At 31.7% G+C, this 144,179-nt stretch overlaps 1 protein-coding gene across 4 annotated transcripts; it reads left to right on the top strand.

Annotated features, from left to right (window-relative positions):
- The first annotated feature begins 28,337 nt into the window (after nucleotides 1–28,337).
- Nucleotides 28,338–137,735, top strand: LOC143065151 (calcitonin gene-related peptide type 1 receptor-like). Of its 4 annotated transcripts, none has more exons than XM_076238540.1 (12): nucleotides 28,338–28,543; nucleotides 75,034–75,730; nucleotides 112,132–112,229; nucleotides 115,974–116,065; nucleotides 119,728–119,875; nucleotides 121,336–121,486; nucleotides 122,519–122,585; nucleotides 128,822–128,888; nucleotides 131,396–131,478; nucleotides 132,351–132,474; nucleotides 133,856–133,910; nucleotides 135,266–135,473. In XM_076238540.1, exons 2-12 carry the CDS (start codon nucleotides 75,301–75,303, stop codon nucleotides 135,322–135,324), a joined length of 1,374 nt encoding a protein of 457 aa, XP_076094655.1. In that variant the 5' UTR covers nucleotides 28,338–28,543; nucleotides 75,034–75,300; the 3' UTR covers nucleotides 135,325–135,473. The 4 variants fall into 4 exon arrangements, with proteins under 4 accessions (XP_076094655.1, XP_076094651.1, XP_076094653.1 ...); XM_076238536.1 differs by having other exon boundaries at nucleotides 28,344–28,543; nucleotides 133,856–133,897; nucleotides 135,266–137,735; XM_076238538.1 differs by lacking the exon at nucleotides 28,338–28,543 and adding an exon at nucleotides 70,281–70,410 and having other exon boundaries at nucleotides 133,856–133,897; nucleotides 135,266–137,735.
- The last annotated feature ends 6,444 nt before the right edge of the window (nucleotides 137,736–144,179 follow it).

The following is a 144,179-nucleotide window of genomic DNA, read 5'->3' as shown; positions in this document are numbered from 1 at the left end:
CTGGAATAGTAGTTTGAATTGTAGGAAAATCATAAGATTGGATATATCTGCAAAATTGAAATATCTCATTTTCTGCATGAGAGGTAATAACTGTTAAAAGTTAAACAAATATTTACGCATATAGGATGCAAAGCCTTCTTTGACATGCAATCTTGTAATAGTCGCACAAACCTATACTGATGTTTATATCTAGATTATTAATATTCAGTTATTTTTTTTTAACTCATTCTGTCGTTTTTGTTTTCCAGCTTCTGAAAGTCCTCTCCAAGTTTAATACATATTTCATGAAATGCAGTTTCGTAATAGAAAATGACACAGCCCTATATCATGTTTTGTTTTATTTCATTATTTTTGCAATCAGTGGAACAATATCTAAAATTAATGTAGTTTTTAGTTATCGTTGTATTTAAAGATGAGACCCTTTCTGTCGGACTGAGTTATCCAATCATATCTATGCCTCACGATAAGTCAATGATTTTAAGTTTGTAATGGAGATTGTATTAAATTTTAAAAAAAAGTCTGAAACTAGGTAGGAAGTGGTAAATTTAATTAGATCGAGTTATCATATCGATTTAATCGCGTTTAATCATATAATGTAATGACTTCAGTTAAGTCTTTCCTATTTGGCTGACATCTGTTATGTTAAAATTTTGATTGCTATGTTATTATATTTTATCATCATTCCACTGTTCTTGTAATATGTAAGAGATGTCTGTCATCCATGTCTAAACATTCAACTTCTTTTAATCAACAATTTTATTTTAGAGGTTAATCTTTACTCCAAAACAAGATACTACAGAGGCATTCAAACTCATTAGTAAAAAAACTGACAATTCGTTTGCAAAAGCAAAAACGATCAATTTAAAAAAACAATAGTATATCCAACACAAAAAAGAAAATTAAACATTTAGCAACATGAATCTCACAAAAAAACCCAGAAGTGATCATATGTGCTCCAGACGGGTATGTAGATTTGTCCCCACTGTTACAACCGTCGTGTTACTTATGTATTACTAAGTACAAACTAATTGATTAGAAAGGTTCCATTCGAGAAAATCAGAACACGATCTTCTTATTAAATCTATTACGTTGAATGGGAACGAGTGGTTGTTTTAAGTGTTAATACCTGTCTTTTTATGTTCTGTCAAGACAGTGAACAGTTGCGTTGTCGTCTAAAGTTCTAATCAAACCTTCTGAGAATCTTCATTATATTGTATATGCCTTCTTTTTTTTGGTAATTTACATTATGATAGTATCTGAAAAATGCATATGTATTGCATATAATCACTATATAAAATAGGAAAATAAGATCGGAAGAAGATACTTGTTAATTGCGACTGCTTTATTATTGGAATGATTGAAATGATTACCTGTTTAAATTGAGAGTTCGTGCATATACAATCAGGCAAATGTTTATACTGTAACTAACCCGGGCAAAGCTGATCTGTTAAGATGGACGATTTCGTTGTATATTAAGGTCTTTTTAATTCTATGATCTCAAATACTTTATGCATTATTATGTACTTAAGGAGTAAAAGCCATAAGTTAAATATGAAAGATATCTTTACTCGACGTTAAGCAACCAACAATCAGTCAATCAAATATAACTCCATCCCCTCATTTAAACTTTAGTGGATAGTTGTATCATTGAAAATTAGATCTCATCTCCCATTTTTGTTATTATACAATAAACAAGATGAATGTAGTAATTATTATTTTAGGGAAGATTACAAATTTCATCATGCTTTTCTCAAATGTTGTACATGTAGATACAAACTATCTTAGCTCATTTAAAACAAATAAACTACTAACTAGCTGTTATATTCAGTTCCAGCAACTGCTAGTGAAACAAAATGACAGAAGGTGTATCAGCATTCACTCTCACTATTCCTACCAGTTAAATATACTATGCTTTTAATCTCGTGTAAATGCTCGTTTCTATAATTTTTCAAACGAGATATATTATTCATTCGGTATTTTTTTCTTCACTTGACCATTGGAATTCTTCTTCAAGTATTATCATAAGTAATGATTGTATACAAAACCAGGTTCAACCCACCATTATCTTCGGAATGTCGATTCCATATCTGGAATATGACAGTTGTTTTTCACTTGTTCCGTTGAGTTTTAGCTACTTATGTTTTCAGCATGTGTGTAATTTCCTCTTTTTAATAAGCCTAGGAGTTCGGTTTTTCTATTATACTTTTTCATTATGTTATGTTTGATGTTTTTTGTTAATGAAAAGGAGAATACTTTAAATCAAATTCCTACGACCGCATATCTTTTATTTTATCAATGTTAGGCATTTTGTATTTAATATAATTAGAAATTAAAATCAGAAAATTAACAATTTAAGTTTGTTATAATGAATATAAAGCGTTATGAACTTCCTCGATTATGAATTTACACTTATGTAAGCTGCTTGTTGTTTCAAACAAGATATACTTCTTTCAGGAAAAATATTCCTATCGTTCATTTATAAGCAGGGAAATGACAAATGTACATTTATAATAAGACGTGCCTATACTCAAAGATCGATTATGAATAATAATAATTCATGAACCTAAAGAAATCTGACATACCAATAATTGGCATTTCTGACGCAAAATTTTCAATTGGCATTTATCCGTTTCAGATCCGTTTATCATCCGTTTTATTAGTTATACGTCCGGTAGAAGTCCGTTTCTCATCCGTTCAACATCCGTTTTATCCGTTAAACGTCCGGTAGAAGTCTGTTGGTGAATTTTTCTTTCAGACCTCACACGGATGTATAACTGACACGTAACGGATACAAAACGGAAACGAAACGGACGAGTACCGTACAAAACTGATGCCTACCGGACGTTCAACGGACATTTCATCCGTTGGATGTCCGTTCAAAGTTTTGAACATGCTCAAAATTTTCCACCGGACAAAACGGACGTCGACGGATAAAACGTACGCTAAACGGACATGCAACGGATATGGACGGACGTCTAACGGACATGAACGGATTGAAAAAAAGTTATCCGTCAGGCATCCGTTCGAGCTATCCGTTAATGTGTGACCGAGGCTTTAGGCGTCAGTTCGTGCTATCTGGTAAGGTGTGACCCAGGCTTAAATGTTCAAATGGTTTTGGTAAATATTTGTCAGTTAATACATTTTTTTTTCTCTCAGATAATAGACTACTACAATGTTACTCAGTGAATTTCAGTTTTACAAACGCGAATGATATTGAGTTTCTTTTCTTTTTTTATATTTTTTACTATTTCAGTTGCGCAATACTGTGTAATTCGGTTTTCGGACTTAATATACTATTGTACGCGCCTTTTTTTATTTTATCGATTTTTCACACACCAAACTTATTTGACAACTTTATTACATTTAGATTGTAACATTATATTTTGTATAATTCATTATTCTTTGTATTGTCTTTTTGTTGATATTAGTATGAAAATTGAAAACAACAAGTAATATAATTTCATGCGTCCGAAGCGCTTTGGTAATTTTATTTTAGAGGTTAATCTTTACTCCAAAACAAGATACTACAGAGGCATTCAAACTCATTAGTAAAAAAACTGACAATTCGTTTGCAAAAGCAAAAACGATCAATTTAAAAAAACAATAGTATATCCAACACAAAAAAGAAAATTAAACATTTAGCAACATGAATCTCACAAAAAAACCCAGAAGTGATCATATGTGCTCCAGACGGGTATGTAGATTTGTCCCCACTGTTACAACCGTCGTGTTACTTATGTATTACTAAGTACAAACTAATTGATTAGAAAGGTTCCATTCGAGAAAATCAGAACACGATCTTCTTATTAAATCTATTACGTTGAATGGGAACGAGTGGTTGTTTTAAGTGTTAATACCTGTCTTTTTATGTTCTGTCAAGACAGTGAACAGTTGCGTTGTCGTCTAAAGTTCTAATCAAACCTTCTGAGAATCTTCATTATATTGTATATGCCTTCTTTTTTTTGGTAATTTACATTATGATAGTATCTGAAAAATGCATATGTATTGCATATAATCACTATATAAAATAGGAAAATAAGATCGGAAGAAGATACTTGTTAATTGCGACTGCTTTATTATTGGAATGATTGAAATGATTACCTGTTTAAATTGAGAGTTCGTGCATATACAATCAGGCAAATGTTTATACTGTAACTAACCCGGGCAAAGCTGATCTGTTAAGATGGACGATTTCGTTGTATATTAAGGTCTTTTTAATTCTATGATCTCAAATACTTTATGCATTATTATGTACTTAAGGAGTAAAAGCCATAAGTTAAATATGAAAGATATCTTTACTCGACGTTAAGCAACCAACAATCAGTCAATCAAATATAACTCCATCCCCTCATTTAAACTTTAGTGGATAGTTGTATCATTGAAAATTAGATCTCATCTCCCATTTTTGTTATTATACAATAAACAAGATGAATGTAGTAATTATTATTTTAGGGAAGATTACAAATTTCATCATGCTTTTCTCAAATGTTGTACATGTAGATACAAACTATCTTAGCTCATTTAAAACAAATAAACTACTAACTAGCTGTTATATTCAGTTCCAGCAACTGCTAGTGAAACAAAATGACAGAAGGTGTATCAGCATTCACTCTCACTATTCCTACCAGTTAAAGATACTATGCTTTTAATCTCGTGTAAATGCTCGTTTCTATAATTTTTCAAACGAGATATATTATTCATTCGGTATTTTTTTCTTCACTTGACCATTGGAATTCTTCTTCAAGTATTATCATAAGTAATGATTGTATACAAAACCAGGTTCAACCCACCATTATCTTCGGAATGTCGATTCCATATCTGGAATATGACAGTTGTTTTTCACTTGTTCCGTTGAGTTTTAGCTACTTATGTTTTCAGCATGTGTGTAATTTCCTCTTTTTAATAAGCCTAGGAGTTCGGTTTTTCTATTATACTTTTTCATTATGTTATGTTTGATGTTTTTTGTTAATGAAAAGGAGAATACTTTAAATCAAATTCCTACGACCGCATATCTTTTATTTTATCAATGTTAGGCATTTTGTATTTAATATAATTAGAAATTAAAATCAGAAAATTAACAATTTAAGTTTGTTATAATGAATATAAAGCGTTATGAACTTCCTCGATTATGAATTTACACTTATGTAAGCTGCTTGTTGTTTCAAACAAGATATACTTCTTTCAGGAAAAATATTCCTATCGTTCATTTATAAGCAGGGAAATGACAAATGTACATTTATAATAAGACGTGCCTATACTCAAAGATCGATTATGAATAATAATAATTCATGAACCTAAAGAAATCTGACATACCAATAATTGGCATTTCTGACGCAAAATTTTCAATTGGCATTTATCCGTTTCAGATCCGTTTATCATCCGTTTTATTAGTTATACGTCCGGTAGAAGTCCGTTTCTCATCCGTTCAACATCCGTTTTATCCGTTAAACGTCCGGTAGAAGTCTGTTGGTGAATTTTTCTTTCAGACCTCACACGGATGTATAACTGACACGTAACGGATACAAAACGGAAACGAAACGGACGAGTACCGTACAAAACTGATGCCTACCGGACGTTCAACGGACATTTCATCCGTTGGATGTCCGTTCAAAGTTTTGAACATGCTCAAAATTTTCCACCGGACAAAACGGACGTCGACAGATAAAACGTACGCTAAACGGACATGCAACGGATATGGACGGACGTCTAACGGACATGAACGGATTGAAAAAAAGTTATCCGTCAGGCATCCGTTCGAGCTATCCGTTAATGTGTGACCGAGGCTTTAGGCGTCAGTTCGTGCTATCTGGTAAGGTGTGACCCAGGCTTAAATGTTCAAATGGTTTTGGTAAATATTTGTCAGTTAATACATTTTTTTTTCTCTCAGATAATAGACTACTACAATGTTACTCAGTGAATTTCAGTTTTACAAACGCGAATGATATTGAGTTTCTTTTCTTTTTTTATATTTTTTACTATTTCAGTTGCGCAATACTGTGTAATTCGGTTTTCGGACTTAATATACTATTGTACGCGCCTTTTTTTATTTTATCGATTTTTCACACACCAAACTTATTTGACAACTTTATTACATTTAGATTGTAACATTATATTTTGTATAATTCATTATTCTTTGTATTGTCTTTTTGTTGATATTAGTATGAAAATTGAAAACAACAAGTAATATAATTTCATGCGTCCGAAGCGCTTTTCTTGATTTACCTTCATCGGGAACGCTCAAAGCAAACATTTGAAATCCGAGGATGTATAAGTACAGAAACCGTTGAAGAGCTATATGTCCAAAATACCTAAAATGAATGGACTCATTGAATATTCAATTTGTTTATTTTGAAAAAAAAAATGTTTAATTAAAACTGTTAGGTGTGAATCTCCTTCCAAATTAGTCTTTGTTGATTCTATATTTAGAGCCATATATAATTTATTTTCGGACGAATAAAGCGAGGTAGAATATAAAGCCACATATTTACTCCATCAAAAGATAGTAATTGTATAATAGTTCAACAGTGTGTTTTGATGATACGGTCGTTATTTTCATTGAAAATATCAATTATTATTTCTTCTCTTTAATACTCCTTTCGAGTTTTGAGGATTTTCAAATAATGGAAAAATTAAAAAAAAAAATAATTGAAGTAATATACTATTTATCTGAAATATAATCATTTCTACATTAAAATGGGTAAAATGAAGCAATTATATGTATTCTAATCACTTAAAACTTAAATTCTTGGTTATATAACGAAAATCAAATAAAAAAGCTAAACTATGAGAAAATGCAATTTCCTTCTCATTTAGTTATAATAAGAAACTCTTGGATTTGTAATTTATTTCTCAGGGGACATATTTTGCATCATTTTAGTAAATCACTTTTGTCAGATAAAAAGTCCTTTTCTTAGTAATGTTTACAATTTTACACGTCCTTAGATTGAATTATTCAATTACAATTCCTGACAAAGTTAGCTCGAACATGAATCTTGTTAAGAATTTTATTTTCTGTCATTCACCTACATATTTCTTATCTGAAAAAGCCTTCAAGCATCATGATCAGGTAGTTATAGAACTGCAAGTATATTTGTGCAATAATTTGGTGGTGATTGCAGGTCGTAGATAATTATATTTATACTCAGGTATGGCAACATATACAAATGCATATTAGATTTTGAAACATTGCTTAATAATAAACTCATCATAGATATCAGGTTAAAGACCATGAATACATAATAATGATTGTGATTGTATTTAATGCTTAATTTCATTTATGACTTATGTTAACAAAAAACCTTATTTCCAATTGGGTCTTTATATTGCTGGTAATGAAAAAGATACGCAGTTATTATTGAAGTTATTTCACTTGACTGGGCGGAGTCTAGCCGGTTAGTTCATAATAAACCAGTCCATCTTAATAGGTGTTTTAGGCTAAACTCATCAATAAAGTGTGCAATCGTTGTTTTGTATATTCATTTGATGAAACTGATAGTTGATTAGAAATCAGTAATAATTATAACGGCAATCATCCTTATCACACACATCTTCAAATAGACTGTCCTTATGCAAATTAAAACATAAACTCCGCCCGATCAGTTGAAATAACATTGGTAATAAGTCATTCTATTACAATCGCTTAGTACCCCATTTTTTCAGTTCATTTACAATGTTTACAGTTACACATTTCCTCTGACGAATCTACAGTATAAATCCTATAACTTTACTATAAATAACCTGAAGCTTTTGGGTAAACCTTTCTATCAACAAGAGCATGTATAATGAAGATGGCATTGCATTTATGAAATAGACAGATTTTCTAAATATTGAGTCAAACATCCGCGTTTTTATAAAACAAGATATTAAACCAGAAGCTCTGATCCCAATTTGTTATAATATTATCAACAACAAGTTAATAGGATTAAAATTTGTCTCAAATTTCCACCTTCATATTTTCTATTTGATACATTTAACAAATATAAATTCAATTATTCTAGATGTCTTACTCCTACTACCACATTACACTATTCACAAAAAACTGCTTGGTTCACTGTATCAAATAACTTCTGTAGAACCAGGAACACATGTTTGTAAGAAGGAAATTAACAGGGTTTAAACTACTTATCAAGTGTTCCAGGGTTATAATTTAGTACGCCAGACGCGCGTTTTGTCTACATAAGACACATCAGTGACGCTCATATCAAAATATTTATAATGCCAAACAACTTCAAAGTTGAAGAGCATTGAGGGTCCAAACTTTCCAAAAAGTTGTGCCAAATACGGCACAGGCAATCTATGCCTGGGATAAAAAAAAAATCCTTAGTTTTTCGAAAAATTCAAAGTTTTGTAAACAGGAAATTTGTAAAAATGACCACATTATTGTTATTCATGTCAACACCAAAATGTTGACTACTAGACTGGTGATATCCTCGGGGTTAGGAGGTTAAAGGAGTTTTTTAAGCAAAATTTTAACCCTTAGACACAATTGATTCGGATATCCTCATAGTTATTATTAACAGATAATTGGAATATGCATTATTGGAGATGTGTCCCTTACAAAACTTGCCTGTTAACCATCTATAAACATGTGCTTTTTGTAATGTTATAAATACATAAACATTAAATTCTATAATCACAAAATATCAAGAAATTTTGTTTCGCACTATTAAATTTTCCTTTCTTTTGCGTTTAAAATCATATTATCAACACAATTCTATCCATTAATGTTGAGAATGACATAACAATCAGATCGAGTGTTTTGTTGATAACCTATATTTTTAAAGTTTAACCATATTTTCTTTTTTTCTTTTTTTTCTTTTTTTTTATTATTTTTTTATTTTTATACAACCATATTTTCTTAGCATTCATGTTATTTTTCGTCAATGATGTTTTTGAAATAATCAGCTTTTGCTTTTTCATATTGTTTTTCACCGTAATATACAATATAATTTCTTTTTTTTTAAGTTGCTAAGAAAAGATTGAACTACAATCTAAAATACTCTGGTTTATCCATGGTTCTGTTTTCTGTTTGTCACAAATTTCTTTAATCGGGGCTTCTTTGTCATAGGCACTTGTCTCAGAAAAAAAATTCCTATATACATTATTATAACACAAGGTACTTAACTTGCATTTGAGAAAAATGTCAGGTGGTGACGAAGTTCCGTTATATGCCGCTTTATAGGCTGTCAACCCCGCTAAAACTTGATATATCGTAAATCTAAATTGATTTATCTTTACAATGGTGTATAACATGGCTACATTTGTTGTCGGAATCATCCGTAGCAATCCTACCAAAGTATGCAATCGTAATAATTTTGCAAACCACTGAAGAATTGGTAATACACGTCCGCAGTAAATGACTTATTATAAAAATTGTTTTAAAAAAAACCTGTTAGTTTTCGTATGATTAGAACTTACCATACAGTTAGTAAAATTGTATAATATACCGTGAAAAAAATCTAACAAGTGTTGTTTGTGGTATGTCTAATAAGTTACAAATTTTCCCATGACGTCAATGTCTTGCAGACTCTCTCTTGCCTTTTCGTATGAAATGAAACAAGATCAGATAAGTCCGAGAATCATATAGACTTTCCCATAGAATTGACCAATCAGAAACCGAGATATACAAGGAGATGTGACGCGTTTATTGCCAATTCTATTCCAAATTAGATTTCCGGGAAACGGCGAATTTTTTGAGATGATAGGAAAGTTTCAACACCCCCTTGTATGTTGTATATATCATAACCAATATCGAATAAGTGAATTACGTCATATCTATATAAGTTCATCTCTCGAGCTCGGATATTAGGATGCTGAATAACACAGTGCCCATCATTCAAGGCATAATTGTTAATAGCCGAGTTTACTCGTTTTCGAGATCTTTCGATAGCTTTTCCATCTGTAGCACCGTGCCAATACCTTCGCATTAGCATTTCGCTCCATACGATGCGAGTGTTAGGTAAAAGTAAATGCAGACGCAGAATATCCCTTTCAATATTTTGGATAAGTTCCAAGGTTTTAACTTTTATTAGATCATTGGAACCAAGCTGAATGACTATCATGGCGGGAGGAGAAAATTTGTCAACTGCATGTGATACCTTGGCATTAAAATCATTCCACAACATACCCCTTTTTCCAAACCAGCGTATGTACACCCCTCCGCTTTGAAGACCAATGTTTGAGCCCCCGTTTCTCGTTTTTGCATTTGTCTGTGCCCAATATATAATTGAAGATCCGACGAACCAAATAGCTTTTGAACCTAAAAGAAGGTAATATGTATTATAATATTAAAAACACTTCGTTTGAGATGTAATAAAAGTCAAAGACTCAGATACGAATATAGCGTAAAATATGCAACGGAAGACCAACGGCCGCACTGCTTGATTATATCGTCTTTAACACCATTTTATGCCATATCAGTAGCTCGTCCTATCCGAAAAGAATGAGAACGAATGTGAAACAGTAGTTCACAGAAACCCAAACATTTTGAAGCAGGGAACAAAATTGATATTTTGTTAAGGCCAAACCATTAAAATGTGTATATAGTTTATTTGATCCATTTACGCCGGAGAAGCGAACCTGCAAGTAAGATTGTAATAGCGTAATTGGACAGATATTCGAATCTGCATGGCTTTGAATGATCAGGGTTATGGAAGTATGCTTGTGATCAGTTTTTGAGATGCATATTTTTACATGTAATTCGGTTTGACCCTTACTCTTATCAAAAGTGATATCTTCACATTTCAATGCATGTCCGCTTTCGTCAGTACGACTGTTTATAGCCAACTCGCTTACCCGTAGCATGGCGAAATACGCAAGAGAAAAGGCAGAAGAAAACAATATAGTTTCATATTGAGAATTACAGACGCTGCGTAGACTGTGAATTAAACGTTTTAACAAGTCGAACGTAATCGGCGTTCGAACATCTAGTTTTTGCGGATTTTTTCTACGCAATCTTTCAATCATTTTGCAGATGATGAATGATTTCGTGTTATCTGTTACATTGTTAATCTTGTGTGTGTGGGCCAATCCGGAGATGTAGGTAGAAACAGTAGACGCAGAGAAGCCTTTGTACGACAGATATGCTATGAATTGAGCTATTTCGTCGATAGGTACCGGCCAAATATCGCGATAGTTATAAATAATGCGAAACATTTTTAAACATTCTACTGTTGTTTTATATGTTTTCCAGGAGTTCGGAGCCATTGAACATTTAAGTAATAGGTCTGCCTCGTCTTTTAAACATTCCAGAGATGGGCCGGAATCGTGTATGGTTTTGCATCTGTTGTGGGGCATAGTTTCCGGGACTTCTGAAAATCACAACGAGAGAGGAAGTCAGCAAGAGAATTCAAATGACCTGGGATATGTTCGGCTTTAATCAATATGTTGCATTCCAAGCAGGTCAATACAAGTTTTCTGATTAGGGACATGACACTTGTCGACTTTGAAGACTTTTGCGATTGCGATGTGGTATGATTGCCAATGAGACAACAATCCACAAAAGACCAAAATGACACAGACATTAACAACTATAGGTCAATGTACGGCCTTCAACAATGAGCAAAGCCAATACCGCAAAGTCAGCTATAAAAGGCCTCGATAAGACAATGTAAAACAATTCAAACGAGAAAACTAACGGCCTTATTTATGTAAAAAAAAAATGAACGAAAAACAAATATGTAGCACAAAAACAAACGACAACCACTGAATTACAGGCTTCTGACTTGGGACAGGCACATAAATAAATAATGTGGCGGGGTTAAACATGTTAGCGGGATCCCAACCCTCCCCCTAACCTGGGACAGTGGTATAACAGTACAACATAAGAACGAACTATAAAAATCAGTTGAAAAAGCTTAACTCATCAGATGGACAAAAATACAAGTGGATGTGGCCCGGTACTTATACATCCCGACACAAAAAGACACAATGAACAGATCTGAGAGTACTCGCATTTATCTGACAGCTAGTTCAAAGCCACTAACAACTAATAAAAAACTCATGCAACAAGGACTAAACTATCAATCCGTACACATCCAACATCAAATAGATTTAGTGTAAAGACGTCATAAACAGCCAGAGAAAAACATGACCTGGTGCAATGCCAAGTTACAGGTATCGACAGATTGTAGATCCATGAATATGTATATGCATATAACATACTAGTAATATTTAGTTACCTTTTAATTTACTGATAACAAAATCAATATTTATACCAATAAAAACAATATTTAATGATCTTATTACAGTGTTGAATAGGTAACCTTTTAGAATAAGTTTATTTAAAGGAGCGACAAGTTTACGTGGATCATTTCTAAATTTCCGGGCACGGTTAGCAACATTTCCGTATAAATGAGGATGTGCTATCCCGTTTGAAATAAGTTTTCTACATGTACAACCAAACTTTAAAACCAAATCTTTATACCTATGGAAAAATGTAGTAAAGGTTTTAAGTATTTTATGGTAACGATATCCCTGGTTTAATAGTTTACCAGTAATACATAGGTTGCGTTCGTTAAAATCAAAAACGTCACAACAGACACGGGCATAGCGAGCAAGTTGTGAAATATAAACACCGTAAGATGGTGCCAAAGGAAAATCGCCATCTAAAAATGGAAAATTAACAATAGGGAACGTAAAATCGTCTCTTTTGTCGTAAATTTTAGTGTGGAGTTTCCCGTTTAAAACCGAAATATCTAAATCCAGGAAACGACAGTTATTACCGAATAAATTTGATTTATTTAAAGAAAATTCCTTGGGGTAAATTTTCGCAGTATATTGAGAAAAATCTTGATTATTTAACGAAAAAATATCATCAAGATAACGGTAAGTGTTGTTGAATTTATCAATTAAATGCAATTTCGACGGGTCTTTACTAAGTTTAGTCATGAACTGTGATTCGTAACAGTACAAAAACAAGTCTGCTATTAAAGGGCACAATTAGTGCCCATGGGGATACCTACAACCTGTCGATAAACTTTGTTGCCGAAACGTACATAAATATTATCAAGGAGAAAATTAACAGCTTCAATCATCTCATCACACCTACAGTAAGTATATCTAGCATACCTTTCGTATGTTCAAATGAATGAAAGGTAAACTTTTTCCTTAAATTTTCAAAATTGCGGAGCTAGTTAGAAATGACAGCTCAACTTCGGATTGCTCCTCCGATACTCAAGAGTTATATCTAATCACATCTAAATTTTCAATAATGGTCTTGATGGTACTTTAATGTATATGTATGGCGAGTTTCCGGTAGTTCAGACTATGTAGCTAGCGCAGATCTTCTTTTCTTATGTATAATAATCTAAAGCTTTGCTGGTTATTACAACAACCCTTTCACAAACTGAACATGATTATTTAGGTTTTTCTTACCAAATCTGGGTTTACATGTATATTTCCACTAAGCAACATAGATAAACCTCTGATACAGCTGTACTGTATTTGTGTTATTACAATGGTGAGCTTTTGACAGTTATTGTTTATAAGTTGACATTCTTATGTTATATTCCATGACGTCGAACAATGATTTTACAGTACAGTTAAATTTTTTTGTGCACTTTATTTTAACGGATTTACTTATTTTAATATATTGTCTATTATTGTCACGTAATACAGCTGGTTAAATAATTATTGCATAACGTCTACAGATATTTTAAAGAAGATGAACTATCACACCCTTTGATTAAAATAAATCTGCTATAAAAAGATGTGCGTTGATGAGATAGTAATCGATGCATGTCGCAATTGAAGTCTGGATCAACGTGTCTTCTGATTGGCTGACATTGTTTTGTCTATCAGCTCATAGACATAATTTGGCTAAGTGACCATGACGTCATCAACATTTTTCCATGATTTACTCCTGCTTTAAATGCAATTTAGAATTAAATATAAGGAATGGCAGTAATATTTGTTGTGTCTATTCGTAATAACATAAAAAATATTGTGCACACTCTAAAATAACTCGCTACGTGTGTTATTCAGTGTGCACCACATTTTTATGATATTTCTTCATAGACAGAAGAAATATTACAGTCATTCTTTAAGTATCTAATTGCAGTAAAATAAATAATTCAAAAATATATAGTTTCATCGTTAAAATATACAATTGTGTCCTCATTTTAATATACTTCTGTTGAAATTATTCAAACATAATAGATTTTTCATTTTTCAAACATTACACAAACAGATTTGTTCTTCAAATTTATGAAATATTACAGTCAATATTGCAATAGCGAGAACGTACTCATTTTGCTGCATAGTTGTGATGTACATATTTATTAATCATTTCCATTTTTATTCGGATACTCATTCATTTAGTTGAACAAATTAGTTGATATAACATACTCTGTATATATTTTGATTGAACCTGCAATTTAGGTGAAACGAAATTTAATTTTAGTTGCATGTCAGTAAGAAAAACAGTCTACTGTCTTTCTATAGTAAAAATGCAAGACTAGTACTTTTACCGCAAGCTTGAGTCTAATAATTCTGCTTTCTGGTTCCATACACAAAACTACCCTACATGTTTTGGATTAGTAACCTTCCGTGTATACATTGAAGGATGATGTATAAAGAGCAGGGTGTTTTTTCAAACGGATTGGACACGTTAAATCCGATGTTCATGGATTAATAGTCAAACACATTTGTTTTCTAATGATTTGAGAAGTTTCGTTTTTGATCACACTAGTGCAAATATTACAAATGAAGACAAACGAATATTGCAAGAAAAGTACAAAACTGACAATGTGAATTAAATTAGTAAAACACAATTCAAATATCTGTGATCACAACCGACAAACCGTGTTCAATAGTATCGATGTTTTATAAATCTACCATCTTCATGTGTGATAAGGAAGTACCAGATATAGGACTTCCTTTATGATAATTATAAAGTGTTTAAGAAAATAATTACACTGAGACAATCATGTAAGCTTACATGTAGGGAACAGACTGTTATAACATAAAACGATTTCAGCAAGAATACAAAACTCATTTGTATCTATGTTGGCTTGGTATTCAAATTGAGATATAGTTCAACATTTTGTTCCTGTTGAAATTGTCTGTACCGTCGTTATTTATATCCATTCACATTTCGACGATCATTAACAAGTTCGCGATACCATTTATCATTTTCAAGAAGGTTGATATTCGAGTTACCCGTTTCTATAACGAGCTTTGCATTCAAAATACCATTGCTTACTTCTTCAATTTATGATCAATTATTTTTATCACCAGGAAGTTATATAGCCACTTTCAGCAGACAATATCTGAAAATTTGGTTGTGAATTTACACCAGTTTTTAGCACATAATTAAGCAACGGAATATCATCCGTAATTAAAAATGGTTAATTAACATTAAGCAATTATAAAATAAAACAACTTAAGGAAAGAACGGGATTTTGGTGATTAGGAAAGAAGAGAGATTTAGGAGAGAATTAACTGTTATATTTGTAATGTGTATTATGTTTAAATTGCGATTATCATAATAAAAAGTGTTTAATGTAAAGCCAACAGTACTTCGGTATTAATATTATTTTAAAACCTTTCTAAAATTGTCCCTTGATGAATATTGATTTATTAGAAAATTAGGTTTAAATTCATTAGGGCAAAGTTCACCTTAGTTGGATTTGATTGTCCTATTTAGTGCTCTTCAACTTGGTACTTGTTTTGGCTTTCGAACCTTTTTCATCTGAAGGTCACTGGTTAGTCTTATGTGGACGAAACGCACATCTGGCGTATTAAATTTTAAACCTTGTATCTTTTGCTAGCTATTATTCGTGTGTTTTTCTGTCCTATATGTTTTCCCATGTATGTGTATGGTGACGTTCCCTTGTCACCATCTTACGGTGTTTATATATCTCAACTTGTACGATTCGCTCGTGTATGTAACAATGTTTTAGATTTTAACGAGAGAAATTTATGTATTACTGAAAAATTATTACACCAGGGTTTTCGATATCACAAACTAGTCAAAACATTTACTAAATTTTATCATCGGTATAAAGACATCATTCGTAAATATAGCTCAACATGCAGACTTCTAATACGTTCAGGTATTTCACATCCACTTTTTTATGGTAATATTCTTTATAAAGCACAAAGGTGTCAGTATTCACCTCAGAAACTTACAAAACCATTGAATAGACTTATTAAGAAGGGATATAATTACGATACTGTTGTCAAGTCATTAAAGATTGCATATTTTGGCGTTAATATTGAGTCACTGATAAGGTCTTTGCATCGGAACTAAACACATTATTTTTTTTTTTTAAAACAGTTGTTGGCATGACACGGGTTATGTTCTTCTCATATATGTTATGATGGTATGATACTAAACCCCTAACGGGAAGGATTGTGCCTGATGTTCATATGATGAAATCATAATCTTTCAGTCAGTTTAATTGAAGTCTGGAGCTGGCATGTCAGTTAACTGCTAGTAGTCTGTTGTTATTTATGTATTTTTGTCATTTTGTTTATTTTCTTTGGTTACATCTTCTGACATCAGACTCGGATTTCTCTTGAACTGAATTTTAATGTGCGTATTGTTATGCGTTTACTTTACTACATCGGTTAGAGGTATAGGAGGAGGGTTGAGATCTCACAAACATGTTTAACCCCGCCGCATTTTTGCGCCTGTCCCAAGTCAGGAGCCTCTGGCCTTTGTTAGTCTTGTATTATTTTAATTTTAGTTTCTTGTGTAAAATTTGGAAATTAGTATGGCGTTCATTATCACTGGACTAGTATATATATATATATAGGGGCCAGCTGAAGGACGCCTCCGGGTGCGGGAATTTCTCGCTACATTGAAGACCTGTTGGTGATCCTCTGCTGTTGTTTTTTATTTGGTCGGGTTGTTGTCTCTTTGACACATTCCCCATTTCCATTCTCAATTTTAGTCATGTAATATTGTCATTTTAATGTTATATTTAACCTTGCCATAAAAGCGGGAGGTTTGACATTCCCTAACCAGATTTAACCCACAATTGTAAGATTTTTTTTTCTTAAAATGTCTAGTACCAAGTCAGGAAAATGGCCATTGTTAAATTATAGTTCTTTTCTGTGTGTGTAACATTTAAATGTTGTGTTTCTGTTGTGTCTTTGTTCTCCTCTTATATATGAGGCGTTTCCCTCAGTTTTAGTCTGTAACCCGGAATTGTTTTTTTTTTCTCAGTCGATTTATGCGTTTCGAACAGAGGTATACTACTGTTGCATTTATTCAGTATATAGCTTTTAAGCTGTTTCGGTTCTTATACATCCATGGCTTTCAAATATTTGGCGTTAGGTGTTCCTCATGAGGAAAATCTTGGAAAACGCTTCGTACGCATGAGGTAAATAACGGGTTGTTTTCCTTTTTCACGATTTTGAAAAATGTTTCCTGAAACATGTTGGATGTTTTTTCTGCTGTTTACGCAATGTATAATTTCATTGCCTGAATCATTTAAATTTTATTTTATTTTTGTGATTAGATAACTGACTAGATAATAATTTCTAGTGCGGGAAACTGCTTGAATTTTCATCTAATACGCCCAATTGCTTTTGTTGTATCATTTAATTTGTTTTTTTTTTATTATTTGTACGGGTTATCTTTCAAATGTTATATGTTTAAAAAGTTCTGTGGCAGGAAGTCCTAATTTTGTCAATAATGTTTTTTTATATATAGCAATAAATTGAAGTAAGGCATACTAAGTGTTTTGTCCGTCTACTGTTAGTTAGAGGCATTGTTGGCAGGATAAAAGTATGGTATTTTATTATTTTATGACACATTTCCTGTAAAAAAAATAGAAAATAGAAATGGAATATAATCAAAGACAATAATATATACTCGTTCAATGAAAAAGATGTTATACTAAACTCCGAAACATATAAGTCACGGTGGGTATGGTTGTCCTGCGAGAGAACGTTCTGTGCTGGTGATTCGGTCCTGACGGGTGCTGGTGATCAATGAAAAAATGTAAACAATGACGAAAATGATGATTTTTGACGTTTTCACTCATAAAAAATGAAAGAAAACAGTTGAGATTTTTCAATTTTGTTTCTTATGGATTCAAATGTAAACCATTAAAAAGTTGACCCTCTAAACTGTTTCATTAAGCGTAACACAAAAATGCTCATTTTCAGAAAATCTAGAACTGAAAAAATAAAACAAAAATGCTCAAAGAGTCCGCTTTCTATACCGCAATCCACACGACAAAACTATTTTGTGAAAAAAACATTGCAATTTATAAAAATTTAGCATTTTCTCAATTTATTCATGTCCTGATACTGTGCTGGTGGGTCCTGTCATTGTGCTGGTGGGTCCTGATACGGTGCTGGTGATTTTGGATAAGAAGTTGGTCATATTTGAAACAAATGTTACAAAATCAATAAAATTTGGCAGATAATTGTTGTCAATAGGATCTATGACTCCTATTTTAGCTCTTGTGCATCCATTTGGCTGTTTAATATGTGTTTTCAAATGATCGTAACTTGTATTACATAATTATATAAAAGGGCAACATCTTTCGTCCAATATCAGATAACAATATATAGTATCTAAAATAAGAATAGTTTTATTAAGATATTAAATGCCCCTTACATTGATGCTTCAACAATGATCAAAGCCCATGCCACATAGACATGTTTGTTAGCGCTCCGCATACCCCTCCCCACTTCCACCCAACCAACCCTCCTCATTTCCTCCTTCATTGTTACAGTGGTGTACCAACACAACAATTTATCACATAAAATGATAACACAAAGACGCACATTATTGAACAACGATTGCTCGCAGGTACTGAAAGCTAGTTCAAAGTCGCATTTTCAACTAATAGATAAACCATGTTCTCATATACTAAAATTCCAATCGTGTCGATTAAAAAAGTCTCAAAACTTAAGTTCACATTTTAATGTTTGAACTTTAAAAGTGTGCAGTGAAGCTTGTATAAGACTTATAAAGGAATTATGAAGGTACCAAGAAATATTTTACTGTCCAATTTAATGATCATGAATGGTTAAACGCTTCTTTGCATTATATAGTACAGCTCTTCTATAAAAGCATGCAAAAAAAAAACTTTGATTGACTTGCTTGCTATGTTTGCTTGGATGTTTTCAAACAATAGGTAGGCGGAGTTTCAATATACATACTGGGATTTGATTGGACAAATATAAACTGACAGGAATTGAAGTTAATGTTTATCGTCCAAACAAATTCTAGTATTCTAGTAAACAGACTACTTACCTGTCGTTTACAAACATCCAAACAATCATAGCAAGCAATTTGATCAATGGTTTGCTTTGCATATATTTATAGAAGAGCTGTAAATTCTAAAAAAAAAAATTCTTGTTGTCGTAGATGGTTAAATCCTCAACAAAATCTCAATATTTTTGTTGGAACGAATAAAGGCTTTAAATCAAATTTTCGTGGACTTTTTAGCTTCCACCCTGACGAGGCATGTTAGCTGTTCGTATGCTGTAGCACCTGACGCACGGAAACTTTCACGTTTCCATCTTTTTTCCTGCTCATACTTGACAGGATTGTTATCCTTTTTTTAATCTACACCTTTGTACTATATTAGTTGTATATAAAGTTGAATTCTTTGATTCGTCGTTTTTACTTGATGACGGCTGACAAATTGGACCTCGTAATTTTAGTATTATAGATGATTATCTGTCGCTTTCTAGATCTATGCTTAGCATTTATTTCAGATGACATGGACTCCTCACCCTGGTGACCCTGCTGCCTTTCATATCTTTATCCGTATACATATATTAATAGATAAACCAAAGGCTGCAACTGGTATTTTTGTATTTAAATTGATTCGTTGTAACGAGAATATTTGTGCTGAATGGAAACTGTGAGGGTCAAAATCTTAAATTGCTTATAAATGTTGCTGGACCAAGTTTCATTATCTAATCTGAATTTTCTGAAATGTGCAAGGTAGACATTGGCCTTTTGATTTTTTTTACTCGGTAGGTTTTGCCCTAATTTCTTGAACTTTTGCAATATTAAAGCCAATTTCAATGAGTGTGTAGACAAAGGGAATATCTTTGGTTATCTTGCTTGCTGAACAGAAAAGTCATTGTTAGGTAATGCAAACTTTACGAGTAGACTAGTCCGACAAATGACACATCTTTCTCTATGTAGGACCAGGCTACTTCGTAAGGAGGGTAGTAAACCTTACCTAACAATGACTTCACGCTTTAGCTAACAAGCAAGCTGACCAAAGATATTACCTTTGCCTACATACTCAATGGAATCGGCTGTAACTAAAAACTCGAATACATTTTAAAAGACAGTGGTCATGTTTGTTGATGAATATTGTTTTTCCTAAATTCACTCTTGAAAAACCATTTGGTAACATTTGGTCAAGTAATTTCAGAAAAGATCTTTTTGTAATTGCGGACGCCAAGACAATACATGAACATCACACGACCCCTCGACACAGGTGAGCTTATATATGATCTCATAGCGATTCGGGTTGATAACCAGTTGAAAGTAAGCCAGTTTTTTTTTGTGTGTAGATTTGTATTGTTTTAAACTGTTATGACCTTTTAAAGTTAAATGTAGGTGCTTAATCTAAGAATTTCTTTTTTAAACTTATATACTTGTTTAATACTCAATTTGTAGTATGAAGCTACGAGATATTTTAGATATTTGAAATTGAAGGCACAATTAACAAAGCAAACGGTAGTTTCAAATTCTTTTAAATAGATCTTTAAGGATAATGTACCCTTGTGTTGATCCTATGCTAAACATAACAAAAATCTCTGTACAAAGGTTATCTCGTCTTCATTCTCTGACACATTCTAGTCTGCCCTTTCATAAAATAGTGAATTTTTTTTTAGTGTTCTATCGAACTTTCGAAAAAAAAATACCTGATAACCGTTCAGACAAAAAAAATATGTTGAAAAAATCTTACAGATACAGCAAGTGATTCTTAATAGCTATAAGATACATTTTTCTTTTAAAATACAACTTTTAAATCTTACGAGAAACTATTCCATGCTTAAAACTTTCACTGTAACCTCGCTCTAACTTATCCCCATCCCCCCCCAAAAAAAAAACCATACAAACAAACCCGCAATACTATTGTCATTCTTATAGTCAGCACTAAATTGTTCACAAACAAATGTGTTTTAAGCTGCTAAAGACATATGATTCAAACGCTCAAAAAGTCCTTTGTTCTATATTTTTGCTCTCCATTTTTATGCAAAACCTTTTACATTTAATTTTATTTTATAGGTTATTGTTGAAGGTCGTACGATGACGTATGGTTGTTAACACATACTTCCTTTGGTTTGTTATGGAAATTTGTCCATTGACAACAAACATACCACATCATCTACTTTATTTAAGTATTGTATAAATTACAACGTATTTTGGTGATCTTGCAAAATGATCGTAATCCCCAAAATCGTAAACATATTTTCTTATCTTAAAAGGGGGCAAGAAGGGTTCCATTAACAGGCCAATGAATAAGATTACAGTTAATTTAAAAAAAAAAAAAAAAAAAAAAAAATAGGGGTATTTTTTCTCTCATAATAACAGTAAACAGATTCACAACAATGTCAATTTCAAGAAAGCGGACAACAGTTAATTAGTCAATAACAGTATCAATGATCTTGAATATATGCCACTTTTAACTAAAATATAAAGGCACAGAACCAGGACATAGGAGCACAGAACCAGGACCGTTTTTCTTATCACCAGCACAGCGTCAGGACAATTCCGTTTAAGGAACTTGTACTACTTTTGCAATATAATATTGTTTTAATATACTTTGCATGGTACTTACGACGCATCAGAGAAAAATTAAGCAACAAAACAGTCGTTTTATTGCCGTCCTGATACAATGTAAACAAACCCACCAGCACAGAATCAGGACCCACCAGCACCTGACAGGACCAAATCACCAGCACAGAACGTTCTCTCGCAGGACAACCATACCCACCGTGTAAATGAACGAAAATTTAGGACAGCTCTTTGTAATATCCAAGCAGAGTGCGATACATGAAGGTTTCAGATTTTATCTATAATTGGCCTAGTAGAAGCAGTAAATGAATACTGCTCAAAAGCAGAAAATATGAGTGGTTGCCATGGTAACGGACACACTATTTTTGGTAAATTAGCGTGGTAAAATCTTTCAAAAATCAGCTAAATCACCACAATTCAGAGCCTGATTATGAATAGAATCATGCATTTTTCATTAATGTTCATATGTAACATTGATACAACTTGATTTAAGCTTCATTTTCGTGAAGATTGCATGTCAACCAAATTTGTAAATTTTTTGAAAAATTTTGCCGAAAAATGCATATTTTCAACTTTTCTGAAATTGGGATTTTTGAGAAATTATCAAGTTTTCTCTGGTGTTTTTCAGAAAAATGCAAATGTGTACAGAATAGTTAGCACTGTAGTTATGAAGTTTGAATACTTCTTTACCAAATTAAATAAAATAATGCGTGGGATTTTCTTTAGTTCTATCACCATAGCATCCGATTTTTTCCTTGGAAACAGAGATTTTATTTGTAGAATATTGAAAGACTAACAACGGCCATGGTCTCATATATTTGGACAGACGCAAAATGCGTCAGGATTAAACATGTGTTGTAAGATCCTAGTCCCCTAATACCTCTAGCCAATGTCCCAAAAAACACATCAATATCATATATGCACAATAAATCAGTTTGATAGAAGTTCGAGTACGATGTCTGAACAGGTTAAACAAGAAAGTAAGCAAAATGACAATTATACATAAATAAACAGAGCAATACTAGCAGTTACTGACATATTGATTAGAAGATTATGTGTTTTGTTTGCCCTTGTGTGTTTAGTCTTCTTCAACTGATTTTTATAGTTTGTTCTCATGTTGTTTTGTTACAATACTGTCCCTGTTTAGTAGAGATTGAGCGCCAAATTCTTTATGTGCCTGTCCGAAGTCAGGAGCCTGTAATTCAGTGGTTATCATTTGTTCATTTATGTCGTATCGTGTATTTCTTTAACTGTTTTGTTATAAATTAGGCCAATAGTTTTCTTAATTGATTTTGTTATATTTTTCATGTTGTGACCTTTAATTGTATAAAACCACTAATGCTTTCTAATTATTTCTATTCTACCTAATGCAATTTCAAGCATTCATAGCTACTTAATCTTAAGTTCATATAAAGACTTAGTTTTTTCATGTAAACCTATACCTTATTCTAACTTGTGATGAACAATTGAACATACCTTTAATTGCATATTATGGTCCCTGGAATTTAAGTAGCACCTACACATGCACTTCGGATTTAAACAACAGGGTAAATGTGCCCTCCTATTAAAATGTCATTTACTTCTGTAATTAACGCGCGCCTGGCGAATACAATTATAATCCTGGTACCTTTATTAAACTATTATTATCAAAAAGAAACTTTCAAAAAGAATTCTACAGTGATTCTAATTTCCAAAGCTTTCATTCACTACAAAAAAATGTCCAAATATTTCATCTATTGACAAAGATACAGCTATACGTAGGAACCAGTTTGTTAAAACCATATACTTCTTTCTTGTATAATCTTCCCGACTGGGCATGCCTTAATGTTCTATACCTTATATGCAACTATACTTTATGCGTTTTTCTCCTTGTGTAAGGCCATACGGTTGCTTATAAATACTTCCATTCATTTCATTTGAGTTTTGGTGGATAGTTGTCTCATTGGCAATCATAACTCGTCTCCTTTTTTAAACCCAGCAATACTTACAATTATACAAAACATTCTCAATACTATGTAAGATGGTTTACTGCTGTTCATTTGATTGTATTTTTTTAATTTGTTTCTGATTAGACAACTGATTAAATCATAATTTCTCTATCCGAATACTGCTTAAACGTGCAACTGTTATACTTCATGGATATTGTTATTCTCTTTAATTTGTTTCTTCAACTATTTCTAGAGACTTTACGTCCGCGTGAAGTCAATGCACACATCTTGGAAATCATTTGCCGAATTTATCAATATTTAGGTATGAACATTTTCATTTTAGTTTGGCCATCTGATAATGATTTCGGTATTTCTGTCATTTACTTTTTACACAGGTTTATATGGCTTTTACTTCAGGTGCATTTTAACAGTGACTGGGTCATATCAATGAGTGCGCATGAGGCCTATTGAAGATGGCAAACAAATATGACTCAGTCAAAAATTTGTTAACTTATCCTCACTATATAAGAGCACTTATATGTATAAAAAAAACATCTAGGCGCGTATTAACATAGTTGGATTAAAATAATTTATGTAGCATTTTCCTACTCGAAAGCAAAGTCAAAAATAGTAACTTGACTGGAAAGCCAATCTGTGTAGATAAACATAGATAACATGCATAAAAAATCGTCGCTTAACATTATGGTTGTAAAGAATATCTATCTTAAACAGAAAATTAACCAGATGAAATTTTCATTTTACCAGGTAAGCAGACACATTATGTCAGTTCATATAATATATTCTGTTATTATTTCAATGTAAACCTACAACACGAATTGTATGAAATTTTCTTGCCAATAATGCAAATTCGTAAACGTACTTTACCATTCTCGTTGTAAAGAACATATATCTGACTCAGCAAATTAATAAGGTGAAAGTTTTACTTTTATTCGAATATTCATTCATCAAGCTTAACAGATGCATTGCAATGTTCTATAAATGTTCAAACGAAAACCTCCAATCTTAATAAAACAAAATGTAATTCAATTGCGCGTCAGTAAACAAAATCAATAACAAGTCCTAACTCAGTAGAAATTTGATACTAATTGTACTATAAGGTTGATTCTAATGATTCCGCATTCTGGTTTCCATACACAAATACACCCTAAATGTTAGGACACAGTTACCTGAAATTCTTTCAACGGTCATTCAAATCCATGCTTAAAAGGCTTCCATATAAACACAGTTAATGATGTTTGAAGCGCAGCATAGCTTATGTGGAATGGATACATTAAATCCAATGCACCATGAAGAAACAGTAAAATAAACAAGTTTTGTAATAAATTGATGAAAAAAAAATTTCGTACAATAGTGCAAATATTACATATAAGGACAAACAAACTAAAAATAGGAGATGGAACAAAACAGGCAATATGAATTTAATCAGAAATCAACACAATTAAGTTATCTGTGATCTCATCCGACAAATCATGTTCAAAACAGTCAATAGCTTCGATGTTTATGTATCTTCCATTTCCATGTATAATAAGGAGGTAATATATATAGGACTGACTATCTGATAATGAATAAGTATATTTGAATTCACTACAATGAGACAATCCTAAAAGCTGACACGTAAGGAGAAAACTACTTTACTATTAAAAAATACAACAATACAAAACTCATTTTAACTGTCTTTTCTTCACAGAAAAATAGAATATAGTTAACTTGGTATAATCACACACACGTGAATATGTTATGACAACGGGATTTTAAAACAAAGTATCTGACCCTTAAACCTGCTACACATCTGAATCGTCACCTGATAGTTTCAAAATAAACCTTTCATTCAAATAGTGGCATTTTTTTTTAATTATCATATTACTTTAAAATCAGTAAAATTAAAAGGTTCCCGAATAGTATGAGATTAGAGTCTCAAATTATAAAAACTATCGTCTCATCCAAATTGTTCACATACTTTTGATAAAAACAAGTTGAATACCATGAATATTTATAATTTCTGCTTATCGATTAAATTATCAGAGTTTTCGATATAATTTGAACATTCAAATTAAATAAAATCCTTCATGGGGCCACAACACCTGACGGCAATTTAAAAGAAAGTGGGTGTTTGTTTCGGATCTATCACAATTATACGTACATAAAACACAGTCTGTTCATAACTGAAAATAGCGGCCTAGTGTTCCTTTATGTTTCGATCGCAAGCGGTTGGTAGTGAACCGGCGCGGAAAAGATCCATAAAGTGTCTATATTTTGTCAAAAATTTTGATCTATACGCTTTGTATAACGGTCTTCGCATTCAACATTACATTGGCTACTTTTCCAACACATGATCACATATTTTCACCACCAGGTAGTAAAAAAGCAAATTTTGACAGACGGAGAGCATTAATTGAAAACTTGTTGTGAATTTAAACCAGTGATAGCTTTATTCTAGACAACTGAATAGGAGCTAAAATTAACCATTGTAAATTAACATCTAGCAATTATCTAAAAAAATATAAAATAATAGTATGCGATTTTGATGAGATTAAGGATAAAAATTTGTAAAAGTGAGAACTCATTTGCTTCCTCGTCCTACTCTCACTGTTTTATTTGTTATGTTTTATCATATTTATGTTTCGATTACCACAGTAAAATAATGTTAAGTGTACAGAAATAAAGGTACATCACCATTTTTTATCATTTGAGTTATAGATTGTTTCCCAAACCACGCCATGTTCGTTCCCAGGTGTTATCTCTATATTTCATCTCATAGAGACATAACTTAGGACTGACACCAGTATAAAAACACATAATTGGGGTGAAAAAAAATTCTGAAGTAGGCACAAATTGAAGATATTGGTAGTACAGAGTTTAAGTATAAGTTTAAACACCAACAAGTTCGAGGCATATACATGTTGAAAATATGCGGCACAGCCCTATGTTTAGACCTTATATAAAATAGTATCAACTTTCCATTCTAGGATATATTGCTTTGCAAAACTTCTTAGTAAAAATGGCACAGATTTAGTCACAAAGGGAGTTTCGATAGGAAATTGCGTTGTCTATATTTCCCGAAATGCAGGCTTAAATAACATCATGCAGTATCTTAAATGACTGAATACAAATTTTCCTTACATGTTAAGCCCAGCAAAACTTACGATTATGCAAAACATTTCCAGAACCATGCAAGATGTTTTTATACTGTTTACGCCATGAATAATTTGATTGTCTGAATCATTTGATTTTTTCTAAATTGTTTCTGATTAGATAACTGATTAAATTATAATTTCTCGTTCTGGAAACTGCTAGAGTTTTCAGCTGTAATACTTCATGGCTTTTGTTATATCATCTAATTTGTTTCTATGTTAGTCAGGCTTGTCGCGAAGTCAATACACACATCTTGTAAACCATTTGATGAATTGAATCAATATTTATGTATAAAAATCTTTTACACAGATTATAACTTTTACTTCATATGCTCTTTAACAGTGACTGGGTCAGATCAATTTGAAAATGAGATATGACTGCACATGCGGCATATTAAAAATATAACAATGATTGAGATGCAGTGAAAATTGGTTAATTTAATTCCAGCTCGTCATTTTTAAAGTACATATATTAAAGAATATAAATAGGTTCTTCAACGAAGTCGGATTAACCTCTTTTTCGTTAAACCGTTATAAAACAGGATTTTTTTAGAACTCATAAAACTAACGCCTAATGAGAGGTAAACATAATTTTTAGGTTTCATAATTACCGGTAGTGAAATGGGCACCAGTAAATTGGGAGTATCGCTTGATATCAACTATAGAATATATAATAAATGACCGTTTATATTTATTTGCACGGCATAGAGATATCAACCATTTTTAATTTTAACTTTAAAATACGACGACGTTAAAGTTAAAACTCTGCAGAGTCACGTGCACATTACCAGATATTTACACGGTCAGTGACTGTATAACGCCAGTGCATTATAAATACGGTCAATTCATTTGACCAAGAAAATAGCCAAGTTCCAGTATAAATAAAGTAAAAAAAAATATAGTATTGTTTAGGATCACTACACTCTGTAACAGTATTTTTCATTATAACAGATAATTTAAAACATACGCAAGCAAAACAATTATATTTTAGTGAATTATAATTTATGACACAATTTGCCATTTTATGATAAAAAAAATAATAGGCGCAACTTTGAACAGACATTACAAAACACAACGTCTCATTAATACTTTCCGTCGGTTGTAAAACAGTCACAACAAGATTTTAAACGTTATAAACTATAATCGTATGTCCAATGTCATCTTCCAGATAACTACATTTAAAAAAGTATATATATTTTCGTTATTGAAAATTATTCCTCCAGATAACCACCGTTTTCCTTTTTCTGTTTACAAATATCAACAATATAAATATAACTCTGTGAGTTTATTGTTCAGGTGCATCAGTTATAAAAAGAAAGTCATTTAGTATGTATACTTATTCTATAAACTACCTAGAATATCAAATAAACGATTTAATCACTAGCCAAATAAAATAGTAAACATGTTCTACTAATTGCTAGTTATAAATGACTTTTTGATTTGCATTCGATAAAGCTTTCAGTATTCAACGAAAACTATAAACAAAGTATAATAAAGCAGGCATACCGCTGCGTCTGTGTTGACCGTTTATACTACAATATAGTCGCAGTGTGTACGCTTTAGTCTATCACAAGATGTAAACATATCTTATCGCAAATGATGAATGGAACTTAAAATGGAAAGCAATTAGAGAGAAATAATAGTCGAATATTTAAATGGAAACCGATTTTGATAAGTTTGATTTACGGGATTTTTAGTGCCACATTCATTTTATGAACACATCTATCATGGTAAGAATTTATATGTTATAATTTTTATTGAAGTTAAACGTTATATTTAGTTCTGACTGTCATGTGTAAAGAGTTATGTAATGTTTGCAACAAGCATATGTATTTTTATAATTGAAAATATTTAAATCGACAGAAAAGCTAAAAATGATATTTTTACTATTCTCATTTATCTATTTTATGTATTGGAGTATATTTCATATGACAAATATCAATTATTAATCATCGTATATTATTTACGAATCACCATCGATTTTTCACACCCAATGCTTATGTTTACATGAAACGAGTTATGGAATTTTCAACTAGTAGTTTTAATTTTCATTCTTAAAATATTTTCATTACAAATTGTTATATGCATGATTTCGATCGATTCAATGTAATGTCAATTGCCCGAGAGAAGAAACTTACCTTAGAAATAATATGAAACTTCAATAATAAAAATTGTATATGTTTATATACTTGACCACCTAATTTCAACTTTAAAAAAACACTTTGCGAACGTGAAGCCTCATCTAAAAGAAAATCGTGTATATTATCAAAATCTTCAATAATGTACATCTGTTCGCTTATTGTCTTCCCGAACTCTTCTTCGCCGATATACTACCGTATTCAGTGAACTTATATACGAGACATCTCGTTAATACTGCACCGCACCGAACATTTGAGAAGGGGAAACCGTGATGAACGAATGTAAACCAACGTTTATGGAAGGTCAACAGTTTTTTTATTAACAACTAGGAACCCATTGAAATTAAACACAATATCATGGCTATATCATGTATTAGATTTGATTTGGTTCAACGTAATTTGTACGATGTTTTACGTTTACAGTAAATTCAAAACAAACCGGACATAGCTACATCATATAGTTAATTGTTACCTCAGTTTGCTATTATTAAGTATTGCAATTTTCATTGTTATTAAATGTAATTTCAGTATTTAGTTTAAATATTATCTTAAATCAATCTTAACTCGAACTTAAGCTAATTCTAATCTTATTTTTGAGAAATAGTTTTAGTCATTCAAATGGGACGTCATTTTTGTGTGCTGTTTTAGAATTTCAAATCTGTTGTCATTTTTTGTGCCTTTTTACCACTTCGTATGTGACGTCACTTTTTTCACTTTTTAAGTTGAGGTCTTGACTAAGTCGGGTGTGGCTATTATTTGTGTTGATTTATGTAATGTATCTGGGTTTTGTTTTTCTGTAATTAGTTAATACTTCAGTTTTATCATGCATATCTTTTATATTCATTTGATAAAATTTACTGTTTGCAAAAGAATAAATTGTTCAAAGTAATATCGCCGCGATATAGCCTTTTTGTGCTAATGCGGCGTAAAGCAACCAACAATCAATCAATCAATTCAAAGTAATAAGGATGTTCTTATCCCAAGCATAAATCCCTAGTCGTATTTGGCACAACCTTTTTGAATGTTTGATCCTCAGTGCTGTACAATTTTGTAATTGTTTTGACTTTCGAACTTGTATCTGGGCGCGCTTCTGGCGTATTGAATTTTAAACCTGGTGCCTTTTGTTAGCTATTATTTGTGTGTTTCTTTGTCTAATATGTTCTCCTATTTAATTGTATAGTAGTCCTGTAATGTTATGTTGTCATTTGAATGTTATATTTAACATTGCCATTAAAACGGGAGGTTTGGCATGCCACAAAACCAGTTTCAACCCATCATTTTTTTCTTTTAAAAAATGTCCTGTACCAAGTTATGAATATGGCCATTGTTATATTATAGTTCGTTTCTGTATGTGTTACATTTTAACGTTGTGTTTCCGTTTTTTCGTTTGTTTTCTCTTATATTTGAGTGTGAATTCACATTACTATAAGACGTGTCAAGGTACTTTTCTATCCCAAATTCAGATATTTGGTCTCGATGTTATATTTTTTTATTCTCATCGGATTTTGTCTAATGCTTAGTCGGTTTCTGTGTGTGTTTCATTTTACTGTTGTATCGTTGTTCTCCTCTTATATTTAATGCGTTTCCCTCAGTTTTAGTTTGTTACCCCGATTTTTTTTTTTTTTTTTTTCATCGATTTACGAGTTTTGAACAGCGGTATACTGCTGTTGCCTTTATCTATCCATTCACTCTTTTCACTTGTTCTGTTTTGATTGGTTATAATTTTCACGATCCAGTAAACTTCACGTAACTTCAAACAACAATCACCAATCGCTAAATGAAAGAAATAAAATCTCCGAGGACAATTCAAAACGGAAGGTCCATAGCTTTATAGCTAGCTTAACCTCTAACTTATATCACATTCACATCAAATTCCACTATATTGACAATGATTTGCGAACAAAACATACAAATATAATAGGTTAAAACGTCAAAAATAGGGTACAGCAGTCAACATTGTGTTATAATCTTAATCACTATTTAACAAAAGGAGTAAAGAAGCACAAAAAAAGACAAGAATACTAGTGTTGTTTTACTATAGCACAATAAGACATTGACGGGATGCATAAGTACAGAGTCACGTCATATGTATTTAAGTAACACAAAAAGGCATATAGTCTAGTACTTTAGCAAAAATGAAACACAAGAATACAAAAAATTATCATATAAAAATACCACAACGATGGAATGTATAGTAATACTTTGTTCTGAAATATGTTATAGATTCGTAATAAATGTAAAGAAAAGTGCATATAGATCTTAGTTTAGTATATATGCATGCATTGGTTTAATAATTTCGGTAACATTAATATAACTACAAAAATAACTCATTTCATCTGACTTTAAGAGAGGAATGTTTGGTTTGGTTTTTTTTTTTTTTTTTTTTTTTTTTTGTTTGCTGTGGGTTATTTGTTATGCGGGTTCATTATAGGATATCTTAAGACAACCCTACAAAGCATACTTCATTTATAAAAAAAAATATGAAGCTTATCTCTGCTGATGTTATTGATGTTTACTGTTTATATTTTAAGTTTGGCAGTTAAAGGAAGGGTTTATGGAACTTGATTTCATAGTTTATACAATTGATCATAATATTAGTCCTAACTTCTCTTCTATGTTGGTTACACGTCAATAAGACAGTAAACATAATATCCAATAAAACCAATTAAAGTTATCTAAAGGGCTATATAAGTCTTCAACCGCAGACAATTTTCAATAGACAGAAAGTCCAACACCAAATCGTCTCGAGTCTAGACAAATTGTTAATAAATCAAGTTGACAACAGCAAATAGTTATCCCACTTCAACACGGAATTCTTGTAAAGGACAATCAATCAACGAGATACAAACAAAAAAAAACCTACTGATGATTGAGTTTCCTACTTGGGACAGAGGCATCAACGTATAGCTGTGTTATCAACGAGGTTCTTGATTTAAGGCGGATACATTAAAGTGAATCAAGGTTGAACCCGACTCTGGACAGATACATGGATTAGAGGGGTTGAACCTGACTTGAAACAGATACATTAATATGAAGCAGAGTTAAATATCTTACTGTAGGCGAATAAATTAATGTTTGGTGTGGTTAAATTAGTTTAATCTCTATCAGCGAAATAACAAAAGGTACACAAAGAAACACTTATACCGAAAACCAGTTTAGAAAATAGCAGTCTACAACAAAATATCAGTACTTAAACAAATACATACTAGTTTTACTCTTAACAATAACCACAATAAACCTATTTCTTGTATCAAATATAAACTAAAAGAACTAGCCAAGGAATTTGTTTTTGTCCCGGCCGATAAAGCTGCTAATAATATTATTATTGTTTGACGTAAATTTTACATTGAGGTTCTACAAAAAGAAATCGCCAATTCACCAACATTCCAACTGACTCCATTTTCAGAAAACGACATCTGTAACAAACATAAACTCTTAGCTACCGCTTTACAAGCAGAACCAAAAACAATGAAAGTCCCAACTATGTATTGGCTCCGAAGCTAAACAAAACACCTTACAAATATAGATTTGTTTCTTCTTCAAGCCATTGATAAGACCTTCGAAAATAGTGGAATTAATTACTTTGGAGTGTCAAGAACTCGTTGGAAGTACTTGATAAATTGCATGCTTATATTGGTGATTTTGAATCTGTTCAAAGTTTTGATTTTTCTAACCTACACACCACATTGCCTCACATTCTCATTAAGAAAAAACTCACACACTCATTAAATGGGTATTTAAGAGGTCAGAATGTGAATGTATATGTTCAAACTCATTTAGGTCATTTTGTAGTAGCAATAAACAAAAAAAATATGTCAATTGGACATGCTTGTATTTTTGTCAATCTGATGAGTTAAACCTTTTTCAACTGATTTTTATAGTTCGTTCTTATGTTGTACTGTTATACCACTGTCCCGGGTTAGGGGGAGGGTTGGAATCCCGCTAACATGTTTAACCCCGCCACATTATTTATGTATGTGCCTGTCCCAAGTCGGGAGCCACTAATTCAGTGGTTGTCGTTTGTTTATGTGTTACATATTTGTTTTTCGTTTATTTTTTTACATAAATAAGGACGTTAGTTTTCTCGTTTGAATTGTTTTACATTTTCTTATCGGGCCTTTTATAGCTGACTTTGCGGTATGGGCTTTGCTCATTGTTGAAGGCCGTACGGTGACCTGTAGTTGTTAATGTCTGTGTCATTTTGGTCTTTTGTGAATAGTTGTCTCATTGGTAATCATACCACATCTTCTTTTTTATATTTGATACTATATCTGCCCTTGAATTTTTACTAGGTAACATTTTTGTTCCGCTTTGGAGATTCCGTATATCGTCAGGTTATTGGAATTCCTATGGGGACTAACTGTGCACCACTTATTGCAGACCTGTTTTTGTATTGCTATGAGTTACAATTTACGACAAAAATCTATCGAAAAAACAGAAGCTAACACAACCTTTAAATTACAAGACTTAAAAAACCTTTAAATAGACTCATTAAGAAGGGATATAGTTACGATACTGTTGTCAGGTCATTAAAGATTGCATATTTCGGCGTTAATATTGATTCACTTAATCTGAATCAATTACAAGCTTGGGGTCTCACTAATTAGAAACAAGAAGCACCCGGAAGCGTCAAGAAGCGATAAGAAAACAAATTTAGCGTCAAGAAATCTAAACATTATTTATTTCAATTAAATAAATATAGAAACATGCATTTAAGTTCTTATTTAGTATTGTCATAAACATTCAACAAAGATGTGAAGTACAGGGATGGATCCCGGATTTTCAAACGGGAGCGTAATTGCCAAAAATGTGAAATTAAGCACCGAGCGGAGCGAGTCGAAAAAAACATTTGACGATTTTTGCTATTTTGAATTTCAATGTGCTAATTGTTATGCGTTTACTTTTCTGCATTGGCCAGAGGTATAGGCGGAGGGTTGAGATCTCATAAACATGTTTAACCCCGCCGCATGTTTTCGCCTGTCCCAAGTCAGGAGCCTCTGGCCTTTGTTAGTCTTGTATTATTTTTAATTTTAGTTTCTTGTGTACAATTTGGAATTTAGTATGGCGTTCATTATCACTGAACTTGTATATAAATTTGTTTAGGGGTCAGCTGAAGGACGCCTCCGGGTGCGTGCATTTCTCGCTGCATTGAAGACTTGTCGGTGACCTTCTGCTGTTGTCTGCTCTATGGTCGGGTTGTTGTCTCTTTGACACATTCTTCATTTCCATTCTCAATTTTAGTGTACATGTATCTCAAAAATCCGTGTTTAAAATTCCTGCAGTTAATTTTCAATGTCAGATGTTAATAACAAAGCTTTTAAAGATGCCCTGTGAAATTCTGTCTTAGTATAATTGTTCTACTGTTTCGTCTTTATCCGGCCAATAAAGATATAATAATCGGAATAATTTTACTTCCTATATACGATTGTGAAAACCGTTTATATAATCATGAAACAGTTGGACAACGTTTTTACAAAATGACATAATATCTATTTGGTATAATCAAAACGGTGCAGACAAATGATTTTACAAATAAAGTCTTGAATAGTCAACTGCAGTAATAAGTTATTACCTCAAAAATTTAACAGAAACGATATTGAAAAGACGATGACAAATCAAGAATATGGACACAAGTAAAACTATTTCATCATTGTTCTCCAACTGATGTATCAAAAAGACTGTGGCGTTCGTTGGCTTCCATAATTAACCATTCGATTTAAGTTCATATGAAATGAGTTTATAGAAATTACAATATTAAAACATATAACCCAATGCATGCATATATTCTATACTTAGTTCTCTGTGCACGTTTTGTAAACATTCTTTAGAACTCAATAACGTGCAATTAAATCACCGTCGATCGTATATTTTTTTAGCTCGTAGTGTTTTTCATTTACATTTGTATAAAATTTTCATCACTAGTTATTAATTGTATGATTTCGATCGATGTTAGTATTTCCAAAACGAAAGATTTGTTTTATAAAGGTGTCCTTTTATGACAAAATATATATTATTCAAATCCTGCAGTTTATCTCTGATACTGTTATTGATGTTAACTATCTACATCACCTGTTTTTCCAGTTGTGAGAAGTGTTTATGAAACTCCGTTTCTTCGTTATGACATATCGTTTAAGGAATAACTGAACATAAAATATATACAAGCAGTCCTTCCTTTTCTATTATGTTTGTCACACCTCAGTGAGACAGGAAACTTAATACGCAATAAAACCAATTAAAGACATCTGAAGGGAGACATAAGTCTTCAACAGAAGACAATATTCTATTATAGACAATATGTCAAACTTCAACTTGCCCCGAGTCTAAACAAATTGTTAATACATTGTGTATATCAAGTTAATAGTGCCTAACAAAGATATGACTTATATACCAAACTCTTGTTAAAGACAACAATCAAAGAGATTTCAAATAAAAACACCCACTGATGATCGCGATTCGTGACTTGGGATTGTAACATTAATCCTGTTAACGTGTATCGGTGTTACTTGTTGAAAAAGAGATTTGTGACTTTCTTTCGCTCTTGCATTGTGCTATTGTGGAATTTCATGTTAAGGTCATTCGTACGAAAAAGCTATGCAGTGAGTTAGTGTCCAAAAGACAATAAGACAATAGCAGTACTTTTCTTGAAGATTTGAATTAAAAAGGGTTGTCTGTTGAAATAATGAATACGTACATGTGTTTTTAAAAAGTAGCCACTTAGTTTAGGAATTATGTTCATCCTTTGTACAAAGTTTAAATTATCATAGAATGTAATTGATTAATAGGTTTCCACTTTCTAGGATTTTTTTGGTATTCCAGATTACTTATTCGTGTAAGTTCTGATATCAAATGTTGTGTATTAAATCAGTTGGCTTACTTATCATGTTGATTGTCAGTTGTTGTATATCTAAAATCATTTGATAACAACCAATATGACGATGATCGACTGGCAAGCAACATTACTCTTAGAATCATTTTGTGTTTTATAAACAAATGTCTGTCATAATAACATTTTTTATAAACAAATGTCTGTCATAATAACATTTTTTATCAAGCATAGGCATGATACTAATAAAAGAATTAATTTCACGAAGTTGACATTATTAGTTTAAACGTTTCTAAACATTTCACTGTAATAGTTTTAACGAACACTTATCAAAGGGATGTGGTCATTGTGTACTAGACGGAAATATACTTTAAAAAGTATTTAAACAGGAAATCTAGAATAAGTCAAAAATTGGGATAATTTTGTACTGTCGGAGTTAAATGTATTTTTTTTTCGCAAATATACATCTTTAAAGACATTTATAGACGTGATATGACAAAGTTTAGATAAACTTAAGACTTTCGTAGAGACAAGGTATACAATAAACAATAGGGAACATATACACAAATGTTCAAAATATGCAAGATTCGAACTGTTGCACTTGATCAATGTGTATGAGTCAGTAATGTGTCTTCAAAGTTACATTGAAGACCTGTTGGTGACCTTCTGCTGTTGTTTTTTTCAATGGTCGGGTTGTTGTCTCTTTGGCACATTCCCCATTTCCATTCTCAATTTTACCTCCAGTATCCTGATTTTTCAAAACAATCTTATTTTTAAAGTTTCCAGTTGTTTTACTATACAAATTAACAGAAACCACTTACGACCTAATTATAAAATATAGTGTTAGCCTTGGTGTTCCCTTGTATTCTGTTGTTCATTCTACATGTAACCAACTGTTAAAATGTTCATAAATACTAAGAAACAAACGGATGCATGTGGAGCTTTCCTGGCTCAACCAACCATAAAATATTGATATTAAGTTGTTAATGGTCTGTTGGAAAGATGTAAAGTGTTTAAATTATGGCTTACAAGACTACGCAAAAGATGTCTGATAACTATTTTGGAGAGTAGACTTAAACTAAGTTCGTGACGTAATAAATATAACTTGGGTGTACTACTTTTGTGAGAAGTTCAAAGCACGTACGGATTTTGGATTTAAAAGAAAACATAACATTTCAAAAAACAAAGTAAATATACAGACAATTTGTCGTAAAAACAAGGTCCTCTACTTCGTCATACGCACTAGCACTCCATTATCCCCTATAACATCCAATTCTGGATCCGCGCCAGAAAAGATATTTTGCAATATGCAAATTCATTCCAGAGACATACTATTGTATTAAATGTTCTGTTCATACATAAAACACTGCATATTTATATTCATAAATTTTGTATCTAACACCCGATCTTGCATGACATGCACGTAAAAAAACACCAAGCTTACAATCACGTTATTCATTAAATCCATTAAAATTAATTTCTCCTGAATTAATAAGCGACATTGTACTGGAAATGATTTGTCGAAACCAAAAATAATCCGAAACGTTGTTTAATTATTTAAGGATTAAACATTTTTTCTAGAGGTTATTACTGTATGAATTTGGATGATGCACTCACACACCTAATCATTCTCAACCCAGACTTTTTTTTATTTATGTTAAAGAAATCACCATTTATTGAACCCCAGGATCCAACTCGGTGTTCCGCGCATAAATATATAACAGTGAAATGAACATAGTGTTTACAAGGTTAAAACGAAACTGAAAATTTCGACAATATAGTCCTTTCAAGTTAACCCAAAGAAAGTAAGTATTACTGATTAATTTATTCAAGTTTTAATAGATATTCAATCACTGAAACAGTTAAGGTATAACGGCTGTTATAATGTATAATTCTTGCCACGTCCATTTATGGTTATGGGGGATTAGACCTAAAACTCCAAAAACTTATACTTCAGTTGTTGTTTCTGTAATCATTGAACCGGTTCCATGAGTGTTGCCGCATCCCTGTGTATGCTTTACAATTATATAACTTACATGCCTCATATCAACAACAATATGTTAGCGTTTGTAAGAAAGAGTGTGTATCATTTTATGTAATAGAGAAAGAAACAAAAAACAGTTGGCTTTAACAAACAAACAAAAAAGACTTACTGAAAACGAGTTTAACATTTCTAAAAGGTACGGATTGCTTCATGGTATCATAAATTATGTCTAGATCCAGCGAGTTCCGAATACAAAAGGAAACCTTTTTAATTCATCAGACTTCCTAGATATAATTAACTGCATTCGGAGCATACAGAGCTAAGACAAAATGTGGAACAGGATCCACCTCCTTCAATCATAAGAAGTTAATCTTTTTATGCGATTTTGAGTTACTAAGGAGTAAATATTTGAAATTTCGGGATAGCGTAGAAAATAAACATACAAACTGCAAGCTAAAACGAAATGGCAATTCTTTTAAATTTGATGGATTAGATTTTCTACTTTGAATACTTTCTTGGAAATATAGCTTGCTTTAAATTTACTTAAGTTGAGCAGTAATCGTTAATTATACAACATATGTTTAAATGTTTAATCATGTTCTTTCATGTGGATAAAAATAGCGTACTTATATTTATAGTTACTCAGAGGACATTTACCAAGTTTTCTCGAGTACTAAATATATTTTAACATTCATTTTGTAAGTTTTTGTCCAGTTAATTTTATTATTACTTCCTTCACTCGTGAAAATTATAGTGCAATTCAATATCCCAAAATATCTTAAAAGTTTAAGGCAGTTAAAATCTTAGAGTAAGATGATGCCAAATTAGAAATAGTGTCTTAAAAATAGAAAGAAAAAACGAAATCGCTACCAAAGCCAAATTTAATTGCTGAGGATTACACAATTGCAGATTTTCTATGATATCATGATTGAGAGAATTGTGTCATTTTACTGACTTCAATCCGATTCCAAAAGCAAAATATTTGTGTTTAAATATGGAATAAGTGATTTTACTCCTAGTAAAACTGACACTAATTTAACCTTTAATTAAACCTGACTAGCATGTGATTGGATCTCCAGCTTACAGCTGTCACTGCAGTAGGAACCTGAGATACTTAAATTAAACTTAATTACTGTTCTCTTTACTTCTTCATTTTTATTGTTGGTTTTTACATACGACATGAAATGAATGTTCTGCAATCATTAACCCATTTGCTTTGTTTACCAGAAAATCATCCTACTACTTCAGTTATCTTCTATTAGAAACACAAACAGATAGACAAAACCTGGACGTATGTCTAAGTATATTATTGAAATATTCTACATCTAATAAAACTAGATATTTTAATACAATTTACTTTGAGTACTTACTACAGAAATCATTATAATTCAATAAATAACAATATAAGTATGGAATACATATGGACAAAATAAGTTTTAGAACATTTTAAACTCTTGTTTGAAACAATGTCTTTTCTTGCAAAGTATAAATTGTCCGTTCGCTCTTTTTGCTTATTTTAATGAAATAAAAATGAACTGATTCTTTCACACCGCCTCTGTGTCGATGGGGATGAATTCATATGACACATTTTACCCTCGGTCTGTTTCCTTCTCCATGTTTTGTTCCTGGTCATAAATTTGCTTAGTGCTTCAATTGCAGCTATGTCACTGAGACTAATGACCGACATAGCTAGATAAAACTATTAATTATCTTATTACTACTTCAATTTGATATTAATTAGTATTTTAATTTTCAATGTTAATAATACATGTTAGATAGTCATACAAATCTAATCTTGAATTCCATACAAATCTAATCTTGAATTCCATACAAATTCTTGGGAACTCGTTTTACAAATTCTAATTTGACGTCATTTTGAGCGTTACACTGGGGTAAGAACACGGCTGTGTATTTTCGTAATGTGTCCGTTTTTATTCTATAGCTATTCACTACTTCAGTTTAATCATGTAGATCTATTATGTAGTAATTTTATAAAATTTACTGTTCACAAAAGTATGAATTATTCTAAATTCTAAAAAATAATGATGTTCTTGTCCCAGGCGTATTGGTTACAACTTTTTGAGACTTTTGACCGCAGTGCTTTTCAACTTTGTGCTTGTGTTGGCTTTCAAACTTAGCGTCACTGGTCAGTCTTGTGTGGACGTAACGCACGTTAGGCATATTACAATTTTAATTACGGTAGCACTACAGTCAGAATTTTCTGACTCCAACCAAGAGTCTTTAAAGATTAATTTCTCCATAACTACTCACTGGATTTTTAAAATCTTTAACTCATTATAAAGCTGAAATATTAATTCTTTTTAATCTATAGATGAATTTATTATTGACATGATTAATCTCAAATTATAGCTACTTAATTGCCCAAAAAGTGGTCTTCAATTTGAATGAAAATGACACATTCAGGTCAAATGGTAGTAAAAAAAAATTTCAGCACTTTAATCAACCATATACTATAAACAGATCTGTGTCTCAGATTTTTGATATATGTCTCCAGTAAGAAGATATATTGATTTAACTGCTGAGTGCCAAACCTCATTTCACCTTTCATCTTTGGACACCTATAAAACTTTTAGAAACAAATTATCCAAAATTTGGGACACGGTATTGTAGAAAATTCTCCCTTTAATCACATATATCAAAGTCAAACCAAAAGGGGTGCCCATGAAGTTTCTTTTTTTCATTTTTTGCTAACAATTCTCATGAAAAATTGTTCTGAGAAATGACCTAAAAACTGAATTTTCCCCTTAGAACCTCTATAAATGCATCATTCATACAAAAGTTCCACTGAGAACACCCCAGGAGTGTTCTGATACCAATATTTTATCAATATAACCACACAATTCGTGTCTTTGATGCTCTAATACTGTAAATTTTGAATTATTTGTGCACTGACCAACACTAACTTGGCATTTGGCGGGAGTTTGACGTCATAGATTTGACCAACATCTGTGATGTAGTAATTAAATATAGACAAAGCTCCGCCTCTATCCAGGCAGTCTAAGCAAGATAAGAGAATAATAGGAATGACCAGCTGCATATAATCAATATTTAACATCACTATTATCACTATAAAGAATGATTTTCATTTGTATTTTAAAAAGAAATATACTATGAAATTAGCTAGATTATTAAAATAATGCAATAAAAGGCATGTTCCAAAAAAAGATCAAGACCATCCCCTTCCTGAAAATAGACTGTCCCACATAATTTTTGAGTAAGTGCTTAAAACTCCAAACAGAAGACAGATTCAGAGCCAATCCTTATATGTATATAGTTTTGTTTTAGATTTTCTTCTTTTTGATAACTTTTCCCATTTCTCTGTTTATTTCAAAATTAGATAATTACTTTGGTTGCAATACACATGATACAATGAGATAAGACCACACTATTTATCTTGTGGTCAGTGATTAACAGCTGGACACTGGCATCAACAGATGCCCCTCCTAAATGCCTATATATTTAGTTTAATTACCATGTGCTTTTATTTACATACGTTCATTATGTATTTACTCCCTGATGTGATATGATAATGTTTTTATTTTTACAAACTGTGCAGAATAATAAATACTTCAAAATTATGTCATAAAAAAAATATCTTAAAAAAATCAGTTAGACTGTAGTGCTACCTTAACCTGGTACCTTTTGTTGGCTATTATTCATTTGTTTCTCTGTCCTATATTTTCATGTTATATTTAACATCGCCTTTAAAGCGGAAGGTTTGGCATGCCACAAGACCAGGTTCAACCCACCATTTTTATTTTAAAATCCCCTGTACCAAGTCAGGGAAATGGCCATTGTTATATTATAGTTCGTTTTTGTGTGTGTTACATTTTAATGTTGTGTTTCTGTTGTGTCGTAGTTCTCTTATATTTGATGCGTTTCCTTCAGTTTTAGTTTGTAACCCGGATTTGGTTTTTCTCCATCGATTTATGAATTTCGAACAGCGGTATACTACTGTTGCCTTTATTGAAGATACGTCACTGCTTACTAAGACTAATGATAAACGTCTCATTGCCTCAATTAAAGTTACGTCACTGCTTACGAAGACTAAATTAAATGATAATGTCGCATTACTTCAATTGAAGTAACATCACTGCTAAGACTAATGATAAAGGTCCCATTGCCTCAATTAAAGCTACTTCACTGCTAAGACTAATGATACATGTCTCATTGCCTCAATTGAAGTTACGTCACTGCTTACTTTAAAGACGTACTAATGATAAATGTCGCATTGCCTCAATTAAAGCTACGTCACTGCTTACTAAGACTAATGATAAATGTATCAGTGCCTCAATTAAAGTTACGTCACTGCTTATTAAGACTAATGATAAATGTCGCATTGCCTCAATTGAAACTACGTCACTGCTTACTAAGACTAAGTTAAATGTCGCATTGCCTCAATTGAAACTACGTCACTGCTTACTAAGACTAAGTTAAATGTCGCATTGCCTCAATTAAAGCTACGTCACTGCTTACTAAGACTAATGATAAATGTCGAATTGCCTCAATTAAAGTTACGTCACTGCTTACTAAGACTAATGATAAATGTCGCATTGCCTCAATTGAAGCTACGTCACTGCTTACTAAGACTAATGATAAATGTCGCATTGCCTCAATTGAAACTACGTCACTGCTTACTAAGACTAATGATAAATGTCGCATTGCCTCAATTGAAACTACGTCACTGCTTACTAAGACTAAGTTAAATGTCGCATTGCCTCAATTAAAGCTACGTCACTGCTTACTAAGACTAATGATAAATGTCGCATTGCCTCAATTGAAACTACGTCACTGCTTACTAAGACTAATGATAAATGTCGCATTGCCTCAATTGAAACTACGTCACTGCTTACTAAGACTAATGATAAATGTCGCATTGCCTCAATTGAAACTACGTCACTGCTTACTAAGACTAAGTTAAATGTCGCATTGCCTCAATTAAAGCTACGTCACTGCTTACTAAGACTAATGATAAATGTCTCATTGCCTCAATTAAAGCTACGTCACTGCTTACTAAGACTAATGATAAATGTATCAGTGCCCCAATTAAAGTTACGTCACTGCTTACTAAGACTAAGTTAAATGTCGCATTGCCTCAATTAAAGCTACGTCACTGCTTACTAAGACTAATGATAAATGTCGCATTGCCTCAATTAAAGCTACGTCACTGCTTACTAAGACTAATGATAAATGTCGCATTGCCTCAATTGAAACTACGTCACTGCTTACTAAGACTAATGATAAATGTCGCATTGCCTCAATTGAAACTACGTCACTGCTTACTAAGACTAATGATAAATGTCGCATTGCCTCAATTGAAACTACGTCACTGCTTACTAAGACTAAGTTAAATGTCGCATTGCCTCAATTAAAGCTACGTCACTGCTTACTAAGACTAATGATAAATGTCGCATTGCCTCAATTGAAACTACGTCACTGCTTACTAAGACTAATGATAAATGTCGCATTGCCTCAATTGAAACTACGTCACTGCTTACTAAGACTAATGATAAATGTCGCATTGCCTCAATTGAAACTACGTCACTGCTTACTAAGACTAATGATAAATGTCGCATTGCCTCAATTGAAACTACGTCACTGCTTACTAAAACTAAGTTAAATGTCGCATTGCCTCAATTAAAGCTACGTCACTGCTTACTAAGACTAATGATAAATGTCGCATTTCCTCAATTGAAGCTACGTCACTGCTTATTAAAACTAATGATACATGTCTCATTGCCTCAATTGAAGCTACGTCACTGCTTACTAAGACTAATGATAAATGTATCAGTGCCCCAATGGATGCTATGGCATTGCTAAGTCTAACAACAAATGTCGTTCACTTGTTTTGATACCTTGATATTTTAATTATTATGTAACATGCCCATAGACTACTGCAATTTGACATTTAATATATTACCCACACATTTGACGTTTAAAATCTGTCGCAAAATTTCAATAATACCATGGTCCTTTGGGACGTCAGAAAATAATCATCGTGTCGCACCTCCAGGTATAACTGTACAATTACTACGTAACATATGTATGTTTTGTGAAAGATATTAAAAAAGAACTGCAAGGAAACCATAAATTATACATCACTTTGACAGCACAATAAAATCAAAAGAAGTACCTAATATAACAGCTCGCCAAACGGCTGTCAATTACAACGACAAGCCTCTACATTAAATATGAAGCTCCCAATTGCAGAAGTCTAAATAAAATTTGAATTAAACGATAACTTAATATCTGCCATCACAACCAAAGTCCTGAATGGCAAACATTAATAATGGATAAGGTTTCTAACTTTATTCTGGTGTAATCTGATCGGGTTAATTTTTTTATTTCTGTATTAAACTTTTTTCTCAATCAGAGAAAAAATATTTGTTTTATCAATAAAAATATATCGTTCATTACTTGTAAAATTATTTTAAAATTATTTCAAACTTTAGATCCTTTAGAAAATACTACAATCTTTACTAGCATTTATAGTATCATAGCTTCATATGCGTGTTTTTAACGCTGTAACATCATTATGTCGTTAAACTCGAAACCACAATATTGAAAACATTTCGGTAGTTTGAACTACAGATTGAACAAGATAGATGTTCTTAATAAAAATAAAAATATCCAAGTTATATGTTGTGTTATTTCTTTCAAATACAAATTAATTAATTTTGAATTTTGACTTTCACAATTTAATCTGTTATATAAAACTGTGTTCCAAATTAATGTAATTCATATGTAATCCACTGATAGTCTTTTCAGTAAAATTTGTAGACTTTATATATGTATATAATTTTCACATTTTACTAGGTTTCGTCGATTTTTTCAATTTTGACTCGTATAATCAATTCGCTCATCTTTGGTAGTATTGTAGTCGTCTGCCATCTTTTATTGCAATCATCAGAGCAGATTTCACAAAAGTTATCAAAGTTTTAAAAATGCAATTTGTCTGGCGTGAAGTGATTTTTTTTTAAACTACATTTATATATCTTTATCATCTGGTCGGATTCCTTTTTTGTGTTAGTCTTTTTATTTCGAAAATTGCTTTATAAAGGAAAGCCACTCAGACATTTTAGTTTTTAACAGAAATATGCTTTCAGTTAATTTGTCTATTTTTTCATGTAGTGGGATTTTCAGATGACATTATTGTATTTGGAAATTGGTTTATACTGCAAAACTATATAGCCATGGGACATTATTTTCATCTTATTTTTTATGTTTATATGCAGTTATGTATACATAAAAATGAGTCTCTGGGAAATATCCAATGAGGTACTGAATCGTCTAGAATAAATGATACTGAACAAACAGGAAAAACTACAAAGCACACGTACAAAGTTTTACAACGTTTACTTACTGATACAACAAAATTATGTAATCAAGCTTTATTATTTTCTATTAGACTTTACAATAATTAGATTACTGATAAAAGAATCAAATATCCTACTATCGCTCTTTGAAAATATTTTGATTGTGAAAGATATGTCTAAGGCGTTCGAGCACTGAAATATATAGGGTCAATCACTATATTTTCTAAGTTGTTTTGAAACAAAAATATTGGTTACTTTAAAGAGAATGTCCTACCCTTTGATTGGTCACTTTTAAGAGAATGTTCTACCCTTCGCTCATTTCAGATTTGGTTTATAGATTTTGAAAAGTGTCAAATAAAACACTCATCATATATAGATATAGGAAGATGTGGTATGAGTTCTAATGAGACAACTCTTCATCCAAGTCACAATTTAAAAAGTAAACCATTACAGGTCAAGGTACGGTCTTCAACACTGAGCTTTGACTCACACCGAACAGCAAGCCAAAATGAATGTATAAACTAGTATTTTAGAGATATTACGTGAAATATCCATTATTATTAGAATAAAACAATCATATTGCGTGCTTTTATTTCTCAATTAGAAGCGATGAAGTTGTATTTACAAAATCGTGTTAAATCCTTCCTACTGGATTAGCAGTCACTTAAACTGTCGTTAAAGCTGTATTTAAGGACAGACAAAGTGTGAAACATATTGGAAATATTGAAGCAATACTAAATGCATTGATAATAACTCTCTCTAGAGAATGTTTACAACTTTATTCGTTGAGTCGAAAGATGCTTACAGATTATTTCACATGATCAACTTTGACAATATTACAAAACCAGATAAATGTTTCCGACTGCATAATTATGTGACATTATAGCATACAGCTAATTTAAAATTTTGACTGCCTCTGCAATATAAGATTGCATTTGAACACGTTCACTTTTAAATACCCACTTCAGGTTCTTGTAAAGATGTTATACGGGTTCTCAAATGTGCATTGAAAGACAGAGAACTTCCCAAAATGCCTAGCTTGCATTTAATGTTCAAAACAGACCACATATAAAAAAGAAGATGTGGTATGATTGCCAATGAGACAACTCCGTACGATAAGTATTGTACATGTTAGTGATGTTAACACAATTTGGACTTTTACTAGGTTGATTTATTGATTGCTGTCTGCTAATCGTCCAGTGACGAATATATCAGTCCTTTCAATACGAGAGCAACTAACAATCAACCGAATAAGGTAAGTTCTGCTAAGTTGAGTGGCCTGAATCATAGGGTATTTTGGAAAGGGCAAACTTTTGTGGTGTATTGGGCCATTTACGAATTAGTGTATAGGAAAATTACAGAAATAGATTTTGTTGTAAACCTTGTTCTGTTACAGTAAATGAAATAAAAGGATTGAAAATCTTCAAGTATTAAAACAAATTGCATTTACAGCCAGATGTCTATGTTTTTCTATTTCTTAGCCGGTTTATAATTTTCTCAACCGGTTGATTGTTTTAAAAATGTTGGACATCAGTTCTTCATGGGCGAAAAATTTAATATGGAAGTCAAATTGTCTTGCTAATGTGATGGACTATTTGTTTTTCGGTTATGTTTTTCTTCTTTCTTTTTGCTATGATGTTGTATGTTCATTCTCACTGATGATATTGATTGCTTTCCTGGTATTGTCTTATTTTTTTTATGATCTTATTAGTAAAATGAAAATTATGCTGATATATTTATTGTTTTGATAAAACAAATTTGGTAAAGTATCAGGCACTCTCGATTTTATAATTATAATGTCCGATTTTTTTTGTTTTTTTGTTTTTTTTTTTTTTTGTGAGCACTTAATATAATGTTGTGAGCACTTAATATAATGTTGTGAGCACTGCATATAATGGTGTGAGCACTGTATATAATGGTGTGAGCACTGCATATAATGGTGTGAGCACTGCATATAATGGTGTGAGCACTGCATATAATGGTGTGAGCACTGCATATAATGCTGATCATTAACATAAGGCAGTCATGGCGTTCCATAATGGTCGGCGAAAAGCCAATATATATGTTCTTTTTTTACTTTTGTTGGATATTTGAAAAGGTATTTAAAGAGTCTGTCTCATAAATACGGACATAATGGAATTTAATTAAGAAAATCCTAAAAATTATAACAAAATCCACTTAAAAATGGTTGAAATATTTCACAGTCTGTTATAGTTACGTGAGGAAGAAAACACATCTGAAGAATTTTGAAATAATCCTCTCTAAATTGGCGAATTTACTGAAAGATATTTCATACGGATTTTTACTGGGTGTATGTTAACACTGCACGTACAATGTTACAGCTTTCTTTCGTAAAGTAGATAATTATACGACGTGTTCTGCATTTCATGGACACTTATTTCAGATGCCACTGTTTCCAAACAAAAATCTTGGTATGTTACTGTAATTCCATTCCAGAATTTTGAAGTTTTTAAAATTATCAAAATTATACTGATAAGAAAACTCGACTACCCTTTTTTAGATAACAAATCACTTATAATTTCAACAGTTATTCAACTTGAAGCGGTGAATAGTGAAATAAATATAAAAAAATTGTCTGTGACACTATAGCTATATCCTGATTCGCAATGACCATAAGAGTGTTTACGGAGGACCTAAATGCCACAATACGCGTAAAAATGAGAAAATATCTAATTTTAAATAATGAAGTGGATATTTTCAATAATGGAATGGACTGCTATGACCTTTCAGCCCCTAATTACAGATATATATTATACCTCAATCGAAAGCTTATCAAGAGAGGAACAAAAGGTATAGAGTCAATATGTTCCGCAACGCATATTAGAGGAGTAACGAAGGACTTAAATATCGAAATACGCGTGAACATTGAGAAATAGCCAATTTTGAATAATGAAATGGATACTTTGAATAATGGAATGGACTATAAGGAGATAACACAAACTCCTAATAAGTATAGTAAACAGTTAACATACAAGGGTTTGTGATTTCCTTCTTACAAGAATACGTATATCCTTTAACCCATATAAAAGTGCATTATCATCGTATTTCTTAACTTACATAAAAAAAAAATCGGAAATTTCTATATCGGTCATATCCTTATTTACTGACATGATCGGTCATTTCATTTTGAACTCGGTCAGTTTTAAAAACAAGTTTCACAGAGTCAAAACTCTCTTTAGAAAACATTGTATGATAATTATTCATTGGAAGCAAGCGGTTAAAGGTCATTTTTGTCAGAGATATAAGTTCTTTGCATGAATTAAATTTTTGGCTTTCAAATTTTCGGCTTTGAGCGTTTCTGATAAAGATACATGTAAATCCAGAAAAACGTTTAGGACGCATGAACTTTTTAAAGTTGTTTTCATTCTTTAATACTGTTGTATACTTTTGTCCGTCTTGATACATCTCGCGATAAATCCAGTAAGCTTGGTATAATTCTTTCCAAATGAGAGATACTAATACATAATGTTTACAAGTATTCAAAAAATATAATTAGGGAGAGGGTTTTGTACAGCACCGATGTATTTTACAAACAATTGCAAACAAAAAAGGCGTGAGAAACCAAAGGGACATTAAAAACTTATAAAATGAAGACAAGCTGACAACAGCATGGCAAAAACACGGAAAAAAAGAACAAATGCAAATAGAAAATCATGATCGAAGCTAGTATTATCTATTTCGTTCTATGGTCTCCTGTAGTTTAAGCCCACCCAACCACGTCAAGGTAAGTGACAATATGGCAGGGATTTTTTGGTGTTTTTTTTTTACATAAAAATCCCGTGAAAATAACACGCAATAAAGTTCCTTTCGTTCAAAATGTGGTAAATTTCAGCTAAAAAAATAGTCTTACTAAAATCGTGAAATACTTATACTTAATTAAGTAAATCTTTTCAGCTAGTTATATCATAAATTTAATTGTTAAGCTAATTGATAAGTATTATTTGAACAAATAACGCAGAAAGCAATAATTCTATTTTTCGTGTTGAAGATGGCCTGTATGATGAGGTATCTTTGGCTACCCTAAGAAACCACCAAAATGTTTAAAAACGTGACCACGGTAGCTTACGACGACATTCATGATTGGAAAATATAATGATTTTCCAATGGTTTGCATATACATATAGCCGTGTGTTATCCGTTAACTTAAACTCGTTAACTAGACATCTTTTTCGATACTGGGCACTCTACTAATAATTAGGAATACCAAGAAAGTTCTGTCATATAAATACATAATTTAACACTAGATACAAATTGGGGTGAATATTCTTCCCTGTATAGATTTAAGGAGAATAATCTTGAAGTTGATACAAATATAGTACGAAGAAGTGAAAATTAGTAGATATTCCAAATAATCAAATCTGGTATATAGACAAGATCCATATTAATATAAAATAACAAAAAAGCATTATAAACAGTATCATCAGGCCTCGAATTAACAATACGATTTGAGAGTACTCGCAGTTACTGACAGCTAGTTAAAAGCTAAAAAAACAATTAATAATAAAAAATCATGCATCAGAGACTAAAATCAACTAAAACACATCCTAGGGATTTAGTATTTTAACGTCATGAACAGTCAGAGAAGACATAACTTGTGCAATGCCAAAAATAAATGCATCGACAGGTAGTATGATAGTGAGGAGCGACTTCTATAGGTATAAAGATTAACGTGTGTGTGTCTCTATACATCCCGCCTCAAAAGAAGATACAATTTAGTTATGTTTTAATTTGCTAATGACAAAATCGATATTAGTGCCAATGTAAACTATATTCAGAGATCTAATTACAATATTGGTACGATAACCCTTACGTATAAGCTTGTTTAAAGGTTCGATTAGTTTACACGGATAACATAGTGATTTCCTCGCTTTAAGTACAATATTACCGTAAAATTTAGGATGTGAAATACCATTTTTAATAAGTTTTCTACAGGTACAGCCAATTTTACTAATCAAATATTTGTATCTATGAAAGAACTTAGTAAAAGTTTTAGGTAATTTATGGTATCGAAATCCCTGATACAATAATTTCCCAGTGATGCATTGATTACGTTCATTGAAATCTATGACATCAGAACACACACGGCCATACCGAACGAGTTCGGATATATAAACACCGTATGATGGAGCCAAAGGCACATCGCCGTCTAAAAAAGGAAAATTAACAATAGGAAATGAAGTATCGTCTCTTTTGTCGTAAATTTTAGTATGAAGTTTCCCGTTTGAAATTGAAATGTCTAAATCTAGAAATGGACAACTGCTGCTGTTGATGTTAGATTTAGTTAAAGTAAGTTCTCTTGGGTAAATTTCGGAAGTATATTAGAGAACTCTGGATTATTCAACGAAAAAATATCATCCAGATAACGGTAGGTATTTTTGAATGTATGAACCAAATATAACAATGATGGGTCTTTACTGAGTTTGGTCATAAACTTAGATTCATAGCAATATAGAAATAAATCTGCTATCAAAGGGGCACAGTTAGTGCCCATAGAAATACCTACTACCTGACGATACACTTTATCGCCGAAACGTACATAAATGTTATCAAGCAGACAATTTAAAGCTTCAATCATATCCTCACATTTCCAGTAAGTGTATCTAGCATACTTTCCTTTTTCGTTACAGAAAAAGGCTTTAAACGAGTTACAGCAAATAAAATTACAATGTGATTTTTCGAAAGACCATTTGATCAAATACAAAAACTTTTGCGTTATAAGATTGTGTGGAAGTGTGGTGTACAGAGTAGAAAAATCATAACTGTCAACAGAATTATAAGGACCATCAAAAGCATGTATTTTATCTAAAACCTCTAAAGAATTTTTAACACTCCAAAAATAATTAATACCATTATTTTCATAAGCTTTATTACAAAAGTTAATAACCAGTTCTTTGATATTAGTAAGGGAGGTAGTTAGAAGTACTGATAGATTAGTAGTAGAACACTTACTCGAATTGGAGATGAAACGGAATTTAAATGTTTTTGTGTAATTTCGGTAACCAGTACATGGTAGGGACTTTCAAATGTTCGGAAGATGCTTTAAGCTGGGTAGTGGCAGTGGTATGCTTGTTAACGATTTGACTCTCTGTGGTGCGCACGGACCTGAATGAAGAGGAACTGATAATCTCGTTTTGAAGAACTTCCGTGTAGTATATGCGTCACACCACCACTACATTATTGGCTGCCTTGTCTGCCGGAACGAACACAAACCGCTCTGCGAGTACCTTGAGATTATTTTATTTTTTCTAGAAATGGGAATATCTTGGTTCCTATTATTAATTTCAGAATTGTTTTCTAAATGAGATATTCGAATGTTAACAGTATTCATAATTTTATTCAAATAACTGTCTAAAGATTTTTTATCAGATTTTTCACGTTTGCACCAATTTTTACAGTAGGTTGACAGATAATTCGAGTAGGATTTCGCGAACTCTTTTGATATATGCATTCATGTTGTTTCATTTAAAAAATACCTTTCGATTTGAATAATTATTATCTGATGTCTAAAACAATATATTACGTCCTCCTACATTTATTTGTTTTGATAAATAATCTAAATAATTGACCAGTTCAGAATCCGTTTTCGCGAAAAATATCAGTTTATTGCCATTTTTCTTTTTTATTCAACAAGTTTGTGAATATTTATGCAAATACTGTTCTAGATATGGAATTAGAATGTAAAATCTTTGACCGAAGGATATATGAAACGTATATGTATGTAGCGACGCTCAATCCCACGATGCATCTAAATATATAGTTATCATACAAGTGTGGACACAGATGAGTGTGGATAGTATGTATGGATGTTTGACAGTGTCTTATGACAAAATGAGTTCTATGTTTTTTCTATATGGTGTTATTAACTATGTTGCACGATGACAACCAAATCTGAGCATTATGAGTGTTATTTATTAAATTTTTATGCCCCCACCTACAATAGTAGATAGGCATTATGTTTTCTGGTCTGTGGGTCCGTTCGTTCGTTTGTCCCGCTTTAGGTTAAAGTTTTTGGTCAAGGTAGTTTTTGATGAAGCTGAAGTCCAATCAACTCAAAACTTAGTACACATGTTCATTATGATATGATCTTTCTAATTTTAAAGCCAAATTAGACTTTTGACCCCAATTTCACGGTCCATTGAACATAGAAAATGGAAGTGGGAGTTTCAGGTTAAAGTTTTTGGTCAAAGTAGTTTTTGATGAAGCTGAATTCCAATCAACTTGAAACTGACTACACTTGTTGCATATGATATGATCTTTCTAATTTCAAAACTCATAACTGCTCCAAAAGTAATCTGATAGAATTTCAAGCATTTTAAGCCAATATTATCAACATCTACTAATGAGTCTTAATATGTCTACATATCTAAAAAGTCATAGTATTCAAAAGGTAATGCAAAATTATTCCTTTTCATTTTTTTGGTTATATGGATACACATTTGAGTGATACATGTACCAATACAATATTTGTTGTGGTATGAAAGTGCAGTAATTAGCATTTACTGTAACTATGTTAATTCACACAAATTGAAAAAATAAACAAATGAATGGACCAGATGCTCCGCAGAGCCCAGCTTTATACGACTGCAGAGGTCGAAGCCTGAACAGTTGGGGCTAGTATTGACACAACATTCAAGCTGGAAACAGCTCTGAGTTTGAATTGTGATTAAATAGATGACACAGCTTAGGTTTCTGACACAGAATGAATGTGGTCTAATGAACTTAAATATTTGTTTTGCTTTTGTGTTAGGAGCAATTCACTATGCTGCTGAATATTAATCCTTTCAAACAAAAATATCTAAAGAAATTTTCTTTTTTATTTCTGAAATGAGAAACATTTAGAGGAGACAAACTTCAGTTAAGAGATCAGAAACTAAAAAAATGTATAATTTTTCCATTTGTAAAAGGGCATACCCTAGAAAGTGCTTGCAATCACTGAATGGTTATTAATGACTGCTTTAATTTATCAGTTGGTAATAAAGTGAATATTGCATTGTATATTGTATAATTGATTTAAGTTGACTGAACAAAGAAAGATAACTCCAATTTTCAAAGAAGATTTCATAAAGCATTGGTATTAGGTAATTCAAGAACCATTCTGGACAAACTCCAATTAAGGGTCTTGAATTTACAAAAATGTTTGTTTTTGGTCCGTAATTATTAGACTGTTTGTCCCATAACCCACACAATATATCCGAACCTTCTACTTATGGTATTAAACATTGTGGTACAATTTCAGAACAATTGAAATACTTATACACAACTTTTTAAACCGACACTAGATTAAAGCTTGTTTTGGGCACCTTTGTACCCCTTATTCCTAAACCTTAGGGACCATAACCCCCAAAATCAATCCCAAGCTTCCTTTTGTGGTTATAAACGTTGTGTTATAATTTTGTTGATTTCTGTTGACTTATAATAAAGTTATTATCCAGAAACCATCTTTCGGACAGGATACCAATTTACGACCCCAAATTTTTTGTGGTTGTATAAAAATGTTGAACATGTGCAATGAAGTATAGTTTTAGAAATCGATTAGGGAGCTACCATTTGATTTTTATGGGGGGGGCTAGGATGAAAAATTTTGTCCTGCCTTTTTTTTTAGTTGTAATCTCTGTCTTGCCTTTTTATTTTTCAGTCTATTCGGTCCTGCCTCTTTTTTTCTTAGCTTATCCTGACTTTTTTACAACAATTGTCATCCTGCCTTTTTTTTTTGCCAAGTTACTCATCCTGCCTTTTTTTTTTACTCAAAATCCTGTCCTGCCTTTTTTTTCAAATTTCATCCTAGCTCCCCCCATAAAAATCAAATGGTAGCTCCCTTAGACTGGATAGGCCTTATAATTTTTTTCCCTCCTAATTGAAGGACCGTTTACACTCAGGGCCGAGTCATCAGCAGGCAATACAGATGTATTAAAACAACCTAGCATCATATTGCTAGTAGTGGGAGTAGCATTGTCCGGTAAATTTGTTCCCACTTTTTTTTATAAAATGTATGGTTCAAATCAAAATAGAATGCTTTTATCTCCTGAATACTTACATTGTACATAGAGATGATACTACTTTGACAAATCCTTGTCCATTAGAGTTGCCTGTCAAATCTTAATTTCACAAAGAATGAATTGCATAACAATGAACTGAGCTCAAAGCAAAATACTTTAATAATACACTTAGACAAAGAGCTAAATCCAGTGATATACTTTGTACTACAGGTCCTTCATGACCATCCATCCACCCAAACCATATCTCAATAACATTCCATACTACATGATTGGATTCAGAAGTCCTGAAAAAGACATGACTGTTTTTATCTTGTTTTAAGTATATATGCACAGGTTAAACCTTTATTGTGGATATAATCATTCATTATCTAGCAACTATCAATTTGCTTCATGCACATATTGATATAGGTTGATTGCTCCTCTGTTGGAAATTAGAACACACCTCCATCTAATTTTAGTCAACTGACGAAGAAAAATTCAAAACTATATAAAATGTTATCTAAGACTTGTCAGTGTCTATTTCCTTTGCCACTGAATAAGATTCCATATTTACAACCAATGAAAATCAAATATCCCTCTAATAGACTTAGCATTGAAATCGTTTTCTAAAATGGTAGTTATGTGGAACCTAGAACTAAAAAAATTGAAACAATATATCTTAAATATTTCAAATGCATGTACATTTAATAATTCTCCAAAATTCACTTTATTTTTCCTTTTTTGGTTTTCTGTTGGAGACTGTATATTGACCTCTATGTAGCCTTTTCAACTTATAAAAGGGGGGATACATTTCCATAGAATTAAACTTTTCTGAAAGAATTGATTCCATTTATTTTCAATAAACAATAAATATTGAAGTCTATAACAGGCATCTAGGAACAGGCTCAACATTATTTCTAAACATGTATTAATATATACCAAAATGTGGACAAACCTACATTAAATATTCTACTTCAACGACTTTAATTAGTGGAGTATTATCTATGAGCAATAATTGCTTTATCTAAAGTTTTTTTGTATTGTTTCTCCGAAGATTTCATGATTTGACGATTTTCATCAGTACTACTGTTCTTAAATTTTCTTTTGAGTTTGCGATAATTTTGGCGAGCAAATTTACAATCATAATCAAACCATTCTTTATCCAATTTTACAGGCTTGTTTTTATACTTCTTTAACCCACTAGTTTTGGTTACCCCAAATGTTGCCCTAACAGAATCCAAAAATAAATCACACATGTTATTAACAATCAGGTTCATTTCATTTTTGTCCATATTTGATTCAACTTTATTAATATCTTCAATTAGAGCGTGAATCTCTTCTACATCTATCCCATTTTGAAAATCCCCAATTTTATCATTATCCCATTTTTTAATATTTTCTGGACGATTGCATGTATCTGTTCCAGTATTTAAACACTGATTGTTTACAACATCTTGTTTAGTGCTTGCCAAAGTTATCTGTAATGGCGAATGAACATCAGAATATAAGGTGCAAAAATCAAGTACATGAAAATTAGTAAAATATTTTAACAACTCAACACTACTAATACAATAATCTACAATACTGCTATTTCTACATGTTAATTTACCATACTGTCTATCATCACCAATTCGACCATTTACAATAAATAAATTGTTTCCTTTACATAAATCTAACAATCGTTTCCCGTATCCATTTTTTACCCTGTCCAAAGATTTTCTTTTCTTTGGAATATTTAATTCGTCAAGCATATACACTTTATTTTCTATAAAATCTGTAATATTATCGGTATGTTTATCATCATGCATAATAACAAAATCGTCGTCGTCTGCTGTTCGTCCGTTGAAATCACCAAGTAATGACACATATTTATAATTATCAGAAAAAATAATGTATTCATTTTCTAACTGACTGTAAGCATCTTGAGATGAGTAATTTGTGTATTCCGGAGGAATATATACTATGCCAAAAACTATGTCATCATCAATATCGAGTAAATCTGACGATACTTTGAACCAAAGAACAAACTGACTGTCAGTTGTTAAAATTTTAATTTTATTTGCATGTTCTAATTTGTACCCTAAAGTTATACCACCTGACCTATTTCTTGACACTTTCTTTCTATTTTTCATTCTAAATTCATAACCTGGTAAATCAATAATATCTACATCGTCAGTTTTTGTTTCTACTAAACAAATTATATCATTATTACTCAACAATGATTGAAATTCAGGATAGTTCAATCTTTTTTTAACACCACAACAGTTTAAACACAAAATATTTATATCACTTCTTATGTATACATTTTTAGTAGTATTTAAAGTATTGTTACAGTTAAAAGTTACATCTGATAAATGTTGGTTATGCTCTCCTTGGCATTCCTATAGGTGAGTTGATTCACTACTTGGGCTTGATCCAGATCTTTGTCGTTTATAAGGGCGACCGTTAGTATTAGCTGGGGTCATCATTATGTCTCTGAACCCTCCGTTCGGATGTCCTCTGTGCTGATCATCTATATCAATGTGTTCTGTAATTTCGAATTGTTCTCCGTTAATGAATAGTTTGTCCCGTATCAAAGACACCTGGTTACCGTCTTGCTTCGCCTGTTTCATAACAGGATAAAGTTTCTTACGGCGGGCTTCAACTTCTGCCGGGAATTGTTCATTAATACTAAATGGCTTTCCTCTGAGGCGAAATGCTTTTTGGAGAACGCATTCGAGGTCGCGTCGGTAAATGAAACGCGCAACAATTGGTTTGGCTCTATTCCGTCCTATTTTCCCAAATCTATGAACGTTACCGAATTCTATATGGTGTTCAATTTGTAGTTCCTCGTAGATAAAATTTCTCAATTTTGCTTCACAATTTTCATTTTTATTGTAAGCTAAGCCAGAAAAAATTAAATTGTTTTTCATTGATCTGCACTGTAGGTCTAAGATGTTTGATTTAAGTTTTTCGATCTTTTCGTTTTCTACCCTAAGTTTTCCGATTTCAAATTTTGTTGCGTTTTCTAGTTGAATAAATTTTGACGAAAGATTTTGTAGTTTGGCCTTGTATTCTTTATTAATGTTATTTACTTCGTCAAATACATTGCTGATGCCTTCAATACTGCCCTCCAACTCAGAATTTTTTAATTTTACGTCGTGAACGGTTTTTTCCAAATCCCCTACTCTTGCTACTACAGATGTGATAATAGTTTTCAGCTCATCAATTTTATTTACGCCTTTCTCTATTTTTTGCATTCTATTATCCATGGTCGTAACGATTTTGAGGATCATGTTTAAAAGTACATAAGAATCATCTTCTTTTGATTGGTTGACTATTTTTCGACTTTCAGCCAGAAGTGCTGCCGTTTCTTTTAGTGACATTTTAACACTCAGCAAACTTTAAGTTCAAAGGTTAACACATAACGTCTAATTTGCATATCATATATATACGAAGTCCAAAGTCCAACTTTGTCTGCTCGATCGAAACTTCTCCTTTGTTTAGTAATCAACACGAAAACTTTAGTGTGAGTGATGTTTAGGTTGTGTTGTGTATATAGCTTTGTGTCCGTTTATAAAATAAAATAATCAATAGTTGTGCAAAAGTTCAATTTCACTTTAAAAAATTCGTCGTTAACACTCACGCATCTGCATTCCTAAAGAAAGTTCATGTCCAAAAATCAACTATACAGCTATAACTTAAAACGACATTTTCAACAAATTTTAGTAGAGCAAAATTTTCCGTTCCATCATACAAGGGGACATCACTCCGTTGCCCCCTTGGTCTGTCTATGCATCTGTTTATCGTTCTGCGAAATAGTACTAATACTAATTTTTCCCCTCCCTTACCTGGCCCTAGACAGTTGCTTACCTTTGTAAACATTTTATAATTATAGTCAGGTATATATTGATTGAGAGTAACTTACATAGTAGTTAATGGGACTCTTTTTCACACGGTTCTGTGAAATATAATACGGCAAATATATACCCGTACATACTATCCGCATAACACAGAAATCTGATAGATTTTCACTCCTCTGGGAAAAATCAACCTGTGAAATGAAATACCATGCCTGGAAAAAAATTACCGGGACAAATTATCCTCAGGATAAAATATCACAGAGGACGAAATAAACCGTTACATTACATGAGAAGCCGGTTTGGTTACAAATAATTATGTCACGTGAAGGCGCACTGACGTCACAATTTGCATTAATTTTGCAATACACTACAGTTCACTCATACAGAACCCATTATCATGCAAACATGCAACGTGAATGTGATTGGTTATCAAATAATACAGAATTTATGCACGTACAGTTAATATAGAAGAAATTAGTTCATCAAATGTGAGTTCGTGATCTTGTGGTTAAGACCGATGGCTACAGTGCTGAAAGTCCTGAGTTAGATTCTCACTTGGGGTGCTAAAAATATCAGTACATCAGAAGGGTAATTTTCACCCTCTCACACACATCTTTGTTAATGTTCCGGGATTGTTGAAAACTTGCATATTCATCAATATTTGATTTTGTGGTTTTAACAATCCAGACAGACAAATAGCAATAAGGTGTTTAGGAAAACATGACCTAAAACCTCCTTCATATATGACAAAAATACATGGGAACTCATATTGAATGGTCAAATGTGTTCAATATGAAAATTGAAATTAAGATGGTAAAATCAAATATTAGCCGTTACTGTAAATGGACTTAAAGTATGACTTTTCAGCAAATTTAAAGGGAAATGACACGGAAGGGGCCAAATAGTGTTCAAGGGGAGCAAATGCTATTTAAATTAGTATGCAGGTTTTAAATATAGAGGGAAGTTGAGTCATCTTTTTGGGTTAAGTTAAATACTGACTAGTGTGTGGTTCTCATTGGGTCTAAGCGTGACCAATATTGACAATTTTTCGCAAGCCTGAAACGTGAAAGTCAAATTATTGTGTCATGAAAACGGGAAATGAGGTCTGTCGTGAAAACGGGAAATGGGGTTCTGCAGGACCCCGGAAATGACAAAAAAATGAAAATTGCTCATGTACATAGTGTAAGCGGGATATGGGAATCTGACAAAACAGTAAGTGGGATCTGGGATCAGAACACCACCCCCCACCCCCCTTATGTAGATTTACCTTCTAATTCTATATAAAAAAACACACAACTAAGAACTACGTTTAATTCACTTTGACTACTGATATACAAACCTAGAAATATTTCATAAAATAGTGATTGAAAGATTCATAACACTTTGAAAGGATAATTCAGACACGTGTTACGCGGGGAGCATGTTTTAAATTTGTTTACAAATAATAATGTCACGTGATCGCGCACTGACCTCAAGTTGCATCGCCCTTACAATTCACTAATACATGACCATTTTCATGCAAACATGCAACGTGAATGTGATTGGTTATCATATAATACAGAAATAATGCATGCACAGTTTAAGAAAAAATTAGTTCAATAAATCGATGCGATTTTCACTTATGACACGAATAGGTCGGGTTGACATTACTGTCATCGGAGATAATATTGAGATAAATGGGATAAAACGGACCGTCAAAAAGGTCTAGAGGAGCACATCAGTAGAACCTTAACATTAATAAGTAATACTTACCAAAATTTCTCTAATTAAAGAACTATATAACTGAAATTTCACAAAGATAACGGTAAACATTTTGTTGATGGTGATGATGCTATTATCGATCCGTTGAATTCAGGGTCAACGGAATTTTTTGCGTTGCGTTTAAATCATTGAGGCCATCTATTTTTATTGTGGGTTCCACATATATAAATCGGAATTAAAGAAAAAATGGAATGTTGTTAGCAGAATCAAAACAGAAATGATGAACATTGCAACATTTTCAGCAAAATATAAATAGGATGGAGGATCTGTGTATTCACATTATTTGTAAAACTCTCCTTATTCATGTGAAGCGTGTGCTTTACATCGAGGCTTGCTATGCTTATCATTGACGCCACAGTACTTCAACCAATCAGACAATGTTTATTTTGGGCATTTGACTTTTTTTAACTCAGATTTTGGAATATTTTAATCGAAATTATAGAAAAATGGAATGTTGTTAGTACATATAAAATAGAAAATGATGAAGACTTTTAGCTAAAGATAATTTGGATGGGGGTTCTGTGTATTCACATTATTTGCACAACTCTCCTTACTGATGCCATATTTTGGAATTTCCGTGACCTAAATGGTTCGCGAAAATTAATATTTTTATATATAGTATAGTAACTAGGTAAAATGTTTACGTTAGTGAGACTATATTTCAACACACAAAACTAAAAGAAAACAGATACAGGGTAATCTAAGGTTTTCAGTATAAACAAACGTCTTAAAAAAATAGCAAGCTAGAACTCCTTTTAGTTTTGAAATGCATTGGAAATTTAAAAGAGACTACAGTGAAACCTGTCCAAACCGAACACCCACGGGACTTTGCGTTTTGTTCGGTTTTCACAGGTGTTCGGATTGAAGAGGTAAACGGAAGTCGACACCAAAATAATGTTTGCACTTACTGACAAGGGACGATAGACGACACAACAGACGATAATTTATTTTCATGATGATTAAGATTTAAATATAAAAATTTAGGTAGACGAAGATAGACATATTTTTTTTTCATATATGAATCAAACGCCATTCCGTCAATCACGATCCTCGTTGTGTAAAGGGATTAATCGTTCAATGATGTCCGACGTGGAGCAATTTTGCTTTTTATGATTATTTTCTCAACTGTTAATTCACTGACCAATTCAGATCTTCAGTCACCGTCAAATGAAGATTCCGTAGTTTGATCGAGATATCGTCATTTTAAATTATCTGTACACACGAGTTCTCGGACTAAACTGGTCACCCGCAGATTGATACTTTGCCACAAGGTAAGAGCGAAACAACAGCAGGGGTCCAGTTTATTCTCGGACTTTATCGTAACTCGAATAATTCAAGCCCTTTTCGTGTCCGATTTCTCCCACACGATGTAGTCTTCGTAGATCAGCGGAATATAACGACTAAATTATTCGGGTTAACTTTAGCTAACGGAAGTCTGCAGGAGCATCTGAATTATATATATATATAGGGCCTCTAAAGGGAATCCGGCATCCCGTAAATATAATTTGAAAGTCATTGACCTTGTTGTGTTGCACGACTTCTTAATCCAGTGAAACGCTTTAAAACTATTATTTAATTAAAGAGTTTAGCTACTGAATGGCAGTTACGAATTTGTGGCCGTAAATATTTGAGTAACAAGCATTTAATTGATATAAGGGAAAGTTCAATTCTTGTCCTTTTCGGGGAAAGGGGCAGCGGACCAGTTTAACGTTTCTTTACAAAAAAAAATCAAACATAGACACAATCATGCTAATTAGTTCATTAAATCGCAATTATCCTCGGGAATACTCTGTCATCCTGTGTTTGTTTAATTAAATCATGCAAATAATTAAAAATACTCTTTTGTTTTGATTGCTATCGATCGATTTTGACAGGTAATTTTTAAATACACATGTACTATTGAGCCTCCAAAAAGCGTTCGGAATTCGGTGTTGACAGGGTTCGGTTTTCTCAGGTCAGATTAACGTTAATTGATAGGGAAATTTTGTGGGACTTTGAAAATTGTTCGGTTTAAAGTGAAATTCGGTTTTATCAGGGTTCGGTTTACTCAGGTTTCACTGTATTATCAAAGATCTGCCATGGCATGAACACAAAGTTCTCTTAATGTCAAAACATTAAAATTGAAAAATGACACCCACTATCGACATTGGACAGTAGCATGCAACCAGGGGATTAACAAATGATACAAAATAAAACATGCTATAAAAGTCAGACTAGAAAAGGGCATTTTACTCCATAATTCTGGTATTAAAGGTAACAAAAACACAAGTTAAAGGCAAAACAAACTTTATTATATACAATATCGTATAAAAAAACTTGGAGTTGCTGAAAGCAAACTCAAAAGTACTAAACCTTCTAACACGAAATCCTTATATATGTTGGTTTTTCCAGAAAAATATATTGTACCCAGGTTAATTACATTATACGTTTTTTGTATGATAACATGAACACTGTTGGATAATAATTATTTCATAATATATTTTGAATTTTTTACTAGTAGTTAGTTGACTACTGATGATAGAAGGCACTTATAGGTGTTGAGATGTCAGAATGGATCTTTTTCTATCTTAAACTGTTGTGTTCTAAAATTCATGATTTGTTGATTGATTTCTGTTTGACGAGGGGGGGGGGGGTACGTCAAGTGGCAAATATCTGCAACGTGTGTCGGTCGTTAAAAAAGGAGACTGACTGCTATTAAAATGGAGTATGTTGGATTGAGGAAGAACTGCAATAAGTCACATTCGGAACTTCAAATTGTTGTGGCAATGATTTGCGAACAGAGAGCATCGCACTATCCGCAAACGATCCATTGGATTTAAAATCGCTATTTCGACTGAACGTGTCTGCGCGTTAAAACATCCCACATAGTCAAAGGGACATCCATATTAAGCATAGGTTTACTGTCGTGCAGGCTGTATATACAGTGGAGATCACTTCTAACCTCTCATTAAATCTGTCAGAATCTGTCAGGAGAACTGTTCTAGGAAAGTACGGAGAACTGTTCTAGGACAGTACGTAGAACTGTCAGCCTGACACCTTTTAGTCAGTTCTAGGTTAGAACTGTTCTAGCTAGAACTGATTTGGACAGTTCTACCTAGAACAGATCCTGACAGTTCTACCCTAGAACAGTTTTAGACAGTTCTACCTAGAACTGACCAAATCTTTGGTCAGTTCTACTTGTAGAGCAGTTCTGCGGTTAGAATTGATTACAAATTCTACGGCCAGAATTGATTTATTAATTCTACGGCTAGAATTGATTTATAAATCCTACAGCTAAAATTGATTTATAAATTCTACGGCTAGAATTGATTTGGTTTAAATTTAAGAACTCTTTGTCTAAATATAAAGGCTTCGGCAAAATAGCGATTAATATTATAAAGATTTTTGCTATTTTGCCGGTTTTAACCCCGTCATATTCTGCATTTTTGTTGATGTGTTACATAAATTATTTGTTTTTCTTTCATTTTTTGAACATAAATTAAGCCGTTAATATTGGGTGGGGGGGGGGGGGCATTATTATTTCATTTATTTTACATTTGTCATTCGGGGAGTCAGGATGACTCGTTTTACATAACAAAATGATCTGACCTTAATGTAATACATTATTCCGGCCCAAACCACCAGGGACGGATCCAGCAGTTTAAAAATAAGGGGGGGGGGGAGGGTCCAACTAAAATTTATTGTCCTCATTCAAATGCATTGATCGTCCATAAAAGGGTGCTGTACAGTAATTCAGTTATAATTTTAGGTCAAGAGGAACTGTAATATATACAAGTTATAGCAATATTGGAAAACATTGACCAATAGTGCCAGCATGTCCTCTTTTTATTTAAAGTATTGAATTGTAAACAAATATCAGTAGTTTTCATACTTCAGTCGTGTAATAAAATCTTTTGACTGCATCAATCTTAACTGACCGTATTTGCTCTTTCTTTCTGCAAATCTATATAGCTGTACAGCAATTCAGTTATAATTTTAGGTCAAGAGGGACTGTAATATACAAGTTACAGCAATATTGGAAAACAATGACCTCAAAATTTTGTTCGCATGAATTTATAGTGCTAGTATATCCTCTTTTTATTCAAGTATTGAATCGTAAACAAATATCAGTAGTTTCACGGTGGGTATGGTTGTCCTGCGAGAGAACGTTCTGTGCTGGTGATTTGGTCCTGTCAGGTGCTGGTGGGTCATGATTCTGTGCTGGTGGGTTTGTTTACATTGTATCAGAACGGCAATAAAACGACTGTTTTGTTGCTTAATTTTTCTCTGATGCGTCATAAGTACCATGCAAAGTATATTACAACAATAATATATTGCAAAAGTCGTGCAAGTTCGTTAAACGGAATTGTCCTGACGCTGTGCTGGTGATAAGAAAAACGGTCCTGGTTCTGTGCTCCTATGTCCTGGTTCTGTGCCTTTATATTTTAGTTAAAAGTGGCATATATTCAAGATCATTGATGCTGTACTGTTATTGACTAATTAACTGTTGTCAGCTTTCTTGAAATTGACATTGTTTTGAATCTGTTTACTGTTATTATGAGAGAAAAAAATACCCCTATTTTTTATTTTTTTTTAAATTAACTGTAATCTTATTTATTGGCCTATTAATGGAACCCTTCTTGCCCCCTTTTAAGATAAGAAAATATGTTTACGATTTTCGGGATTACGATCATTTTGCAAGATCACCAAAATACGTTGTAATTTATACAATACTTATATAAAGTAGAATGATGTGGTATGTTTGTTGTCAATGGACAAATTTCCATAAGAAACCAAAGGAAGTATGTGTTAAAAACCATACGTCATCGTACGACCTTCAACAATAACCCATAAAATAAAAATGTAAAAGGTTTTGCATAAAAATGGAGAGCAAAAATATAGAACAAAGGACTTTCTGAGCGTTTGAATCATATGTCTTTAGCAGCTTAAAACACATTTGTTTGTGAACAATTAAGTGCTGACTATAAGAATGACAATAGTATTGCGGGTTTGTTTGTTTGGGCTTGGTTTTTTTTCGGGGGGGGGGGGGGGGATGGGGGATAAGTTAGAGCGAGGCTACAGTGAAAGTTTTAAGCTTGGAATAGTTTCCCGTAAGATTTAAAAGTTGTATTTTAAAAGAAAAATGTATCGTATAGCTATTAAGAATCACTTGCTGTATCTGTAAGATTTTTGCAATATAATTTTTTTGTCTGAACGGTTATCAGGTATTTTTTTCGAAAGTTCGATAGAACACTAAAAAAAATTCACTATTTTATGACAGGGCAGACTAGAATATGTCAATTTCAAAAATTAAAATATCTCGTAGCTTCATACTACCAATTGAGTATAAAACAAGTATATAAGTTTAAAAAATAAATTCTTAGATTAAACACCTACATTTAACTTTAAAAGGTCATAACAGTTTAAAACAATACAAATCTACACACACAAAAAACTGGCCTAGTTTCAACTGGTTATCAACCCGAATAAGATCATATCTAAGCTCACCTGTGTCGAGGGGTCGTGTGAGGTTCATGTATTGTCTTGGCGTCCGCAATTACAAAAAGATCTTTTCTGAAATTACTTGACCAAATGTTACCAAATGATTTTTCAAGAGTGAATCTAGGAAAAACAATATTCATCAACAAACATGACCACTGTCTTTTAAAATGTATTAGAGTTTTTAGTTACAGCCGATTCAATTGAGTATGTAGGCAAAGGTAATATTGTTGGTTAGCTTTCTTGTTAGCTAAACCGTGAAGTCATTGTTAGGTAAGGTATACTACCCTCCTTTCGAAGTAGCCTGGTCCTACAGACAGAAAGATGTGTCATTTATCGGACTAGTCTACTCTTAAAGTAGGATAGTTTACATAATCTAACAATGACTTTTCTGTTCAGCAAGCAAGATAACCAAATATATTCCCTTTGTCTACACACTCATTGAAATCGGCTTTAATATTGCAAAAGTTCAAGCAATTAGGGCAAAACTTACCGAGTAAAAAAAATCAAAAGGCCAATGTCTATCTATGCACATTTCAGAAAATTCAGATCAGATAACGAAACTGGGTCCAGCAACATTTATAAGCAATTTAAGATTTTTACCCTCACAGTTTCCATTCACCACAAATATTCTCGTTACAACGAATCATTTTAAATACAAAAATACCAGTTGCAGCCTTTTGTTTATCTATTAATATATGTATACGGATAAAGTTATGAAAGGCAGCAGGATCACCAGGGTGAGGAGTCCATGTCATCTGAAACAAATGCTAAGCATATATCTAGAAAGCGACAGATAATCATGACATTAAAAAAACTCTCTTCTTTTCGACTTTTTTCGAACAAATTGACACATAAAATGGATTATATAGTATTGTGGAATATTTAACTTGTGTTCAATTCATTGGTTACACCTTTTACTAGGATAACAATCCTGTCAAGTATGAGCTGGGTAAAATATTTCAGAAAAGAAGATGGAAATGTGAAAGTTTCCGTGCGTCAGGTGCAACAGCATACGAACAGCTAACATGCCTCGTCAGGGTGGAAGCTAAAAAGTCCACGAAAATTTGATTTAAAACCTATATTCGTTCCAACAAAGTTACTGAGATTTTGTTGAGGATTTAACCATCTACGACAACAAGAATTTTTTTTTTTAGAATTTACAGCTCTTCTATTAATATATGCAAAGCAAACTATTGATAAAATTGCTTGCTATGATTGTTTGGATGTTTGTAAACGACAGGTAAGTAGTCTGTTTACTATATACTAGAATTTGTTTGGACAATAAACATTAACTTCAATTCCTGTCAGTTTGTATTTGTCCAATCAAATCCCAGTATGTATTGAAACTGAAAAAATGTTTGAAAACATCCAAGCAAACATAGCAAGCAAGTCAATCAAAGTTTTTTTTTTTGCATGCTTTTATAGAAGAGCTGTACTATATAATGCAAAGAAGCGTTTAAGTCTTTCGCCAAAAAATACTATCAATTTCTTTTTGTCCTATGTAAACTTCCGTACCATTTCCTTCCATTCATGATCATTAAATTGAACTGTAAAATATTTCTTGGTACCTTCTTAATTCCTTTATAAGTCTTATGTAAACATAATAACGACAATTACTGTTGTGAGCACAAGATTCACTGCAAACTTTTAAAGTTCTGCTTCATCAAACATTAAAATGTGAACTTAAGTTTTAAGACTTGTTTAATCGACACGATTAGGATTTTTGTATATGAGAACATGGTTTATCTACTAGTTGAAAATGTGGCTTTGAACTAGCTTTCAGTATCTGCGAGCATTCGTTGTTCAATAATGTGTGTCTTTGTGTTATTATTTTATGTGATAAATTGTTGTGTTGGTACGCCACTGTAACAATGAAGGAGGAAATGAGGAGGGGTGGAAGTGGGGAGGGGTATGCGGAGCGCTAACAAACATGTCTATGCGGCATGGTCTTTGATCATTGTTGAAGCATCAATGTAAAGGGCATTTAAAATCTTAATAAAACTATTCTTATTTTAGATACTATATATTGTTATCTGATATTGGACGACAGATGTTGCCCTTTTATGTAATTATGTAATACAAGTTACGATCATTTGAAAACACACATTAAACAGCCAAATGGATGCACAAGAGCTAAAATAGGAGTCATAGATCCTATTGACAACAATTATCTGTCCAATTTTATTGATTTTGTAACATTTGTTTCAAATATGACCAACTTCTTATCCGAAATCACCAGCACCGTATCAGGACCCGCCAGCACAATGACAGGACCCACCAGCACAGTATCAGGACATGAATAAATTGAGAAAATGCTAAATTTTAATAAATTGCAATGTTTTTTCACAAAATAGTTTTGTCGTGTGGATTGCGGTGTAGAAAGCGGACACTATGAGCATTTTTGTTTTATTTTTTCAGTGCTAGAGTTTCTGAAAATGAGCATTTTTGTGTTACGCTTACTGAAACAGTTTAGAGAGTCAACTTTTTAATGGTTTACATATGAACCCATAAGAAACAAAATTGAAAAATCTCAACTGTTTTCTTCCATTTTTTATGAGTGAAAACGTCAAAAATCATCATTTTCGTCTTTGTTTACATTTTTTCATTGATCACCAGCACCCGTCAGGACCGAATCACCAGCACAGAACGTTCTCTCGCAGGACAACCATACCCACCGTGAGTTTTCATACTTCAGACTGAGTTGTATAATAAAATCTTTTGACCGCATCAACCAAAACTGATCTTATTTGCTTTTTTTTTATGTGAGTCTATATAGTTGCACAGTACTTCAGTTATATTTTTTTTACTGTAGTATATATAAATAACTGCAATATTGGAAATTGAACAAACATCAGAAGTTTTCATACCTCAGACTGACTCATGTAACAAAAATATTTGTCTGCATCAATCAAAACTGACCATATTTGACAGCATCAACCAAATCTGACCATATATGACTGCATCAGCCAAAACTGATCATTTTGCTTATTTTAATGTAAAAATGCGCGAAGCGGGTTTTTTAATAGTGTGCACCACATTTTTTATGTTATTTCGAATAGACAGAAAAAAATGATAAGTCATTTCTTATTATTTAATTCTAAATTCCATTTTAAACCTTGCCAAACCATGAAAAAACGTTGATGACATTACGGTCACATGACTAACTTATGTCTATGGGCGCTGATAACACAATAACGACAGAAGACCCGTTACATCCAAACTTAAATTATTAAATAATGAACCGTCACAAAATGTGACTTTTTATGTCAGTAGTTCATGATGGTTTTCTTTTTAAACAAAACTATTTAACGGCATCATCCAACACTCACATCACTGATTCATATATTTTATTTTAAAATGAAAAGTACATGTATGAGAAGTTCTCTTCTTGGAAAGGTATACTGACTATACTGTTAATATAATTTGAAGAAGGAAAATGATTGGTTTTGTTTGTAGCCTTATGTCCAGTGGCAAATATTTCATTCATGTTCAGATCGAGTATATTTTTCTGACGTTCCAGACTCCCAGATATTATTCATTATCGTTATGGATAAGTTTGGCAACGAGATAACATAGTTTTCTTGCGTTTAACAACACTGTGTTCATTACTATGATATCCCATAATTCATCCACTGTACAATTTTCGTTTGAACATTTGTCAAAACAGAATCTTAAATCATGAATGTAAATCCAAGGCAAACAAGGTAAATTAAGATTAAATGTACTTGAATTAAATGCAGAGTTATATTTACGAAGAGACTGTTAAAAACGGGGAACGAAGAAACGTAAACAATGATGTTTCATTTGCAATCTCATAAAAATATTTCTCCGATGAGTTGGATAACCTCCTATCCACTTCGATATTTGTACATGTAACTTTTGATCAGTAAAAAATATAGAAACATCTGCTATTATATATAGTAAAGTAATTGGAACTGATTTTTTTCTTCTAAATTCTAAATTGCCCTTTCTGCAGTGACGTCATTTAGAACTGTTATACAGTCCTGACTGATTTAGTCAGTTCTGCTGACAGTTCTACGGTTAGAACTGATTTGGTCGGTTCTACCTAGAACAGTTTTAGACAGTTCTACCCTAGAACTGATCCTGACAGTTCTACCTAGAACTGATTTAGTCAGTTCTACCTAGAACAGTTTTAGACAGTTCTACCCTAGAACTGATCCTGACAGTTCTACCTAGAACAGTTTTAGACAGTTCTACCCTAGAACTGATCCTGACAGTTCTACCTAGAACTGATTTAGTCAGTTCTACCTAGAACTGATCCTGACAGTTCTACCTAGAACAGTTCTAGGGTAGAACTGTTCTAGCTAGAACTGTTCTAGGACAGGTTAGAACAGTTCTATGACATAATATTCTGACAGTTCTAATGAGAGGTTAGAAGTGATCTCCACTGTATCTATAATATACCCCAGTTCATTCATTTACTTTTTCATTCAATTAAAACAAAGTATAAAATGCTTTATCTACACATGAATAAACATTTACAGCTCTTCTATAAAAGCCTGCAAAGCAAACCATTGACCAACTTGCTTGCTATGTTTGTTTGGGTGTTTCACGAAAACAACAGGCATGACAGGTAGGTAGTCTGTTTACTATATACTGGATTTTGATTGGGCAATAAACATCAACTGCAATTCATGTCCAATCAAATCCCAGTATATATTGAAACTCCGCCTATCTATTGTTTGCAAACATCCAAGCAAACATAGCAAGCAAGTTGATCAAAGTTTTGTTTTGCATACTTTTATAGAATAGCTATAACTACTATAAAATAAATAAAAAAAAAAATACATGTGTTTGCGAGTTACTGCACTGGTCTGTATAATTCGTGCATATGCAAGAATCTAAGAAAAGACTAAATTTGAGGGATTATTAAAAAATTTTGAATGAAATGTTTGTGTTTTTGGTGTTGTCTAATTAACGTTCACTTCAAACTTTGTTTTTATTTCCGTACTTATTACTAGGACTTTAAAACATTTTCTTCCTTAGCTGTTACTATAATGAGGGACGTTGAACCTTTACGTAATTGTTCTTGTATCTACTATAATGTCACACATTTAATACAAATATCAGACAGTTTATTTATAATTTACTACAGGAAAATGATGATATATCTAAATTCCGATCTGAAGTATCTGTTTCGGAAATGTGTATATACTTAGGTTAAAAGTTGTTTTATGTTTTTATATTGTGTGCTTTTCGCTGACTTAAAACAAGGTAAGTTATATTAACCATTTAGACCACAGTTTCATATTGGTAAAATTTTTATGCAGTTGAAAATTTTTTTTAAAATATTAAAAAAAAAAACATGCGAAACACTGCAAAACCCAGGATGTACTTAAGATGAAAATGAAATCTAGAGCACATTAAGAAGTATATAAATAGCATATTTGCCGTTGTTAATTTTTTCCTTAAAATAAATTCGTGTATGAAAAGTCAAAGAGGTTGATGTTCCGTTTTAAACACCCAGTTTAATTTTGTTATAAACAGTGGTTGCATGTTCTTTTTTCCTTGGTTTTTATAAAACATAACATCAACACACCCTTATCCGCCACTGTAAAGTACACATGTTCTTAGCCGATGTCCAGGATATCCTTTAAAATTAGACGGTTGCTTCTTACTTCGCTGAATGCAAATACTCAGGATAATTATTTTAACTAGCATGAATAACCTCATAGTTTGGTTTGATTTAGCCCAAAAACAGTCTCTTGACAAAGCCCGTTGCGTCATTCACTTCGTACATTCGACCGAATCCGTTGGCAGATCAAGGGAGTTTCTCCTGCACACCTTGCACTTGAAGCTTTGAAAGACGTTTCTGTCATTTTTCTAAGCACATACCCTCCACCCCTCCCCTTTGATCAATGGATATCTTCAGTTGTGGCAATTTCTCAAATGCGCAATGTGTCTATTTGAAAAGTATCTTGACATGAACTTATAAATTCATAACCCTGCAGATAGAGAGAGTGTCAAGCTCTCTTCACGTTAAAGTCTGAATGGTACTTTAGTGACCTGTTTAAGGCCAAAATTATAATTTTTCCAGTTGCAGTCTACTTGTGTATGATCTTTTAATTAGGCCAACAGTAATAAAGCATATAAAGGATCAGAAACCACACATCCTGCAATTATTTACAGTAGATCAACTACCTATTATAATTCATTGTACCTTTTTCAAGGAATGTACCATTCCTAAACCATAATAGGAACGAAATTAATTCTGTTCGAGAACAAAAAACATATAATATTTGTAATTCACGTTGAACAACTTAATAATAAAAAAAAGACATAATGTCGCTTAGGACGGTTCAAGTTCTATGACTGTGAATTAAAAGTAGGTCATCCAAAAGTTTAAAAAAAAAACATATTGTATGAAATAAAATAAAGTCAAACATATATGAAATATGACCATAATACATTCAATGCACATATTTAAACTTGGTACATATTCTTAAATTCAATTGAATGGAAGAACTGTATAAACATGTTTTATAATGTTGTTTACGTATTCAGTCAGATATTTGGTGATATTTATAACAAAATACACTCTTTCACAAAGCTTACTTTGAAATCTGAATTAAAACATGCAAGTCATTTGTAATGAACTACCTACAAGGGGAAAATGTAGACTTAAGTCGTCAAATTATGGTAGATGAATATACATGTATACAAACAAAACAAAATCATAAAGTAAAAATTAAGCATACGCTTTTTACGTATAATATTGAAGCTTCTTAAATATTAATTTAATATCGAATAAAATACTAGCAAGTCCCACAAGATTTTATATTTCTCTCATTCAGTTTTATTCTTACTATAAATAAAACCAAATGCTGTAGCAGACAAAACCATGGTTATCCACCTTATGAGACTTTAACAAAATCTGAACAAGAGAATTGGGTTAATGTACTGTCAAATTTTAACAATAACTTCGTAAAATGTATTCCTAATGGCAAGCTATATGATGAATATCAAGTAACTTCGTAAAATGTATTCCTAATGGCTAGCTATATGATGAATATCAAATAACTTCGTAAAATGTATTCCTAATGGCTAGCTATATGATGAATATCAAGTAACTTCGTAAAATGTATTCCTAATGGCTAGCTATATGATGAATATCAAATAACTTCGTGAAATGTATTCCTAATGGCTAGCTATATGATGAATATCAAATAACTTCGTAAAATGTATTCCTAATGGCTAGCTATATGATGAATATCAAGTAACTTCGTAAAATGTATTCCTAATGGCTAGCTATATGATGAATATCAAATAACTTCGTAAAATGTATTCCTAATGGCTAGCTATATGATGAATATCAAATAACTTCGTAAAATGTATTCCTAATGGCTAGCTATATGATGAATATCAAGTAACTTCGAAAATATGTTCACTGTATTTTATTCACTAATAGGGTCAAAATCTAAAAGTGGTTAAATTCTCCTAGAATTTTAATATCAAAGAGTGAATCATATATTTTATTTATCTTATCTATAAATATAAGTCCTTGAGGAAGTGTGAAATATACCTCTTTTGATTATAAACATCTCACTGTTGCTTTAAAAACGGAGACGTTAAATTTGAAATTGGATGTTTACTTTTAAATGTGGCTGTCTCTTATTTAGAACAAAAATATACTTGATTAAATTTTTTTTTTGGCATTTAATTTAGGTTTAGAAAATGTTATCAAATTTGACTGTGACTTTAAGAATATTACGTTTTGACATATTTTTTTTAATTTTTGATCAACACGTATTATCGTACAACATTCCGATAAAAAAAACTTGTATACTATGTAATTGAAACATCGTAACTTTGTTATTGAAACATTTCATTTTCAAACAAATTATTTGAGCGCGTTTTTATTTCCTTATTGTTTTAAATTTAATCAAACACTTTTCAAGAACACCTGATAGCATTTTCAATTAGTGAAAAAGCAGTGTTTTTTCTTGGTTTCCGGTTATATGCATATCCAATCTATTTTCAAGGTTTTCCCACTCATTTACTTCCAGCAAACTGTAAGCTTCTTTATACAAATGATGTGTTGTAGAAAGAGCTTGGTGATTGCAGATGATATATCGCGCATAAGTTAAAAATTGTGAAATGTAAACACCGTTTATATTCGCAATAAAAAAAAATATTTTAGTATAAATATCATACGACCTAAATATAAGTATAGCAACGTTTGAAGTGGAGCTAAGTAGGCAATCAACCTTTTAACATTGACAGCATATTTATACAAAACACACACCAATTAAAATAGAAAAACGATATTATTAAGTACAGAAACGTAAGCCTGATAAGTTATGGTTCACGCTCACAGAATGCACGCAAGGAGAATGATTTACTTTTTAGGGCATATCGTGTCTAAGGATTTACAATAACTGTCCTGGAAAAGCTTAAACGTTATTCCTAAATGTCATCTGATAGGATTAGCAAATCTTTGTAGAATCTCTTGCTTCAACATAATCTTTGCATTCCTATGGATTAATTTTTTATGACCATACATTTGTAGCTAAAATGTCTGTTGATTTTAGTTTGTATGCTTTGCTTTCAAAACCTCAGAAATATCAGTGCACAACATAGCTACTACTGATAGATTTTCCTGTTCAAACTATAGATATTTTACTCATTTGTCATTATAAATTTACTTTTGTTGCTTTGCAATCAGATAACAGTAACAATTTACTAATCACAATTGTACATAGCTCAGAATAAAATAATTTGGTTTACCCAGTGTAAAATATGTACATTATTTTACTTTTAATTTAATCGTATCACAGCAAGGTAAAGAAAACTTTCACGTTGAAGTATAGTTATCAACACATGTAACTTTATCTATTTATTACAATAAATCATCAAATGAATCTTTTGTCAACCTAGCAACAAGTAGTCAAATGATTCAACAAGGAAAAAATAAGTATATTTGTTAATGTTTTATCAGACCACGGGGATTGTAATATCGTCAGTCGATTTGTTGCACGATCATCGAGTGTAATTTGTTAAACGATAGACGTTCTGATCGACGATTTTATGTATTTGTTACATTATAGGATTTAAAATTAATGGGAAATATTTCAGTCATGATATCTGTGGAGACTGCTTTATCTTTTCACTCCATGCAATTTGTAGATGCATTTTAACATTTATCTGTTTCTCTTTGATTTATCATGTCAAGTAGGATGCAACTAAACAATAAAGGTAAGACAGGCTATTTATGAAATTTTTAATTGAAAAGACAGATAAAAAAAATAAACATGTTTTATATTATAATATGTTAGATATAAAATAAGGAGTTCAATGAGACAACTATCCACAAGAGTTCAAATGACGAAAATAATAGCAATTATCAAAGGTCACCGATAGGCCGTGAACCTTGAGGAAAAAACGTACCGTATAGTTGGCCAAATCGGTTAGAGGTTTGAGAGTCAATATGATATTTCAATTCAACTCTATTTTTTTTTATATATATAAAATCTGAGTAAAAAGTTTTTCTTTTTTTTAATTAATATTTATAAGAAACATAACAGTGGCATTTGCTTTTTGTATGCATGGAATAAGAACTAAAATATCGGAATGCATCTTTTCGGTTAATCAAGCTTCCCCTTTTTATTTTACGACGAAATATATGGTTTTACAACATTTTGATGTATTTATGACCAAAACCATTTTAACTTGACCCGTTACATTTGTAGTTGACAAATTGCTATGAAAGTACATGAAATCAATGACTGTCTCTTTAAAATTCATTTATTGGAAAATTTTGTTTCGCTTTGTTAACAAACGATTTATTATCTTTGTATTGATAAAACACTTGTTTATACTGACTTATGTCTTTTTCAGAAATTGTGGTCCTGCGTGTGTTTCATCACTGTCATCATCTCGTGGTCGTTCGGATGTTTATCAGTGGCAGACGACTACAATAAGAAGCGAACGTGATTTATGGTGTTTTTAACCAATCGGGATCGTTTTTACGTTTGAGAGTCAATAAATTATTTCAATTCAACTTATCAATGGATAAAGGCAACTATATTTAAAAAAACCTGAGTAAACACAGTTACTGTTAAAAGTTTATTTTGGAGAAGTTATTCAACTTTCTGACTTAGAACTATGGAGGGCTATTGTCAGACTAGGTTCCATTACTTAAATCAGAAGTTGTTTAACCTTCTAACATGTTCAATGTGCTACCAGTATTTATTCCCAAAGAATAAAGAACTAAGGTCGAAAGGATTATTCTTGGAGGCAACAAGTGAATCAAGGTATAAAGAAGGGACACAAATTTTAGCAAATATCTCAAACTCAACTTTTGTAAGAAATGTTTGTAAGACATTAGAGGCGGAAGGAGACTGTGCAAGGTGGACCGATTGTTGTAATTCTGCAATCAAATGTTGCAAGGATCAACTTGCGGCGCCTTTTCTTTATAATGGCACTAGTCATTGTCCTCGGATTTGGGATGGTTATGGCTGTTTCGGAGATACCCTTCCTGGAGTCCGTGAATATATTCAGTGCCCCTCTTACATTGAACATGGGGTTACACATGGTAAGTAGATATTTACACATCTGTCATAATTATTTTCAGAGTATTATGTCCGTCGGCACGTGAAACGATTCCTTTTAATCAAGAGTTTTTAAGTGATTTTCCGTTCTTGTGTTGTTGAATGAGTATGTATTATGCAGAATTTATGGAGTATATGAAAATTACAATATGTAGAAATACTATTGTGAGTGTGTGTTTTTAAACGATAAAACATTTGACTACTATTGCCGAAAAGAGTTAGTTCACAAAAGATAAATAAAAAGCGTATAGTTACATTTGCAATGAACTTTTAACCTTCTTATAATGTTCTCTATATGCTTCTACATTGTGGAAAACTAATAAACTCTCATGCTCATGTATAATACTTCCTCATATCATTGTATGCAGGTCTCAAATAATGTACACAACTCGCCTCGATATAGCCTTGGTGTGCTAATGCGGCGTAAAGCAACCAACAATCAAACAATGTACATAACTGTTCAAGTATACTTGACGTTTTCAAGTTCTATCTCGATTGCCAGTCCTTAAGGGTGAACATTGATTCGTATCAAATACAAGCAACGTTTTTTAGCATAATTTACTTAGTGAGGTCTGAAAATTTTGAACTCGTGCAAAAGTCAGGAGTGATGTCTTGTTTCTGTATAAAACAAAATTGTGCAGTTACAAACAATGCTATGAATGACAGACCAACAAATCTTATTTTCAAAAAGTAAAATTATATACTACATAGAAATAATTGGATATGGTGTTATTGCAAATAAGACATCTATCCTGGTGACGTGGATGTACATGGTCAATGTAAACTTGAAAAGCTTTAGCTATGAATGACTCTGATGTGCAAAAAACGGCAAACCAGAAACCAACATCCTGATTTATGATTGAACAATAAATAAAAAAAAACAAAAATCAAACACTGCAGACAGGAACCAACAACAGCCTGGCACTGAACTATAGGCTTCTGACTTCGGACAGGCACATAAAAGAGAATTTGCTTGGTTAAACATGCATATATACGCTATACAGCCACATTAGACACTGATGTAACAGCACAGTTGTAAAACATCATCTTGGAATGGTTGCTCGACTCACCAAATTGGCAAGAAGTAGTGATATAAAGTTTTTGTTGTTACGGCAGATTTGTTCAAATTTTCAATAATTCTCAACACATATTCATATCATCAGTGGCACATTTTGGTTACAAAACATTTTTTAATCTAGATTGCGACCAATGGTTTCCTCAAGCTTTTAGGTCTGAAAAATGCACAAAGTTATCAAAATTGTGGTGATTTTGAAGCCAAGAATGACCTCTCAGGAAGAGATTTATTTCAACAAAGATGTAAGGCGTTTGATGATCTCTAAATTGATACTGATCCGTAAAAGAACCTCATTCATACCGTTTTGACATTTAATGATGAAGTTGAAATTCAACCCCATATTTGGCCCAAAGGGAACCTAAAGTGAATATTTAAATCTTTATTGTTATACCATAGCTATAATATATATTTGTATATTCAAATATTTCATCAAATACTTCGTTGGCTTGCTAGTCAATATAACAGTGAGGTGTAGTATTAAGAATATCAAACATGGAGATTTGCTGATACCCAATACAAAAGATTATCAACCTGACCACGACCTCTGTTTTATGAGTGACATAAGCTTTTATTAATTATTTACTTTCGGATCTTTTTCGTGTTTGTATAAACTATGTTAAAATTTTAAGGGTACATTAAGTTTCTAAATTTTAAGTATGTAAACATTTGATATTAAAATTTTGGCATTATACGATTTTCCTTGATTTGAAAAATAAACAAGTACTGTAATGCTTGGTTTTTCAATAATGAAATATGGTTAAATACATGTATAACCTATTTTCCCACTTGTACACTTATAGGTTCCAATTAAATATATCTTAATATTAAAAGATTGTGGACAAAAAGTATCTAAAAGTTTAATATTTATAAGTAAACAATATGTATATTAATACTATTTACAATAACAATCAAACAAATCGAATGAAGTGGTCGGGTGCTTTAGCACATGTTAATTTACCACGTACAAGTAGGCTTACCAGTAACCTGTTGTTGGTTGTAGATACGAACATATATGCTTAAATATTTATAAGTTTGAAGATGATCTTATACTTTCAGATGAAGATTTTCTTCAAAATTCATTTTGTACATACTTGAACGTGTTTACATAATTGAAGTGAAGACCAGTTATGCAACAAAGTTTATTATTCAAATCAAAACATGTATCCCACAAATTAGAAACATCATAAATTCACGTTGAAAAACTCTACGAAAATTTATTGAACATCTCAAATTGATTTTTGATAAAACGGTCTCTTAGTATGCCCTCATTGAACATTTATAGTCGTGACACGCTTAAGGATACCATAAACATATATGTTAACTTATAAAGTAACTTAAGTAAGAAAACCATTACAGGATTGCGTGATGAAGAGGTATTAATTAAATTCATATGTTATCTGATGCATTTATTCTTGTGTGTAGCTACACTTTACAAGGATCATAAATTGATAGAATTTTGATTTCGCTGATCAATCAAATTGAATAAAGTGCCATTGCTAAAAGGTGTAATTGGTATCTCAAGAAACACAAATGGATTTGATCTGTTACAAACATGTTATTAAGGTTATACTTTTCCGATGACCAGTTATGGATAATTATTGGTCACTAAACGCCATCAACGTTAAATTACATGTGTCCCAGAACAGTGGAATTTTGTTTTACAATTTAATAGAAGCTGCATTAACACGGAGACTTTGAAATCGTGCTTATTTGTCCTATATTTTTGCACTGTAATCCTCTTGAAAACTGAAAAACCACATTTATAATTAGAAAATAACTAAATAAAACAAATGATGAAAGAGTATCATGGTTTCTGAACAATCCTCTTATTATTTTTCGTTTTCGTTTTTTGTTGTTGAACAACACAACAGTGTTTGTTTACCATTCAGTGGCAAACGATCTAACGTGACAGAAAGATTTAAAAACGAATCAAAACAATGAAAAAGGCAGTATTTGCAAACTGAATCGAACGGGATAGCATGCGGGAGATAGGGACTGCCACTAGAAAAAGGATACCTCGAGGAGGACATGCTTGATCTTCTCGAAATTTCCCATCCAAAAAGGTATATACATTAAAGGTTGCAGTATGTGTTCTTTACCATAAAGAGGGCACAACAAAACTCCAAGTTTACACAAGATTTTAGATATAGTTTAAACAATATGTATTCAGATACATATTATACAAATGAAATAATATCGAAGATTTAGAAACAAGCAATTTGCTTTTATAAATCTGAGTGTCTCCTTTTACAAAAATAATACATTTATTGAACAATACATAAATATAAATACTGGCTTGCTCTTTAATAAATATATGAATATGAAAAAGGTGGAAGAAGAAGAAAAAATTACGATATTTATCCACTCTCGACAGCTAAATTTTGAATATTCAAAACGCTCGCCGAGCCTCGTTTTTAAAGAAAATTTAACTGTCTCAAGTGGATAAATATCGTATTACACTTGATGCAGTGGTAGAAATTACATATATATGTATATATTAAGTATATTATACATGTGTCTGTCCTGAATCATGTAACGAGATGAAATTCTATTCTCATCAACATTCAAAATATTCTTAAGTGAAATAGTTGTGTGTACAGTTTGTCATGCTTTGTTCTGCATGCACTCTTTATTAATTGCAGCTCGGGGGCAAACGATAACCCTATACAGTGTGATATGATTAGAATGCGACAATATATCTGCAGAGTTCATCAGATGTAGCCATCGTCAATAAAGGACTGTTGCAATTTTTTTGAGGTCAAATGCTATTTTGACTAGACTAGTAAACTATAACAGGTCCGAGAAAAAACAAATGTACAAAGGCATTAGTTCTTGAAAAATCATGCAGATGCAGAACCAAAATTTGCTATAATTGCAAACATGGCGCAGATCTATAACATTTTTAGACGAGGTATATATCGTTTTACAAAAACTATATTTAGGTTAGGAAAGATAATCTGAACAGCTTATGGCTGTTTCCAATCATTAAATTTACTAGTTTGAAGAGAAAGAGTTAATGTTTTCGGATCTGCACGGGAACCATACGGATGCGATCAATTGTGAAAAAAATACATCTACAAAAAAATAACACTATAATTTACGTAGATAAATTGTGATAAACTTAAAATAGACAATTTTGTTATGACATGAAATGGATACAACAGACACCTGTCTATAGCTGAAGACTAGATGTACATGTAATTGCTGTGCTGCTATTTGGTTATTTATCATGTCTTATTGATGATGAGCCCATATACAATGTGCATAAATGGATTATTGAACTATGATTGACTGTATATTTTGAAGGAATTAAGACGATCATGGCGTACCTAATGAAATAGCATCTCTGAAACGATAGTTCTCCTTTGTGGGTTACTAAACAGGACTTTTTGATACTTGTTCCAAACTTAATATAAATTTATGAATGAAGGCTTATGGCCCAATTTATATATATATACATATATATAAATATTAAAATGCAGTTTGAAATTTTCTTAAAATGGACAATCCAAAGATTTTACATTTTAATTGCCACATCGTAATGGCAGATTTAGATAAGGATAAGGAAAACTTGCTACTGCGGGGTGACAATGTCCGTTCGTTTGTCCGTTCCAATATTAGTTTCCGGATGATAATTTAAGTATCACTTGAATCTTTTAAATTTCAAGACGATGTCGTGGATCCAAAAACAGAGGATAAATTGGATATTCATCTTTTGGCATGTACCGTTCAAGAGATATGACATAACTTACATAAAAAGTACGGTCGCCTATTTTTGATTAAACCAACTTCAGATAAATTTTGGTTAGTATTTGTCTTATTGGCAAATCATACCGTATCTCCTTATTTTGATAGTTTTCTTCGATTTTCATACCGCGTGTACAAATCTTCCGAAATTTAAACACAATGGCATGGATCATAAAACTCAGTTAACAATTGACTATATATAAAAAAAAATCTGGGTACAACTCAGCCAATATTATCAATTTGAACACAATTTGTAATGGTTTTGACATTTGCAATTGTTTTTTTTTTCTTCAAAAACCGGGGGTAAATGTGATTTGATCACATAATTCTAGCAATCGGGCGTAAAACAGATTGGTGCATCTAATTTACACCAAGTATACCACTTAAATCTGATCTTCATTCTCAAAGAACATTATGTTTTTGAATGAATAAAACAATGAACATATAGTTTTCATTGAGTTAGCATTTATTTAAATACGGTTTCCTTACTTTTATTCATAGTTTCTGTACGGATATCAAATAATTAATTCTGGCATCAATCTATAATGTTGTTTTGTTCTTATCGAATCCATCTTAATAACACAAACACTCAGAAATGATACAAATCAAACAGAATTAATTACGTATTTTCTTTTCTATTATAAATAATAACAGTGGCTTTTACAGAAAAAAACATCATCCAAGATTACCTATAATAATGCATTGGCCTCCAAATAGATGACCAATTCAAAGAAGATCAGTTATATTCCGTAATAGATTTTACCAAAGTTGGTACAATATATTTTTGTACAAATGAAGCGAGAATTCGAACCTGACCATACAATATGTCTATCATGATCTTTCTGACACGCTTCAAACAAACGTCCATTTGCACTATTGATACATATAGTGGATAAAGTATTCCTTATCTGTATAGGTCTAGACTTATAAATAGCAAGTTTGACAGAAGTTGTCATTGTATGTAAAATAATAGACGATTTCTTAATTCTGTCAGAACCTTAATATATATATGTCTAGATCTTATTATATAGTTTTAAACATAAGTACTTCCACCAGTGATATTATACTGACAAAAAGATGCCGTTGATAGTCATATGATTACTCATTTTTTTGGTGAATGATTGTAAGCAAGAAAAGGTGGTATGAATGTCAAATAGACAACTCTTCCCAAGAGACCAATTGGTGAATATTACGATTGTAAAGTTAAAATTCATTAACGTGGCACAGGAAATTTAAAAATGGATACTAATCATTTTAGCATACCTTCCATAGTAGATGGAAGGTGCCAAATGATTTGGGCATGGTTTAATCTTGCCAGTGATTTTTGCAGCTATGCTAATCGATGTTTATTCAAAATCACATATTGGGCATAAGGGTTAGTTATACAACACATACATGTATTGCCCAAATTGGGTAAAGTATTATTTGATTTTCATATTGAAAAGCAAGTTAGAGTAAAAACGGTATCATAAAGTTCACAAGCCGGTGAAGGTAACTGTTTAATGAACAGGAAGAGGAAATTGACAGTGGGAAAAGTAAAATGGCCATGTTTACATGATGTTTCCGTCCAAATTGGCAATGGTCATTCTAATGACGTTGTGAGGTCATGTACGATGTATCTAAATCTAAACAGTTTTCACGGAAACTTCTGGAAAACTGTAGAAGAGAAACTCCTTGAAAACATATAAACTATCAAATAATAAGAAAAATTAACAGTAACAAAGGAACATCCACCGAGTTTTAGGCCATTCGTGCATTACTGTAAAGAACATTTTCTTTATTTGTTGTGATTATATTTAAAAAAAACTACAATATTATAGGATTTTTTTATGTAAATAGCCAGCTGGTTCATGTATATTTATACTTCAGAGTTCCTGATGATTTGCATTTGGTTTAATTTGCAACTAGACGTTAAGCAACCAACAATCAATCAATCAATCATTTGGTGTAATGTCATAGCATCCGCTGGTCACCGTAGTTGTTACAATTATCTATAACCGATATAAAGCCCTATTGTGAAATTTAGTGCAAATCAGCTTGGATAATCGAATCTGTGACCTTACAATACATTTTAAAGTAGTCCGAATGATTTTGCAGGTAGTCATAGACCAATGTAAGCATACACATTCCATATATTTGCAGTGAGACATTTAACAAAACACATAAATATCATTTTTACTCAAAAATCAATTAACAAAATTTGATGACAAGAAAACATCTCTTCCATTTCTCGGTAGCAATAATCAAGAAGGAGATATAAGACGTTAATGTACGTAGAGATTATCATCTTGACACATTCTCTATCAAATATTTTCCGTTTTATAGTTTAACTTTAAAAAAACAACTCACAATGGATAACATTCTGCTTTCCAATAGACATGTTTTTTCCGATGAAATAAAATTACAATAAAAAGAATATATTATTGTTTGATCTGCATATTGACGTGGTGTATACTTGATTTCCACTGGTTCCCTGTTGTGTCATGTTACTGTCGAATGATTGCTCTATTGGGAATTACTACGTAAATTCACGATCACGAGAGTTATTTTTAATAACGGATTACGTCCTGTGTTACTGATATGTACAGATTTCTCTCTGTGTTGTAAATTCTATACTTTTTCCGATACACAGATTTGTTAACCTTTTTACGCACGATTTTGTGGTTCTGTTTTTTTTTTTTTTCTTTTCAATATTTCTAAAAACTACAATACAACATCAAATCGACAACGGTGTCTTGATTATGACAGACTGCCTCTTATTACTAATGAGGTTGTACGAGTCTCATACCTTGATATTACCATTCATACTTAGTGATTTAAAACAAATCTATTATTCAAAACGCTCTTAACAAAACTCGATGCTACTCTATAATGCCCATATTAATAAATCATGTAGAAGAGTAATGTTGTAAAAACCTGCATGTGTGTCCTATTTATTTTTCAAAAGCTGTTTGTGATTTTACACTATTGTTTTAAAGCAAGCAACAACGTATGTGAGATTACATCTCCAAATCTAATAAAGAATGCTTTGAATTCTTGGAATATTAAACGGATGCATCATGGATAAGAAATAATACATTTGTAATTCAAAAATAAAACTTGTAGAAATGCCGATATGTTTTATGTAAAGATAACACATTTAACTGTTTCACTGCAAATTTTCAACATTCAAACATATTTGAATTGGAATATATCAAATAAACTCTTCAAAGATAATAGGATTAAAACTTTGTACGTTTCGTCTACATATAAGACTCAACAGTGACCCTCTAACCAATAAAAAATATAAAACAAGGCCAAATAAAGTATGAAGTATTTATTAATGACTAATAAGCTACATATATTTGACAAAACTTCAGTGCAATAGAATCGTTTTATTTGTGTTCTTCGTCTCATAGTCGCAACAAATCTCCTGACATAGCAATTTAATGACGGTTCTGAATAAATCTCAAGACATTGCAATTTGAAGACGGTTCTGAACAAATCTCCTGACATTGCAATTTAATGACGGTTCTGAATAAATCTCAAGACATTGCAATTTGAAGACGGTTCTGAACAAATCGCCTAACATTGCAATTTGAAGACAGTTCTGAACAAATCTCGTGACATTGCAATTTAATGACGGTTCTGAATAAATCTCAAGACATTGCAATTTGAAGACGGTTCTTAACAAATCGCCTAACATTGCAATTTGAAGACGGTTCTGAACAATCTCCTGACATTGCAATTTAAAGACGGTTCTGAACAATCTCCTGACATTGCAATTTTGAAGACGGTTCAGAACAAATCTTCCGACATTGCAATTTTGAAGATGGTTCACAGCAAATCTCCAGACATTGCAATTTTGAAGACGGTTCTGAATATATTTCCAGAAATTGCAATTTGAAGACGGTTCTGAATGAATCTCCTGACATTGCAATTTTGAAGACGGGTCATAACAAATCTCCTGACATTGCAATTTTGAAGACGGTTCAGAACAAATCTCCTGACATTGCAATTTTGAAGACGGTTCAGAACAAATCTCCTGACATTGCAATTTAAAGACTGTTTTGAATGAATATCCAGACATTGCAATTTGAAGACGGTTCTGAACAAATCTTCTGACATTGTAATTTGAAGACGGTTCTGAACAAATCTCCTGACATTGCAATTTGAAGACGGTTCTGAACAAATTTCACGACATTGTAATTGAGACGGTTCTGAACAAATCTCAAGACATTGTAATTGAAGACGGTTACCAGCAATCATTGGTTTGATCGAAATGAAATGTTTTTTGAGATGTGGATATTCCTTTCGTCGTTGCGCTGAAATCCAGTATTATAATAATAATTTCCGTAAATACAGCTTACTGGATTTACACAATATAAATATCCAATAGATATTATACAGCATAATATAACATTACACAAATTATACAAATCAATGAAAGAATTAAGTGGAGTATGACATACAGACATATTAAACTAAAAGTAAACATTTGAATAATTAACCAATACGTGCTTTTTCTGCAGAAAATAAATATTTTCCTAGGTTGTTTAGCTCTATGGCATTTTTTACAGAGAACAGATGTACTAATTCAAAAGTAGATGGTCTCTCATAGTAATAACTACATTTTATGTTGCTATATTTATCACATTCTAAAATAAAATGATACTCATCTTCAATAGCATTTTTATTACACATACTACACAAACGTTCATTTCTGGCTATACTATATTATCTACCTGTTTCTATACATAGTACATCAGCATTAATTCTAATCTAGTAACATAAGAAATATACAAACTGTTTAATGGACGACTAAGGTAAAATTGCATAGTGTGGCCATCGTGTAAATACTGATACAAAGTACATTTCGGCGAATTTTCAAAATATGATAAACCTTCAGATATATAATTATTTATTACTCTTTGTTTAAATTCACTCAAAAATAATTGACTGTTTCTAACTCTCTGTGAAAACCAAACATCACTAAAACCATATTTACATAATATATCTCGTACTTTAGAAGACCAATATAGCCTGTCATTTGGCTTCACACAACTACATTCGTACATATCTTTATATACATCTTTTAAAATACAGTTCTCTGTGTCTAACAATCTCAACCAGTAGGTTACAATTTTCAAATATCTATTTACATACAAGGGCATTCTACCCAACTCAAAATATACCATGTTATTAACAGTTCCTTTTCTAACTTTTAAAATTCTTTTCATATAATATAGATGCAATTTTTCTATATCTTCGGCTTTATGAAAGCCCCAGACTTCACTGGCATAATTCACTATACTTGTAACATAAGTGTCAAATAAAGATAGTAAAGTTTCTATATCAAAAAATTCATCATATGTTTTGCTAACGGCCTAGCCACAATCAGATGTGCATTTTGTGTTTCACATGAAGTCAAAAATGAGTATCACCTCTGGGAAAAACTCTTTTGATATTTTGGTTCAAAAATGGTTTAAATTATGAAAAAATGCCATCGTTAGGCTAACACTGGAAGCATTTATATAATTCCATGCAGTTTTTGAAGGAAATATTTAATATTTTTATTAAATAAATGGTGTTTAAAAACTGTATAATTTTCTTTAATGGTTGCCTTCAAGACATGGTCACCAGTGACAGATTTTTGGTCAATGACAAAGACAACAAAATATGTTTAGAACTATTGAATATCAAACATTTTAATTGAAAAAAAAAATAACAAGAACATGTTTGACTCACAGTTATTTCAAACAACAGTAGCTTTCTTTGATCATTAATCTTATCTGATAAAACTGCATCTAAAATTATCTATAAATAACAAAACTTCTAAAAAAACCCTTTCTTTTGGTGTAGAGAACATTAAAATAACTTGATGCATATTCTTACAATAAACAATCAAACTTAGCAATACAATTTATATGTTTTGTCTACGGACAAGACATTGTATTCATATTTAATGAAATGCATTATTAAAACCTAATTTTGATATAGCTGAAAGTGTTATCTTGAAAGAAAAAACATACATTTTATCAGGTTTATCTATCAAATGATGCTTAACTTCGAGAAAAATGGAAACAAATACATTTTGATAATGTCTACGGACAAGACATTTTATTGATATTCAATTAAATGCTTTCAAAGATGATTGTTAAAGTTAAGATTAAAAGTTACTAATTAAGTTTTAAGTGGTGTTTTTTAATTTTGGAAAATATAAAAATGTACCCATAATTCTTTACATATCTCAAAAATTTATTGATTAAGCCAAAATGAAGACACATTCTTTTAACTGAAATCCATATGTCTGACTGTTTAAAACAATCAAACTATTATTAAAACTCAATTTTGACATAGTTGAATGTGTTCTCTTGAAAAAATAACATACATTTTACCTATCAAATTAGGCTGAACTCGAGGAAATTGGATACGAATATATTGTGGTAATGTCTACGGACAAGACAATTTCAGTTAAAAAAAAAATCTGTTAGAATTAATTGTGACTATATTTATGTTGAAAATACTGAGTTTTAATTTGAATAGATAACTTTCATCACTTATAAATAAGATTTAAGTTCCATAGCAGACAAATAATTGAATTTAATACTTGTTATGTACAAGTGTCTTGTCCGTAGACACTTCCTCATCTGCTGTTAATACTGAAATGCAAAAGATAAAGTTAAAGAGAGAGAAATACTTTTTCTTCATTTGATTTAGTTAATCTTTTAAGGTATGCAGCAACTGGAATAAACAATACTGAAGTAAAATAAGGTATGCTTTTTATGACTGATAATCTGACACTTTTTAAAATCCACTCCTGTAAAGTAATTTTACAAAAATTGAGAACACTTAAATTACCATTTATTTATTTAAAATAAGATATTTCTAAGTTTAAACAACACATAGGACTAATTAAGACCCATAAAGCCAAGCAATATTGATAAAAAGACATGTCTACGGACAAGACATGTGTCTACGGACAAGACATTCTGACATATTTTTGAATTTTTCCCTCTATTAATAGATGGTAGAAAAAAATGTTAGTAGTGTTTTCATATCTACAAAAGAACAGGAACTTAGCAATGCAACATTAATGTAATTATGCTTCCAGTTTACTAGGGAATGCATGTCTACGGACAAGACATTTTTTCACTTTATTTGTATATCCAACTTTGATGGCATATTTCTCCAGCTAGGGTACTTCAATTTTGATAAATGAGGTAGTTTTTGATAATGTATATACTAGAAGAGAAAACAAAACACATAATAGCATAAATTTGATTTATTTTTCTCTTTTATCATTACACTGAGCAAGCTAAAAACAAAAGTACAAAATTGCATAACAAGCACATAGTATTCAACTTTTTATCATAACTTTGTAACCACTGAAGATTTTTTGTTGCAACAAACAGTAAAAGAAAGATGAATAAATTGTCTATAGAAATGAACCAATAATGTAGTTCAAATTAAGTTCACTTATTAACTATCCATTGATAAAAACAGCGAAATTTTAAATGAAACAACATAACGTGAAATTTTGCCCATTTTCAGCATGTATTTTAGTGTTTTTTTTTCAAAACGGTAACACCTATACATGATATTTGATATTCATTGTGAAGCCCTACATTCTCTTCTTCAGTTCAAAGATGTATTACTTATGTACAGTTTATCTTCTTGTCTTTACAAGCCTATAACATAGACCCAATATGAAATGCACATCTGATCTTGGCTAGGCCGTTAGTAAGCTGAAAGTAGCCTTTCTATCCTGTTCAGTTAGTGTCTTTTGTGTTATAGTAAATATACTGGTATAATTAAACAATAAACCCAGGTTAAAAAATTCATTACATACTTCTACTACTTTACCATTTAAATACCATTTTTTTTCGTTATCTTTTATTTTACCTCTTTTACGAAAAATTACAATTTTTGTCTTGCTTAGATTTATATTTAACCCATACTGTGATGAACACTCATTCACTGTATCTGTCATTTTTTGTAACTCAATAACACTTTCACTAAAAAGAACTGTATCGTCTGCGTACATGAACAAATATAAATTTAACATTCTGACTTCATATGGCTCAATACCCTGTTTGATTAATTCTATTTCTATAATATCATTTACATAGAGCAAATATAAAAAAGGGGATAATGACTCCCCTTGCATCAATCCTGCTTTACAACTAAAAAACTCTGAAAACTGACCATCTAACTTAATATTCAAAACTTTAGCATTTTTTGCCATAAAACGAGATGTGGAACGCTATCAAAAGCTTTAACATAATCAATAAAGCAACAATATAATCGTTTTCCTTTACGTAAAGATTTAGCTATAACAGAATGAAGAGCAAAGATTGCATCCCTTGTACCACATCCTGGAATGAAACCAAATTGCGCATCTGTCAAAATACTGTTTTCTTTACACCATTTCATCAATCTAGTATGTATCACCGATGTGAATAACTTTCCAACGTGAGAAACCAGTGATATTCCTCTATTGTTACCCGTATCATGCATCGAGCCATTCTTGAATAGTGGTACTAATACGCAAGTAACCCATACTTCTGGGAACCATCTGTACATAATATAACATTAAAAAGCTTGCATTGTAACGGCAAAAGGACAGTTTTACTTTCTTTAATAAAATCATTTAAAATATTGTCATTTCCTGGTGCTTTTTCACGTTTTAGTTTCTTCACACATGTCTATTTCTTGCTCTGTAAATGGGCGATCTAATTCTGAATAAACCACATCATAGTTTTCATCATTTACTTGACCATCTATAATACTGTCTTTCGATACTAAGTTCTTGAAATGTGTGACAAAGTCATCTAATGTTAAATTACTATTAAGTGTTTTTCTTTTTCTTCTAAATTTTCTGTAAAAGTATTTTGGGTTGGTTCTTCTCATCGAACTAAACATATCTCCTCTCTGGGTTTTGTAACGCCTTTTTTTAAGTATTTTCCATACGCTTAAACCTTTGTTTTGAAATATTTAAGTAAAGTCTATTTTCCTCACTTCTACATAAATTAAACTGTGATAAATTAAATGCTCGTTTGTAAGTCCGGTATAACTCTTTACATTCGTCACTTATCCACGGCTTATCACGTTAATACCAGTTACTCCCAAATTTCGTTTTTTGTCGTTACAATAATCACACTTAACAGTTTTAATCACTTTTCTTTTTGTGTATTTTTCTGTAATGTTTAAAAAAAATGTCGCTCGTTTCAGCCACAATATCGTCAATATTGTCCGTTTCATTCAAACTATTCACAAGATCGCTTATTTTATCTGCACTTGCACAAATGTCTCTCTTTATGTCATCTTTATACTCTTCATTCCACTTATAGGTATTATATTTTATAATTTTACATGAATAAAAATCAGTTAAGGATAATCCTTTCAGTTTGAAATCAAGAATTACAGGTGCATGACATGAAAATGTATTAAAATTACCAATCATAAAATTATTTACTATAGAAAAGATTCATGAGATAATAACACATAGTCAATAACGCTACAACCATTTTTTTTTTTAAATGTAAATTTACCACTGCTTTTCCCAAATCGTCCATTACATACTCTAACCCCAGACTTACACAAGTCCAAAATCTTTCGACCAAAAGTGTTAGCAGGCTTTATGTCCTCCGTAGTTCGCTCACAAGGTAAATCAGGTGTGTAATCAATTAAACCACTTATATCACTTTGTAATTGAGTACTCAATAGATCATGCCCTATAAAGTCGTTTGCTTTACCAATTCGGAATTCAGGTCACCAATTATAGCAATGTTACCTAATGTACCATAATGCTCTATATGTTCCTGTAAAACTTTAAATACGTCACAGTCATATTTGCGGTAAAATATATTTTTATCTGGTGGTACATATATAGCACATAAATATAAATCATTACAATCAGACATTATACTATTGCTTATTTTCAACCATGTCATACTGTCTGCTCAACATTTTAAGACCTCAAGATACGAATTTAACCACTTTTTATGAAAAACAATAACACCGCCTCCATTTCATTTCTACGGAAGCGTATTAGCGCCACACATTTATATGCATAATAATCGGATTGTTATAAACATAAACAATAAATACATTGAGACTGTATGGGAAACATGAAACATAAAATAAATTGACTGAAAATAATGTATAGAAAGGGCAAATAATTCGAATGGATTACAAAACAAATCGATAAAGTTTCAACAGAAAGAGAAATGGTAATGGTAACATATAAGAGATCTAACTTCAAAGATAAAGTTGGAAATACCTCATCGATTAGAAATAGGCCAACATCGCACGTAAATATATTAAGACTAGAATACGTGCATCTTCAACATATCAATGTAGGAGAGATTGCTTTCTTGGAAATCAAGAGTCTTCCTGTTTATAATCTTTTCATTGGTTCAATCTTTGTGACTCTGCATCATACATAATAAGCCAGGAATAATTATGACAGTTTAAAAAAACAATCATTCGTTTGAGGTGTTAAAGCTTTTGATTTTGCCATTTGTTAAAGGAATTTCTGTTTTGAATTTTTGTTGGAGTTCCGTATTTTTGTTGTTTTACCATGTATTATTTATTTCTCAATTGACAAAATATGTAAACAGTTAAAAAAAAAATCCTAAAACTGTTGGGTTTAGTTTCATAGCTTTTTTTTCTATTGATGAAATACCATACTTCGGAGAGTGCTAACTCACGGTACAAAACGGCTGCATTTATTACGATCTTTAACTTTCATTTTATCTTTTCCCCTGCATCTTCTTCTCAAATAATTACAAAACTACAGTTATTACCCGTTACGATTTGAAAGGAATTTTGCACAATAAATGTGCAACTGTGTAACCTCTCTTTAGGTTTTTGCAAACTACTTCTAACATATTTGTTGTCATACGCGCACTATAAGAGGTTTCCATCAATATAATTGCCCGATTAATTGAAGACTATAATACAAAAAAATGTTTAATTCCTTAAAATGATGAAATCTTATATCTAAAAAATATTGAATTCGATTTGTAATTAATATTTTTGAGTTAGTACGTCACCATCAAATAACAGAGACGAACTAGGACTAGAAAAGAAATATTAACAATGTCAACTACACGGGTGTCATTCGGTTTATCGAGAGAAATGGGCGTGAAAGAATATCTAACGGCGGTCAAGTATTGAGAGACGATCGTGAAAGTTCTGGTAACGGATCGTGAAAGAAATTTAATCGAGAAGACATATGAAAGGTCAGTAAATATTCTAATTTAATTAATTACACAGACACATTTACGACAAAATAAAACTGTCTGTCAAAATGGTTCAACATTATGATCAGTATGTCAGAATATCCAGTTTCAAAAGTACACAGTTATTACAAAACGACAAAAGGCAGATTGCTTCTCGACATTTCAATGACATAAAAAATGTAAACAAACACGATTTTTTCACAAATTCGACTAGATAAACTACCTTTATCAAAATAAGGGCATTGTATTTGAATTAATTAAACGGTTCTCATAGTTATTTCGTATAAATATAATCTGAAACTTGGTTAATAAAGAACTATTCACACAAAATTGATTTTTTGGATCGTGAAAGATCACGTACCGCATTTTTGAAGATCGTGAAAAGGATCGTGAAAGATCTGATGCTAGTTTTATAAATTGACCATAAACCCACTTTTTCATGGTATGGTATCAATATTTCTGACCTGACACTACGTACTTTTTATTGCTTAATTCATTAGAATTTAATATGCAATGTTTCGGGTTTTTTCGGGAATAATCCCAGGTAAACCCTCATCAGAGGTCGACCTTTATATATTTATTTCGTATCTAGTATCATAGATAGATGTGTGACTGTTTCATAACAGTTTTTTTAATTTATTAACTACACGTGCATATATGTCTACGTTGTAGCTAGTCTTTTTACAGACTCTAGATACGAAATAAATATATAAAGGTCGACCTCTGATGAGGGTTTACCTGGGATTATTCCTGAAAGAACCCGAAACATTGCATATTAAATTCTAATGAATTAAGCAATAAAAAGTACGTAGTGTCAGGTCAGAAATATTGATACCATACCATGAATAAGTGGGTTTATGGTCAATTTATAAAACTATTTCATGGATGAAGATTCATTTTAGTGGTCAAGTCCGTATCGAAGATTCGTTAAGTTTAGGATAACTGTCTGTTGTTATGATTGTAAGTTGTATATTTTCGACTTGTGCAAGGTTTCAACTAACATTGAACTCATTATCATGCATCATTCGGCAATGTTTGTTTTATGTTGTTTGGCCTTTTGAATATATACATGTATGCAATAGCGACAATATGTTTCGTGTATGGTGTACATGTCTGTCTTCATGTTTCTTATATGACCATGATGACTTCAATTTTGTTTGATTTATTGAATGATAGAAAGATGTCTATGTCTGGCTGTCGGTCAGGGTTCATATACTTTTGACCTTATGTTTCGAATTAATTGGCTAAGCACAACTTTTACATTTGTCAGTTTCTAAGGCACTGTAAAGATCGGAACACATTAATTTGGTGTACGGGATATTTGTAGAGATCTGTATGGCATGGTTCATCCGACCTTGACCTTTTTTATGAAACATTGATAATCTTAAGCGCATTTGACACTTCTAGTAAAACCCTTTATATTATAGACGTTCAACAAATATACTATCATAAGTAAAGCAATCAAGACATTACAGCATTTGCGCTTTGGTATTCTATAATATGTACTATAAAGTTAAATCAATCCTTATCTGCGTTGTTTATAAAGAACTTAAAAAGTTCTGTTGCACAAAATGTTGGTTATCGTTCAATCCAATATTAAACATGAAATGTGCTGTTTTTGCTATTATTTTTTGTTTGATGGATAACATTTTGGTTTAAACGTTGCATATCCATATTATTGGCTAACTAGTGTTTGTGTGCTTGAAGTGCACTAGACCGATTCAAAGAGCTGAATCGTTCACACTTATTTAGACACGTTATTAGTTGTTTTTTTTTAACTTTCGAGGTTAAGTGTTGAATAGAAAAAAAAGATAATAGCTTTAATGTTCATCCTTATCAAAATAGTTACAGGCTTCAACCACTTGCAGATTTATTAAATGGTAAAAGAAATACTGATTTCTGATTACTAGTATAAAGTCTGGTCACGCATTTTCTTTCACGATCGAAAAAATACGTTGCCTGATCTTTCACGATCAAGTTTGATGGAAATTCAAGAAATTCAAGGTTTTCATAAACAAATTAACGCTTTTAATGGAAGAACATACTTTAATTTTACTGTACTATCAGATAGACCAAAGATTAAATTTCAAATATATCATGATATTCTGAAATATGACCATTATAGGTACACAAAGCGTGTTATTGGTAATTAATTTCATAGACACGCATTGCGCCTTTTGTGTTTTTTCAAAAAGTACTTCATATTTTCTTTATCTTCTTTCACAGTTATGTTGAGGAAGTTATACCATTTTGACAGACATATTTTTTTGTTCGGATTTGTTCCGCGTTTTGAAAATTTAGCGATTTTTTCAAAGATTCTGAACTAAAATGTACATTAAATGCCTTTCACGATCCGTTACCAGAACTTTCACGATCGTCTCTCAATGCTTGACCGCCGTTAGATATTCTTTCACGCCCATTTCTCTCGATAAACCGAATGACACCCGTGAACTAAAGTAATGCTTGATTAATTGATGTTTGCTCAACGTCTAGTGGCAATATTTCATGTATTCGGTTTAAAGTCCCTATTCCGACTGGGCGTGGCTGCATATTCATACAGCCCGCACAGACAAATAAACGCCGACAGAAGCAAGGGTTTTACTGCTGGAACCGATCGAGAGGGAGACCAAAGAATGGCCATATTCCTCTTTCCCAGTTAACCCTGAGGTTTTTCGGAGACTTTGTATTCTTATATACTGTTTATCAAGTTATACATCAAATAGCTAAAAACTTATCCTTTGCTAGGTTGTGTTACTTGTTTATCATTGTTATCAAAATTAATCGGGACATTTATAACTATTTATCATGCGTCTTTACATGTGTCTGTCAAAACTTAAATAACTTGTAACTTCTTTCGTTTGCTCTTTCAGCCTGACAAAATTAAATAAATTGTGCCTGATATTCATATGATGAAGACATAATTTTTCAATCAGTTTAATTGAGGTCCGGAGCTGGCATGTCAGTTAACTGCTAGTAGTCTGATGTTATTTATGTATTATTGTCATGTTGTTTATTTTCTTTGGTTACATCTTCTGACATCATACTCGGACTTCTCTTGAACTGAATTTTAATGTGCGTATTGTTATGCGTTTACTTTTCCGCATTGGCTAGAGGTATAGGGGGAGGATTGAGATCTCACAAACATGTTTAACCCCGCCGCATTTTTGCGCCTGTCCCAAGTCAGGAGCCTCTGGCCTTTGTTAGTCTTGTATTATTTTAACTTTTAGTTTCTTGTGTACAATTTGGAGTTTAGTATGGTGTTCATTATCACTGAACCAGTATATATTTGTTTAGGGGCCAGCTGAAAGACGCCTCCGGGTGCGAGCATTTCTCGTTGCATTGAAGACCTGTTGGTGACCTTCTGCTGTTGTCTGCTCTATGGTCGGGTTGTTGTCTCTTTGGCACATTCCCCATTTCCATTCTCAATTTTATTACATCAGAAAAGCAAAATCTAATGAACTTAATGCTTAATATACATATTCAATAGCTTAGTTAATATTTAGTATCGCAGTAACTTCCTGTTCCCTGGTTGAGTAATACAATCATTTGTCTAAATGATCCATGTCTATCTCCATTCCATTGATTCAGATCATTTAGGATGTATAATCCATCTTAACGCTACGTCAATTCTGAAGGCTTTTGTGCCTTCGTGTCACAAACTAATTACACAGAATGGACTTTTAACATTCATGAATTGTTTTTACATCTAAGAAACTGTACTGATATAATTAGATCGCCTAGATGCATTTGTATTCCATCATTTTGACTGACATGGTGTTTAGAAGTGATGCTTTATGTACATATGTACCAATAAAACGCAACACCCACGATTGCACGTGCTGTTCCTGGTAACAACGCGAAGGCATTCTTGAAACAGAACACAGTAAAGGCTTGATTTCACTCGTTATTTCGTTGGTTTTGGCATACTAATGTATTTCTAAGGATTGCTCATTCTCATTGTAGTTTAAAGGGGATGTGAAAGCATTGTCTGTTTGCACAATTTTTGGCCCTTATCCCAATTTCGAACATACTGCTCTATACCGTTGCTTATATTTGAGAACAAACCTTTACAATTTTATGACAAACAATGTGGTTGGAAAGTTTCTAATTGTGAACGGTCAGTTATTAGCTCATCTATTTCAGCACATTCAAACAAAGGAAATACCTCTAAGATGATGCGACATTCAGTACGTTTTTTACCCTTTCCGTGATGGAGAGATGCTGTTGTACAAGGCAGCTGCTGTATAAAGGGTTCTCATTTGTCAAGTTTGAAAAGGTGCACTTACTAGAGCTCTTTAGAAAGAGTAGCAATTCGTTTGCAGTAGTCTTCGGCAATCTCGATAATTGTTAAATGATTTACGTTCTTCACTAGAACTAGTCCAATTGTCGTAGTCCCAATCTGGAAAAGGACTAATAGCCCAGTGCAACAAGACAGTATTATTTGCTCGCCAGGAGCAACACTAGTATCACTGGTGTATCAGTTTGTTCTGATATCTGTGTTGGTCAAACTTTGTGTTTCTGGTCTGTAGTTTTGTAGTCTTTTGTCCGTCATCCCCCGACTGATAGTTAGTTATCTTCTTTTTTTCTACTGACTTATTTTCTATTATAGCCAATTTTAATATTATTATAAGAAGAAAGAAAGAACCGACATATATGCACGTCCTGGAAAAAAAAGCTCACTTCTCATACATTTAGCAATATGAAAACGGTCCTTTAAACCTCATGAATTTTTTATTGTTGTTTTTTGAAGTGTTTAACACAATAAGAAAATAATGTTTGTAAGCACATTAGTTGCTTTTTACATCGTGTTGACAAATCTTTGTGGCTGTTATTATAAATTCTCTTTCAGACAATAAACAAATGCATGTGTTATTAATGTTTCCTATTACAATGTATTAACGCGTTTACCCTTTGTCTGTTTGTTATTATTACATTGTGTATTGTATCAATTTCTTATCAATGGATTTTGATAGATCATAAAAATGAATAAAACATTCGTTGTCTGGGAAACAATATTTTTGTGTGAATGTCTTTTTCAATTAAAACCTTAAATCGCACATGGAATTTAATTTATTTTAATTTTTCATTATAAAACTATTGATCATTTGGTACTTTGGGACATATAAACTTGTACAAATGAGTATTTTCATAAAAATGATCGCACAAATATTGTTAAACAAAGTAGTTTTCATATTTTTTCTCTTCATAATTTATCATAATCGCTGAAAATTACTTGTTTCTGTTTAAATGTTTTGGTCCGTATAATTTGTAGAATATATTAATGTTCGATTTCTTTTGACTTGCTTTGGGGCGTTCAATCAAATCGTCGTGGACATGTTTAAAGAACTCTTAAAACCATTTGATGTTTATTTTTAGTAAGAATTTTTAACTTTTTGACATACCAACGGGTTTCAAATACAACCATCGTCCTAGAATTGTATGAAATAATTAACTGGGCGTTAAGCAATTAACAATCAATCAATCAAATGCACCCCTTACAGAAGTCTTCGCCAAAATAATTCACTTTCTTGTATTTTAAGCTAAACAGACTATCTTGAGCAAAGCACTTTTTGATTGTTTTCATTCAAACTATTTCTATTTGTGCTTTTCTTTTTAATCAAATCTAAACGGTTTATATTAAACTTGTTCATGTCCATATTATGTCTGTGATAATGGTTACTTGATGTAAGAACTCTATTCTATCGATTAAAAATTGAAATGAATAGAGGTAAACGTTGATATTATATACATATATAGTAATGTAAAGCGTTACCATCGGGAATTCATTAAGACTGTTGCTTGGTTCGTATTTCTCTAACCTAATATGCTTGTTTCGACTTCGTCATATAATTGTAGAATCCCTCTTCTGAGCATTTTGACTTGTCAAATGCCATTTGCTCCAACAAGTAACTTCCTTGTAAATAATCTTGCTAAACACGGACATTTTAACTAAAAGCTTCATGCCAGATGAAATTGTGTTATCCGTAGAGTATGCCTCACCATCAATCAAATGCATCTGATACGGCCAAAGTTTTCATTTCACTGTTGTTTTTGTTGGGTATTTTTATGCCTGTTCTTCCTTGTGTATATACCTTCATTTTTGGTTGCAATCAGTAGATATTGAGGTAAAGATTAGAAAAGAAGGCATCGATGAATTTTGTCCCTATGACACCCGTACAGTAATCATAGCAAACAACGGACCCTTTTCTGTCGTATTTTATATATGAGTATGATTTTTCTTCTTATTCAATTAACGTAACTTTAGATCGAATCGGTGGCATAACTTCGGATAAAACACAGCTGCTTCAAGTCCGACTAAATCAAAATAGTATCGTTTACTAAGCAGGGACATCTGTCGTAACAAATCACAAACGATTATTACGGACTAGGTTCTTGTGTGTTACAGGAAAGGCGGTTACCGAACGATCCCCCATTAACAGACAATGTTGCAAAATGACAGCTATGACTTGTATTACAACAAATTTTCAATAAAAAAAAAATGTGTGTACTATGGCTTTGTAATTCCTAATAAACCTTTTTTTTTCTATAAAAAGCTGCGTTAACAATAGCTTTGTAATGAGTTATTTAAGCGTAAGTTAAACAAATCAAACTTTGGCAAGTTAAATTGAAAACCTTTTAATATTCCATGGATTTTAAATACTTTACTTCAATCCTATCTAGTCGAATTTCCGCTATTTATTTTCTTCATTTTACTTTAAAATCTGGAATTTGGTACAAAACAAAAGAAATTGTCAAATACATTTTAATCAAGTTTTTAAAATGCAATGAATTCAAAGCAGCTTACTGTTGAATGTATGTGGTACAAGCCTGGAAATCACAATTCGTTTTAAACTGAAAGTGATGACAAATTGGACAGTCTTTAGAGTATATCTATAACCAGTAGCACAATTATCAGTCAAAGTAATTCAATAATCATAAAATGTCAGCTACATATCGATGGTTAGTAAAATACGTTATAAGGAACATAATTAAGCTTCGTTAAAAAGTCTTTATTTATATAGTTTATCTGTATTATGGAGGTTGTATTTGCGAAGTATGGTTATAGATTTTTCAGATAACGTAATAGTCATACAGGTACATATTTATGACGGCTATAACCCGAAAAATTCAGCCGTTTAAAAATAGCAGCTTTACATCGGGTGCAGTAGGAACAAAATCGGACTATTTGATGGGTTGATTTTTTTCGAATGAAATAGTCTCAATCAAAAAGAGTTAATAGATATAGGAAGATGTGGTCTGAGTGCCAATGAGACAACTCTCCATCCAAATAACAATTTATAAAAGTAAACCAGTATAGGTCAATGTACGGCCTTCAACACGGAGCCTTGACTCACACCGAACAACAAGCTAACGAGAAACGAGAAACAGCAAGTTTAGTCCGAGAAGTTTGTATTTCGAAAATTCTTTCAATATCAAAAGTGTGAACATTCTTGTTGGGCTAAGATTAGCCAGACTATGGATTGTGCAACAGTTTACCGGTAATGGCTCAATTGAAATTCTAACAGTAGCATTTACTGATATATGATACAAATCCATGACGATGGAATTTCGGGTGAGATTTCGATTGCCTTTTTCAGCTGATTCGATATCTTTCCGTTTGATGATTGTTACTGTTTATTGACAATTACAGGTAAACAGCGTACTTGACTTCCTGTGATGGTATATTATGCTAAAAACTTTATCATTCCTCAAATTGAAGATGTTTAAAATCACGTGAAATCGTTCCATTATGACTAAGAAACATGTAAACCTTTTTCTGAAAATATTTTTTTTATGTTTCATTTTCTTTCGTGTTACTTTAAAGCATTTTTACACATTTTGTATTGATAAAATTTTCGAATGCATCTACAGGGACATTAAGAATAATGATAACGATCTTATTACTTGTCATGTTTTCGTTTTGTTCCATATCTACGCTGGTCGTAACTGAGTAAAACTTCATGTCTCTATAAAGAAGGTGAAGACAAATGAAAATATTTCTGCTGATTGTTCTGCTACATATTGCATTTACAAGTCTCAATGTTCTGTGCAGTTCACATGTTTAAAGAACATGTAACTTTTGGGTATGCTTTAACTTGAATTTCGAATATGAATAGCTATATGTAATATCTATATTTTGCCTCTCAATTCATCCCTTCAATGTCCTTCCAAACTTTTCTGTAATCTTTTGACTTATCACTTTAAATCATATTATATAATTTAAATTTTACCTCAAGATTACTTTTAAATTAGTTTAAATATTTATAACATAAGTCAAAAGAAACTGGCAGATACTGTAATTCATTCAATCGACTTCCTTTTAGCAAACATTTTAATCTATGTGCATTGCTGTGTCATGTTTATTCTAATCAGTTTTACGTAACAATGATTAAAGACTAGTGCATGTTTAATCCTTAATGGTTTTAAAACTTTTGTGTTATATGCATTAAGTGATAAATTCATTCAACTTCCTACAGGTTTACATATTTAATATAAACAAAGTGTTAAATTCTTGTGATGTTTAGATGTATAGGTTTTAATGCACACTAGATATGCATTTCTGATTAGATAGTTAAGATCAATTTGACGTTTTGTTTGTATTTCATATCAATTAATGTATTGGTTGTTTCTACATGTTTCATTTATTGACAGAACACCTGGCTTTCCTTTTGTGTCTGACCATGGTATAGATCAAATCGCATAACATGTTGTTTTTCCACATTCACCAAAGTTAGAATAATCGATGACATTTGAAATGATGATTTCCAATTCCTCGTGTAGAGCAATAATTGATATTTTAGCTGCTGCACTACGCCTTTGAAACAAAATCTAAGCAGAACTGGGGTGATAAAATATGTCATATATATTAGAGGTGATAAAAAAAAAAAACATGAGAAAATGTTTTCACCTAAAAATGTCATGGTGTTATTTAAATTCCTTCTCTTGTTTAATTTGAATGATTAACTGTTGATAAGTGATAATAATCGTTACGGTACCATTACTTAAACGAATAAAATGGTATGTTTGACCTAACCAATAAAATTGTTTGGGAAATGTTATTATAGAATAGAGAATGTAAACGATGACCGTTTCAAAGAAACAACTACCAACCAAAAAGCAGAACACGTCCAAAGGCCACAAATGCTTCAAAGCAGTGAAAAAATCCCACACCCAGGGGCAAGATTTTAAACACATGGTCCAAAACAATAATGTATACTAAAATTGAGAATGGAAATGAGGAATGTGTCAAAGAGACAACAACCCGACCATAGAACAGACAACAGCAGAAGGTCACCAACAGGTCTTCGATCCAGTGAGAAATTCCCGCACCCGGAGGCGTCCTTCAGCTGGCCCCTAACAAATATATATAGATATATATACTAGTTCAGTGATAATGAACAGCTAATGATAGTTCAGCGATATGGACACCCCACTAAATAACTCCAAAACAAAATTCACTCTGGGAACAGTATATCTAACAACATATATGTTTCTGATTCACTAAAAATAAAAAAAAAAACAACAACACGAGTCTTACAATGACTGGAGATTCCTGTCTTTGGATAGGATTCAAAATAGATCATGTAAAAATGTATAACTGAATAAAGGTTGCGTTTCTTAAAATTTAATTTAAGTATCAGTAAATAAATTTTCAGGGCAATCAATTTTATTAATCCCGATTAATTTAAAGATGTCCATTTAACATGAAAGTTTCTGTTCCATTGATGACCCTCACAGTACTGCTTAAGATATACAAAAAAAGGTGATATGTTGAAGGTAGCGGCGTAGTGAGACATGTATATCTATAACAAAAAAATCTACCAAGGGAGATCTATTTTTGAAAAACTTATGACGTACAATATTGTTATCAAAAAAGGAAAACAGTAGTTAATCACAACATTTCATAGAAAAGTAAAGCTATAGCAGCACAGAAATCAGGACCGTTAGTTTGTACCTTTATCACGAATATGATTGGTTAAAATCAACCGCGCGAAAACGCGTATATATTTATTTACAACCATCGCGGGGTCGTTGCCATTGCTGGTGGAGTTTTTGTTCCCCGAGAGTATCACCAGCCCAATAGTCCGCACTTATGTGTTGATTTGAACTATCATTGATAATCATTTGATGATAATCTTAAGTTAACTGTTTACAAACTTTGGATTTAAAAAAAACTAAGGCTTTTCTACCACAGGAATAGATTACCTAAGCTGTATTTGGCCAAACTTTAAAGAATGTTTGGTTCTCAATACTCTTCAATTTCGTACTTTATTTGGCCTTTTTAACTTTTTTTGATTCGAGCGTCACTGACGAGTCTTACGAAACGCGCGACGTGCGCAAATACAAAATGTCAATCCTGGTATCTATGATGAGTTTTTTTATATACATATGGGGTTTGTAGGTGTGGTTTATTCCAATACACCATATGTAGTGTTGTTACAACTTTTGTAAAAACACAGTGTTTAGGAAAACTCTGAAAGGTTTCAACATACGAAAAAAAAATGCAAATGAACGATTGACATTCATTCATAAAACAAGTGTGATAGTGACTTAATACGATATATATATGGTCAATAAATCCCATAAGGGGATTCGAGTTTCGTTCTTACCCCTTTGGAACTTACTGACCCCACATATTTCGTGTTAGATCACTAGCACACTATGTAACTAATACTTTACAAATATGTGCTCGGAAATACTGAGCTAGAGTTTCCTTCTCCACTAACGAATCCCTTCATCTGGCAAATGGTATGTATAAAAGATATACACGAACGATAAAAGGTGATGATAGTATGGCTACAGCCTAGGAACATTTTCGTAGTCCCTAGTCAATATGGCGCCAGTAAAACCGTGAGACTTTTCCTTATATTTCAGGTTTCTGGAACACTTGGATAAGTAATAAGTAATAAGTAAAGTGATTTTTGTGACTTCTACTTAAAGAAAATATTCATGGTCATGAATAGATGACTCTAAATTTACCATTAGAGACCCTTGTCATTGTCACATCATTGTTGACATCAATCCTTTATCAAGGAAATCCTGTTAGAAAATGCAAACCTTGAAATACCGTTTTATTAAAGTGCTTTTGTTATTTACTGTAAAAAGATTGTAATGACATTGTCTGCAATAATTCGTTATCTCGTAGAGATCGTTCTTTTCTTACCTTAATGAAGAAAGAACATTTTTACATCTTTAATCAAATACAAAAGTATTTCCTGATTTTACGAATATAAAAACGACATTTTTTTTATTAAAGTGAGACAACGACACCTATGAAATCAGCCTACAGTAGATGGACTTTTGTTTCCTTCTAGACTTAAACTCTTGCTTGTTCATCTTACTTTCCAGGCAACATCACCTAGCATTTATCATTTGTATTTATTAACCCATTCATTTAACTTCAGATGATGAAAATCAAGAACTGCAACGTTAAACAATAAAAATTACATTTTATGACACATAGCACCATGATTTCGTTGATATATAATTATGCTGACAAGGAAACTATAAAACTACGAGTTTCAAGTGATATTAAGTTGAAATTATACCTTCAAAACTTTTACGAACGCCATCTCCAATTGGCTTCACGACGGATATGTTTCAATCGTTTTAGCCACAATCGTTCATCCTTTTCCCGGAGTGTGACCTACTGGATAATGTATTGTAATTACATGATCAACACGACGGGTTTCATATTCGGAGCATGATCTGCCATATGCTTCAAGAATGCATTGAAATAATATTTCTGAATATTTAATTTGAAAATAGACTAAACGAGAATAAAAAGGGGGGGGGCTTTAAATTAGATATGTTGCGTTAAATTTACATTGTGTATATAAATATGTATAAAAGTTTTGAATTTAAACATAAACACTAGCTAATATTGTCCATTGATAGATAAATAAATCAAATTATTGGTGTACTTTAGTATGCTGAATCTAATCATGTATTTAAATTTCCGATATTGGTCCATATAAGGTAAACGTCCGACTACAAACTTAAGTTCGTATACCACATTTGATCTGTGTCAAATTTTGAATTACAATCCGATTTATAAATCTGTAAAGATTGAACTGTGTCCATACTTACCCCAAAAGGTTCAAAGTTCGACAGCTGCGGTCGTATCAAGCTCCGCTCTGCTGAGCATTTTACTACCCGTGTGGTATCATACAAAACGTTCTCAATATATCTATGTAGTTATATGAGATGCTATATAAATCTACTTTTTTGTAGACACATATTTTCTAGTGGCAATAAAGGTAATATTTTTAGCATCTATGTAGGTTTTCTGAGGAGGCATTATTTTCTGCTATGTAATTAAGTTACCAATATGAACGGTATTTAAGTTAAATGGACTTAACATGCTATAGAATCTAAACAATGAGTAAAGAAAAGGCTTACTTAAAAAGAGACTGATCAGTAATAAAATTGTCATAAACCTATTGCAAATAATTAAAATCATCAATAGGTTTCTGTTCCAGTATTTTCATAGTTAATAAAACACAGAGGATGATTTAAAATGCGCAGGTATTGAAGTTGAACGAAAGTAAAGAGATTTATAAGTCAAGGTGATTACGGGTCGAGTGTTTGAATTTACGAAAACATCTTTTCAAGTGTAGAAGGTTTTGATCTGAATCAAGTTCAACAATGTTCAAAGAAGATGTTTAAAGGAAATCCTTAAATCATGTTACTATGTTTGAAATTAAATCATAATAAAAGTCTAACATATTTATATGAAATGTAAAGTATAAAGTACTTTCTGTAGTATGAAAGTTAATTGTAATTTACTACAGACAAGGAAGATAAATTTGACATTCAAAGCAATAACTGTCATCGATAGTAAAGTTGCTTTCCTCTCGTTGTCGTCAACATCTCTTTTGGAAATAATTGAATGGCATGTTTTGTATACTACTCTATTCAAATTTGATATCTGTGAATATGTCTTACATCAAAAAAGTTATGTACGAGTATGTCAATGCGTACATCAGTGAAGGTTTCCTGTTTATTTGAAGACGTTGTCTATTTAAAAAAAAAAAACGGAAACTATTTGAACTATTATGTTCGAAATAAATATTTCATGTGAAATATGTATTTTTCTAATTTACACGTATCATGTTGAACTGTATTCTTGTCACGAAGTTTTGTCATTTCAGTGGTATTTTTAACAGTGCCATATAAACGGTAGGTTTGACTAACCTAAAAAAAAAAACAGTTTTAACCCATCATTTTTCTTTAAATGTCCTGTTCCAAGCCAGGCAAATGCCAGTTGTTATCAAATAGCACGTTTCTGTTGTCTGTCCGGTCGTTGTATGTATGCTTATTTCAGATTAGATTAATGCTTGAGTATATCTCATATTAAAGAATTTGGTTAACTTCAATTGAATATTCGTTATCTTGATGAAATTTAGCAAAATTGGAAAATAAAAAAAATATAGAAAAATATAAGATTCTCCATCGTCTTAACAGTTTTAGAATTTCCACGAAGTGGAATATAATTGTTGAATAAAGTTTATAAATTAAAGATATTGCAGACTGCATGAAGTTTTTGAAGTTTTTTTTTTATTGAGAGGAGGGGATCACATAGGAGTTTTAAATTGAAATTCATCCACAGCCAGTTTTTATTGATTTGCAAAAATATAAAAAAAATCTTATTGCTGTAAATTGTGACATCACCGAATGCACCTTAGATAATATCTACGAATCAATAACACAACGAATACCACTTTTGGAACCGGATCAGTTCTTCCGGAATACATGAATTCACCTTGGTCAATAGTTAGAGTTGGTCATCATCTTTTTTGAATGAAGTGTTTTGGAGACTTTTTTTTTGTCGTTTTCTTTTCACCATTTTCTAAGAAATTTGATTTTTATTGTCTCTTTGATATCTTCAGAATCTAGTTGTGTGTCCAAGTTGTAATACTGTAACACTAGTATTGATACTTTTTACCTAGATGATGTGGATAGTTGGAAGAAACGAGTAATAGTCAACAACCTTATCGAAATAACCTTTAATCAAATGTATACTATCAAATAACAAGATTCCAAAGGTGTAAAGAATGAAGTTCCATTCGTCTTCAGGTTGGTCGATGTATTTTTGTTTGTGTCTTTACAAGTTAATTGTGTTTTTGGAAAACTTTAATCGTGTATGTATTGTTTCACATAGTAGATAGTCAATATTGAAAAATATTTGTTTAAGGTTTGAACAATTTTCGATTTTTCTGAAAACTTCTTTAATTAAAAGTAGTATAGCAGCTGTACAAACAATTGTACAATAAATATTTATCTTTGTTTACGGCTGTTGCACCCATTTAAAAGTTACAGACGTTATAACTACTATTAAATCACTTTTATGTTTTACTTTAACTTTATTTGATTTATGCTTGGTAAGGGGCATGGATATAATTTAATTGATATGTAACCATACTTTCTATATATCAAATGCATCACATATTAGGAATGTCATTAAAAAAGAAATATGGGTCATCAAGTACATATTAAAGAAATATTGATCATCAAGTACATATTGCATCTGGTTTTAATATATGCCTTTTTCCCTGTTTCTATGTTTTACCTGCCTAGTGCTGGATACAATAAAAAGTAAACTAAAAAAATAATGAACTCCGATGAAAATTCAAAAAAGAAGAACCTAATCAATTGTCAAAATCAAAAGCTTAAACACATCAAATGACTAGATAACAACTGTCATATTCCAAATACAGCAAAATTCCAATATACGAAATCAAACCATTCTTTGGCCGTGCTTCTGTTTAGTTTCGATATTCTTCCTGAATATGCTTGTGTTAGTATAGCCAGCGTGAATGTCCGAAGTTTTGTAACCATGCAGGTAAAATTGCTGTTTTTTCCAAAATCATTTTGAGCAATTTTGATTTTAAATCGTTGGAGTTTACTTACTTCAAAGATGTATACAGAACACTGTAACTTGAATTCATTGTATACACATTTAAATAATATTCTTACTATAGTAATGATGAATACAAAAATATCAAATTCAAATATTAAAATCGGTTATATTTATTATTAACCGTAACATCTTGTAGAACGCAGTTGCAACATGTGCATTTCATGGTATGTACATTGTGTGTTATGTGTGGTACATCAATTTACATTTTCATAACGTGGTATTTCATTCCATTTTACTTTTATTTAAACATTGGATGAATATGGAGAACCATTCCCACAACTGATATTGTGTTAATTTAATGTAATTTTCATTTTTATTGTTTCAGTTTTTATTCATTCTGTTGAATGAAATAAACTTGTTAAATAGTTGTGAATAAGTTACGACCAGATTATTACTTGGACTAATAAATCGATTGCATTGAAATTTATTTGACACTTGAATCCAAGTTATGTAATTTTTCGGAAATTCGATGCATAATGACTTCATCAAATACCATTCATGTTAGACAGATAAAACTAATTTAAGACATTTATAACTTATGAAATCTCAAGAGACATGTTGTATCATAAATCTTTTAATGACAAACTTCTTCTTTGTCCTGAGTATTCTTGAAGTTGAAGAAACATCCGATTCAGCAATAAACTGTTGTAAAGCTATCAACAACGACCATTTGAAAGTAAAAAGTACAAAATGATAGAATAAACGTTATTAGAAAGGCAACACTATTCCAAAACGACATACACACAATACCGTTTTTTCTTATTCAGACGTTATTAAAATACTGAACAAATTGAAAGTTTAAATTGGTTGCACAGACAGTACAGTAATACAAGCCTACATAATTTAGTTACAGTAGATACCCATAAGATGTGCTGCAATACCTATTTGATGCGTTCTATATGCTTCATGCTTCTGTCAGCAAATAGTTAGCAAAGGTACCAGGCTTATAATTTTGATACGCCAGACGCGCGTTTCGTCTACATAAGACTCATCAATAACGCTCATATCAAAATATTTATAAAGCCAACAAAGTAAAAAGTTGAAGAGCATTGAGGACCCAAAAATCCAAAAAGTTGAGCCAATTACGGCTATGATAACCTATTTATTCCTGGGATAAGAAAATCCTTGGTATTCGTAAAAAAGTTTTGAATATAGGAAATGTATAAAAATGGCCATATAAATGATATGCATGTCAACACAGAAGTGCTGACTACTGGGCTGGTGAAACCCTCGGGGACGTCACGTCCACCAGCAAAAGCATCGACCCAGTGGTGTACAAAGATATCAAAGGTACCAGGATTGTAATTTAATACGCCAGTCGTTTTTTGTGAAAGAATATCGTACATGGCCTATTAAAACGTCACTACATTATAACATCGTAGTGCTCGTAATTATGGGAACTGCATGTTTGAATGGTGCATTTATTCATGTGAAATTGCAAACAATTTTTCATCAAATCTCAGGTCATTGAAATAAAAACGTTTTATGGGGAAATAGTTACTTGCACTTGTTAATAGGAAACATCACTCCAGTTGTATAATATTTTATTATACTAATATTGGTGATTATGTAATTGCACTAGATTAATGTTTGTTTTCATTGATATTCCTGTAATGATGTTTTAAGTTCATCTGGCTCATGTAACACAGTCAGCTCATGGGGACTTTGATGAACTTACATTTCAATTGCACCATCATTTTATTCTGAACTAGACGGATAATTTTACAAAACACCATTAAAAATCTTTATTTCATACTAATCTAATGGATTACATAGCACGTTCATTTTTAAAAATAGCAAGATAACTTGTCGATATAAATAGTTATCAAAGGTACAAGGATTATAATTTAGAACACCAGTCCCGCGTATCGTCTACATAAGACTCGTCAGTGACGCTCATATCAAAATATTTATAAAGCCAAACAAGTACAAAGTTGAAGAGCATTGAGGATACAAAATTCCAAAAAGTTGTGCCTAATACGGCTAAGGTAATCTATGCCTGAGATCAGAAAATCCTTAGTTTTCGAAAAATTTAAAGTTTTGTAAACAGGAAATTTATAAAAATGACCACATTATTGATATTCATGTCAACACCGAAGTGTTGACTACTGAGCTGGTGATACCCTCACAGACGAAACGTCCAACAGCAGTGGCATCGACCCAGTGGTGTAAATATTTATCAAAGGTACCAGAATTATAATTTAAAACGCCAGACGCGCGTTTTGTCTACATAAGACTCATCAGTGACGCTCATATCAAAATATTTATGAAGCTAAACAAGTACAAGAGCATTGATGATCCAAAATTCCAAAAAGTTGTGCTAATTACGGTTAAGGTAATCAATGCCTGGGATAGAAAATCCTAAGTTTTCGAAAAATTCAAAGTATTGTAAACAGGAAATTTATAGAAATGAACACATTATTGATATTCATGTCAACATCGAAAATTATAAAAATATACATATAAAGTTGTTTCTGCCATGCGCATGATCGTTTACAGAACTTGAACATGCGCTGTATTTTTTCTTGTATGTTTATTTTAATGACATATTGACAGGCTTAGAAACAATTGATATGTCATATACCTTTCCAAAGTAATGAAAAGCTTTGGCGGTAAAATGCGTAAAAATAAATTGTCTTTGGTTCTCTTGTGTATACTGTAATGTAAAAAACAAGTTATATATAATTGTCCGCGTTGCACTGATCTGTATTTAATCCTTCGGAATGAATCGTGCAGACCTGCATTATACCATTCCCAATTGGTGTATATTCTTGGAATGTATGATTCTACACACACTTCTGGCTTACTGTTACTGTTGTGTAATAAGTGCAATTTTCGTTTGTCATGACATTTTTCAGAGAATTGCAAATATTAATGCATTGCGTCTCACCTTTTTCTTGACAAACCTTTATGAGAAACGTTCGAACTCAGACATTTGAAAGTTAACGATGTATACGACCTAAACACGTGAAGAGCTATCTGACGAAAGGGGACATACAGATAGACAACTATCTATTAGAGAACAAACGACGTAGAAGTTAGCGACAATCTAGAGTGCGTAACCTTTTTATATGACAGCTAGCGATAAGTTCTGTATGTTATAATATAAAATTGTTACTAATACTTCTTTCCTTTCCCGAAACAGCTCAGCTTTATATCTCACTTTCAGATTTAAGTTATAACTATGTATATACAGTGCATAGTAAAATCACAAAAATACCGAACTCTGAGGAAAATTCAAAACGGAATGTCCCCAATCAAATGGCAAAATCAAAAGATAAAACGCATCAAACAAATGTACATCAACTGTCATATTCCTGACTAGGTACAGGCATTTTCAAATGTAGAAAATTGTCGATTAAACCTGGTTACAGATTACAGGCCATGCGACACGTGTCCCTCGACTGATGATGAACATGGTGTATAACTATCAACAAACTTGTTACAAACTAGTTACTATAACAATTGTTTGGACTATTTCTGTAAACCCCGTATTAAGGCATATTCATTTGACACTGGTATAATATGATTTTTAAACTAGTTTACTTCAACGGAAACACAACTATTCTAGAGCTTAGAAAACTGTGTCAGATTTATGTATCGCAACTCAAATAGAAATAAACTTTAGTAATAGAGATGTTACTATTGACGAATGCTCATAAACCATTAAAGCGGGATACTCAAAAAGCTTTAAAAACTTTACCAAACAATTTTTAATTATATTTTTATATATCTACTTAAGTTGTTTAAACGAAAGTTATAAATTTAAGGAGTGCGTTATAAATTTTATTTTAGTTTTATTGACCACTTTTGTCTAATACATGTTTAAAGTTAGACTAACAAGTACGTATGTTCAGTTCAATTATGGAATCGTGTTTACATGAATTAAAGAAGTAGATTTTAAGAACATACAAGTGCAGTTGTTCTTCATAGTCGATTGACTTTGTTCTGTGACGCAACAGAGGAATATTTTATGTTGATGAACAATGGGGTGTTATTATTTGAAAGGAAGAAACATTATACTAACATTTTGCTAAACAAGATTCATCAGCAAAGTTAACATCATAAAAGTGCAAGTTTTTATATTTAAAACAAAGCACTGAAGTGAAAATTTCAGTCAATAAAAATGGCAAAATGCGTTTCATAATTCAGTTTTAAAACAAATTTTGACGCATAAATCATTGTTTATTCATATTATTAGATAACATATATATTTGAAAGAGAAATACTTTAAGGTTTTGCCAAAATTTCATTAAATTAATACAACTTTCAAATTAGGATTAAATTAAATCCCCTCAACATGTTTGTAGAAGAATCATCTGTAATTTACAACATAAAAACATAATTTGACTGACATAATGATGCTATTTGAGCAGATGATAATCAGGAACACGTGTTCAAAATTGCATTTAAGACCAACTTAAAATTCCATATAAAAAAACTTCCCTTTCAATATTATGAGTAATGTGTGTGCATATCTAACTAATGTTAATTGTTGTTAATTGGCAACAATTTAATACTTATGTTGTTGCATATCATTCACATCTGGCCAAGACTTTCAAAACTAATTAAGATCTCCTTACGTCGGAATCTGTATGCACATTCAAATTTCATTTCAAGCCAGAACCTTACTAGTATGAATGAAAAGAGATTCATTTTAGTTTATATACTTATATTTTTTTCAAAATACATGCTCATCCCATCTGATTGAAATTATTTCATTTAAATCAAAACAGATTGATGAATGTAAAATTGCAAAGAATGTGTAAATATTTGAATTACTATGTCACTCAATTTTGAACTGAATGATTTTTATCACTTTTTTCAACATTGAGATGCTGGTGAAATTCTTACATAGATAAATAAACTATTTCACCTGTAAGAGCACTCGTGATTTTTGTTAGCTGGAAATCATGTATTCATATTTATAATTTATCCAGTACTTTTGTTTTAAACGATTATGTCTTATATATTTCATCCATAGATTTAAAGACATTTCTTTTGCCGTAAAACGGTTTATCTCAATACTTGGGGGCCATACAGGTTTTAAAAATTATAATATTTTAATTCAATCATGAATGTATTTAATAAATTAGTGCTTATTATTTCCAACAACAGCCAGTGCGAGATACACATTTTTTTTCAAAATCGCATCATTTATATTTGTTTTGCAATGCATTCTATAGACTCCATACATCCGATGAGCAGGATCTAAAAAACACAATAACAAATTCAATAATTTGTAGTTCTTAAAATATTCAAAGTATTATCTGTTAGTAGACTGTCAATAATATGTCAACTGTTGCCAGACTATTAGATTGAACTAAAATATAGTAACAAGATTTACATTAAATTAAATTATTTTAATGGTATCGTCCGAAACCACAAAAAAAATATTGTCTTTAATTTCAGCAAATGCATTTAAGGATTGCACAGAAAATGGATCATGGTATGTTGACCCATTAACAAACAAGACATGGACAGACTACACATCATGTGTTCCAATTGAGGTAAGTGTCCTGTGGCATAGGAAAAGACATAGTCATATAATACACTTTAGAAACGTTGAGAGATAACAAACAGGGTTGTAACATTAAAAGACAACTTTTTACACATCATGTGCCTATAAAAAAAGGATAGCTTTTGGTTATTAATGAGGGGGGCAAGGGGTTAAACTGTTATGCTGTTATGAGGTAATTTAATTCTTTGTTATCTGTTATTTGGAAAATATATTTTACTGTTAGCTGTTATTGTCTTATTCCTTGTTAGCAGTTATAGGACTATTATTTTTATTGTTATCTGTTATTGTGAAATTGTATTTGCTGTTAACTGTTATTGAAAATTGGAATGTTAGCATTTTGACAGCCAAATTGAATCTTAAATAGAAATTGAAGAAAATTAAACATTGTGATTTGGATGGAGAGTAGTCTCATTGGCACTCATACCACATCTTCTTATTATCACTATTTGGGTCTTTCCACTAGTGATATAGAGGTCAGGTATTTGCAGAAGGATTCCAGTAACAACTTGACATTAAAACAGTTGGGTCCAGGACCATTCCAGTATACATTATTATTATTCTTTGTAATAAATTTCATTGTCTGTATAATGTTGTACAAATTATATATTTGTACAAAAAATAGGAACAAATTATAGTTTGTTTTTTGACTTTGTACACATTTTTCTTACAAATAATAATTTGTATTTTGACTTTGTGCACATTTTTTGTACAAATTATAATTTACAAAAATAAAAATTTGTATAAGAAATTTGACTAAAATTCACTTATAACTATTACAATAACTTATTAGATGAATTTTGTTATAAAAAAAAAGCATTGTTACACCGTATATAATTTTAATTCAATGACCAAACAACAAACGTTATTTTGTACTGTTACACCACTGTCCAAGGTTAGGCACCAACTAACATGTTTAACCCCGCCACATTCTGTATGTGCCTGTCCCAAGTCAGGAGCCTGTAATTCAGTGGTTGTTTTCGTTTATTATTTTGCAGATAAATCGGGCTCGCCGCTGTTAAATTTCTCGTTTGAATTGTTTTTCGTTTGTCATTTCAAGGCCTTTTATATCTGACTATGCAGTTTTGGTTTGCTCATAGTCGAAGGTGGTATGATGAGCTATAGTTGTTAATTTCTTTGTCTTTTTGTATCTTGTGGAGAGTTGTCTCATTGGCAATCATACATCTCCTTTTATACTTATTTACAAAATACAAAAATAGTATATATGTATCATTTGTTTGAGCATGTGAGTGAAATATTGCCTTTGGGAATTACACATCTTTTGCTTTTAGTATTCATATTTAGAAGTTCTACTCCTTTACTTTGTATTTACATGAAAGAGAACCCTGACTATAAATTTTTCAAAAGCTTTTTAACTGGTTCACTTAGTGAAAAGTGAAGCTCAGAAACTGTTGCTACATTTAAAGATGTGCCTTTAACAGCTTCAAAAATTTAATTTCTCTATAAAATATCCTTTAAATAAGTGAATATATATGTCTCTGTTAAAGCCTAACCAGACCCATACAAGCAGTTATATAATAAGATCTACTGACAGTACTGTATTGGCTCTGGACCGGACTGATTTTAAGATTTTATTTACTGTTATCTGTTATTGTTCCATTTTCAATTCCTTGTTATCTGTTTTAAGCCAAATCAATTTACTGTTTTGCTGTTATTGGAACCCACCTTGTCCCCCCTCATTGATAAACAGCGAGAAAAAAAATATTCATATTACCTGACGGCTAGCAAAAGAGGGCGAGCATTTCTTTGCAGTCAAGGCGAAATACTAATATACACATACTACTCGATATTTGTGCATATATAATAGCCATAATGTAACTAAAATCAATGACAAACAAACAATTTATTTAGGGGTTTATAAATATAGATAGCTACAATGTTACAACAGTTATGAACAAAATATTAAAAGCTTGGCAGTTGACACAATGTAATTGTCACCATTTGATCAATGTGATTTGAACAAAACACCCATTGTGTGACACTGCAATTAGCACATTAAACTTAGAACGTTATTATTAAAAATAAGATAAGGAATGACTGCCAATGAGACAATTCTCTAGTAGAGAATTTGCACTGAAGGCTAAGAACTATAGGTCACCGTGCGGTTACAGTTTATTATATGTTCTACAATTGAAATGTTCTTATTATTTGCGTGCGTGTATGTCGTAAGTGCCAATGTGCTTCACAGATCTGATGTTACTTTAATAAGATGTACTTATTTTGTCTTGTACATATATATGTCAAATACAAGTTGTACTTTTGTCCAAATATATAGTTGAATGTTTGAATGAAAGGAGAGGCAACGTTCAAAAGGGATAATCAAACTCACTTGTCGAAAACAAACTGACAACGTCATAGAAAACAAAAACGACGAAAAGACAAACAACAGTACTCAAATTTCAACATATAAAACATATAAAAGTATTTAAAAACTTTATTGCAATTTATATCCTTTTAATCAAAACCTGTTTTCGCTCACTAATAATTATCAAGTTTGTAAATGGTTCTGCTTATTTTACGAGCAAAACTTAAAAAGAATGCATTTCTGACTGCTACCTTTTCGATCATTATGCTATGATAGGAGCTAAATTGTTTGTTTAGTTTTAGCATACTGCAAGTTTCATAGAAGAATCCCATAAACATATTTTCATTCTGATTTTTTGTTATGCTTAAGTTTGCCTCAATCAAATGTTATGAAACTTGTACACAATCCTTATTTACCAAAAATTACAGATCTAGTTTGCATTGTAGCGATATCACTTACTAGTATATGAAAAAAAGAAGATGTGGAATGCTTGGTAATGAGACAACTCTCCACAAGATACAAAAATATCACACATACTAACAACTATAGGTCACCCTACGGTCTTCAACAAGTAGCAAAGTTCATTCCGCATAGTCAGCTATAAAAGGCCCCGAAATGACAATGTAAAACAATTCAAACGAAAAAACTAACGGCCTAATTTGTGTACAAAAAATGAACGAAAAACTAATATGTAACCATAAACAAACGACAACCATTGAATTATAGGCTCCTGACTTGGGACAGGCACATATATACAGAATGTTAACATGTTAGCGGGATCCCAACTCTCCCCCTAACCTGGGACTGTGGTATAACAGCACAACATAAGAACGAGCTATAAAAATCAGTTGAAAACGGCTTAATTCATCAGATGGATAAAAATACAAGTAGACGTGGACGGTTACTTGTACATCTCAACAACAAAAAGACACTAGGTACAAATCTTAGAGGACTCGCAGTTAACCGACAGCTAGTTCAAAGCCTCTAACAACTAATAAAAAAATCATGCATCTAAGACTAAATTATCTAAGTTTATCTAAAGGATAGACAAGTTTACCAGGATCGTTTCTAAATTTTCTATAGTAATGTTCCTTTGCACATAAAAAAAATGCTGAATTTTTCGTTTCCGTTCTCTTGCTTAAATTTGCCTCAACAAAATGTTTTAAAACTTATACACAATATTTATTTCCACAATACTTAAGATAAAGTTTGGGTAGTCACTTTGACCGTTCTTCAGTTATGTCCCTTTATAACTTTACATTATATGTGAGCGGTACATCATCTGTGTCCCATGGACACATTCCCCATTTATTGGTCGAAATGATTGCTCACTGCATATAAAAAATATTTTGTTTACTAATTATTTACATCTATGCAACCTTAAGCATGGTATGTGTTTTTACTTTTCAGCACCCAATGATACTAGTGTACATGAGTCTAGCTTGTAATATAATAAGCCTTTTGCTACTTGTTCCTTCATGTGCTATATTTCTGGCTTTTAAGTGAGTATATAGTAATATTTTTTCGGAACAAACCAATATTTGATTACGACGACTTGAATACTAGTCAAAAACGCAAAGATAAAATAAAAACCAGAAAGAAAATATTGAAAAGAACATGACAAGTTCTAAATACACTATAATCCATCAGAATGTGTTATTCCCGTTTAAACACGGAGTCCCGTCTCCAATGACACAGATTAACTCCACGGAATTGCCATAAATTAGTTTATAAAGCCAGTGTTATAATGATGGCTACTTTGACCCCTTTAAACTAATTCCGTCCGGTTATACATTATAAAATGGTACAATAAAACATGAACGAGGGATGAAAAACAGATTGTGTGTATCGTGTTATTAAAAACACAGATCTACTAATATGATTTACCATGCTGTGTACACTGTATATTTTCTCATAGGCTTACTACCTTTGAGACCAATGTTCACTATCATTCTGCTTACAGGTGTCAGACCACTTTAAAAGTAGTCCTACTCTGACACAAAAAAGTACTTTTGATGTACTTGTTTACTTAAACTGACCAACAAATTTGCAGAAATGAAACTTTTGGTGAAAGAGAAATATATCTAGATCATTTTGAGCCAAAATTTACTTTTCTATGAGTTTGCATTAAAAATTGAGGATTAATGCGCTCCATAGTATACTAATTTTAGATTTCCAGAAAACCAGGTATTTTTTTTGGAGTACCTCTGTTTGAAGGTTAGTTATTTTGTTAGAAGGCTTTAAAGGTATGGTGAAAATTGACATGTAGAATGCTGATACATGTACAATTAAGGATATACCTGGTTTCTATGAAGTTAAACTTAAGGTAAAATATTTAGAAAGCTGTGAAAATTGCAAAATTTGGTTGAACAGATAGGGATTTTTAATTGGTGGTCTGACACCTTTAAGAAAAATGCGATGAAACCCAAAATTCAGAAAACAATTGATTTTTTAGTCTTAACTGATCATTTGAAATAATAGTAGCCACATTTTAATCTTTTTTGGAGCAAAAAGTCACATATTGCAAATTTAGAGCCTTAAACCTGAATGTGTGCTATTTTTAGCTTTTCCCACCCTGACAATATGCTTTCATATAAAAAATGTTATAAATTTTTATAAATGCACAGTAAGTTGTTTCTGTGGTGTTAAACATTTAAACATAGGTTGATTGCTACCCCAAAAAAGTGTCGTCATGAAGATTTGATGAAATTATTTGATTTTTACCCCTTATATCATTGCGGCATACCATGTATATGGCAGTTAACATAGCCTGATATAAACACTGCATAAACTCACAGAAATCTCATTTATTATCCCAAATGAAAGTTTTATACTTTAAATTTTATTGACTGATAGTATATAAAACAGTTAAATGACCATGACTGCACTTTTGATCAGTTAATAGTCTCATTACTGACACCAGGTGTAAAAAAAGGGGGGGTAATATTCCTTGACTCTTGAATACCTTGGATTTTTTTTATTAAACTCATTGTAAAAATTGTGAAAAGTCTTTAAAGCAGTAGAACAAACAAGGAAAAATCAACAAAATCTGATCTTGATATTGAAAGTTTATGTTTCTCTAGTCCAAAATGATATTTTCAAGTATTTTCTATCAAAGGCTTACATTACAGTCAGTTTAAATTGAGCTGTGAAATTTGAAATATGAGTTGCATTATGCTCAGAAAGAATGTTTTTAACTTCAAATTGACTAAGGATTAAGAATAAACAAAACAAAAGATTTCTGACCAACTTTGTTTGCTCTTTAGGTGTCAGTAGTCCTACTTTGACTCAAAATAGTGCTTTTGATGTCCTTGTTTACTTAAACTGACCAACAAATTTGCAGAAATGAAACTTTTGGTGAAAGAGAAATATATCTAGATCATTTTGAGCCAAAATTTACTTGTCTATGAGTTTGCATTAAAAATTGAGGATTAATGCGCTCCATAGTATACTAATTTTAGATTTCCAGAAAACCAGGTATTTTTTTTGGAGTACCTCTGTTTGAAGGTCAGTTATTTTGTTAAAAGGCTTTAAAGGTATGGTGAAAATTGACATGTAGAATGCTGATACATGTACACTTAAGGATATACCTGGTTTCTATGAAGTTAAACTTAAGGTAAAATATTTAGAAAGCTGTGAAAATTGCAAAATTTGGTTGAACAGATAGGGATTTTTAATTGGTGGTCTGACACCTACAACAACACATGTATCAACATATTTTGAAGTGATATGGGTCAAATTAAATATAGGAAATATCCCGGTATTTCATATTGAGATGTTTTTAAATGTTGTAAAAATAATATGATAGTATTGTATTAGAAAACGTAAAATCACAAAAGTACTGAACTCCGAGAAAAAAATCAAATGTCCCTAATCAAATGGCAACACAAAAGTTCAAACACATCAAACAAACGGATAACAAACAACTATCATATTCCATATTTCTTATGTAGAAACTGGTGGATTAAACCTGGTTTTATAGCTAGCTAAACCTCTCACTTGTATAACAGTCTCATCAAATTCTATAAATTCCAATGCTCACATACACAATTGAGAGAAACAAATAGATACAAATTTAACATAAACCGCTGGGAGGAGCAAAATCAAAAGGACCTTTGGAGATTAGCCCAATTCATCTAATGTCAGCTTTTGAAGAAGTTGTTGCCTTAGTTTTCGAAGCATTTCAATTATTCATTGTGAAAAAAATTATACCCAAAATATAATGAAACGCTGAAAAAATTAAAATTCCTTGATTTCATTAAAATATTTTCTATTTTACAAAAACAACATTAAAAAACCCAGTTAAAACACCCAATTATGCCTCGAGAAACACCACTTTAATGTAAATGGCATGATGAAACAATTGGTATAAATTTTAAATGAAATAATTCTTGTAAAAGCGCTTGTTACAAAGGAATGATAAAATATGCGAAGAATGTGCAGTAAAATGGAAATTTCTTAATAGTTATGAGAACGTTCTGTCAAAGATTTAGTCGATCCTAACAGCATGGTAACTTTCAAAAGTCCTTACTGAAATTAACAATATGATTGTTTTGTGTATGAGTCTGAGGTTCAAACATCATAGCGTATTTCTGAACATGTTTCCAAATTATATAAATTCGTGAATAATATTAACGGTACCACATTTACTGCATCATTTGTGCATTTTGGCTTATTTTGAGTACTTATCATTAAATCCAATGAGAGGACATTCTTATAACCAAAATCAAAAATATATTACAAGGAAAACTATGTTTTGTCTTTCAAATAATAAATTCATGTTGGTTGAGGATGTCCTTCAATGTAACGTTTTACAAAAGAACATGTATTGTATAAAGATAAACTCCTCAACATCAATATATGAATACCAGAAGGCCATGATGTGTTTTTACTTTTGGATTTCCCCCTGCGAGAGCAATAAACTAGAAATTGACCTTACAACACGATATCGGCCGGGTTTTTTTTACATCATATATATCAAAAATGTTATTTGATATCCCCCTCATCCACTTACGTTGCGAAAATAAATCTTTAAAAAGCTGTTTAGAATTGGCATCTCATTTGTTAAAATGACTAATTTCGGAATGCACTTATCTTAGAATTGATATAAAAATCAGCGGATAAAAGATTGGTTTAAGTGAAATGCTTTCTTTCTATATTTCAGACAGTTGCGTAACCAGCACAGAATCAAACTACACATATGTTTCTTTACCTCTTTTATACTGGTATCAGTGGTGGCCTTGATGTGGGATTTCCTTGTCCATTCAAACAGACTAACTACAAGTGCAGACAGCACACTTCAGAAAAACACAGTTAGTTGAAATACACATCTGTGTCCTGTATAGATATCTGTAGATACCATTTAGAACTTGTCGGCCGAATATCTTAAGCGACCATATTTTAAGCAAAGCAAATATACTAAAACTTAAGAGGATCTTGACTGAAAATAGACTTGACAAAGATATTATCACCGAAATTTTAACAAAAATAACACTCGAATAGTTGCATCCGCTAACTTATTCATTTTTAATTGAATGACTAGTTATATACGTTGACTTCGACATACGATATATTGGCAAGTACCGAGCAGAAATTATAATGTTCGTTCAGATATATCCATTTAATTTGAATTAGAATTCAAGCCATTTTGTAAAATTTTGACTCTTGTCATTTCTCAACTGTATGTCATATGTATTAAATATAACTGCAGTAAAAGTAAAAAAAAATGGTTTTCTGATAGAAATACAAAACCCTTACAAGGATTGAAACCAAACTTGCATGAATAAACTTTTGTTCCCAAATTGTTCCGTTAGTTGCTATAGTCGATCAGTAGTATTGTATTGATTCTGCGGAATTCAATAAAGTAACAAAATATTACAGTTACCATTATTCCTTGCTTAGTGCCCCTATATGCCCATGGTGGTAGATAGAAGATTGATAATAATTAAATAATCTCTTTTTGAGAGAAACAATTTGTCATTATATAAGTTGTTGATTGCTAGAAACAAACGTGGCGTCGATAATTTCGAGCTAAATCATTAAGGTTTTTATGTTCACTTTTTAAAGAAAACAAAATAGGACTTTCAGACTTTCAATAAACATTTGTTTCCATGTAATCTTAGATAAATCATATTTTGAAGAATAATGAGAATTTATTACATTACTAAGAAATATGACATTGTCATCCAGCTAACGTCACTGATGTGTTTAAGAATGTAATACAGAGTTAAAATTAACATTACTTTAATAACTTTGCACATTTTGAAAACGATTAAAGTGTAGGGATGAAGGCTTTAAATTAATATCTAATTGTCCATAACAATTCACAATACGATATTTCAACAAAAAAAGAGTCCGTGTTGAAATATCGATATGTCGTGGGTCGTGAGTGATGATCTTCGACGTCATATCGTAAATGAGAAAATTGTTTCTTTCATAAAAATTGCTGGTTAAATAAACAGACCTAAAACAATCATTGATATCGTGTAAAATATAAAGTCAGTTCGTGTCTTAATAAAAATGCGATTTTGCATTTTTTGTTTTATAAAATAAACTGTCGTGTCAACGTTTTTTATAGCAACACAAATTAAATGTTTTGTCATTACAATTACTTAGTAAATATACGAATATTTTACTTTGTGTAAAATCATATTATTGTAAATTCTCAGATTTTGTCAATACTAAATGAACTTTGATTATTGACTTGAGTTATTTTCTTACAATCTTCAGTAACATTAATTGTTCTAAGCAATGTATCTTCTTTTCATTACAGAGTGGTTGCAAGTTACTGAATGCACTGTTGCGATATACTCAAACATCTAATTATTTCTGGATGTTTTGTGAGGGATTTTACCTTCATCGACTGATTGTTCATGCATTCAAAGTACCAAAAGGGCTGCTTGGTTATTATGTTATGGGTTGGGGTAAGCACTGGAACCTTTTACTTTTGAACATTACTTATATAATATACAAATGTTATATTAATGTAATATGTAAATTAAGCTGAATGAAATTAAATCTTTCTCTCTTGACATATATCAAAAGCTAGTTGTTAAATAAAGGCAACAGTAGTATACCACTGTTCGAAAGTCATAAATCGATAGAGAAAAAACAAATACGGGTTACAAACTTAAACCGAGGGAAACACATCAACTATAAAAAGATAACCACGAAACAACAGAAATATACAGAATAATTTCCGAAACTGACCTTGCGTAACCATGCCCCTCACTGTTTTTCATACAAGCAACAGAAAGTAAAGTATCATTATGTTTTCCAATCTGTTCGTTCGCGTATCCCGTATCAGGTTTAAGTTATTAGTTCAGTTAATCTTACATCAAGTTGTCAGATCAACTTTTAATAAACTTAGTAGATATGATATGATTGCCAATTAGACAAAACACTTCCTACTGTAAGTATATTTTATTAATGAAATCGTTATATATAAAGATACAAGAGTAAAGACATAAATACGGAAAAAAACTAACGATTCAATAATTGGGATTAGGAAACAAGAGCCGTGCTCTTATATACATCGGTATATATTCCTCTAGACAACACTTACAACATAATAGTTAAAAGCTCATATACTGTTTACTCAACATATAAATGTTATAGTGTGAAATGAGTGAATTCTCAGAATAAAGGTTATTTGAGCAGGCAGTTTATGATGAAGTTGTGACCACACCAAATTTAGAGAAAATTTTTAAAATAAAAGCTCACCCTCAAATCATGGTCACAACCACCTGAGACTAAATACACAATTTCCTTTTTTCTTTCTATTTAAAAAAAAGCTACTATCGGAAAAATAAATCAGTACCAAATAAGTAGCATTTTCTGGAAAAGTATTTTAAACGAATAAAACTGGACAGAATATATGCATCACACAGACTTTGGTCTAAATGTGAGTTTCGCATTGACATGATTGTTAACGTCGAATTTGTTTTATTGTACAGGTATTGCATGGGTACCTGTAGTAATTTATTGTATAATCAGAGCTACAGATGAAGATTTGGACGAAAGGTATATATATCAACCTGTTAATTAGTATGAAAACATTTGTCTAGTGTTTTATATGATATTATATTTTATTGAGTTATTTAAAGTCCTCTACATAGTTTATCACATTTTTCTATACAGTCGGTCATGGTTGTATATTGCTTTCGGTATAGCTTTTTTCTATACAGTCAGTCATGGTTGTATATTGCTTTCTGTATAGCTTTTTTTAAAAGTCCAAATACTACATGAAAGCTTATAATCAATAATCGCAGAACTCAACTTCATAAGACAAGATATGTATACAAATATCAACATTTTTAAACTGCGCGTGTTTTAGACTGCGCGTGCCTCGCCGTGTGCAGTTCATGTAATTGCTACATGTATGTTTTCATTATAGATATTCAATACAAGAATTTTTTCAACAACGTCTTTTGTCTGTAACGATATCATTAATATGATGTCAAATGATTTTTAATACTATGGAAACTAATCTAAGAGTTAGCTCTATTGTCAAATCTTACATAATATTCGTATAATCCGGTTTGACAGATTTACATGCAAATCTTATTCAAATGGCATTGTACTGCAAAACGTTTTGGCATGCACTACGCAACTGAACATTTTTATAACAACATTTAAACTTGTTTTTGATATTTCTCTGCAAAAGACGTGTTTTGTCTGTTCATTATTAAAGGTCACTTACATGGTGACATCCACATAAAGCTATATTTTACATCGAATAATCGAAAAACCATGTAAACATCAATGAGACAGAAACCTAGCGACATTAACTATAAAACGACTTGTATATTATGATTAACTTGAGCTGAAAAGTTCTGTTTCCATTTATTATTATTCAGCATGATTTTGTGTTCAGCTGTATGATTTTTTTACAATGAATTAATAAACAAGTTATTTGTGTAATTATGTTTTTTTAAAATTCAACTGTCACTGTATTTGAAGTTCTGTTATTACTTAGTCGATGGAAATAAATGAAGAATGATATCTCGTAATTGCATTTTGCTATGTTATAAAATGATTGTGTTTTTTAGTATTAAATTCTCTAAAAAGTAATATAAAAAAATACAGAACTGGAAGGGAAATTCAAAACAGAAAGTCCTTTATACAATGGCAAAAACAAAAGCTCAAACACATCTAATAATAGAAAACATAAACATAAGTTAATGAATTTTTTTTTTTGGATTTTTTTGTTTTTTGGGGTTTTTTTTGTGTGTTTTGTTTTGTTTTAAATGCTAATACTGACGGGTCAAACTTAATAGAAAACAACTTTTATTATCCTGACTAACTACTGGCATTTCCTTATGTAGAAAATGGTGGACTAATCCAGGTTTTATAGCTTTCGAAATCTATTAAATGTATGACAGTCGCATTGTGTTGATGTAGAACATTTTGCCAACATATTGTTTTAAAATCGTGATTCTAATTATAAACATATCTTCATTAAACAAACCCTAAAAGAATCCTGTAAAATTTCGTTTTTTTTTTTTTTTGTTTTTTTTGTTTTTTTTTGTTTTTTTTATAGTATTTGCTTTTTTGAGTTAACTATACATTTCTTCATATGAGCATTTTGAAAACTATATCTTGAATTTAGTTAATAATCTGTTATTCCAGAGAAAATGGCGTTACCTTTTAAAATTTTAATGCTTGGATTTAAAATGTCTTCTGCCTCATTAAATCCTATTTTATTTTCAATGAACGATTACAGATCACTATCTAGAAAACAGTACGACTGCTTGCTTTCACCTAGAACTTGTTGATTAATACATGGAAACAAGACAGCATGAGTAACAGCTAAAACTTAATCAACGTTGACGGAGTTATTCTAAATTTGAATTATCATATTAAACATTGTATGGTGAATTAAATCTCTTTTATTGACGACTCTATTGATAATTGAACCACAATTCGTAAGCTGCAAACAATTTTTGTAAGATCATTATTTGTTGATGCATCTGTTTGTTGTAATTCAAATGTCCTGATATGGCGTTTTGAACATTAAAAAGCAACCAATTCCGGTAGATTGACGTGTAAAACAAATGCTAGATTTTCACTTTAGCAAAGTTTGTTAATTATCATTTAACAATTTCACTTGAAAGCATTTACATGAGGAAATAATGGCGAAATTTATGGAAAGAAAAGCTTTACGTATAAGCTGCAACTCGTATGACCTTGATTTATTACAATTTACTGCTGACACTAGAACACTTCCATCTCTTGATTTATGGATTTCCATTTCAGTGTTGAAAACGTCACTTTTTTCTTTTTCAATCGAACCGCCGCCTTATGCAACACGTTTGATACAACAAAAGATGCATTGATATTTTCATAATTATAAATTAACTGTTAACTAAACTTTGAATTTTTCAAAAACTAAGGCTTTTTACCTCAGGAATAGATTATTTAGCTGTTTTTGGCAACACTTTTTGGAACTTTTGGTCCTCAATGCTCTTCAACTTCGTACTTTATTTTGGCCTTTTAAACATTTTTTTATTTGAACGTCACTGATGAGTCTTTTGAAGACGAATCGCGCGTCTAGCGTAAATATAAAATTTAAATCCTGACATCTATCTATGATGAGTTTATTTTCATTTTATTGTGAGTGATTTTTTTGGGGGGGATTTTCTACTGACTTATGGATATGGTCATATAACTGATTTATGGATATGGGTATACTGTGTGCAAGATTAAACAAACAACTTTGTAATCAAATAAGATACGGAATTTTTTTTTTTTTTTTTTTTTTTTTTTTTAACATTCATAAATTCTTTATTGCACTCTTTGCTGTTTTAACAAATTACTTAATGTACAGCATTCCATCAAGTATCCCTGTTACATACAATTATAACTGATATCCAGGGAGAATAATATACAGTAAAACTTATCTTATTTTATACATAACCATTTAATACATTTCTATTTTCTATCATTACTTTATAAATAGACATAATATCATATAAAATCTTATCGAAGTACTTAAAGATGTTACAGACAATGTGTCGTGAAATTTACGGAGAAAAATCCGTTATCGGTTCTTTTAATAGAATTTTGAAACATATGAAAATATGAATGAGATACAGCGTGGTTACTGTTTCTGTTAACTTTTGTTAATTCGTACCTTTGGATTTATACAATTCTTTGGAAGTGTTTGTTAATACTAAAGAATGGTAAGTAAAGTATTCTTTTTGTTTGTTTCTTATAAGCTTTTGTCATGATTTTTGATTTTACAAATTTGACCCAAATTTTATTACAAAATTGCATTTTTTACTGAAAAGTGTGAAAATGGGACCTAATCTTCGCCCTTTCCTCAACATTTTGAAAAGAGAGTTCTATTGATCTCTTTCTTACTTCTGTTCCTGTGCATACGTTTAAAAAGTTCGTAAGTCTTTAAACATTCAAAATTATGTTAGTTTTTATTGGTAAATCAGATGGGCGGTGTAAGCTTATTCAAGGAATGACTGTTATATTTTTTTTTCTGTATAAGGCGAAATGACATAAAAAATGTGGTGTACACCGACTAAATCTCGTTGTTTGTTATTTAAAATGTTTACAATTTTATGTAATTTCAAATTGACAGAAAAAAAATATTACAGTAATTTCTCATAGATTAATACTAATTGTCATTAATAAGGAATCAATCATAAAAAACATAGATGACATCACGGTCATATGACATGTCAACGTATATTTGTTCCGCCTAACAGAAGTTCCAATGGAAACTTTGTTATAAACATTGTCATAATATCTATTCTTATTGGAACAAATATTCTATACCATTTATTCCGTTAGGAACATATACTGTAATATTCCTATTGGAACAAATATTCTATACCATTTATTCCGTTAGGAACATATACTGTAATATTTATTCCTGTGGAAATAATATTCCAGAATATATTTTCCTTTTGGAACTTATGTTATGAAGGAACTTCTATTCCATGACAGACACTCTTATGTATATGACATCAAAGAGCTGAAAGACAAAAACCTTTCAGCCAATCAGAAGACTTGTAATATCCAAACAAATTTTGCTATAGCATGTGTTGTTTTAAATCGTGTCGTTAGTGTTTCGTTTGAATTGTTTCACATTTTTCTTGTCAGGGCTTTTAATGGCCATTACACGGTTTCGTCACTGATGAGTCTTGTGTAGACGAAACGCGCGTCTGACGTATTAAATTATAATCATGATACCTTTGATAACTATTTGTTTTTTTTACCGTTGTTATAAATGGATGTGATTTTGTTTTATAATTTTTACTGACTTATGGATATGGTCATATTACTGACTTATTTCTATGGTCATATTACTGACTTAAGGATATGTTCATATAACTGATTTATGGATATGGTCATACTGTTTGCAAACTAAAAAAAATATCCTTTTAATAAAATGATATTATTATTTATGTTACCATATTAAATAAGACGAGAGTGTGGTACAAACACCATGGACAGGTGCGGCTCAAAACCAAATTGTTGGTAGAGTAAAACATTATATTACAAGAGAATTGTTGATACAACCAAATTTAACACTAAATAAAGGCTAGAGTAGTATACCGCTGTTCAAAAATCATACCTCGATTGAGAGAAAACGAATCCGGATTACAATGTAAAACCGAGGAAAACACATTAACTATAAGAGGAAAACAACGGACAAACAGAAACAATAAAGTGCATTAAATGCAAACGCCAACATACATAGAAACGGACTGTATGATAATCACAGCCGAATTCTTTACTTGATTCAGGACATTCTGAAAAAAATGGTTAGTTGAACCTTGTTTTATGGCTTGCCAAACGTCCAGCTTAAATGGCAATGTTAAAAAATAATATCACCAAAATTACAACAATATGTGACAGTAATACAGTACAAACAAACGCAGGAAACCAAGCGCAAAGAAATGTTTAAATAAATATTATAATGGTCCATTAGTGCAGAAGAATAACAACGAACATCTTCCATTAATGACAACACAGGACTCTACAACAAGTGATGTATTTTTGTGACGTATGTATAATATTGAAATTATACAAATAAAGCAACTAGATCGAAAAATTAACAATTACTTGCACAATAATGGTGCAAAGAATTATCCTGATTATGACGATATTGAAAGTCTTTTTAAAATTAATGCTGTGACGAAATCATAATTGTTTTGACTAACACAATACTTTATCCACGGAAAATTGAATTCAACTGGACTATACTGACAAATAAGACATTTATGAAAGTACCTAAAATACAAAATTCAAACCACAAACGAGAATACATAACACAATAACATCATAACTAAATACACGAATGTTTGATGCTTAAAAAGCGAGACACGTTTAAGATATATGTTATTTTGGTATATATATTTTACTGAAAAGTGGGAAAAGGGGACCAAAACTTCTCTGTTATTCTAAAATGACAGTTCTATTGATCTCATTATTACTTCTGTTCCTGTGGATACTTTTACCATTTGTAATTCTTTAAACGTTCAAACCTATGTTAGTATTTATTTGTAAATGAGTTGGACGGTGTAAGACTATTAAAGATAAATCTGTAATATTTTGTTATGTATACGAAGAAATAACATAACATAACGTAATAATCCGCATACTGGATTAATTATAGTGCACAAATGTTTTTTATGTTAATTCGAATAGAGAGGACAAACTATTTATATAAATTAATACTAAATTTCGTTTGTGAGAAAAAAAGTTTGATGACGGCACGGTCACATGACAAAAGTATGTCTATGAAACTTTCAGCCAGTTAGAAGATGTGTTACATCCAAAATTAGATCATTTGTGGATAAATAAATATTGTTTGGACTGTCACTAGGACTTTTTGTTTATTTCTTATGTGAGGGCCTTTCAAGCTGATTATACGGGTTCGTTTTTATTTGCTGTTTTAGGCCTGCATATACTCATACTCAGTACTAAATAAAGAAAACAGTGGATAGTTGCATCTCATTGGCATTAATTGATGTTCATTTTTATTGGTAGAGGAAGCTGGAGTACCACTCAAACAAGCATTCTTTTGTTGACAGTTTTGAATGTCTTTAATATATCTTTCCATTAATCTATATCTTGATATGGTTTGATTCTAAAGTGATATGAGCTTGAGTTGATCAACCCGCAATGTAGTGTGATTACCATGTGATTCGGTTTGGTTTACACTTGATATGGTTTGATTTACATGTGACCAATTTTTTCAGTTCCAATATTCATAATATATTTCTTTTTTTTTTCAGGTGTTGGGTAACTGATGCTGGCCATTATGAATGGATAATATTTATACCAAATGTACTGTGCCTCTTTGTAAGTTTCATTTAACAGAATTAATATATTGAACAAATAAACCCCTGTTTTTAATTCAATATTAAAAGAGGGACGAAAGATACCAGAGGGACAGTCAAACTCATAAATCGAAAATAAACTGACAACGCCTGGCTAAAAATGAAAGAAGACAAACAGACAAACAATAGAACACATGACACAACATAGAAAACTAAAGAATAAGCAACACGAACCCCACCAAAATATAGGGGTGATCTCAGGTGCTCCGGAAGGGTAATCAGATCCTGCTCCACATGTGGTAGCCGTCGTTTTGTTAATGTTATAACAAATCCGGTAAATAGTCTAAATCGGTAGGTCACATTCATGAAATGATAGGGGATTGTAGTTACGACGTAAGGAATATCCGATATCATTTGTGAAACGGTTATTCCATAACAGTCAACCAACTCGTGATGGGAACACTTAGTTTAATAGCTTCCTTGTGAGCAGCAACCCTCTATCAAAAAATCATGATAGAAAATGCAAGCACGGGAGTATCGTATCAGTTGAGAGATATGTAGTAGATTTCTGATGTTATTTAAGAACAGTTTCTGTAATCATATACAATCAAATGGTAGTATTTCATTGTCTGAGGACACTATATTGTGTGATTAACTGACAATCGATGGGTATCTATAATAAATACCAGTAAACTAAGAACATCTTTGCGTTTTTATATAGTCCCATAAAGTAGTTTAGATAGGCTGTAGTCACTTCCAACCGACATAAGAGGTTTATAAGAGGATTCCTTATGAGTACTTGTAACAGTTCGCAAAGTTTATATTATGCCTGTAAACAGGATATTATGTTATAAGTTCTTTTAACTGCATTTTCTGTCGGTGTTATTTTTAACAAAGAAGTTCCTTTAAGACAACTTTTTCAATGGATATTATTTTGCTCGATATATACTGCACCATGATGTGTAAAGAGATCACACCTATCTACATTAAATTCAATCAAAATGTGAACGCTTCTGAATTAACAACAAAGGATTGTCTGAAAAAACACTCAATATAAAAACTTTATTAAAGTTCCAGATAATATGGATACTGCAGTCTTCAATTTAACTAATGATATCGACGAAGAGATACCATATTATATAACATTAATTTTTGTCTTTAACCTGAAAAATAGAATAAACTAAATGTGTAATGTTTGTTATATTGTAACAGTCTCACAATGAAATGCTTCCGTGTATACTATAACTTTTAGACGAATTCTGATAACTACGATTCATACGTTATTTCGATGGTCAAACTTGACAAGAATCGCAAAAGTTAAGATGTCGTTCAGAATGACGCAAAGTTTGTATAACGGTCAATCTTATTGTACGATATGTTGAAGTAGGTCATTTGGAATCCAGGATCAGATGCCACAGCTCAACGTTAATTGTTATTACTCCATTCAGTGGCATTAATGTGTGGTGCTATGAAGGTTTTTGTTTGTATATGTGCTGTTCAATTGATATATTCTTTAGGAATAATTCCTAGCGAAGGGCAGTATTTTTTTCAGGGCACTCCGGCTTCCTTCACCAATAAAAACTGGCCGCCACGAAATAGCCTTAATGCGGTGCTTCAAAGTGGCGTTAAAACACAAAATTTAAAATCAAACCCTCATACTTTTATTAGATTTTGAACACATTACACTATTGCAATCACTTGGCGTCTTCATTCGTCGTCGTTCGTAAACATTATAAAATTCTTCTCCCCTGAAACTAGAGACAATTAAAGCCAAACATGTCCGTTATCTTTAATGGCATATCTATATAACAGTAAGGAGATGTGGTTTGAATGCCAGTGGAAACTGCAACGGAATATCTCGTCTGCTAACCAATATGGCCAACCTGGGCAAACAGAGTTTCAATATCAACCTACTGTACTGTTGCCGCTACGTGACAGTATTTATTTGTGAATGTTTCCTACCGAATAAGACTATCTTCCGGGTGTGGGGCAGGATCTGCCTACCCTTCTGACGCACCTGAGATCAGCCCATTGTTTTTTGTAGAGTTTTTGTTGCTCAGTCTTTTTTTAGTTTTATATGTTGTGTAGTATTGTTTGTATGTTTGTCTTCTTTTTTAAGCCATGGCGTGTCAGTTTGTTGTCGATCTTTGAGTTTGAATGTCCTTCTGGTATCTTTTGTCTCTCTTTTAAACAGATTTAAACAAGAAAATCAACGGATCGATGTATCATGTATAAAATAAACCGGTTTTAAGTATTGCGATGTAAGCCGGAAAGACAGTACATGCAAATGACTATAAAAATAAATTATCAGCAATACAAAACCAACAAAAGCTATTTGAGTCGATAAATTGATAGAACGTCTACAACGTTCAAAGTGATATTAAGATGCACATATATTCAGGTTCGGTCCTCTGTCTTTTTTCTTTCTCTGTGGTGTTTTCTGTTCCTCTTTAACATTATTTGCTGCCATGAAATTGTCTTATCAATGATAATTTTTTTTTAATTGCCAATCAAATCTTCTCTTTTCAGATGAATGTAGTATTTTTCGTCAACATATTGAGGATTCTGCTTACGCAGCTACAGTCTCATCCAAATGAACCTAGTAATTACAGGTAGGTGAATTTGTATGAATATGAATAATATGATTTTGTCCCCCTTTTTTTGACTTTCGAACTTTTATATCTGGGTGTCACTGGTAAGTCTTGTTTGGACGAGGCGCGTTTTTGACGTAATGAATTTTAAACCTGATGCCTTTTGTTATCTATTATTCATGTGTATCTATGCCTAATACGTTCTGCTATTTATTTGTATTGTAGTCCTGTATTATTATGTTGTCATTTTAATGTTATATTTAACAATGTCATCAAAGTGCGAGGTTTGGCATGCCTAAAAACCAGGTTCAACCCACCATTTTTTTTTCTTTAAAAATGTCCTGTCCCAAGTCGGGGAAAATGGCCATTGTTATATCATAGTTCGTTTCTGTGTGTGTAACATTTTTACGTTGTGTTTCCGTTGTGTCGTTTGTTTTCTCCTATTTTTGAGTGTGAATTCCCATTACTATAAGACGTGTCACAGTACTTTTCTATCCCAAATTCATGTATTTGGTTTATATGTTATATTTATTATTCTCATAGGATTTTGTCTAATGCTTAGTCCGTTTCTGTGTGTGTGTGTGTGTGTGTGGGTGGGTGTGTGTGTGTGTGTGTGTGTGTTATATTTTAATGTTATGTCGTTGTTCTCCTCTTATATTTAATGCGTTTCCCTCAGTTTTAGTTTATTACCCCGATTTTGTTTTTTGTCCACAGATTTATGAGTTTTGAACAGCGGTATACTAATGTTGCCTTTATTTATCAAACATGACAATTTATCATATCAACTAGGCGGTTGTCTAGAGACATGTTGATGAAGTGTATTATATTATATATACCATGCTATATTTTGTTCTATTGGAGTGATTAAAAATAAACTCATGTTTTCTTTGCAGGCGAGCATTAAAAGCTACCTTTGTTTTGATCCCATTGTTTGGTATACAGTGGGGATTTGTAATACACAGGCCAGGGTTTACTCTGTGGTACGAGGTAGTAAGAATTATTGTTCAGTATACACAGGTTTGTACTTTGATATTATAATCAACATATTGTTCATACTAACTTGCTTTCCTCCATCACGTTATATAAAAACGGTGTGCTGAAGACCCATCGGTGGTCTCCGGCTGTTTTCTGCTCTTTGGTCGTGTTGTTGTCTCTTTGACATATTCCCCATTTACATTTACAATTTTATATCGTGATGCTCTCAATTTTTGTATGGAAGATATTTTCTTTTAAGTTAAGTCATTTCCCTCTCTATGGAATTGGATAAAACTCATGGATGTAATTTTATTGGAAGAAAAGGATAAGGGCTAACTATGCAGACCATAACAAACACTGAAATTCTATTTAAACGAATACACGTATACATATTGCTTAATCTAGAAATATAAAGACATCGGTAGTGTAATCAAAGCTTAACTGTAGTTCCATTTTGTATGACAGCAAGTCAAAACTCCAATTAGCAAGCTGCAATTTCATTCATAACTTAAGTTTGGTATTATACATGTATTCATCGTATATGAACTTTACATGACTGATGGCGTCATATTTCTCTGCCATTAAACGCACATTTATCTTCGGTCACAGCGTAGGTGACTTCTTTTCAAGTCTATTGAGGTCTGGTTTCTAATCCATTTTACTTTTAAAAAATCTCCCTCTTATCACGTGGTAGGTAACCTTTAATCTCTATTCAAGTCAGATCGTAACCTTTACAAATGATTCGTTATGAAAGTGATTTTCATTCATTTATAAGAAACAATCATAAAACTATGTAAGCAAGATTTGTTATGTATTAATATGCTCTCTTTGTTATGTTATTTACACTATGGAACGACTTAATGTCGATATATTATAAGTCAATGCCACTGTGGATCGATAGACATATGAAAACGGTATTAATCATCCTTTTATTTTAGTTACTGCAATTTTGTGAAATGTACAGGATGTCGTGTATCTTAAAGATGTCATGAAATATATTAAAGGGACATTAGCTACAATTCAGACAAGAAACGGAAATATTGTTTTTGTTTTTGGTCTCAAACATTTATCAAAGTATTTAAAAAATGTCTGGCTATTAACAATCATTTTGGTTCACTTTTTCAAAATGAGCTAAAAGGTCGTTAAGTTTTATTGGCTTTAAGTAAAATATTCACCTTATCTAAATCCGTATTCATGGGACATTACAAGAGACCACCATCTAAAGATGGATACAGCATGTGCAGTATGTTCAGATATTTAAAGAAAAAATGTAAACGTGAAAAAGTGAAACAAAGGAGCCGCCGCGAAGAACAACTATTTTTGATCGATTTTTGCACACAAGAAAATGTACAATATTAATGATTCTCTTTCATGTTTTACACTTGATCGCGAATATTTGTTATTGTTTTTTCTATCTTTTCAGGGTGCTATTGTATCTCTTGTTTTTTGCATCTTCAACGGGGAGGTAAGGATGACCGGTAAAAATCAAACTTCCTTATGTCTGTGTAATCATAATAGATAGCTTATGTATATATAACCATTGGAATATTGTTGTCATTAGTTTGTTGTCTTTGGTGTGTATCAATTAAACCATTGTGATCTTTTGAGATTGGATCATTTAATTTGATATGATTTACACAAGTAGTTTTTTTCTAAAATGAGTGTATCTAGTACATGTATTTGTTTTTAATGAGGGTTATGAAAAATTGTTTAAAAGAGTTAAGCAAATATTATCTTATTATGAAATGCTACCTGTTTGGATCGCTAATCATTTATTAAATGTTTATTATTATCATTATGTCAGTTAAACACTTTTTAGCCCTGTAATTAGTTCTATCAACCAAAGTTTTAATATTTTAAAGGAAGGCAGGACGCACGACCATTATTTCAAAATTTCTTTTTCTGCTGAGGGTTTTCTTTGGGGAAAAATGTTTTAAAGATTTGATTGTTACACTATAAGTAATGATTTTTTTGTATGTATATATATTGTAAACAAATAATTTTGCTAATTGTACAGTTCATCAGCTTTTTTTCAATACATGATTCATTGGAAAAGAGATGTTCTTCAAAGAACGAAAAATTTGGCAATAACACGCCATTTACTTGTGTCTTCCCCTAGGATATGCATTTAAAGTGATTATGAATCTTGCGTCATCGTATTCAAACTTAATGTGTCAATGATATTCTAGTTTCAATCCATTCTCCTTGGCTACTATAATCTTGGATAGTTTTAATGATAAAAATTTAAAAAATATTGACTATATTTTGAGAACTTCCTATCAGTTATTAGCCTTTATACAAATGTTAAAATATATTGCTTTTAGATTATTTTGCTTACATAAAGTGCATGGCATTGGTTTTTTTTTTTTTGCGGTCCAAAATGTTATATTAGTATATAGGCGAATACAACAGATTTCTTCAGTCTCAAGTCTTAACCTGTTACTTTCTATAAACAACTGTCATGTAAGTGGGAGGTTAAGCTTGCCACTAAATTTTAACCCTCCATTATCTTCGAAAAATGTCTGTATCAAATCAGAAAAATTACAGCGGTATTTCACTTGTTCTGTGGATTGATAGCGTTTGATTTTGTTCTTTTTAATGGACTTGCCCTGTTTGAATTTGCCTTTGAGTTCAGTATTGTTGTTTAAACATTTCACTTCATTGGTCCAAAGCATCACTATAATATTTATACATAGTATAAACTTTACTGAAGAAATATGATATAGTATTATTGTATTTGACACGAAAATAGCGTTTATTTTACTATATAATTATTAATACTAATGTGTACTAGTAACGCATTTTTTACAAAAAATTAACATTCTACTTACAGGTACACTCGCATTTAAAAAGTTGCCTCCGAAAGAAATGGCCGAGTGCCTTCAGAGATGACCCTGGAAGATTTCAAAGCACGGTGTCAGGAACACAGTACTCCCATGTGTCGTCAGGACGCCGTGGAACTCAACAAACTGATCACTATATCCCACTCAACACAGTACCAGACGACCAATCAAAACAAAACGGTCATGTTGGATAAAGCAATTTGATGAAACCAGTTTAGTAAATCTACCAGTATTTTTTCATCAGGATAGCTTAATCAAATGCAAACAATTGACAACGTTTATGAAAGAAAGCTCCGTCCCGTTTATGTATTGATTCTGTTAACATTATATTTATAACACATTTTATTGTTGGTATGCAATTATTGTTATGTTTTATTGGCATTGCTTTCATTTTTAAAGATCATGCACGATTGACAGTTATATGAATCACTAATGACAATCCTATACAGAAAATAACAGACTAACTGTTAATTGAACATTAGCTTGAAATAAGTATGTTTCATATATCTTTCGTGCTTTATTTTCTTTTATTATAATTTTACCTTAAGAACAGTCATCTCAATAAAAACAACATACATTTCCTTTCTGATGAATAAACTACCACGAATTGAAAACGTAATGAATGAAAAATAGAATAGGAAGTCAAAATTTGCGATTTAAAATGAAAAAAAAAACACTTTTAAATCAGTTATAAGCGAAAGAACATATGTTGGACACTGGGGGATGGGGCGATTTCTCTTTCGCAAACTCCGTAGACATAGTTAAGACTTGTTTCGACCACAGTATATGAGTATACTTTTCATAAAGAAAATCTCAAAAACAAAAACAAATTTCAAGCACCCTTCAATCGTTATGCATGTCATTTGTTTAATATTTTTGTGTCGGTGAGTTTTTACTTATCTTAATGTTAGCGATATCTGTAGTTTTCCACTAACAATGAAAGTTACTATTGTGTTCAGTATATCAGTTCATTAGAAGGTGACTGTGCTTTGTATGTATCACTTCAAATATTAACAAAAATCCATTGTAAAATGCCTTATATAATTTTGAAATAGACTGCAACTTTGGTACTAAGCAGTTTTGTATAATTGCCTGCAGATGAAATAATAACAGTAGTGTACAAGACCTTTACAAATATTCAGGATATCTGTTGTGACATTATGCAGTTCGTATTTTATACATGTGTTTGTGTATGTGAACAGGTGAGATAAAAAAAATTATGATTGTACAATTGAAGGGAAAAGGGGATTCAAAACTATAAACAGCCTTATAAAAGTATCATCTGTTGATACACAAGGATAGGTCATCATCAGCAAACTCATTAATTTACGAAAAAACTCAGATACTTATACAACAATTACTGGCAAGGCTAATAACATTAACATTTGGCAGGGTTAAACTGTGTTTGTGAGTACTTAAACCATCCCTTCCTCTTTTTCTTATAAAACGTTTAATGAATATCAATATCCTCCGTCAGTGCACTAGTTTAGTAACCTGTGGTCATACATTTAGATGGTAATTTTTATACCTGTGAACTTGTCCATTGAAACAAATAAGGTTATGTATCGTGATACATTTAGATGGTAGTTTGTTTAGCACCTGACATGGATATTAATTTTCTCACATATGATTAAAGACGTCATTGACGTAATCTGACATTGTCCCTTTTCTATATCTGCTTGATCGTAGTTTGCTGAACACCTATCCTTCAACCGAATTTTGACTTATAATATATCAGTAATTTTTGTTTGCATTTTGGGAGAATTGTTATAACAAAAAGGAAAAGGCAAATTTAAACTTATTTGTAGCTCCTTGAACTCGAAAATAAAAATAAAGAAATAATTATAAACATACCAATTAGCATGCTTTATATGTTCATAAGTAGACATTATTTGTCGGAAATTGGCTTTTATATTTTGAATTTTGTCTTACGCATTGGTATTAGACCTCCAAACTTCTTACATGTAAAACAGAAAAAAACTATTAAAGTAGGTGTATTTTGAAATAATGCCATTAGTTTTATTATCACTATCAGCTTTACCTAGTAGGATATTTTACTAAAAAAATATTTTTCAAAGATGTCTCTTTGCTTAATTCAGCTGTGGCTCATAAATTTTGACCGTATCACCTTAGAATGAGATGGCTAATTTAGGTCAAATACGTAAATGTCGACTTGTTGATGACGTCAAAGAGTCATTACAACTTGGTGACGACGGTAAAGAGGCATTACAATGTCTTGGCGATTGCTTTTTATCAAATTTTCATAGTGTTCTCCTTAGTACACATACGTTGCTATGTCTTTTGATTTCAAGCTTGTACATGTACATGACTATTTTTGTATACATATACTTAATATAATATGATTTTAAGTTTTTTCTCTTTTTCTTTCTTTCTTTTGTTTCATTAACTTGACTTCAATTTATTGCATTATATACATATATATTAAAATCATTTAGAATATTTATTTGTTCATGAATGAAAGGATATGAATTAAAAGAGATGCGGGGAATATGTCAGTGAGATAGCACATAAACAACACAAAACATATTTACAGAGGTTTGCGCTTTATTTGATTGATAATGGTAATGAAAACGTTATGAATAAAGGCAAAAGTACTGTAATCCGCTGCAAAGGTCTTAAATCGATTGAGAGAAAACAAATTCGGGTTACATATATGTTATTTGCTAGTCCAAATAGCCACGATATTCATTTCGGACTGTCTCTATTACAAGACTTAATATTGTATTTATTAGGGATGTGTCCGTTTCCTGAACGTTCATACAACATATTTTTTCGCTTGACGTTAAGCAATTTGACAAAACCCTGGCTCATTTATATTTTGCTCGGATGGAGTTTTACAAAGCTTAAATATCAGCGCTACAAGTTCTTGTCGTGTGAGTTCAGAATTGTGTACTTAATCCTGTTTGAATTGGTTTACACTAGTAATTTTGGGTCCACTTATAGATTGATGTTCGGTGTGAGCAAAGGCTCCGTATACTTCGGCCTATAATTTTTAACTCTTTATACATTGTGAACTAGATGGAGAGTTGTCTTATTGGCACTTATTCCACATCTTCCTGTTTATATAGGTCAATATTCGGTCAAAGGGCAACTGTCCGGTGTTTCTGCAAAATGTCAAACTGTTTATCGCCTAGGGTTTATAATAATGGTTATTAATAAAAGATGCATTTTTACGTGATAAACAAAGAGGTCCACACAAAACAGTTTTTTTTCTCTTTTATTTTCATCCCCAAGTATGCAAATAAATTCTTGCACCTAAATTTAGCAGTTAAGTTTTTGTCATTTTAAATACATTCCAAACTGAGAATCATGCAAATTAATATTTATTTCACTAAGTACCTTATTAGACAAATGCAGGGGAATATAAAAACAAGATTAACTTATATTTGTTATATTAAGTCCTTTTCTTTCATTGTTTTCACCTGTTTATCTCTTGTAAGGCTTCTTTGTCTCTCATTATTTTTCCAATAGATATAAGATGAATAGATGTGATATGAGTGTCAATGAGACAACTCTCCATAAAAAAGTCACAATTTGTAAACGAAAACCATTATAGGTCAAAGTACGGTCTTCAAAACAGAGACTTGCTATAAGGGCCCCAATAGTGACTAGGAAAGAAACTCATTCAAACGGAAACACCAACGGTCTAATCCATACAAAAAAAAGAGAACCGAGAAAAAACACTTATGACACATCAACAACCGACAACTTCTACACATCAAGTTCTTGACTTAAGACATGTGCAAACAAAAACAACGGGTTTTAACGTATATATTAAATATATCAGATTTCCAAAAACATCAATAGAACAAATTTTATACCAAATTGAATTTAGTGATCTCTTATTAATTGATGTTGCAAACTTCATTGAAGATTTATGAAAGAATGAAACACAATAGGAAAAATCTGTGACACAGTTTTGGAGGTCAAACTGTGTTGTGCAAGAATCTATAAAATATTTTGGGATGCTATGAATAACAAAGAAGCTAAATTCATTCAAGTATGGACATCACAATATAGCAACTAATAACATAACAATTAATTATGTAATAATTATGTCATAATTATATTATCACAATTTGAAATTCGTCATTCTTTTTTCTTTTGGTACCTCATTTACAAAATTTAAAGAAGGATGAGTGGAATTGTATCAGTTTAACTATGTCTGACTGGGGATGAAAAATCTTTGTATTGTGCTACAAGGTACCATCCTTCACTCTTACCTGAAACAATAATGTAACATAACAACACGAAAAGACGCACTTTAAAATATCCATTGAAATTACTTTACTCAATCAAAAGACATATTAACATACGTGAACATACACTTAACGAATAAATTTGATCTATGACACAATGTAAATACAAAATCAATAAAATAAGGGGTAAGTGAGATGTTAAACCATTTCAGAAAATTAACCATAACCTTGTACAAAATGTCGCCAAATAGTATAATGTACACAGGTAACTGAAAATAATTTTGTTGAAATGTAGTATAAATGGAAAACGGACATATTTATTTCATAATAAATAATTTTGCTGCTGATAGTACGAGAACAAAAGTGAAAATTTATAGTCATATAAAGCACTCTTTATTGAAGCTGGTTTATATTTAAAATAGAGTCACGAGATATACAAAAAAAAAAATAAGTGAACATTAAATAACAAAAGAGTATTATAAATTGTATGAACAGGTCAAATTGACATGAAAATACGATTTGCGAATACTCGCAGTTACTGAAAGTTAGTAAAAGCAAAAAACAATTAATAATAAAAAAAATCATGTATCGGAGACTAAAATAAATTAAAACACATCCAAGGGATTTAGTTTTTAATGCCATAGAAAGTCAAAGAAGACATTACTTGTGCAAAGCCAAATGTAAAAGTATCCACCGGTAGAAAAATAGTTAGAAATTCACCTCAAAGATCTAATTACAACTCTGTTTCCCTTCGTTGTGGATTTTCTATCATATTTTGTATAAACCCAAGTTTCTGGATTTTGGACATTTTCTTAAGCCTGGATATACATCAATCAATTATTTGCCTTATTTCTCCCCCTGAGGCCGACGACATGATTCCCTTTTCAGTCTGTCATTCTTTTAGTTTGACAATAAATGATTCAACCAAAAAAGTATTCCCTTTCGAATTATAGATGACAGTTTAAATGTTAAATTGAATTGGTGCGTTCAAATTGTTTCCTAACAACTAGCATTTAGTAATGTTCATCTGTCATAAATGCATAATTATTAAGAATGTAAGTCACGTTGAAACTTTGTGGTAATTCATATCTAATACCAGTGTATATTTAGCACATAGTTCAAAATTATCATTACTTTGGATAAGGTCAATATCATCAACAACTTTATATACATTTTTCAAAAATAAATGTACATTGTCAATTTCTGACATTTAAGTTTTAATGTTTTGTTGATCTCCTTAACACTCAATATGGATCCCCAAGAATGCAGCTTATTGGTATTGCTATAGAGAGGTTTGGCGTATAAACAGCTCCTGGTATTTGAATTACTTGTCTTTAAAGTCATACCACTAATTAAAAGTCCCTATCTGTTCAACCAAATTTCACAATTTAAATATTTTACCTTAAGTTTAACTCCATAGAAACCAGGTATATCATGAATCGTACATGTATCAGCTTTCTACATGCCAATTTTCAACAGATGTTTAAAATCATATAAAAAAGAAAAGGTCTTCCTAATAGAGGTACCACTAAAAATAACCCCTGGTTTTCTGGAAATCTTAAATTAGTATACTATGGAGTGCATTAATTCTCAATTTTGAATGCAAACTCATAAACAAGTAAATTTTAGCTCAAAATGGTCTTAAATATTTTTCTTTCACCAAAAGTTTCATTTCTGCCAATTTTTTGGTTTGTTTAAGTAAACAATGACATCAAATGCACTATTTTTGTCCGAGTAGACCTACTTTCACGTTCTAAATTTGAGGGAGTAATTGGTGGTATGACACGGACAATACTCCTGAATTTGTCAATACTGGCAAATACTGGTCAAATGAAATTTCATGTTTGTTTTTATTATTTATTGAGGTAAAAACTTGATAAAAAGTAAGATCTATTTAGACTTTTATCTTTTAGCATGTTTCAGTTGATAAAAATGAATGAATCTAATATGTTTAATTCAATTTTAACACTTATACATTCTTATTTAATCCTTATAAATTATGATATTGCATACTTTAGATATATAAAAACGTGATTAATAATTATTTCAAGATTTATACTTCTAGATATTGTTTCATATCGACAATGAATAATCTTTATAGGTATACAAAAGTGCTGTTAAATGAAGTTACATATGTCTTATTACCTTTCACCTGGCATTGCCATAATAGGTACCAGGATTTCGTCTACATAAGACTCATCAATGACGCTCATATCAAATATTGTTAAAGCCAAACAAGTACAAAGTTGAAGAGCATTGAGGATCCGTGTGTAAATTTAATTACTTAAACAACAGCCCCCAATAAATGATGACAAAACATGTGTTAAAAGTAATAGAGTGATATTTGAAGACAACCTCAAACAATAACATATTTTCTGTTGCCTACATTAAATATTGTTCATTTTATCTGTGCACTACTGTTTGAACCAAAAGATGAAAAACACTCATTAGGTTGAATTATGATTAGCAAAAAATACTGTCATCTTAATAATCAGTATTGATACTAGAAGAGGTTTGAGCATATTGCATGAAAGGATGACTTCCTTACTCATAATGGCTTATTGTTCCGCCAAAAAATAATGTTAATAGCCCTGTGATTATCTTTTGAAAAAACAAGCCGTCAAAACAGGTGGGTTACAAGTATTATGAAACCATTCCTACAACATTTTTTTAATCCATGTTGGACATTCGTGTATTTGAAACAAAGTAGAACAAAGTTACGGTACGAACCTTCCCTGGAGTAAATTGTATGACTTGATTGCTGATAAAAGATGTTATATGTTTAGGAAAAGGTATCGTGCAATTATAAGGTTGTATTTTATGACACCCAAGTTATTTAGGTAAAGTGAAGGAGGATCCAGTTCTTCATAAATGGTTGAATTTTCTAAGAAACAAAGACCAACCCTATGCTTGTTTAGGATTTCCGCTTTTGTAAGTGAAGTGGGAAGACATCTAAAAAAAGACGATGTGGCAAAATTGACAAAGATACAACTCTCCACCAGGGATCAAATGACGTAGAAGGTAAGTGTCAAACGAAATTGTAAACAAGGTTGCGTTTTTTTATTTTTTATTTGAATCCTCAATGCTCTTCAACTTTACATTTGTTTGGATTTATAAATATTTTGATCTGAGCGTCACTGATGAGTCTAATGAAGACGAAACGCGCGTCTGGCGTATTAAATTATAATCCTGGTACCTTTGATAACTATTCAGTAAACAAAAACGATGCAGTGAGGGGCATTATCTTATCAAAAACCGCATACTTTATGTTTGGTGTTCCAACTTTTAGTTTAAACATCTAAATAGCAGAATGTGGAGTGAAAGGAGACTGCAGACTTATTTTATAAATAATTCTTGAGAAATGGGGCACAGTCGGTTACAATATGAATACTAAAGTTTTGTTGAAAAACCCGTCTACCAAATAAAAAAAAATTTGAATCAAAGTAAATCATATCATTTTTATAGAAAAAAAAGACAGATTTTTCACGGATTCCGCCAATCTTTATTTAAATTTAAAATGAAGAATACTTATATAAAAGGGAGGAAATATACCAAGGGAAAACAAACCAGAAACCAAAAATAAAAAAAGAAAGACAACATTATAACCACAACAAAAAAGAAACTTTCCAAGAAAACATAGGACTTGGCAAAAAGAATCTGAAAAAAACCGAGAACTCTAAAAGTGACTCTTGTAGTGATAATTATAGTGTTTTTGTTTCAATTTCCTTATACTGCTGCTAAAAACAAGCATTCTTTGAGTTAGCTATTGTATCGTATACAAACAATGTTCAATAATTAATTGTAAAAGAAATAATTTCGGCGGAATGAAAACATGCTTCACCATTGACCGTCTCAAACCAAGTGAGCATGACAAAGACCTGACTGGTTATGTTTAATTATAATTGGGGTTGCGTTTTTTTTATTTTTGGAAATTTCAACTACAAAAAAAAACAACAAAGAAACGTTAAAGACTTTATGATATTCAAATTACAAGACAGAAAGATAAGAATTATACATATTTAAAAGTCATTTGGTAGATTGCTGCTGATATACATTTATTAACACCATTTGTTATTCCCTTTTTTCATATTTTGTAAATTTGGTTGAATGACTTTAAACTGGACGAGCCTTAATCGAGATAATCTTTCATTAGAGATGAACATAAATAAAAATAATGTTTGCAACTAAATATACTGATATGGATCGAAAATATTAATAAATGTTCTGGTATGGATCAAAAACAGGAGTTTAATGTCGTCATTTACTATACATTCCTTCACACTTTCATGAGAATGAAAAAACACTGCGGGCGATTTGCTAAATTTAAACAACAGCGTTATATTTTTGAGCTCTTTAAAATAAATGATAAACATGTTATGTCTTTGTCAGTCTTCTATGATTTTTAGTTTTAGTTTCTTGTGTATAATTCGGAGTTTAATATGACGTCCATTATCACTGTACTAGTATACATATTTTTTAAGGGGCCAGCTGAAGGACGCCTACGGGTGCGGGAGTTTCTCGCTACACTGAAGACCCATAGTTGGCCTTTGGCTGTTGTCTGCTCTATGGTAGGGTTGTTGTCGCTTTGACACATTCCCCATTTCCTTTCTCAATTTTATGAACTATTAACTAACTACATTAAAATAGATGACTAAACACTTCTACGTTTTATGATTACATTTAA

The sequence above is a fragment of the Mytilus galloprovincialis genome, chromosome 2 (assembly GCF_965363235.1).
Source record: "Mytilus galloprovincialis chromosome 2, xbMytGall1.hap1.1, whole genome shotgun sequence".
Taxonomy (NCBI): Eukaryota; Metazoa; Mollusca; class Bivalvia; order Mytilida; family Mytilidae; genus Mytilus; species Mytilus galloprovincialis.
This window is presented reverse-complemented; position numbering and strand designations above follow the sequence as displayed.

Excerpts from the sequence above, each read along its gene's own strand:
- LOC143065151 (XM_076238536.1), top strand. The coding sequence starts at position 75,301 with ATGGAGGGCTATTGTCAGACTAGGTTCCATTACTTAAATCAGAAGTTG. Across the intron at positions 128,889-131,395 it reads CAAATGTACTGTGCCTCTTT|ATGAATGTAGTATTTTTCGT; the intron begins GTAAGTTTCATT and ends TTCTCTTTTCAG. Across the intron at positions 132,475-133,855 it reads TTATTGTTCAGTATACACAG|GGTGCTATTGTATCTCTTGT; the intron begins GTTTGTACTTTG and ends CTATCTTTTCAG.